Consider the following 144,179-nt stretch of genomic DNA (forward strand, 5'->3'; position numbering starts at 1 on the left):
TTAGCATAAGTGTTCCTTATACAAGAAAGTCTTCCAAGATCCTCCAGGTCTGAGTCAGATGGCCCCCTTTGTGACCCTAAGCTACTCTCTGCCTGTATCCATTAGAAGTTATCCTGCGGCTGGTGGTTTATTTCCCCGTCTCCTCCACTAGATTATACTCTCTCTGTGAAGGGCCAATTTCGAATTTCACCCAGGGTACTTCCCAGGTGGCAAACCAGCACTAGGGTAGGAAAAGTTCATTGATATGGCTTCCTGTTTCACACTGCAACTGTTACCAAACCAGGTGCATCTTGTCCGACCCATGGCAAGCCAAAAGGCTGAGACACAGAGGTTTGCAGCACAGTGAGGGTTTATTTGCGAGGCAGCCAAGTGAGGAGATGGGAGAGCAAATCTCAAGTCCACATCCCTGAAGGCAAGGGGCTGGGGCTATTTATGGGATCATGAATAAAGAAGCCGGGTGGTCTGAAGCATGGGGAGTGTGGAGAGCATGGGGAAACGTGATTGGAAAAAGGTGTGGTAATCGTTGTTCTGCATAAGCATAAAGAAGCTACAGGCCTCTGCACCTTCCAAAGGCCACCCAGGACACTTGCCCAGTTGAAGGAGCAGTGGTCCTATCCAGTCTCAACCAGCTCAGCTCAGACTGGACACAGCAGACTCTAAGTTTCTAGAAAACAACTCACTGGGGCAAACATCTTCTGGTTTAGGCTATGTGCAGCTTGGAGGGCATGCAAGTCTTAAAAAGACTTTGATGAGTGAAGGCAGGTGAAATGGATTTAACCCACAGTTTCACAACTAGTCTTTTAAAAACACCACTTGTTGAATCTTGGTGCAGTATCAGAGGAATAGCCACAAGTATGTTCTATTTTTCCAGCTATAAATCTGTGCAATGACAGAGTAATTCATATAATTTCACCAAAACTACGTATCTACAGTGATTGACTGCAGAAGCAGATAAGAGAATCCAAGTGTTTATCTTTTAAGCCAGATATTAAAAAGTTTGGCAAAAATGTAAAACAATGTCATTTTCTCGTGAATTCTTTTATTTTGGGAAATAGTTATTTTTCATAAAATGTATTATTTATGTTAACATGTAATAGTTTTATTATTTTAAGATTAATTAACACATAAATATTGAAAAATTTATCCATTTCAATTTCTTCCATGGTAAACATTGATAGAAACAATTCACATATACAAAAGTTCTTTGGGATCTTCAATATTTTTTTCCAGCTCTGTAGAGGGCGTAGTTGACAGTTAAAATATGTACATATTTAAAATGGACAAATTAAGTTTTGATATACATATACATTGTGAAATGATAACCACAACCAAGCTTATTAACATATTCATCACCTCATAATATTTACTATTCCTGTGTGTGTGGTAAGAACACTTAAGATCTATTCTCTTAGCAAATTTCAAGCATATGAGACAGTATTATTAACTATAGGCACCATGAGGTACATTAGATCTCCAGAACTTAGTCACGTTCTAACTGAAAGTTTGTACCATTTGACCAACATCACCCCATATTCCCCACACCCCAGCTCCTTGTAACCACCATTCTACTCTCTGTACAATATGTTGGCTTTTTAAGGTTGCACATGTAAGTGAGATCATACAGTATTTGTCTTTATCTGGCTCATTTTACTTAGCATAATGTCTTTTAGATTCATCTATGTCACTGCAAAGGGCAGAATTTCCTTCTTTTTATGGCTGAATAATATTCCATCATATATATAATCACATTTTTTAATATTCATTCATCCGAGGGATCCTGAGACCAAAGAGTTTGAGAAGCCCTCCCTCAATCTTATTTCCAGCTCAGAATGTGGTGTCCAGAAAAATTACACTTAGGCAGGATATTTCCTAGGAAGTTTAAGGCAGAAGTTCTCAAACTGTTTTGTGTCAGGAACCTTTACACTCTTAAAAAGTTAATGTGGGGCAGGAGTTGGCTCTTTGTTTCTTGAAATTTGACATTGTTGCCTGCTCTGGAAAAATGTAGCTCCTGATTTATCCTGTACCTCATGCCAGGATGTTAATTTGTCTGGTTCTGAGCACAAAAGCGAAGAAGGGTGCATTTTCCTCTCCAGCGCTCTGAGACAAAGCACAGATTCCTGTCTCACATGAAGGGAACTCTCCTGCCTCCCAAACAAGGGTCTGTTCCAAACACTTACTCACATTTCAGTGAGTCAGAAGGAAACAGACAGATATTCATCTCCCTGAAACCTGGCTGACTTCCTGCAAGAAGTCTGTGAGGAGAGCCACGATTGGGTGTCAGGGTTAGTGAGCGGCCACCTACAAATTCTCAGGTGTTATATGGAGTCTTAGTCAGCAGGTGAGTACCATCGACAGCACAGAAAAAGAATGCCTTCAGGTGTTTGTCAGGATTAGTAAGTAGTAAGTGACAGATAGGAAAACAGGAAACAACCAGGGGCCATAGATTTTGGTTTCAAATGTATTGAGTTTATAGTCATGATTTATAAGCAGTAGCATCTGTGAGACTCCAGCCCTAGCTATGGTAAAGGGGAGCATTTGATTTTTACCAGTTAAGTCCTTCCCATCTTGAACCACTTTGCTTCCTAGTGGCAGTATGCCAGTATGCCAGTATCCCATCCTCCTGATAGTACCTGCTCCATAAAGGTTTGGAATGGTGATAATAATAATGATTAGATCAGCAAATCCTTAAGTTTAGTTTATTAAAACTTTTGATTACTTCATAAAAGTAGTCACTGGAAGGATTCTGGTTTCAACAATGTGCTGGGAATTTGTGGGTGAACTTTCGGAGGAAAAATCAGATTTAGAGAAAAGTGAATATTCTATTTCTTAGGTTGGGAAGTAAAAATCTCAGAAGTGGTTATGGAATGTTCTCTTTCCAGATCTGAGCCTGAAATAATGGAAGAAAATGCTCACGATGTAATGTAGACAAACAGAAAGAATCACGAGTTCATACAGGGGTTCTCACTCTTCTGTGTGTCTTGAAGTAAATCGCTTAAAGTTGGCAATCAAATCAGCTCCTTATTTGGAGAGGAAGGTATGAGGATTTATAACACACACACACACACACACACACACACACACACACACACACGGCGCTCTTGCAGCAGCTCTTGCTTAAACATCATTTCGGGATAATCATAACTTGTGGGCAGATCTTCTTTCCTGTCGAGTTAGTTTCTAACCTGGTCATTGTGCGCTTATTTTTGTCCGTTTTTCCACCCACTTGGGAAGGGCAGAGAAGGCATGCACCGCGCAGCCCCTGAGAACTGTGGCTGAGGCTCACGTCTCCCCCCAGCCCTCCCACCCCTGCCAGGAGCCGGGAGCCGGAAGGCCTGCACGACGGCCGGGGCCGCTCGGGGACCCCGGGTCCCCCGCGGGCCAGCGTCAGGCTATCAGGGGTGCGGTAGTAGACCGGCGATCTTTCGCCCGTCTGCTGCGCCCGGCAGGAAAAGCCGCCAGGGGCGAGGTTCCCACCCCCACCACTTCCTGGATCCCTGGGCTGGGAGGGTGTGCGGGGGTGGAGGTGAGGTCTGCGGGGGTGTGGAGGAGCCCAGGTGCAGCTCTCCGGGCGGCGGGGCGGGGCTGGGGCGGGGCCGGGGCAGGTCGGGTGTTTGCTGAGGCGAAGGGGCGGGCCTTGGCGCCCCGGGAGCTGCCCGGCAACTTTTTCCTGCTCACACCCGGGCGCGGGAGAGAAGACCTCGGTACGGCTCCTGGGGAGTCTCCGGGTCCTTGGGTCCCCCGTGCAAACCCAGAGCAGCTCCACTGCCCGGGGCGGCGGGCTCAGGATGCGGCCAGGACGGACAGGCGGCACACTGCTGCGGCTGGTGTTAGTGCTCAATCAAGGTAAGCGACGGGTTTGCTCCGCATGAGTTGCAGGAGGAACTTGCGTGGGTCCCGGGGGCGAAAGAGAGGAGTTCTGCGCCAGCGAGGCACAGGTGGCGCGCGTCTCTGCTCTGATTCCACGTGGACCCAGGCGCCTAGCCATCCCAGCAGGATGGAGAGAGACTCCCCATTCACGCTCTCCCTCGCCTGGTGTCCCCATAAGGCACGGCTCACCCTGTCTGTAAAGCACCTTTCAAAGTCAGCTCGATACGCGCTTCGCTCTTAGGCACACACGCACGCGCACACATGCATGGGGGAGTAAAGATTAGTGGAGCGCCTGGAGATCCAGAATCCTGTTGCCGGGCTCAGACAGGTGCCCTGCCAGACCCGGACCCGGGGGTTCTGTGCGTCCCGGGAATCCGGTCCTGGGAGACAGGCTGCCCCTCAGGGCGATGCCTGGTGGCTTTGCAGGAGCCTGGGAGCCCAATATGCTTATTTTTCAACCCCAGGGTGTGAATAATGTCCCTATTTCTTCAGGACGCAGCACGGATGTTTCTTCCCTTAGGGGACGTAGGAAAACCAAGCGCCTCTTCAATATTTGGCAGAGGGGAATTCTTCACGCTCTTCTGCCTTCATCTTACTGTTGTAACGTCGTCTGTTTGACGGATATAAACTTAGGCCAGGAAAAGTTCTTTTCCGCTTTCTGAATCGTAGGCGCCGCAACGAGAGATTTACCCGCAGCTGCAGCTCCAACGGCAGGGCGTTGAGAGCCGGGCCCACCCGTCGCGTGACTCCTTTTGCACGAAGTGGGGAAATGAAGCTGGGGGTACCCAGCTGCGGCGCAACCACAGTCCATCAAGAGTACTTTCCCCAGGGGACTTCCCTGGCGGTCCAGTGGAGGGAGCGCGGGTTCGATCCCTAGTCGAGGAGCTAAGATCACGCGTGCTGCCAGGTGCGGTCAAAAAAAAAAGGCTCCTTTCTCCAGACCATTTTCCAGAGCCTCGTGTGTGCTTACTTCAAGAACTTTAGTTTACTTTTGGGGTTAGGTGGGGTGGGGGGAGTCGCATTTGTATATAATAGTTTGAATAGCTATCAAAGCAAAACAAACAAAAAAAGTGGTCTCTGATTTTCAAGTGTTTTACCAAGAGGAGAAATCTTTCTTAGATTGCCCTCTTTTGAGGCATTTAACCAGTTGTTATCATGAAAGAATTCTAATGCAGAAGACCCTGTAGCATTTTCTCCAGGTTAGAGAAAGAGAAATAACACGACCCCAGCGGAGAATAGGCATCGTTAGTTTTCCTGTCTAACCCTGGGTCTGGTGCTTCACAGATATTCTCTCCTGGGACCCCAAGAGTGTTTTGAGGGGCCATCAACCCTAACTTAGGGGTTTCAGAGAAAGTTGGATTCACCTTGAGAATCAGTTCCTGGACACCACCACCTTCCCAAGAGCTAATGGACATTTCAATGCAAGCCTTTCATCACTCTTTGATTACCCATTATTAACAGAAGCTATGGAAATATAACATCATTTTCTTATCTTTGAAGTGTTGAGGCTTGTTCTTTAAACAGCAGCGAGAAATACTTCAGAGGAATGTAGTGCCGCAAGGCATGAAGTCAGGTCCGGAGACTTTACCTGGAGTTGGTTAACAAGCGCAACTGGCTGCAAGCCAGCGGAGGTGATTTAAAATGACATCTGTCCAAATAGTTTGTATATTTCCTCCTTCTTCCTGCTCCAGATATTTACATACTCAAGGAACAGGTTTTCTCTTAATTCGGGGTAATCATAATAAATGTTATCTGAACCCAAGTTCCCAGGGAAACAGCATCATTTTTTGATACCATGAATATCCAAGATTAAAATGAATAATTGAAAGCTCTAGGTTTGTGACAGCTGCAGTTTTTTATGGCATGACCCTATCTGTATAAAATTTTGAGTACTCATCATTACTAAACAGACACACATGTAGTTGCTTATAAGTTATATCCATATATATTTGTGTAATATAAATACCAAAAATTAAAATGTAAAAGGCGCATATGTGTATGCGTTTCTACATCTAGCACACACCAACCACTGTAGAAACTTAAAACCATCAAATCTCACTTTAACACGTAGATTCAAATTCGCTTTCTGTAAACATTCTCACAGGTATTTAAGAAAAAGCAGTGCTCATGGTTTGGTTTCATGTTTATCACTTTTCATTGATCATTCCTTGGTTTAAGTGCTTGCAATCATTGAAATGGTAGCTGGCAGGTTGAGGATGGAAAAGAAAGACCATAAGAGGCCTGGATAATCCATAAACTGAGTAATAGGTCTATAGGGAAAAGGGAAATGTGATTTTAAAATGCATGACATCACTTACAACTGTCTAGTGTGTTGCTTGGCTAAGGATAATCCTTGCCTAGCCTCATCTCTTGTTATCTCTGGTACCCTGCCCGGATCACCCCCTATTTTCAGATCCCTAATTTCCCCTCAGGCGGTAAATATTCTAATTTCCCTCTTAGTAAGCAGGTCCTCCTTTAGTGTGTAATCTGGCAGCTGTTTCCTCCTGAAGCACCCTCCACCCCTGGCTTCTGTTCTCCCTGTTTGTCTCCTATTTTCCTGGCTGTCCTTTCGTAGTCTCCTTCCCAGGCTCAGCTGTTTGGCCCAGTGCTTGTTGGTGTTTGCAGAGTTCCATGCTGGATCCTCCTCTTCATTTTACCAGCTCCCTCTGGGCCTGCTCCCCGCTCAAGTCAGCATCTCCAGCCAGACTCCTCTCCTGAGTTCCAGATCAGTGTTTCCATCTGTTAGCAAATATCTCCACCTGGATGCCCTATATGCATGTCCAACTCCACATGTCCCCAACTGAAGTAGATATCTGTCCTCTGAAATTTTTTCCTGCATTGTCTATTATTGTTTAATGGCAGCATTATCCTGCAAACATGGAAACCAGGGATCTCTTCCCTTGTCTGCAACCTCACAAACTGTCTCTAACTTCTGTCTGCTCTCCCCAACTCATGTATGTGCCTTCTGCTACTGCCCAGTTCAGGCCCTTGCTTTTTTGTGTCTGGACTCCCACTGTCTTTAAGCTGGTTCTCCTGTGCTTGTCTCTTATCTCTCCACTCCATTCTCTGCTTTGTCACCAATGGTATCTTTCTAAACACTTATCTGTATCCAATCACTCCTCTGCATCAAACGTTTGGTGGCTTCCCATCTCACATGGTGCACAGTCCAAATTTTGTGACACGTCAGAAAAAGTCCTTCGCCATCTGGCCGCAGCCTGCCTGTTCAGCTTCTTCTCTACCACACTCCCCTGTGCACACTTACACACAAGCACACACACTGCACATACGCGCACTCACAATACACACACCCCAGAGCCATGTACACGCACCTATACACACCCTTCTGTGTTCTGACTGCACCTGATCATCCCACATTTGGTGTTAGAATATTTTCCAGACTATTTTCTTGGCCTTCACTGCCTTGATGCTTTTTCCCTTTTTTTTTCTCATCCCTTTGCAACTCACCATTGTCCTATGTTAAAAGAGACAACCCCAAGTAAAACTATAAAGTAGGGAAGTTTTTATAACAAAAAGGGAAGTTTGAAGTAATCTCTCATTTCTGGGACCCAGCCTCAACGACCTCTCTCATCTCAGCCCCTCAACCACCTTAGACCACCAGCTGATATGGTAACTCCCCTCCCCCATGGCTCTCCAGCTACACCGGCCCAACCTCGACTAAGCTTTTCTTTCCTACATATTGGTTCACAAGCCACTGTTTTGATTCACATTCATAGATTGGGGCTCTGGATTCAGTATTTAAAAACAATTACTCATACATTTCTGTTATGCAGCCAGGTTTGGAAGTAATTGCTTAAATATTAGCACTGCACCTTCTCTTTCCTAGCAAATTAAAATTCCAGAATTGCCTGTACCACCTTGTTTTGTGATGACCACCAAGTCAGGTGTATTTCACCACCAAGAGTCAGAGAATGCGTCAGTTCAAGTGACTTCCTTCTAAAGTATGTGATGACTGCTCCTTTCTTAGTGTGCTGAAAGCCATGGGAGTATAAAAAGGGAAAAGCCTGTTAATGCAAAGAGATGAGCTGCTCATGGTGGAATTTTAGACATTCAGCAAAATAAAGGCCATTCAGTCTGTGTGTTGAAAATAAAGAGTTTCAGGAAGAATAGGAAAGATATTTGGGACCGAAAGTGTCATCTTGACATCATGTAAATGTTGCCACTAAAGTCACTATCAGCCCTGTTTAACTCGGGACATTACAGAAAGATCGAGCGCAGCATAAGAGAAAGAACTATGGGAAACTGTTACTCCAGTCAACAAGTCAGAGATGTGGAGGGTGTGTGTATGCGTGTGTGCTTTTGTATCTTATGGTAACTAATGATTTACCTGGAGGAACACACAGAATAATGACTCTTAAAGAGAAGAATCTTGATACCACAAATCCCGAGACAACAATAGGTCCTCTGTGAAAGTGACCCCTGTGATTCTCCCTTCTGATGATACATAGGTGTTTTGTTGCTCTGGATTCAGTGAATTCCAGAAAACTAGTTTTTGATCATATCTTTATGCAACACTTGCTTTATGTAAGGCAACGTGCTGGATCCAGTGTAGAACCACTGGAAACTTGAAATGTGGTCCAGAGAGGTTGCAGTCCATTTGGAAACAAGTCCACACATGAGGGAAAGACATTGTCTCAGTCCCTGGGGGTTGCCTAACCAATTTCATACCCTACCATCCTCCTTTCTGACAGAAGCCCAAGTACTGGGTTAACCCCTCCTCTGCTCCTCTGCACAGCTTGGAGATCCAGGGAATGTTGAAGGGTAATTGGACTGAGCCAGTGCTGGTGGTCCCAGATCTCTCGCCAGTGTCTGATTTAGACATGGGCATATAATGGAATTTTGACCAATGAGATATGGAGTGAGATCCGCTCAGGGCCTTTGGGGAAAGAATTTTTCATTCCTAAGGGAGATGCTAGTTAATAAACATACTGTCAGGTCTAGATGTAAATCTTGGAGCAGCTATAGCCATCTTGCAACCATGATGTCAGGAGTAGCTTGGAGATAAAGCCAGGACACCGGCCTAGTGGAAAGAGAGGAAGAAGAGGGTCCTTGATATTGTCTTTTATTGATAGTTACTGAAATTTCAAGCCATCATACATCTTGGTGTCTTGAAAAATTTCCGTGTAATTTAAAACTTGTTATGTTCTTGTTATGTTGTTGTGTTGTCTATGCCTATAACATAAAGATGTAATGTAAGTTTCTATAACATAATAGGTGTTATATGGTCTCATGCAGTTAATTGCTGAATGAATGATGCAGAGCTAGATGTTGAGTTCAGAGGATGGAGAAATCTCACTGTGACATGTTTAAGTATCAGACCTCTAGAGAGGCTGTCCTGGGGGCAGGAAATAATTGTTACCATTCAGATCTACTGTGAAGGGCCTTAGAGATCAAAGTTCAGTTCTTTGTAAATGACTCTAAGTGGTAATACTGTAAGGTAATCACTAATAGGCCCCAAGTCTCCTAGTTCCTGGGGCCAGATGTTTTAGATACTTAAATAGGAAAGGAGAAGGCCATTATGCCCGGAACACATTACTCAAGGTATTCACAGAAAGTGAGAGAAAGTGAGTGAGTGCCCAACCGTGAAAGGCCTTGTAAACCCTGGAAAGGAGTATGGAGTTTATCTGGAGGACAGTGGGAAGGCTCTGAAGGTTGTTAAGGGACAGTGACATGCTCCGGTTGGCCCCTTGACAGATCACTCTGGCAGCAGGGGGCTGGTGAAGTGAATGGAAGCCAGACTGAAGGCACCAAGACCACTTAGGAAAGAACTGGGTCTAGGTTCGGTGTTAGAGATGGCGGTGGTTCAACTATACTCCAGTATTAAAAAAAAAAAAAAAAAAAAGATGGCAGTGGTTAAAAACCCAGATAGTGGCAGTAGGGAAAGATAGCTGAGGACAGATGTGAAAGGTATTAAGGAAGAATGGACAGGATTTGGTGATTGATTTACGAGGATGGCAGGGAGAGAGGGAGAAGGTTAAGACTGAGACCTGGGTTTCTGATGTAAACAACTCGGGGGGTGCCATTCACCAAGACAGGAGCGCTGAAGGACAGCAAGGCTAGAGGAAAAAGAGAGCAGGTCAGCTTGACAGGTTGAGTTTGAGACATCCACGTGAATATGTGTAGTTACTAGATGGTTATGTGTAGCGGTGTTAGGAACAGGAGTGAGAGCAATATGAGGGTAGAGATTTAGGAGTCGTGGGCATCTGGAGAGGGATTGAAGACATGATGTTGATGACTCAGACGAAGAGAGACTAGAGGATGACTTTGGCTGCAACCTGAGGAGCTACCTTAGAAGGTCGGGTGAGGAAGCGGAGATGCCAAGGGAGAGAGAAGACGCAGCTGGAGGAGGAAAGAGGACAGCGCAGACTGGGGCACCGTGGAAGTGTTTCGAGAAGGAAGAGTCGGTCCACAGGATCAAAGTCTTCACAGAAGTCAGGCAGGTCTGCCCTCCTGGGTGAGGGCAGTCTCTGCTGAGGAGAAGAAACAGAACCAGAGTGGAGCCAGCTGAGGAGTCAATGGGAGGTGAGGGATGGGGACAGTGCCAGGAACTTTGGCAGGAAGGCGGGAGCTGGAGGGATGAGGTAGGAGGGGCCGCTTAAAAACAAACAAACAGCAAACACTGGAGAAACATGCATAAACATTATTGTGTTTTTTTTTTTTACTTCTGTCACGGTACTGCACGGTACTTGTAAGTTTTGAAATTTACATTGAGGCGTCCATATGTGGCAGGAGTCCATGACACGAGAGAAGCAAAGAGGAGAAAAGGGGCACGCGTGTCCATGGAAGGGATGCTGTCAGGGAGAAAGAAGAAGGAGGGGGGAAACTGGATGACCCACAAGAGCAGCAGCTCCAGACAGATTAGAAACCACAGGTGATTACGTGAAGGAAGTCGAAGCAGGTTCTGGGCTATGAAATGGAGAGGATATTAATTGATGAGAGAAAGGTGAAGCTGACCAAGGCACACAGAGAGAAAACTCAAAACAATCTTTTCAGAAATCATAGTCCCATATAGCACAGAGAATTAGTTTTGTCTTTGAAAGGTTCTGGTCATAAAATATTAAAGCCTTTTATTCTGCATAACAATGGGTTTTTTTCAAGGCGTTTTAAACATTTCTATTTAATATAAATTAGAAAAGAAATTAATGTCTACTCTTAATTTTGTTAAAGTTATAATTAGTTCAAGGTACTGTCCAAGTGTTTTATCCAGTCTATGCCTGCTGACTCTTGTACATGTAAATTACATTTACTAACCAGTATAAACTCGAACTGCATATTTTTGTAATGTTTTCAGGTCCATTGAATATTGGAACTGTTCATAATTTTCAAATACACTTTTTCCTCCTTGGAGAGAATTGTCTGTTCTGTTGACCAAACAGTTCATAGAAACTGGGCAACTTTGTCAATGAAGATTCCTGCATTATTATTCCATGTTCTGAAAGGGTAACTGCAATTCTTCCTTTTATTAGTTTAAAGGGACTAGAGCAGTTTTTACTGCAGAAACCGTACATAACTCCTGATCATTGAAAGGCTTTCTGTATAAAAATGAGGTTAATGTTTAAATGAGCAAAGGGGAAAAGAAAGAGTGATGGACACTGTATTGTCAGTGTAAGAGATTATTTCATTGTGTTCTGAAGAGCGTGTACAAAGCTATTGTGCCCCTGCATGCCTTGGACATTGGCAGTTGTCATTCTCCTGATTCGTTCGAAGGTGGCCTTTGTTTGTCTTTGTGTAGGCCTGATCTCATTTCCATGGATACCATGTAGAAATGCAGACTGAATGCAAGCTGGCTCTTGGCCAGTTCAGTAAGATAACTCTATTCCAAATTGTTTACCAGTTTCCTTCAGGTCCTTTAACCAAATAGCTTCTTGGACGCTTGTTAGAATATGGACAATGAACCTTCTGAATTGTATAACCTTTTTGTAACCATATTCTGAATACTAGTGCATAAAATAGATATTTCAGAGAAATTGACTTAGTTTTCTGTGTACTTATTGTTTGGGGGTGGGTGGGGAGGGAGGACATAGCCTTGGTAATTGGGATACTTTTATGTGATCTTTATTTTCCTGTCAGTATAAAAATGTAATAGCCCAGATTAAGTCTTAATGCAAAGTGGAAAGATGGTTAAATAATTTATGTAAATGTCATAGTGTCGTAGTTCTTTTCAGGCTGCTATAACAAAATTCCACAGACTGGATGGCTTATAAACAACAGAAGTGTATTTCTCACAGTTCTGGAGGCTGGGGAGTCTAAAATCAAGGCGCCAGCGTGGTCGCATTGTGGTGAGAGCCCTCTTCCTGGTTCATAGCTGGTGCCTTTTTGCTATGTCCTCATATGGTGGAAGGGGCTAGGGGTCTCTCTGGAGCCTGTTGTATGAGGCACTAATCCAATTCATGAGGGCAAAGCCTAAGCACCTCCCAAAGGCTCCCACCTCCTAATACCATCATCTTTGGGGGTTAGAATTTCACCATATGAAGTTTGACGGAACACAAACATTCAGACCATAGTATGTAGTAATTAAGAAGTCCCTTTTATTATTACAGTATTTAATTTTTGCCCCCAAGGAATCAGACTTTAACATATTAGTATCATTTTTTTTTCTTGGCTATGCTTCCAGTGAAATATGACCTTAACCCTTTTAAACAGTATAGTCCCTTAGTCTCTTACCTTAATCTGTGTTCTCGCTTTTTAAAATACAGTTTAGCCCCCAACCCGTACTCTATACATCCTTTAAGTAAGTCTCAACTTCACCGAGGCTTATGCACCCCAGGAAGCCTTCCCAACCACTAATCCTAGTTGTCCTCCTCACGTGGACCCTTTCATAGCAGTTGTCACGTTCTACCTCAATGATATGTTTACTTGGCTCTAAATCCTATAGATTGCAAGCTCTGAGAAGACGGGGGCCATGTCTTCCTCACTTGTGCCAAGTTGAGTTTTGTTGAATGAATGAAACATGTATGACAGCTATTGTAACCCAGGTTAAAGGCACACTTTCTGAATGAATGCCAAGCCCAAAACCTCCTAGTTCTTTACAACTCGTATATGCCAAAACGCTTCTATTTTCAGGTTTATCCAGATTTGCTAAAATATTCCTTTAGTTGATAAATTTTTTTTTTTTTTTTTTACTTCCTTGAGAGAGTTTGTTTGCTTTTGGAATATCTCTCCTTTGTCTTGAAATGTCTAACTAGGACAGCGCTATTGACAAGTAACAAGATGAATAAAAGAACTAGGACAATGCAGACATCTTTTTTTCCCTAAAAAACCCTTTCTTGTTCCCCTCTTCTGTCCTCATAAAGCAGTACCATAATTGTCTTCAGCTTGACTCTCTCTCCCACTGAATACATTTTTAAGATCACCTTTCATCCTATTTATCATTGTATTCTCAGGACCTATCATATAGTAAGCACCCAGAAAATGGTTGGTAAAAAAATTTTAAAATAAAATTTTGATAATATGAGGTATGTTCATCAAAGTACTAAACTTGATTAATACTTTCAGTTTATAGCTTTTCTTTATAAAGCAGAATATTTCAATATCCTTATAGAAAATGACATATACTAACATTCTCGTTAACAGAAAAAATATTTATATTTCTTCCTTTTGATGTTCGTAAGTGTGAATGTAAATTTTCATAGATATACTTGCCATTTATATGAAAATGACTCATTTACTTTTTTCACTTGGTATCTTTTGTATATACTTTTCCCTGTGGCCCTCATATTTATAACTTTACATTAATACATCCTGCCATGTCATGGTTAACTATTGTCCCATTGTTGTATATTTAGGTTGTTTCCTGTGGGGGTTTTTTTGCCCCTACTGCAAGTAATGTGGCTATAAATATCACTGTACAAGAAGCTTTTTCTTTCTTTTTTCCTTTTGGACAATTTCCAAAAGCAACATTACTGGATCAAAGATTATCTGTATTTTTTAGCTCCTGTTACATACTGAACACTGTGGTCATCAGTAATGTGTGATTTTTACCAATTTTACCAACATTAGATTTTAATTTACTTTTTGTAGGTTTTTTTTTTAACTTCTTATAGATTGATGAGTGTAACCTGGTGCTTCATATTTATTTTAATTCTCATGCTTTATATTCATCAGGGTGCATTTCTAAGTTACAATTTTAAAATGCCTATCTTTTGAAAAATATACGTAGAGTAGGATATTCTAGAATTTAGGCCTAGAAGAAACCTCAAGAGATCATCTAGTAAATGCCTCATTTTTACAGTAACCAGCTTTTGAAATGACTAAAGCCCAGGACTCTAACCTGCAGTCCGTCATTTCAAGATAGCCTTCAGAATTTCCTGTGCAAATCTCTTTGACAAACTTCTCCTTGTCAGCTATTTCCCACAGATTGATCACAATCCATTTTCATTTGAGGAGTGGCAGTCCTCTGGTTAAGATTTCCATACTTCCGTGGGTCAGAACCTTTTAGGGGGAAAGAGAAGACATTCTGTTTGCCGGAGCACTTGACTTTGAGTCTCCAAATCTGGAGATTGTTCTGGTTAACTATTGCCATGTAACCAATCACCCTAAAACTTAGTGGCTTAAAATGATGCCCATCGTTTGTTATCTCTCCTGGTTTCTTGCATAGGACTTTGAGAAGAGCTCGGCTGGGCAGTTCTGGCTTGAGATCTCTCATGTAGTTACCTTCAGAGGGTAGGCAGCTCTCTCTCTTCACGTGGTCCCATCAAGGGGTTTCTTCAGCAAGGCACCCTCTGGGTGGCCTGATTTCTTGCAAGGCGACTCAGGGATTTAAAGGCAAGTGTCCCCCTCAAAACTGGCAGAAACTTGCACGGTCTTTTCTAACCTAGACTCAGAAATCATACAACTACATCTATTCATCAAAGAAATTACCAAGCCATACCTAGATTCTAGGGGAGGAGATTTACTCAGCTTCTTGATGGGAAGAATGTCAAGTAAGTCCCAGACATGTTTTAAAACCACCACAGTGACTTAGTCAACTTAATGGTGTTTACAAGACTGTTGCTTGTTTATATCATAGTTGTTCAACTTCGACATTATTGACATTTGGGGACTAGATAATTCTTTTGGGGGATGGAGCAGTGGCTGTGGCAGGAGGCGCTGTCCTTCGCACTTTAGGATGTTGAGCGACTTCACTGGCCTCTACCCACTAAATGCCAGTAGACACTCTCCTTCCCTGCGACAGTGTGACAACCAAAAATTTGTCCAGACATTACCAAAAGCCCCCTGAGGGACAAAATTGCTCCCAGTTGAGAAGTACTACATTAAACAAACATGTATTAAAATGTTCATGGCATCCTGAAAGGAACTCTAGCTCTGAAGAGTAAATTTTAATTTTAATGCCATTTTTCTGGCTGACTTTGGATAAGTCACAGGCAGACTCTTCCCTACCTTGCTGGGTCATTGGGAGGATCAAATGGAATTATGAATGGAAAAGTATTTTGTGCACTGTAAAAGCATATATAATGTTACTTTTCAAAATTCATATCCTTGGTATTCATCCATTTTTATCATCATTCATTATTTTAAGGGACCTCAATGGAGTGTCTATCGGAGGGTAGTAGAGTGTCAGACATGGGAGGAACTGGAGGATTCAAGGCAGTCCCTCCAGGAGCTCTGCTTTCCATTTCTAATGTTACCTGTGGAGGAGAATCTAGATCCTTACTGAATGTAAAATTTAACACTCAAAACAAAGACTTTTAAGGAAAAGTTGCATTTTTCTTTCTTAATAAAAGCAGGAGAATGTTACGCTGCTATATTCCAAACGCAGTTTTATGCTTTTGGCTTTTGCACTACTTTTATTTTTTCTTTTAAGCACTATAGCTATAAGCCAGACCCTCTAGAGCTTAAATCTGTATATACAGTGAATGTGTGGTTCTTTTCAAAGGGCCTACAGTTTCTAAGTTTAGTTGCTTTATTTGTTTTTTGAGAGGAGGGGGGATGGGCTTTCTAAATTATTTCTGCAGTATTGTCCTTTCAGCATGAAGACAATGCTATTGAGAATGACTTCCTGTAATTTTGTACATGTTCAAAGGATCTAATGTGACCTATGACCATTTTCTGTTGTACATATTCTCGGTAATGATTAGCTACAGTTGAGGGTTTGAAGTCTGTTTTCTTTTTTTCCCTAATATACTGTTATTTATTTATTTATTTTTGGCTGCATTGGGTCTTCCTTGCTGTGCACGGGCTTTCTCTAGTTGCGGTGTGCTGGGGCTTCTCCTTGCGGTGGCTTCTCATGTTGCGGAGCACGGGCTCCAGGTGCATGGGCTTCAGTAGTTGTGGCTCGCGGGCTCTGGAGCACAGGCTCAGTAGTTGTGGCTCACGGGCTTAGTTGCTCCGTGACATGTGGGATGTTCCCAGACCTGCATTAGCAGGTGGATCCTCAACCACTGTGCCACCAGGGAAGTCCCATGAAGTCTGTTTTCTTAGTTTCAAAGTCAGGGTCTGAGTAACCCCATTTCCTGCGTTTGTGGTTTCCTGGAGGGTCCATGGGCTGATAATGTTTTCTTGGCTCTCATGGTGAGTATGTCTCAGCAAAATGTAGACATGCCGTCCTCCTATCCATTGCACAGCTGTTCTCAGAAACTTAAATGGAAACATTTAGGATATGTTTTTTTATGTGAGAGGTGAAAGTAGGATCACAAATTAACATGCCTTTTACAATTTCTCAAAAAGTATGCTATTATCAGTAATATATAATGATATTAATAGTAAAAGAAAATAACAAAAACAAGCTGTCTTTACTGAGTGCTCATCATTTGGTGGACACTGGGTTAGAGTTTTATATATACTGTCTGATCACAATAACGTAGGCTCATAGATTAGGTCTATTTCACGGGTGAAAAAGCAGTGGTTTATATAGGATGAGGATCTTGTCCAAGGTCACAGAGCTATTCCAACCTCAGAGGCCAAGCTTTTAGGCTCTACGTGGTACTGTTGGTCTTGCACAGTATGTGGATTTTTCAGTTAAAAAAAAAAAAATCCTTGTACTTCCAGCACTGGCATATTTCTGCCTCTACATCACCCCAAAATATAGGGTTCTCCTAAAGCTAGATAAAAAGCAAAGTTAAATGTTCTCTAAAATTCTAAATAGAAAATAAAATGTGTGTATATTTGTATATACATATGTATGTACATATTTATTAATCTTTTAATCTACCTCTATATGTATCTTCTCCGTAACCAGCATTCAGGCATCTTCCTTTGATTCAGTCCAGAACTTATATTTATTGATAAACCTGGTCTTTACTGATCTCCCATTATATGTATAACTTATTATTATGTGGAAAGGCGAAACAATCAGCAGTCCATCTGTTAATTCAATTGATTATTAATCTACAACCATGTAGATTCTCTGAGTACAGGGGAATATAGCAGTAAACAAAACAGACAGAGTCCCTACTTTTCGGGACAAAGGCAGATTTACCATAAAACAGGGGAAGCTTAAGCTTCAGGCACCCTCACTCTGCAGGCCTCTTCCCATGTATTCACATGCCTGATATTTTTATTAAATATGCAAAAGTTCAGATCATTGTCTCTTTTATACCCTAAAATAACATATTTCAACGAAGACATCAACAGCAAACTGTTTGATAAATGTCATCAGTTCAAAAAGTTTCTGGATTAATCCCTTTAAAAGAAAATTTGAGGTACCTTGAAATATTATAGCTCCTGTATGATACTGGAAAACAGTCCTAAACATTTACATGACATTACAAATAAGGTGTTATAAAAATGAAAGAAACTTTCCTTAACTGTAAATAATAATAATTTTAAACATTCAATTTACCATGCCAAAAAAATTACTTTTTAGAGAGTATGATTTTATAAAGTTATCAAGTAAAGAGGTGATCAACAGATGTAGAGTCGGGCTTCCCTAGTGGCGCAGTGGTTGAGAGTCCGCCTGCTGATGCAGGGGACGTGGGTTCGTGCCCCGGTCCAGGAAGATCCCACATGCCGCAGAGCGGCTGGGCCCGTGAGCCATGGCCGCTGAGCTTGCGCGTCCGGAGCCTGTGCTCCGCAATGGGAGAGGCCACAACAGTGAGAGGCCCGCGTACCGCAAAAAAAAAAAAAAAAGATGTAGAGCCAAGGCAAAATGTATTACAGAAGTATGTCAGGCAATCAGTAAAAGGTATGTTTTTTAAAAAATATATTTTTCAGGTTTCAAAACTATTTATTTGCTAGGATTACTTTTCTCATTCTAAACAAAAAGTTAATTTTATACCTGAATTTGTTTCACAATTTTATAATTTTTTCCTTAAAGAGACATTCCTTCCCAAATTGTAGACATGTCAATCCCTACAAAACTTAACTCTTCTAATACAGATTCTAATGAGGGTGGAAGATAAATTAAAAACATAAATACATCACATAAGAGGTAGCAATGCACAGTAAGGGGGACAGAGAATGCTAGGCAGGGAGTGGGAAGAAGGAAGATATTTTTTTGCTTGGGGTTATATTATATCTATTGCTGTATAACAAATTACCACACATGGGGTAACTTAAAATAATATACATTTATTATCTTACAATTTCTGTGGGTCAGGAATTTGGGCATGGCTTCACTGAGGTCCTCTGCTTCAGGTTCTCTCATAAGGCTGCAATAAGGTGTCGGCCAGGGCAGGGGTCTCATCTGAATTCTTAACTGAGGAAGGACCACTTCTGCTCATTTTAATTGTTGGCAGAATTAATTTTCTCCAGGGCTATTAGACTGAGGGCCTCAGTTCCCCATTGGTTCTCAGTGGAAGGCTGCCTTCAGTTCCTTGCCCTGTGGGCCTCTTTGCTTCATCAAAGCCAACAAGAGAAGGCATCTACTAGCAAGATGGACGTTACAATCTTATGTAATGTAATTACAGAAGTGATACTCTGTGATATTTGATTCTGCATTTTGAATCTTCATTTCTATTGGTTTGAAGTCACAGATCCTGCCCTCAAGGAGAGAGGATCGCACAAAGGCATGGATAGCAGGAGAGGGGGATCCCTGGGAGCCCCCTGACCACCACAGGTAATGAGGAATGGCAGCTCTGATGGGTTGATGTTTGATGTAGAAACAGAACACTCTCTGGGAAGAGTGTTCCATGCAGAAGAAACAAATGCAAAAGGCCTAAGCTCAGAGTGAGTTTAAGGAAGAGCCAGGTGAGTGAGCTAAAAAGATAGGATAGGAGGTGAGGTCAGACAGGGTGGGGAGGCAATGAGTATGCAACTAGCAAGAGACAAAACGTACACAAGAGAACAGTAAGTAACATTTCGAGGTAGTACATCACAATAAGAGATGCAGATGGTGAATTATAAGATGGGTGCGTACAGGCTAAAATGATAGGGGAAGACCCAAACCAAAAGTTTATAGAGAAGTGGCCTGTGAACAGAGATATAATAGAAGAAATACTACCTCAGTTATGTCTGTTGTTTCCATACATGGCCTTGAGATGTGTCAGGCATATCTTGTTAACGAGCGAGCTATTCAACAGGCACTGACTTGCTAAATGCACAAAAATGCTATTCTGAGAGGGAGAGGAAGAGAGAGGAGTTTCTCCTTTCACATAAAAGGAATTTAGGAAGATACTGTTAAAATAGAAAGTGAATTGATGAGCTGGTATTCCACTACTTTACCCCATCCTCTCGGCCATTGGGAGCCAGTGAGTCTGCCAGATGGCAACTCATCCTCCAACATCCTCATGAAAAAAAGAGAATATATTGAGTTGTTAGGAAGTACTGTCATAATAAACGGACTTCAGAAGCAATTGCTATAGACTTTTGAAGATGTTCCTTGCCTGCAAGATCAAAAGTTGTGAAAGGGCATCAAAATCACCCAACAATGTGTGCACTACTCTAATACTTGATGTAGTTACTTTGTCACAAAATAACAACTTGTATTTTTTTCATACAAAATGTGAACCTTAAATGATATATATACTTGAATTAGTATATATCTCTCCTGTATTTATATATGCACATCTGTATATTGACAGGCTTATCTTTGAAACGCAGCATAGTAAATTGAAAATTTCTGATATTATCCGATTTCCCCCATCTTAGTCTGCTGGAGCTGCCGTAGCAAGACACTACTGAATGGGTGGCTTTAACAACAGAAATTTATTTTCTCACGGCTCTGGAGATAGTAGTCCAAGATCAGGAGGTCATTAAGGTTGATTTCTGGTGATGCCTCTCTTCCTGGCTTGTAGACTGCTGCCTTTTGTCTGTGTCTTCATGTGCCCTTTCCTCTGTATGTACATGCAGAGAGAGAGATCTGGTGTCTCTTCCTCTTTTTATATGAACACCAGTCCTATCAGATTAGATTCCCACGTTTATGACCTCTTTTAACCGAATTACCTCCTTAGAGGTCGTATCCTCATATATAGTCACATTAGGAATTAGGGGTTCAACATGGGAATTGGGGGAAGATGTAATTCATCCATAATGCCCCTTTAGGCTTAACTACATAGTAATGCATTTATTTCTGCACGGAAGTGATGCACATGTTTCTTTAATATGCATGCAGAGTAAATGTCAAATAAATGATACATGCACACATCATTTTAAAAAAAGTGGTCATAAATTACGGAGCAGAACAAATTATGAAATCATTACCCAGATATTAGCTGTAATCTCTTTGCTTCTTCAAATTGAAATATAATTCTTTTGAATCCCTATTCCACCCTTATAGGAAAATATAGTGCTCTCCCAAGATTTCTCTGAACCCCCAGGAGTTATCCATTTTCATTGTCATTCAGCCCTCAATACCCAGATGGGGGAGTTTTTGTTCTCCACCCTGACAAGTCTGATATTTGCTTTTACGCTCTGTAAAAACTAATACATCAGCTCGTTACAGTTTCATGGATGCTGACAGATGACACGAGGTGCCTGAGTCAGAGACCAAGGACTTTATTACTCATGGCATGACAGGTTGCACGGGCATGTTTACATCAGTTTCCCTGCGCTTCCCCACAAAGCATCATGAGGGCAACGGGAAGGGATCCAAGTGGAAGCCTGCACACGTCGAGTAGGTTGCATTATGAGAGAGGAAAACTGAGTCTGGTGACCTGCTGTTTCACAGCAAGAATTCAGCAAACCCATTCTTTGTCCTGGAGAGTGAGATTTACCTTACCCTCAAGCTTTCTTGCTGCAAACACAACCCTGAAAAAATGGCCCAGGTAAACATCGGGCAGGATCTAACTTTACTGGCATACCCATCATATTGAATTGAATGGTGATCCCCCAAAGATATTTCTATATCTCCGTCCTCAAAATCTGTGAATATTACCTTATTTAGATAGAGGGGCTTTGAAGATCACCTTGTGGAAACTGTTGGCGGAAACATGAATGCGAAGCCACTTCCAGTGAGGGCTCAGAAGGAAATGAGGAACATGTTGTTGGAAACTGAAGGAATGGTGATCCCTGTTATATAGTGGCAGAAAGTTTGGCCTAACTGTGTCCTACTGTTGTGTGGGAAGCTTTCAAGCAATTAACTTAGATATTTAGCTGAGGAGATTTCCAAGCAAAATGTTGAGGGTGCAGGCTGCTTTTTTCCTTGCTGAATGTAGTCAAGTGCAAGAGGAAAGAGATAAATTGAGGAAGGAAGCATTAAACAAAATAAGAACAGTACTTAATGATTTGAGAAATTCTTAGTCTATCCAGATTCAAAAAAAAAGAGAGCAAATATTAGGGGACTCATTGTTAGGAAAGTGTGCTCTGAAGGGAAGGCCAAAAGTGTGGTTGGAAAACGATTTGCTGAATGGATTAGGCGTGTGATTCCTGGATCCTCTCAACCGTCTCAGCAGAGGCCAGGAAGAAAGAGTTATCCAGGAAAGATCTGTGGAGAGCTCTCTTGTCAAATGGCACAGATCCCCATGACATACACAGGAGACCTACAAGGTTTTTAGGAATGTTGTCTCAGCAGAAATGCTGCTCTTGAACTGAAGGGGACAAAGAAGAAGAGGCCAATAGAGCTGTTGCAGGCCCAGAGGACAGAGCCTTGAGCAACAGAGGATTATTTTCAGGCCTGAAAACCTAATGGAATCTGACCTGCTATGTTAAACTTTCTTGGTACCAGCGACTCCTTTATTCCTTCTAATCTCCCTTTTAAATGGAAATGTCTCTCACATGCCTGTCACACCATCCTTTTTTAGAAGCAGAGAAATTATTTTCTAGGTTCACAGACCCCCAGATAGGGAGAAATTTGCCCCAAGACAGATCATACCTGGAGTTTCACCCATCCCTGATTTAGATGAGAGTGTTTCTCCTGGACTCTTAAGCACAGTTCTTCTGGGAACCTTTGCTGTCCCCTAAGAGAGTTCCCCCATGTCTTGGTGATAACTGGACCTTCCTGCTGCCCCTGCCTTTGCCAATACCTCTGCAGCTTCTGAGGACCAGTCCCCACCAGCCATGGGATAGAGATTTGCTCCACATTCTTAAATCAGTGACACCCTGTGCTTGCACTTTCATAGACATTCAGACCTTAGAGTTCATGTATATGAGTAATTTGGATTTTATTTTATTTTTTATTGAGATATAATTGACATATAATATTATATTACCTTCAAGTGTACAGCACAATTAACTTTTAGAATTTTTATTGGAGTATATTTGACTTAATATTATGTTAGTTTCTGGTGTACAGCAAAGTGAATCAGTTTTATATATATATATATATCTCCATTCAGATTCTTTTCCCATGTAGGTTATTACAGAATACTGATAGAGTTCCCTGTGCTAATCGGTGGGTCCTTATTACTTATCTATTTTATATATAGTAATGTGTATATGTTAATCCCAATCTTCTAATTTATCACTTTCCCCCCACATTTCCCCTTTGGTAACCATATGTTTGATTTCGAGATCTGTGAGTTTCTGTTTCATAAATAAGTTTATTTGTATCATTTTTTATTAGATTCCACATGTAAGTGATATCATGTGATATCTGTCTTTCTGTCTGACATTACTTAGTATGATAAGCTCTAGGTTCATCCATGTTGCTGCAAATGGCATCATTTTGTTCTTTTTCATGGCTGAGTAATATTCCATTCTATATATGTACCACACCTTTTTTATCCATTCCTCTGTTGATGGAAATTTAGATTGTTTACATGTCTTTCCTATTGTAAATAGTGCTGCAGTGAACATCGGGGTGCATGTATCTTTTCAAATTATGATTTTCTCCGGGGATCTGCCTGGTTGTGGGATTGCTGGATCACATGGTAGTTTTATATTTAGTTTCGTTTTTGGTTTTGTTTTTTTGTGCCTGCGTTGGGTCTCTGTTGCTATGTGCGGGCTTTCTCTAGTTGCGGCAAGGGGAGGCTACTCTTTGTTATGATGCGCGGGCTACTCATTGCGGAGGCTTCTCTCGCTGTGGAGCACGAGCTCTAGGCACCCGGGCTTCAGTAATTGTGGCACACAGCCTCAGTAGTTGTGGCTTGTGGGCTCTAGAGCACAGGCTCAGTAGTTGTAGCACACGGGCTTAGTTGCTCCGTGGCATGTGGGATCTTCCCGGACCAGGGCTTGAACCCGTGTCCCCTACATTGGCAGGCGGGTTCTTAACCACTGCGCCACCAGGGAAGCCCTATATTTAGTTTTTTAAGGAACCTCCATACTGTTCTCCATAGTGGTTGTATCACTTTACATTCCCAGCAACAGTGTAGGAGGGTTCCCTTTCTTCACACCCTCTCCAGCATTTATTGTTTGTCGATTTTTTGGTGATGGCCATTCTGATTGGTGTGAGGTGGTACCTCATTGTAGTTTCAATTTGCATGTCTCTAATAATTAGTGATGTTGAGCAGCTTTTCATGTGCTTCTTGGCCATCTGTATGTCTTCTTTGGAGAAATGTCTATTTAGGTCTTCTGCCCATTTTTGATTAGGTTGTTTGTTTTCAACACAATGATTTGATACATGTATATATTGCAAAATGATTGCCACAATAAGTCTAGTTAACATCTATTACCACACATAATTACAGATTTTTTTCTTGTGTTGAGAGCTTTTAAGATCTATTCTCTTAGCAACATTCAAACGTACAATACAGTATTATTAACTATAGCCACCATGCTGTACCTTACACCCCCCTGACTTATTTTATAACTAAAAGAGTTCTTGTATTTTTGTTTACTACTTAACAGACATTTCCTCCCTAAAATGCCAGCATACATCTGCAGGAATGGGCTAGAATGCAATAAGAGAGTACTAGTTAAAAATACTCCTCTCTTCCCAATTCTACCTCTTGCTTTGGGCCTTAATTCTTTTCTCTTAACATGAATTTTTTTCCCCTTTAACTCTCTGGATCTTTTTGCAAATGAACCCCTTCCGTGAAAAGCCAGCCCCACCTGCCCTTCAACATATGTAGATATGCTTAAGTTTTGCATTAGCCATACAAATTAGACTTTCCTACCATCTTCTACTACAAATATGTGTCATTGAGCTCTGACAGTGATATCATGGAAATCGAGACACTTCCTGACAAAATCTTGTGTTGAATATAGAATGATATATTTTGTTTAATACGTTTATTTCTGCCCTTGTTTTCTGAAGATTTTGTTCCTTTCTGAGCTTCACTACATATTGAGAACAAAACTGGGTTAACTATATCTCATTACCAAACATATATTTATTTCTCTTTTGAATTATCTTATAATTTAAAATCAGGTTCCAGAATAAAGTGGGAGAGTGAACTCCATTTTTACTTAAACTAATTCTTAATTATTAAAGTTTCCCAGAAATCTGTTTCGGAGATGAGCAGGAACTCTCAGGGCAGGAGGTGCTATAAAATTTTTAAATGAGTGGAAGAAAAAAGAAGTTTGCATTAATCATTGTGTGCTTAACTATCTGGTTTGCCTGTGGATATAAAAATGACAACAAGCCAGGTTATAATCAAGGATGAAACACGACACCCTTTTAATTGCGGACAGAGAGGAAATTAGTTAACCCTGCAGGACATACATTGCTTATTTTTGCAGTAAACGGTCGTGAGATTCACTGAATACTTGGGCTCGGTTACTATCAACAAATATACAGCAAGGTCACCTTGGATAAGTACTTAGCTGCACTGTTACTGCATTCACAGGCATCCGCATGAGGACCGGGGGGAAGAGTTACACTCTGACATGACCCTGACAGGACAAGGCTGAAGTCACCTTGAAACTCACTGCATCTAATATAGACCTGGAATGTATAAATTAATAATCTGTGACTTGCTGGGCCAGTTTCTCACCGTCCCCATACTCTTCTCTTTCACTTCTCCATAATACTGAGCAGGGTGTTCCTTGGGCCTGGAGTGACCTTGGCCTTCCTCTTTATGCAGTGACTTCCAGCTCATCCTCCAAGGTCCATGGATTGCCACCTCTTCTATGAAGGCTTCAAACTCAGACGTACCCTCTTCTCAACTTTTGGATCAGGGTTCTTTTAGTTTTCTGAAATTTAATGCTTATCCCATGATGATATAATTGTTCATTATTTTATTCCAGTTACAAGAATGAAAGCTCAAAGACAGCAGAGATCTTGTCTGTTTTGTTCGTTGCTATATCTCCAGGACCTAGGAAAATGCCTCGCACAAAGGACTTGGATAAATATTTTTTGAATGATTCATTACTTAGTGTGTGGGCATGTTTGGGGGGTAAGGAAACACAATGAACCAAATAGGGTTGTTATTTTCCATATGATTCAGTTAATTTATGAGAACAGACATAGGAGCATATTACTATGACCAGTGGGATTGTAAAGAGGAAATAGACATTGAATTAGACCGAATACTTACATTAAATTTATAGAAGCTAATTAGCTATCATAGGCAAAGTGTGAAATGGTGACATAGTGAGTTTTAAATATATATTTGAGAAAAATAAGTATAGTGAACTGAGATTGTCCAGATTTATCAAAAGTGGCAGGCTCTTGAGGGAAGGATTGAAGTACAGGAAAGAAGAGATTTAGTATCAGTGGAATAAAGGAGTGGTGATGGAGAAGGACATGTTTTGTGAGAAAAATGAGCAGACCGTTTATGAATGGAAATTCTGGACAATAAGTTTGAGAAGATGAGCCAGACCAAGACTCAGATCTCAGCTACCAATTGTGTGACACTGAGCAAGAAAGACATCTAATCTCCATGAGTTGCCATTTCCATATTTGTACATTGGTAATAATAGCTAGGTTTTGCTGTTTCACAAGGTTGGTGGGGATCAAATGAATCAAGATGATTCTGACATAGGCGGACAAACATAAGCATTAAGAAATAGTAGGCTACAAATTGGAATATACATTATGGTTTAAATCTTAGAGGGAAAAAATACTGGAAGGAAATTAACTGCACTTGCATGAGAATGATATGATTATGAGAATGATATTAATATGATTATCATATTATGATATGATAATGATAAATATCATTATCAAAGACCACCTATTCATTAAAAATTCATTTCATTCAACAAATATTACCCTAGGTGCTGGGAAAGTAGGAGTGAATAAAAGAAATAAGATCTGAGCTCTCAAGTCGCTTAGATTTTAGTAGGCAGAGAGACACAGAACAATGCAGATACGTAAGATCACTTCAGATGATAAGCGCTGCGATGTTGGGGTAATGATGGAGAAGGATGTTGCTGGTAGAGGAGTGAGGGGAGGTCTCTACGAGAACAGCAGAGACTTGAGCAAAGACTTAAATGGTGAACAGGTGGCAGGACACAAATATCGAGTGGGGAAGAGTGCTGTAGGCAGTGGGTCAAGCCGCTGCAAAGGCCATAAGCAGAATGAACTGGATGTGTTCAAGGGACAGAAGGAGAGCCAGGGTGGCTGGAGCACAGTGAGCGAGGACAGTGGTGGAAAGTGAAAGTCACCAGATACACAAGGGCCAGATCATGAAGGGCTTTTGAAACTGTGGTAAGGAAATTGGATTTTATTCTCAGACATTGGGGTATTTTAAGCAGAGAGATGAAATAATATGATTTACATTTTTAACTAATAGTTTATATATGTATGTATATACACATGCATATATATGTACACACATAGTATATACATATAAGTATGTATATACACATTTGTGCGTATATATAATAAAACTTAACTGCTACGTGATAAAATGGACTCCATCGTGATTTCATGTCATGCCATGATCTGCCAAGGTCTAATTAATAGGGAAAAAAATGAGGTCATTATATATATAACCATATGTGGTCTTTCTAGCAAAAGATATTTTAAAAGAGGAGACAGTTTGATATCACCTCCCCAAGCTTTTACTAGTTTGTTAGATAATTGGTAACGTATTTAAATAGGATTTATTGAGTTCTGCACTATGGGGTAAAGTTAAACTGTTGATTAGAAACACCAATATTCTGAATGTCAGTTCTGGTTCTCTGCTTACTTTGCTACATTATTTTCGTTTGCATTTTATTTCCTGAAAAGTATAAAGAAGCAGTGGTGCATATCAAAAATAGATATTAAGGAGAAAATTTGCAAATGTGAAGCTGTGTAGATTTTGCTACAGAGTATTTGAAAATTATGATTTGTCCTTCTCTTCCTGGCAACACATTTATTTCTAAAAAATAATAGTGACCCGAGCGCTCTTGAGTGAACAAATCCACAGTAGAATGCTTTTGGCAGGTAAAGAGGCACGTCAACTACTTTAGGTCCCCAAAGCTTCATCACTGACCTCATTATTCCTCTGGAGCACATTTCAGAATCTGTCCCCAGAAGTACCCGGGCATAATGGAAGAGCCAGCCCTTTTCCTCCATCCTTTCAATGCCTGAAACAATAGATTTATGAAATACTGTGCACTTTCAATGTGGTCCAGAAAGTGGGTTATTCCTTTGTGAAAACACGTATTGATGGAACTTTGATGTCAGTTTTGAAAAGTCCACTCTGCCTTCAGTGTCTGCTAAGGTAACTACTGATCTCAAACAGCTTGAAGCCTGTTCCCATCTCCATAGAGAATGTTAATATCCACACAATCTTCTTTCTCTAGAACATAGGATGACCAGCATTAATGCTATCAGTGTCAGGGGGAGACTTCATCAACCTTACTCTTTCCCCTCTTTCCCTTTCCATCACAAACAAGGTTTTTTAAAAAGGTCTATCCAGGCTTTATCCTATCAAGGCCTTTGTTGTCTTTGAAAATGAATATCATTTCTCGAACACTCAGAAAGCATCAAAAAGCAAAACCACTTTTGCAGTTCCTGCTGGACTAAAAGATATGACCCCTTTCCCTTACATTTCATTCTCAGAAATGATCCTTTCTGAAAAAAATGATACAATTTTCAAGCAGCTGTGATTTTTTTTTTTTTTTTACTTCCTTTGATGTATTCAGCAATGCTCTTTCAACAGACATTTCATATAGAGTTCGTGTCAAGATCTTCAGGGAGGTTCAGAAGAAATAGAAGATAACCTTCCAACCCTGCCCTTGGGTGGTTTAGAGTCTTGCATTAGGAAGGACAGATAGAACTGAAGTTACTTAATCCCTAGAGGTAATATGTTGTTTAAGAGTTCAAGCTCTTCAGTCAGACAGCCCTGTGTTCAAATCCTGCCCTTCCCTTATCACTATCTACCTGTGAGACACATTTATCTCCAGGAACCTCAGAAACTTCTGCAAAACAAATATAATATTAGCAATCAGGGAATTCCCTGGCTGTCCAGTGCTTAGGACTCCATGCTTCTGTTGCAGCGGACACAGGTTTGATCCCTGGTTGGGGAACTGAGATCCTGCAAGCCATGCTGTGTGGCCAAAAAAATAATCATATTTTAGGATTGCTATGAAGATGAATGAAATAATGAATCATGGAAGTAGAGTACTTAGCATGGTGTCAGGGCCCCAAATTAGTACTTAAAAATCAGTAGCCACTATTTTTGGTGAACACTGATAAAGAGAATAATTATTACTTCAAACACTTTTTTTTAAAGTGGCCTTTGATAATTATATTACAGACTTTTATTCACAAACTGTAAATATGGACTACGTTTTTATTTTTCCTTCACAGGCATTTTAAATTGCTGTGTGGCGTACAATGTTGGTCTCATGGAAGCAAAGATATTTTCTGGTCCTTCAAGTGAACAGTTTGGCTATGCAGTGCAGCAGTTCATAAATCCAGAAGGCAACTGGTAAGAATAGTCTCTTCTTTATGACTTCAGTAAAAACACTAAATAAATTTAAGATTTGACTACAGCTGCTTGTTCAAATTGGTGCATGTATATGTTATTAACGGGTAGTCCTCAAATATCCTTAAATGAAGGATTTTTCTTTGGGAGTCGGTAACTCTCCGATTAATAATTGATGGGATGGCATAAAGGTACTTTTTTTAAACCTAGATAGAAACTTTTCTATAAATATTCCATAGTAAATTCATAATACCAGGTTTTGACCATTTGATGTTAGATAGGTAGATACATAAATAGATTTGTCTTCCTTTCTTACTCCGTAAACTGGTATCCACTAGGCTTTGTAAATGCTCAGCTGGCTAGTGCCACCGATGGACCATTTCTAGGTGGTAGATCTGTTCCCTAAATTTTCTCCTTGAGCAAAGCTTTGTCTACTGGCTTCATTCTAAGCGTTCCCTACTCTAGGTGACAAAGGGTCCTCACAAGCATTCATGTTCCCTTTGGCAGCAGAAGGCTCCAGACAGATCCTAGCTCAACTAGAACTCTTTCCAAAGAATAAATGGGCTGTTGTTGGCTTATCAAATAAGGGCTATAATTTATACCTGGCAACGAAAAAAATTATTCACACCCTAAAATATGAGAGTTACGTTTTATCCGGTGGGAAATTTTAGGACTTCAAGCCCTGGAGGCCGCATCTCAAGTAACCCTGAGAGAACTGCTCCCAGGAGGCGAGGGGGGAGCCAGGATATATAAGAGTTTTGCAACAAAGGGCAGGTAGTCTGAATGTCAAAAGAAGGAAAAGAATAAAATATATAGGAATAAACCTACCTAAGGAGACAAAAGACCTGTATGCAGAAAATTATAAGACACTGATGAAAGAAATGAAAGATGATACAAACAGATGGAGAGATATACCATGTTATTGGATTGGAAGAATCAACATTGTGAAAATGACTCTACTACCCAAAGCAATCTACAGATTCAATGCAATCCCTATCAAACTACCACTGGCATTTTTCACAGAACTAGAACAAAAAATTTCACAGTTTGTATGGAAACACAAAAGGCCCTGAATAGCCAAAACAATCTTGAGAATGAAAAACGGAGCTGGAGGAATCAGGCTCCCTGACTTCCGACTATACTACAAAGCTACAGTAATCAAGACAGTATGGTACTGGCACAAAAACAGAAAGATAGATCAATGGAACAGGATAGAAAGCCCAGAGATAAACCCATGCACATATGGTCACCTTATCTTTGTTAAAGGAGGCAGGAATGTAGAGTGGAGAAAGGACAGCCTCTTCAATAAGTGGTGCTGGGAAAACTGGACAGGTACATGTAAAAGTATGAGATTAGATCACTGACACCATACACAAAAATAAGCTCAAAATGGATTAAAGACCTAAATGTAAGGCCAGAAACTATCAAACTCTTAGAGGAAAACATAGGCAGAACACTCTAGGACATAAATCACAGCAAGATCCTTTTTGACCCTCCTCCTAGAGAAATGGAAATAAAAAGAAAAATAAACAAATGGGACCTAATGAAACTTCAAAGCTTTTGCACAGCAAAGGAAACCATAAACAAGACCAAAAGACAACCCTCAGAATGGGAGAAAATATTTGCAAATGAAGCAACTGACAAAGGATTAATCTCCAAAATTTACAAGCAGCTCATGCAGCTCAATAACAAAAAAACAAACAACCCAATCCAAAAATGGGCAGAAGATCTAAATAGACATTTCTCCAAAGAAGATATACAGGTTGCCAACAAACACATGAAAGAATGCTCAACATCATTAATCATTAGAGAAATGCAAATCAAAACTACAATGAGATATCATCTTACACCAGTCAGAATGGCCATCATCAAAAAGTCTACAAACAGTAAATGCTGAAGAGGGTGTGGAGAAAAGGGAACACTCTTGCACTGCTGGTGGGAATGTGAATTGGTACAGCCACTATGGAGAACAGTATGGAGGTTCCTTAAAAAGCTACAAATGGAACTACCATACGACCCAGCAATCCCACTACTGTGCATATACCCTGAGAAAACCGTAATTCAAAAAGGGTCATGTACCACAATGTTCATTGCTGCTCTATTTACAGTAGCCAGGAGATGGAAGCAACCTAAGTGTCCATCATCGGATGAATGGATAAAGAAGATGTGGCACATATATACAATGGAATATTACTCAGGCATAGAAAGAAACGAAATTGAGTTAATTGTAGTGAGGTGGATGGACCTAGAGTCTGTCATACAGAGGGAAGTAAGTCAGAAAGAGAAAGACAAATACTGTATGCTAACACATATATATGGAATCTAAAGGGAAAAAAAATGTTATGAAGAACCTAGGGGTAGGACGGGAATAAAGAAGACACAGACCTACTAGAGAATGGACTTGAGGATATGGGGAGGGGGAAGGGTAAGCTGTGACAAAGCGAGAGAGAGGCATGGACATATATACACTACCAAACATAAAATAGATAGCTAGTGGGAAGCAGCCGCATGGCACAGGGAGATCAGCTCGGTGCTCTGTGACCACCTAGAGCGGTGGGATAGGGAGGATGGGAGGGAGGGAAACGCAAGAGGGAAGAGATATGGGAACATACGTATGTGTATAACTGATTCACTTTGTTGTATAGCAGAAACTAACACACCATTGTAAAGCAATTATACTCCAATAAAGATGTAAAAAAATTAATTAATAAAAAAGCTTACTGTTAATTAAAGAAAGCCAGATAATGTCAAGTTAAAGAATTTAGCGCTTTTCTATGTACGGGAAGATGCAAGAATCTGAACTCACTGAAATCATTCCTTTGATGTGCACCTCAGCTATCTGGGGCCAGTATCCTGTGTTTTCATACCCTGAGTTTCCTCAGGGCTCACGGAAGGGAGTGGTTGCAGTCTGTTGGCTGCCAGATGGCAGGTATTCTTTCCTTCCTGTGCCCTCAGGGCTCACCAGCTCAGCATCAGCTGTGGCTGCAATGCTGATGACTGTGGCATCCTTTGTTTACTGACATGGCAGGCAGTATTCCGTCTTTCATACCCTTTTTCCTGTGTGAACTTATGTCTGGTGCTGTAAAAAATGGAATTCAAAGAAACACTTATCCACATTTTGAAGCATGCCTGTCTGTATGATGGGGAAGCAAAATGAAATTATCATACGGGTAGTGTGTCACAGAAGACATCTTGGAGGAGGTGAATCACGAGGTGGGTCTTAAGAGTGGAGATGAACAGGTGGGAGAATATTGTGAACTCATGCCTACTTCAGAGCTTCGGTGCACACGCTTTTTTCCTGGAAGGGACAGTCTTCCCAAGATTTTGTCTCTTATTTCTCAGTTTTGCTCAAATGCCTCTTGCTCAGAGAGACCTTTCGGAGCCAGCCTGTCTGAATTAGCACTTCACAACACCTCCCAGTCACTCTCTAGCCTTTCATGTTGGTTCTTTTCCTAAATAGCGGTTAGTACTCTCTGAAATTATCTTTATATGTTTGTGTGCTCGTTATGCATCTTCTGCTCTGTCTCCGAGGGTAGGGGCATTGTTTTGTGCACTGGTACATGCTCAGAACCCAGAGTGCCACCTGGCATCGAGTAGAGGGGTCACTAACTACTTGTTGAATTACTGAATGAAAGCCCTAGTCCCCACTGATTCACCCGAGGTGGTCTACAAAGTGATCTCTAGCAGACAAGACTTACGTAGGCGCTGGACAAGACCTTCAGACGCACTCTCATGGTCCACTTCATAAGTGTGGCCTTGCTGAGGACAACCTGGCATTACACTTGAGGTTATTCTTTTTAAGTAACAGTTTTTCTGGGACAGAGAAAGAGGCACCATTGGCAATAGATGCCGTTAGGGATGATAAGTCTGTCAAGGATTGTAGGCAACTCGAGCACTGGCCACACTGCAGGTTGGAAGTTAAGACCAAAAGGGACGAAGTTGACAGGAACCTAGCAGGCAGAGTCCTGGCAAAGTGAGCCATATCTCCTTTCTCTTTCCAGGACTCCCTCTAAGCATACAAAGTGTTGCTAAAAGACAAATATGTTAACAGTTTATGGTGAGATTCTGGTGCTGATAGTGTTATGTCAAGACCGGGGACACCAGGCATTTCTAAATCCAGCCTTGACCTTCTCATGACATTCTGGAAAGATACATAAACACAAGACGATGGTTAGTGGCCAAGAAGGTAGCACTCGACTGTTGGCTGGGCTGGTGCTTTTAGCTCCAGTATAGAGCTTTCTGGTTAGATGTAGTATGAGGCTGACTGAGGCCTTCCTTCCCTCAAGCCTCCGTATAACCACCAGCTGGTATGTGCGTACCCCACCCCCAGGAAGAAGAGAAGGGAGCATCTTACCTGAGGGCTACAGCCTGTGAAGGTGTGAAGCAGAAAGGAAAGAGAACAGAACTTGGCCTGGCATGCCAGCCTGGGTCCCTCACTGATCTGGCCTTGTAACACCCAAGTCATGGACATGATTTTCTAACGCACCCAGGCTGGATGCTATGTGGAGGTGCAGGAAGTACAAAACAGAGACCTTGACTTTAAGGCACGGGGAGTCGAGTCAGTGAGGAAGATGGATGTGCAGAGCAGGCGGTCGTGAATAGCTCCAGAGGCATAAGTGCCAACCCCATAGTCAACAGCACGTGTGTGCCTTTAGTGTCACTTGCTATGTTAACTTCCTATTAAAAGCTCATTTTCTGAAAATGAAGCTAAATTTTCTGAAAATTTAGCTTTCTAAAGAAGCTAAATTCTTTAACTTGACATATCTGGTTTTCTTTAATGAACAGTCATCTTTTCACGTTCAGACTACCTGCCCTTTGTTGCAAAACTCTTATATATCCTGGCTCCCCCTTCGCCTCCTGGGAGCAGTTCTCTCAGGGTTACTTGAGATGCGGCCTCCAGGACTTGAAGTCCTAAAATTTCCCACCGGATAAAACATAACTCTCAACTTTTAGGGTGTGAATAATTTTTTTAGTTGACAGGTATAAATTATAGCCCATATTTGATAAGCCAACAACAGCCCAGTTGTTCATTGGAAAGAGTTCTAGTTGAGCTAGGATCTGTCTGGAGCCTTCTGCTGCAAAAGGGAACATGAATGCTTGTGAGGACCCTCTGTCACCTGGAGAAGGGAACGCTGACTTAGAATGAAGCCAGTAGACAGAAACCAAGGCCTGGGACACGAAAGGGACAGGGTTCCATCCTGACCTCTCTCACTAGCTGGCCCTGCCAAGGTGCCTTGTTTAGAGGGCGGGGATGAGACGATCCAGGTGAGTGGGCTTTCCCGCTCCAGTGCTGGGGTGGCCGTGGGTAGGTCCAGCAGCGTTCACAATCCAGCGGCACAAGGAACATAATCCGAAACTTGGAATCCAGAGTCGCCTGTTTGCTTTGACAATTGGCACCGTGCCCTTCCCCACTCCTAATTTATGACAATTGCACAGACATTATGGGAGTAGCAGATGTGGGAAAGACTGTTTAAACATTAACTTTTCTTCTGATACTAATCAAGTTAACTTCAGGCACAGAAAGTGATTTTACTATGAATTTCTTTAATAAACTGTGAGTGTTCTTCCCTTAGACTTTATATATGTAGGACACACTCACACACACATCCCTTTATTTTTTTTAGTCCCTACTGCCTGTTGTGAAGCTGCTGTCTTGGCAGTGTTTTCCTCTGATCGCTTGGACTTTCTTTACAATCTGTCTTGTTGAGCCCCGACCCTATCTTTCAGCCCTTTCCTGCCTTCTGACAACTAGCTTAGAGCTCTAGCCTGAGTTTTCTTAAATCACACTCCACTATTTTTAAAGTACAACTTTAGCTGTTCCATACGTCCCATTTTTCTAAGAATTTATAGGCATATTTTGCACTGGGATCTACAAGATTTTAACAAAATAATCTTGACTCCTTTGCTAGTTTTATTTATTATACTTTTATTACACTGTGGACTTTTATTCTAAAAACAGTAGTAATACGGCTTTGCAAATTCTTGAAACTTTCCCATGGTCTCCCATGAGCTGGATGACTTTAAAAGCAAGATTACCTCACAAATAGAGCACCAGAGCACTCTACCTGTATGGAAAGCTGTGGTCTCTTCTCCCCTGAGTGAGACCCACAAAAGGTCATTCCACTTTGGAGCCCTCACTTTATACACAGGATGTCCGAATGTAGGTGATGCAATCCTTATCACAAACAGTTACACAAAGGATTGTGATATGTTTAAAGTCATTTCCTGGAATCTTGTGGTGATATGCACTCTTTCTGTTTGTCTCATCTGAGGGCCTGTCCCAAGAACAGTTTGAGCTCATTATATGACTCAAAAACCTTAGGACACTGCAATCACTTGTGTGACAAGGACTGTCTGGGAATTGAGGGTATTTCCAGTTGTAGAAATGTATTTTCTTGTTCTAGTGAGGACTAGTGCATGCTTGTTCTTTAAGAGGAGAAATATAATGAACAAGTGCCATAGCCAAAAAAAAAAAAAACTTCCATCTATATATAGTATAGCTTTTACTTTTTATAAATGTATTTATTTATTTAATTTATTTTGGCTGCATTGGGTCTTCATTGCTGCGCATGGGCTTCCTCAAGATGTATCGAGCAGGGGCTACTATTTGTTGAGGTGCATGGGCTTCTCATTGTGGTGGCTTCTCTTGTTGCGGAGCGAGCTCAGTGGTTGTGGCTCGTGGGCTCAGTAGTTGTGGCTTGCGGGCTCTAGAGCGCAGGCTCAGTAGTTGTGGCACACGGGCTTAGTTGCTCCACGACATGTGGGATCTTCCTGGACCAGGGCTCGAACCCATGTCCCCTGCATTGGCAGGTGGATTCTTAACCACTGAGCCACGAGGGAAGTCCCCATTTTTACTTTTTAATTAAGAAAAATTGTAGTAAAGCATTATGTGTGTTACAAATATAACAGATTGTACAAAATATCTCTTGTAGAGAATTTTAGATAAATAATAAAGAAGTAACATTCAATTCTGCAACAGACATCAAAGATTATGTCGTATAGTACATTGGTAATACCAATACTGGTAAATTCTTTGCCAAACACCTAGTACTCATGATGACTCTTTAAGAGCTTTGTCAAATAATTACCCATTTTACAAATGAGAGGAGAGGAGTGAGACTTAGAAAGCTTTATTAGTTTGCCTAAGTTTACAGAGCTAAGAAGTAATAAGCATAGGGTAGATTAATGCAAACAGAGGTAAGGTGTTCCACGTGGACATATTTTTATAAGCAACCAAGGAAGAAAGTGGCAGAATGTAATTGGCATTTATAAATAATATTTAAATATAATTTTCATGTAAACTTTATAAAGTAAGATAAACTTCATTTAGCATTTTGAATGAAAAATTGTTACAGAAAAGGGTTGCCTGGGATGACAGTTCCCATCTGTCTTTTCATTCTCTCATAGACAGGGATTTGTCATATAAGTCAAGAGCCAGAGCAGAAGGGTTTTACCCTCAGCTTCCCCACCACTAGCTGGGTGACTTTGGGAAAGTCACACAACCTCTCTAGAGCACAAAGAAAATGCCATCCTGACCAAACCAGAAGTTTTTAGCACCTTGTGAGAGAATAAAACACTTCAAAAACTAAACTACTGTGCACATATGAGGTACTCTCATTAGCTCCTTGTAAAAATATACAGGAGGAAAATCAGGATTTTAAATAACTAGTTCCTCCCCACCTCCCCCCCACTGCCTCATCCTCGGCCATTTCTCATCTGTCACTTTAGCTTTGGTCCATTTCTTCTTCTTCTTGGCCAAGGATGCTATTCTGATCCCTTTTCCAAAATAATCATGTCTTCGTCTTTCATTATGTAGCCTTTAAATGTTAGCCAATATCCTCCTTTATGTCTCTTTCCAAAGGTAAAATTCTCTTGACAGGTTTTCCTGGTAGTGCCATTTAACATACTTATGTTGCTTATTCACGAGGTTTGCTTTTATTTTAAATCCATGACATATGTATTCCTTTCTGTTCTTCCATTACATTTTAGTTATTTTCACCAACTTCTAACTTAGTCATATTTTTGATTCTGCAAAGGCATTAGAAGTCTGACTGTAATATATCCTTGCAGTTTTAAGTTTAAAAAACTTACTGTTAACATTTTTATAACTAATTATTATGCTACTGTCATGTACTTAAACCAACACTATTAATATAGGTATAGAAAGTGGCGTGTTTCCTATCAGCAGTGACTTTCCCTTGGCTGGCAGTAGGGGCAGGGTAAGTAGGGAACCAAGTACCTTTAAGACCCCCATGGACCACTCTAGTGTTGATTCGCCTACCTTTGTCACATCATAGTTGTTAATTTTTTTCCACTAAGTTAAGTTATCTTTATGGCTAATTTTTTTAAATGGTTTGCATTATAGTAGAAAGGGCACTTGAAATGTTCCCTGCTCTGGACACAAATTTGTATGTGTGCCCATAAACATAGGGACACACGTACATGCCCATCTTTTGTGACTTGCATGTGGAATAGATCTGCTCTGGAGTATCTGGAGACCTTCAGTGATCTGTGAAAATCCTCTGTGCCTCACCAGCTAGTCTTATCATTTTAAGCTTTCCTCTGTGTTAATGCCTGAATGTCTGTTTTTAGAATGAGTTCATTCACGATGGTGCTGGGACTCACACACACACACTGTCCTGGTGGCTACTTGTCTGAAACTTTTCCATCCACCAACTCCGTCTGAAGAAGGATCTGGTAAATGCTAAGTGGCACAGGTGGAACCTATTTGTTAATTTGCTTAGGGCCCAGGTGACAGGACAGCAGTGAGTAGCTCTCCTGGAAGAGTTCTAAGTCAGCTTAATACGGCAGAAAGAATTGGAGGTTTGCAGTGAAAGGGCAGATCTAGACTTTGCTGCCCATCAGACAGAGTCAGTTTCTTTATATGAAAGCAGGAGTAGTCATAATATTTGATCTCACAGAGTATTTATAAGGATCAAAGAAGATCCTTATAATAAAATAAAGGATAAAATGTGCTTTATAAAATGTAAAGTAGTTTACAAATATGGTTGCTTTTCCAGTTCTTAGCATTGATAGCCGTCTGCCAAAGCACCTATTTAAAAGGTACTATCTCATGGGCTTTGATTTATAAAAATGTGTGACCTTAAAAGCATTCCTTTCCTCCCCGCCGGGGCACAAGAATGTGGAATTTATACCATCACAAGACTTTAAATGGACTATTTTGGCTTTTGAGTTTACTTCAGGAAAACTGCATGTTGGATGAGTCAATGTAACAGAATCAGTTTTTATGGATTCAATTGCTTCCAGGGCAAAAGCTACTTTCCAGGATTTTTGTGAGACAGAACAGTAGGCTTAAGATGTTCTAGCAGTAATGAAGTCGGTGGACTTCGCACTGGGGAACTGAAAAACCTTGAGAGTGTAGCCATCCCACTGTTTGAGGAAGTGATCTGGCAGCCACAGAAGTCTGAGGCAACATGATGAGGCCAGGAGACTAAAACTGCCTTTCAACATATGCCAAAGAGTTTAGCTATTAAATTTATAATTGCAGTGTTTCCCAGCCAAGAGCTGAAAATGAACTCTCTTACCCGTCTTCTCCCTTCCTAGAGATGTGAAGTCTTACGGGTGAACTCTTCCCATCACCAGCTCCTTTTATGTTCCAAGCAGGTAGCCATATGGAACTCAGCGGACTCCTTGTGTTGTCAATGGCCTGGAACTAAATATAAGGAATAGTATTTATATTTATAAGCTGTAGGCTTTGAAATTTCTCATCTTAATGTGGATATTATATATAGTAAGCTTCTAATGCCAAACAAAATACCACCATGGATGGCTGATAGACATCTCCAACTGAAAACACCTCCTCCTGACCTTCTGAGTTTCCCTTGCCTCAAAATCTTGCTCTACTGACTGTATCCCCCTTATCTGATGATGGCCACTCGGTTGCTTTTAGTTCTAGCTGAAAACCTTGGGGTCATCCTTTGGGGTTTTTTTTATTATTATTCAAACACTAACCTCTCAAGAAATCCTGCTGGCCCTACCTTCAAAATATATCTGAAATAAGGACACTTGTCACCACCTTCCCTTCTGCCAGCCCCGTAGGAGCCTGGCATCACCTCTTGCCTGTATTATCCCAGGTGCCTTCTAAGCACTTCACCTGTTCTGCCTTTACCCCCATGCAATCATTCTCAACAGAGAAACCTTCAAAATCCTTCTAAAATATGTCAGATCATACAACTACTGTGCTCAAAACACTCCAATGACTTTCTTTCTCGTAGTTCACTCAGAGGGAAAACTGAGTCCTTATGATTTCATACAAGGCTCTGCAAGATCTGGGCCCATTAGCAGCATGACCTCATCTCTTGCAATTTCTCCCTTGTGCATTCTGGTCCAGCCACAGGGCTTTTGCACTTGCTGTTCCCATAGCCAGGACTATTCCTGGTTCTTACGGTTTTACTCCTTTCCCTCCATCTACTCTTTACTTAAATGTCACCTCAGTGAGGCCTTCCCTGGCCCTCCTAATAAAGATTATAACACCCTCCACCTCACGCTCCTAGCTTTATCCTCCTCACTTTTCCCACATAGCACTGATCACTATCACCATATGTTTTACTTACTTATTACACTTATTGTCTGTCTTTTCCCACTTTTCCTCCCTCTGTGAGGCCATAAATTTTTGACTGACTTACTCTCTAATATCTCCCCAGTGCCTAGAATTGAGTCTGGCACACAGTTGGCCTAGCCACCAGGTACAGCGTCACAGATTGTATACTGTACAAGGCCAGGGCACACCATGCATGTGGGAATGGTACCTGCTAGAGCTGTGCAACGTGTCAGCCCCCTAAGATCTTAAAAAACATTTATTGAATCAAATAAAACATGCTTTGCCCTAGTCAATATTTTTAAGTGCACCTCTGTCCATAATCTCTGGAAAAGTCTCTAGTATCGAAGGAACGCTTGGAGGGTTTAGAAAATCACAGACCAAAGGAAGATATTTATAACAGCCACCGTAAATACTGTTTACTAACTAAACAAAGTATTTTGAATTCCACTGGAGGTGGGCAGATTGGCTATGTTTTGGAACTCTATATAATCACTATTTTCCCACAAGATAATTGAACAGTAAGTGTTATTTTAAGTAGTCTTGGAAGAATTCCCAGTTTCACTGTAGGAAAAGAGGAGTTTATATCTTGGGATTTTGTTTTGTTTTGAGAATCAACACGCACGACTGTTCACGCAGCTCCTTGTCTGGTTGTGATTAAATTAAATCCATAACTTCAAAGAGGCTTTGCCACATTTCAGCAGGGTTTACCTACCAACGTATCCTATTCCACACCTTTGTAACATTCTCTCCTGGCATGTTTCTTCCTGCTACAGCTGATTACATAAAATTTTATAGATAAATATATCTGCCTCCCTCATCTTTCTGTCTGATTAATTTGAGAATGTCACAGTTCCCTCGGAGTAACCATGGGTGATGTCATAGCCTTTCCTTGTGAGGGTGAGTTGTCAGGAACAAGGATTTCACTAGGTGCAAGGGAGGAGGAGAAGCTACTGGAAACACTGCCAATAAAGGAGGTGAGCAATGGTTTTACAAACATTCTCTGTAGTCACTAGTATGACCTGTGACTTCCTAATGTGGTTCACAGTATTTAAAGAATGAATCATGCATGATGAGGATATCCTTGCTGTTCTTCAGCAGTCACCAAAATGGTCTGGTTACCACTGTCCTCCATTGTTTGGGGTTAAGAGTTCAATATGGCGTAACGCTGCCAGAGATTGATGTGTTCTGTGTGAGAATCTCAGCTCCTTTCATAACTTCCTTGTTAAGGGGCACACAGCTGCACAGATGCTTGCCTTCTCTTCTTCCTGTCTGATGAATGGGGTGTGTGTGGGGGGGTAACTTTCACGGTCATGGTGGAGATGTCATCATCTCCCAGAGCCTCGAGGTTGTCAAATCATGAATTCTGGGAGGGGATAGGAGAGGGTGGGGGGACAGTGTCCAGGGAATGTCGATGGGAAACAGCAAGTGGCCTTTTGAGCTTTCTCACTGAGAAAACAGGTAGCTAGTGGTGCAGCTTTACTGCTGGAGGCTCTGAGGAACAAAACGGTTAAAGTTTAGGTCAGAAACACTAAACTTTTGTTTCTCAGTGTGTTTCTCTGGAATATGCTGAGGGTGGGTGGGAAAGGTGCACAGTAGAAGCCACGCAAATGGCCACATTTGGGACCATCTGAACATACGCTGCTCTTCCCTGTCTGTAAACAGTACGCCCCCCCCCCCCCCCCCCCCCCCCCCCGTCTCAGTAGGTGTGGCCTGACCCTCAGGGTCCTGTTCCTACTCCTTGATGATTCTGGAGCCCAACCCATCTGTTCAGACAGTTTTCCCAACCTGGGCCCTTTGCCAGGCCTTCTTGCCACCAATCGGAAAGAGAATAAATAGCCTAAGGGTCAAGAGCTTGGGCGTCAGAATCGGTTATGCTTGGCTCTCACGACCTAGGTGAATATGAGTAAGTTGCTTATCTCGCTGTGTCTCAGCGATTCTATATGGAAAATGGAGATAACATAATCTCAGACTCGTTTTGCACAGGAAGTTAATAATGTTCAGAGAGACTCTCATTCAGTACCAGCTGTTGTAAGATTTGCTGTAATTAATATCAATTCCCAGCACGTAAAGGGGCAAAGCCACACTTCCTATTATAGTTTCTTGCTATCAGGTGCCATGTTGTTCCCTACAGACCCCTCAGTCAGCTTTTGTTTAAAAAATAAAGACACAAGTTAGACACATCATGGATATGTGGAGACTGAATCAGGAACAGCAGACAGAACAGTGACCATATAATGCTTTCCTCTCAACTTGGTGGAGTTTTTTTCACCTCTTCTTGTTTGTCTGTTTTTTCTTCAATTTGGACAGAAAGAAATGCTCCTCAATAAAAACAGAACTAAAAATTTTCTACTCAACTTTTCCTCAAGTAAGAGAATTCTCTTAGGTAATAATGTAGAATCAACACAACATTGTAAATCAACTATACTCCAATAAAAATTTTTAAAAAATAATGTAGAATCATCCACTTGTGTTTTCATTCATTTGTTCAACACCTAGTCACTCAGTGCTATAGTCTCAATTCCTAGTCCCCATGAACTTTTCCTCTCTAGGGAGAATTTAGTCAGGAGTCAAGGACTTCCAGGGTAACGTGATGAAAACTGGGACAGGGAAGGCTCAGAGGCTATGAAAGTCTTCAGGAAATCCACCTTGCTCAAATGTGGAAGAACCAGATGACTTCCTGGAAGAAGTGGTTGTCTAATGGGAGACATAACTAATGAGCAGAATTTCCCAGGCAGGGAACAGCATGTGTGAAGGTTTAGAAGCAAGAAGAACTCAACTCCTCCACCAGATCAGAGTCTAATGCCTAAAATACAGAATTTCAGGAATGTACCAGGAGAAAACAGGGCTGGAAAAGTAAGCAAGGGACAGATTATCTCTTTCTTTCTTTATTAAAGAAATTTTTATTGATGTATAGTTAATTTATAATGTTAGTTTCAGGTGTACAGCTAAGTGATTAAATATATGTGTGTGTGTGTGTGTATGTATATTCTTTTTCAGTCTCTTTCTTTCTTAAATTTTAAGATGTATCCTGCACACAAAGATCAGAGGTAATACTGTGTATTTCCACTATGGAATGAAGACCAGAGATTTGTACAAATGGAGAAAAATCGAGCTGCTGGAAGATAGTTTTTACAATACAGAGTCTTCATAAGTTTCCTAACTTCCTCCGAGTTGTCATGAATTTGAAGAACATCAGATATGTTCAAACATGCACTTCAAATCCTGCTCTATGATCCTCTCCCTCCATTAAAGTGAATATTGGGACTTACTAATAGCCATTATTTCAATCCTATTTCTATTTGTATTTCAGGTATACAGATTGTGGTTCACAATTTTTAAAGGTTATGTTCCATTTATAGTTATAAAATATTGACTATATTCCCTGTGTTGTACTATATATCCTTAATTGCTTATTTATTTATACATAGTAATTTGTGCCTCTTAATCCTCTCCCCCTATATTGCCCCTCCTCCCTTCCCTCTCTGCACTGGTAACCACTAGTTTGTTCTCTGTATCTGTGAGTCTGTTTCCTTTTTGTTGTATTCACAAGTGTGTTTTACTTTGTAGAGTCCACATAGAAGTGATATCATACAGCATTTGTCTTTCTCTGTCTGACTTATTTCACTAAGCATAATACCCTCCAAGTTCATTCATGTTGTTGCAAATGGCAAAATTTCATTCATTTTTTATGGCTAAATAGTATTATAGTGTGTGTGTGTGTGTGTGTGTGTATACCACATCTTCTTTATCCATTCATCTGTTGATGGACACTTAGGTTGCTTTCATATCTTGGAAATTGTAAAAAATGCTGATTTGAACATCGGGGTGCACATATCTTTTCAAATTAGTGGGGTATTTTGTTCTTGTTTTTGTTTTTTCCCCAGATAAGTACCCAGAAGTAGAATTGCTGGGTCATATGGTAGTTCTATTTTTAATTTCTTGAGAAACCTCCATACTGTTTTCCATAGTGGCTGCACCAATTTACATTCCCACCAAGAGTGTACGAGGGCTGTCTTTTCTCCGCATCCTCACCAACATTTGTTATTTGTGGTGTTTTTGATGATAGCTATTCTGACAGGTGTGAAGTGCTATTTCATTGTGGTTTTAATTTGCATTTCTCTGATGATTGATGATGTTAAGGATCTTTCCATGTGCCTATTGGCCATCTGTATGTTTTTGGAAAAGCGTTTATTCAGGTCTTCTGCCCTTTTTTTTTTTTAAACGTCTTTTTTGGAGTATAATTGCTTTACAATGGTGTGTTAGGTGCTGCTGTATAACAAAGTGAATCAGCTATACATATACATATATCCCCATATCCCCTCCCTCTTGCGTCTACCTCCCACCTTCACTATCCCACCCCTCTAGGTAGTCACAAAGCACCGAGCTGATCTCCCTGTGCTATGTGGCTGCTTCCCACTAGCTATCTGTTTTACGTTTGGTAGTGTATATATGTCCACGCCACTCTCTCACTTCATCCCAGCTTACCCTTCCCCCTCCCCGTGTCCTCAAGTCCATTCTCTATGTCTGCGTCTTTATTCCTGTCCTGCCCCTAGGTTCTTCAGAACCATTATTTATTTATTTATTTATTTTTAGATTCCATACATATGTGTTAGCTTATGGTAGTTGTTTTTCTCTTTCTGACTTACTTCACTCTGTATGACAGACTCTAGGTCCATCCACCTCACTACAAATAACTCAATTTCGTCTCTTTTTATAGCTGAATAATATTCCATTGTATATATGTGCCACACCTTCTTTATCCATTCATCTGTCAGTGGAAACTTAGATTGTTTCCATGACCTGGCTATTGTAAATGGTGCTGCAGTGAACAATGTGGTACGTGACTCTTTTAGAATTATGGTTTTCTCAGGATATATGCCCAGTAGTGGGATTGCTGGGTCGTATGGTAGTTCTATTTGTAGTTTTTTAAGGAACCTCCATACTGTTCTCCATAGTGGCTGTATCAATTTACATTCCCACCAACAGCGTAGGAGGGTTCCCTTTTCTTCACACCCTCTCCAGCATTTATCGTTTGTAGATTTTTTTTTGATGATGGCCATTCTGACCACTGTGAGGTGATACCTCATTGTAGTTTTGATTTACATTTCTCTAATGATTAGTGATGTTGAGCATCATTTCATGTGTTTGTTGACAATCTGTATATCTTCTTTGGAGAAATGTCTATTTAGCTCTTCTGCCCATTTTTGGATTGGGTTGTTTGTTCTTTGATGTTGAACTGCATGAGCTGCTTGTATATTTTGGAGATTAATCCTTTGTCAGTTGCTTCGTTTGCAAATATTTTCTACCATTCTGAGGGTTGTCTTTTCATCTCCTTTATGGTTTCCTTTGCTGTGCAAAAGCTTTTAAATTTCATTAGATCCCATTTGTATATTTTTGTTTTTATTTCCATTTCTCCAGGAGGTGGGTCAAAAAAGATCTTGCTGTGATTTAAGTCATACAGTGTTCTGCCTATATTTTCCTCTAAGAGTTTTATAGTGTCTTACATTTAGGTCTCTAATCCATTTTGAGTTTATTTTTGTGTATGGTGTTAGGGAGTGTTCTAATTTCATTCTTTTACATGTAGCTATCCTGTTTTCCCAGCACCACTTATTGAAGAAGCTTTCTTTTCTCCGTTGTATATCCTTGCCTCCTTTGTCAAAGATAAGGTGACCATATGTGGGTGGGTTTATCTCTGGGCTTTCTATCCTGTTCCATTGATCTATATTTCTCTTTTTGTGCCAGTACCATACTGTCTTGATTACTGTAGCTTTGTAGTATAGTCTGAAGTCTGGGAGCCTGATTCCTCGAGCTCCATTTTTCTTTCTCAAGATTGCTTTGGCTATTTGGGATCTTTTGTGTTCCCATGCAAATTGTGTAATTTTTTGTTCTGTTCTGTGAAAAATGCCATTGGTAATTTGATAGGGATTGTACTGAATCCTATAGTATAGTCATTTTCACAATGTTGATTCTTCCAGTCCAAGTACCTGGTATATCTCTCCATCTGTCTGTATCGTCTTTAGTTTCTTTCATCAGTGTCTTACAGTTTTCTGCATACAGGTCTACCTAGATAGGTTTATTCCTAGGTATTTTATTCTTTTTGTTGCAGTGGTAAATGGGAGTGTTCCCTTAATTTCTCTTTCAGATTTTTCATCATTAGTGTGTAGAAATGCAAGAGATTTCTGTGCATTAATTTTGTATCCTTATCAAATTCATTGATAGCTCTAGTAGTTTTCTGGTAACATCTTTAGGATTCTCTGTGAATAGTATCATGTCATCTGCTAAGAGTGACAGTTTTACTTCTTCTTTTCCGATTTGGATTCCTTTAATTTCTTTTTCTTCCCTGATTACCATGGCTAGGACTTCCAAACTGTGTTGAATAATAGTGGTGAGAGTGGGCAACCTTGTCTTGTTCCCGATCTTAGAGGAAATGGTTTCAGTTTTTCACCATTGAGAATGATGTTGGCTGTGGGTTTGTCATATGTGGCCTTTATTATGTTGAGGTAAGTTCCCCCTATGCCTACTTTCTGGTGGGTTTTTATCATAAATGGGTGTTTAATTTTGTCAAAAGCTTTTTCTGCATCTATTGAGATGATCATATGCTTTTTCTCCTTCAATTTTGTTAATATGGTTTATCACATTGATTGATTTGCATATATTGAAGAATCCTTGCATTCCTGGGATAAACCCCACTTGATCATGGTGTATGATCCTTTTAGTGTGCTGTTGGATTCTGTTTGCTAGCATTTTGTTGAGGATTTTTGCACCTATGTTCATCAGTGCTATGGGCCTGTAGTTGTCGTTCTTTTGTGACATCTTTGTCTGGTTTTCGTATCAGGGTAATGGTGACCTCATTGAATGAGTTTGAGAGTGTTCCTCACTCTGCTCTATTTTGGAAGAGTTTGAGAAGGATAGGTATTAGCTCTTCTCTAAATGTTTGATAAAATTGGCCTGTGAAGCTATCTGGTCCTGGGCTTTTGTTTGTTGGAAGATTTTTAATCATAGTTTCAATTTCAGTGCTTGTGATTGGTCTGTTTATATTTTCTATTTCTTCCTGCTTCAGTCTCAGAAGATTGTGCTTTTCTAAGAATTTGTCCATTTCTTCCAGGTTATCCATTTTATTGGCATATAGTAGCTTGTAGTAATCTCTCATGATCCTTTGTATTCCTGCAGTGTCAGTTGTTACTTCTCCTTATTCATTTCTAATTCTGTTGATTTGAGTCTTTTCCCTTTTTGTCTTGATGAGCCTGGCTAATGGTTTATCAGTCTTCTTTATCTTCTCAGAGAACCAACTTTTAGTTTTATTGACCTTTGCTATCGTTTCCTTCATTTCATTTTCATTTATTTCTGATCTGATCTTTATGACTTCTTTCCTTGGGCTAACTTTGGGGTTTTTTTGGTTCTTCTTTCTCTAATTGCTTTAGGTGTAAGTTTAGGTTATTTATTTGAGATTTTTCTTGTTTTTTGAGGTAGGATTGTATTGCTATATACTTCCCTCTTAGAACTGCTTTTGCTGCATCCCATAGGTGTTGGTTGTTGTGTTTTCATTGTCATTTGTTTCTAGATATATTTTGATTTCCTCAGTGACCTCTTGGTTATTTAGTAGTGTATGGTTTAGCCTCCATGTGTTTGTATTTTTTACAGTTCTTTTCCTGTAATTGATACCTTGGCTCATAGCGTTGTGGTCAGAAAAGATACTTGATACGATTTCAATTTTCTTAAATTTACCAAGGCTTGATTTGTGACCCAATATATGATCTGTCCTGGAGAATGTTCCTTGAGCACTTGAGAAAAATATGTATTCTGTGTTTTTTTTTTGGATGGAATGTCCTATAAATATCAGTTAAGTCCATCTTTTTTAATGTATCATTTAAGCCTTGTGTTTCCTTATTTATTTTCATTTTGGATGATCTGTCCATGGGTGAAAGTGGGGTGTTAAAGTCCCCTACTATGAATGTGTTACTGTTGATCTCCCCTTTTATGGCTGTTAGCATTTGCCTTATGTATTGAGGTGCTCCTATGTTGGGTGCATAAACATTTACAATTGTTATATCTTCTTCTTGGATTGATCCCTTGATCATTATTTAGTGTCCTTGTCTCTTGTAATAGTCTTTGTTTTAAAGTCTATTTTGTCTGATATGAGAATTGCTACTCCAGCTTTCTTTTGATTTCCATTTGCATGGAATATCTTTTTCCATCCCCCCACTTTAAGTCTCTATGTGTCCCTACGTCTGAGGTGGGTCTCTTGTACACAGCATATATATGGGTCTTGTTTTTTGTATCCATTCAGCCAGTCTGTGTCTTTTGGTTGAAGCATTTAATCTGTTTGCCTTAAGGTAATTAACCATATGTATGTTCCTATTACCGTTTTCTTAATTGTTTTTGGTTTGTTGTTGTAGGTCTTTTCCTTCTCTTGTGTTTCTTGCCTAGAGAAGTTCCTTTAGCATTTGTTGTAAAGCTGCTTTGGTGGTGCTGAATTCTCTTAGCTTTTGCTTGTTTGTAAAAGTTTTAATTTCTCCATCAAATCTGAACGAGATCCTTGCTGGGTAGAGTAATCTTGGTTGTACGTTTTTCCCTTTCATCACTTTAAATATGTCCTACCACTCCCTTCTGGCTTGTAGAGTTTCTCCTGAAAGATCAGCTGTTAACATTATGGGGATTCCCTTGTATGCTATTTGTTGGTTTTCCCTTGCTGCTTTTAATATTTTCTCTTTGTATTTAATTTTTGATAGTTTGATTACTATGTGTCTTGGCATGTTTCTCCTTGGATTTATCCTGTATGGGACTCTGTACTTCCTGGACTTGATTGACTATTTCCTTTCCCATATTAGGGAAGTTTTCAACTATAATCTCTTCACAATATTTTCTCAGTCCTTTTCTTTTTCACTTCATCTTCTGGGACCCCTATAACTGGAATGTTGGTGCATTTAATGTTGTCCCAGTGGTCTCCGAGACTGCCCTAAATTCTTTTCATTCTTTTTCTTTATTCTGCTCTGCAGTAGTTATTTCCACTATTTTATCATCCAGGTCACTTATCCATTCTTCTGCCTCAGTTATTCTGCTATTGATTCCTTCTAGAGAATTTTTAATTTCATTTATTGTGTTGTTCATCATTGTTTGTTTGCTCTTTAGCTCTTCTAGGTCCCTGTTAAAATGTTTCTTGTATTTTCTCCATTCTATTTCCAAGATTTTGCATCATCTTTACTATCATTACTCTGAATTCTTTTTCAGGTAGACTGCATATTTTTTCTTCATTTGTTTGGTGGGTTTTTACCTTGCTCCTTCATCTGCTGTGTATTTCTCTGTCTTCTTAATTTGCTTAACTTACTGTGTTTGGGGTTTCCTTTTAACAGGCTACAAGTTCATAGTTCCCATTGTTTTTGGTGTCTGCCCCCAGTGGGTAAGTTTGGTTAAGTGGGCTGTGTAGGCTTCCTGGTAGAGGGGACTGGTGCTTGTGTTCTGATGGGTGAGTCTGGATCTTGTCTTTCTGGTGGGCAGGACCACGTCCAGTGGTGTGTTTTGGGGTGTCTGTGACCTTATTATGATTTTAGGCAGCCTCTCTGCTAATGGGTGGTGTTGTGTTCCTGTCTTGATAGTTGTTTGGCATGGGATATCCAGCACTGGAGCTTACTGATTGTTGAGTGGAGCTGGGTCTTAGCATTGAGATGGAGATCTCTGGGAGAATTCTCACCAATTGACATTATGAGGGGCCAGGAAGTCTCTGGTGGATCCTGAACTTGGCTCTCCCCCCTCAGAGGCTCAGGCCTGACACCTGGGTGGAACACTAAGACCCTGTCAGCCACACGACTCAGAAGAAAAGGGAGAAAAGAAATAAAAAAGAAAGAAAGAAAAAATAAAAATAAAGTTATTAAAATAAAAAAATTATTTAAATAAATTAAAAAGAAAAAAGAGCAACCAATCCCACAAACAAATCCACCAATGATAACAAGCACTAAAAACTATACTAAAAAGAAATGGACAGAAAGAACCCTAGGACAGATGGTAAAAGCAAACCTATACAGACAAAATCACACAAGGAAGTGTACACATACACAATAACAAAAAGAAAAAGAAAAAAATATATACATATACATATAAAAAAGAAGAGAGCAAACAAATCAATAAACAAATCTACCAATGATAATAAGCTGTAAATACTAAACTAAGATAAACATAAAAGTAGATACAAATTAGACACAGAAAGCAAACTCCAAGTCTACAGTTGCTCCCAAAGTCCACCGCCTCAGTTTTGGGATGATTCGTTGTCTATTCAGGTATTCCACAGATGCAGGGTACATAAAGTTGATTGTGGAGATTTAATCCGCTGCCCCTGATGCTGCATGGAGAGATTTCCCTTTCTCTTCTTTGTTCGCACAGCTCCTGGGGTTCAGTTTTGGATTTCCCCCTGCCTCTGCAGGTAGGTCGCCCTTTGGCATCTGTTCTTCACCCAGACAGGAGGGTGTTAAAGGAGCAATGATTCCGGGGCTCTGGCTCACTCAGGCCAGGGGAAGGGAGGGATATGGTAGTTATAACTGGAATGCAGGGTGAGCCTGCGGTGGCAGAGGCTGGCGAGACATTGCAACAGCCTGAGGAACGCTGTGTGTTCTCCCAGGGAAGTTGTCCGTGGATCACGGAACGCTGGCAATGGCGGGCTGCATAGGCTCCTAGGACGGGAGGTGTGGATAGTGACCCGTGCTTGCACATAGGCTTCTTGGTGGCTGCAGCAGCAGCGTTAGTATTTCATGCCCGTCTCTGGTGTCCACGCTGATAGCCGTGGCTCATGCCTGTCTCTGGGGTTCATTTAGGCGGTGCTCTGAATCCCCTCTCCTCGCACACCCTGAAACAATGGTCTCTTGCCTCTTAGGCAAATCCAGACTTTTCCCCAGACTCCCTCCTGGCTAGCTGTGGTGCACTAGCACCCTTCAGACTGTGTTCATGCAGCCACCCCCAGTCCCGTCCCTGGGATCTGACCTCCAAAGCCCGAGCCTCAGCTCCCAGCCCCCACCCGACCCAGCCGTTGAGCAGACAAGTCTTTCAGGTTGGTGAGTGCCGGTCGGCACTGATCCTCTGTGCGGGAATCTGTCCACTTTGCCCTCTGCACCCCTGTTGCTGCGCTCTCCTCCATGACTCCGAAGCTTCCCCCCCTGCCCACCCTCCATCCCCACCAGTGAAGGGGCTTCCTAGTGTGTGGAAACTTTTCCTCCTTCACGGCTCCCTCCCACTGGTGCAAGTCCCGTCCCTATCCTTTTGTCTCTGTTTTTTCTTTTGCCCTACCCAGGTATGTGGGAAGTTTCTTGCCTTTTGGGAAGTCTGAGGTCTTCTGCAAGCATTCAGTAGGTGTTCTGTAGGAGTTGTTCCACGTGTAGGTATATTTTTGATGTAGTTATGGAAGGAAGGTGATCTTCACGTCTTTCTCCTCCACCATCTTGACGTTCCTCCCTCCCCTTTTTTTTTATTGTTTTTTTTTCTTTGATGTTGAGTTGTATGAGCTGTTTATATATTTTGTATATTAACCCCTTATCAGTCTTATCATTTGTAAATATTTTCTCCCATTCAGTAGGTTGTCTTTTTGTTTTGTTGATGATTTCTATAAGCAGTATTTTAACAGGTAAATTAGGTAAAGTATCTGCTCAGAAGAAGACAAAAACTTTCAACTCTAACCTTAATCAAAGTTTGCTGTTTTAAAGTATTCTAGGAACTTCCCGGGTGGTCCAGTGGTAAAGAATCTGCCTTCCAATGCAGGGGACGCACGTTCAGTCCCTGGTTGGGGAACTAAGATCCCACATGCAGCCAGGCAACTAAGCACTTGTGCCACAACTACTGAGCTTGTGTACCTCAACAAGAGAGCCTGCGTGCTGCAAACCACAGAGCCCATGCACCCTGGAGCCTGCACACCACAACTAGAGAGAGAAAACCCACACGGCACAACTAGAGAGAAGCCTGTGCACCGCAATGAAGAGCCCACGCGCTGTAACGAAAGATCCTGAATGCCTCAGCAAAGATCTCGTGTGCCAGAACTAAGAACTGACACAGCCAAAAAACTAAAGAAAATAAATAAAACGAATATTCAAAAAAAGTATTCTAGAATGCTGTGTAAAATATTATTTTGAAAATAATTGTATAAGATGAATAAGGGGAGAAGACTATTACTGAATCATTAACTCTCTTTCAAAATAATTTGTATTTTCCTCTTTCCATGGTTGTTCATAGTGTTCCCTCTGTTAAGAATGCTGACTACCAGCCTCATCCTTTGATGTCCATTTTTTTTTTTTTTTTTTTTTTTTTTTTGCGGTACGCGGGCCTCTCGCTGTTGTGGCCTCTCCCGTTGCGGAGCACAGGCTCCAGACGCGCAGGCTCAGGAGCCATGGCTCACGGGCCCAGCCGCTCCGCGGCATGTGGGATCTTCCCGGACTGGGGCACGAACCCGTGCCCCCTGCATCGGCAGGTGGGCTCTCAACCACTGCACCACCAGGGAAGCCCTGATGTCCATTTTTGCTTCCTTAGACCATTTTACTATTTTTCAGGAAGGGGAACTTATTCATATCTTTCTACTCATTTGTATGATTATTATTTTGTTTTGTTTTGTTTTGTTTTGTGGTACATGGGCTTCTCACTGCTGTGGCCTCTCCTGTTGTGGAGCACAGGCTCCGGACGCGCAGGCTCAGCGGCCATGGCTCACGGGCCCAGCCGCTCTGCGGCATGTGGGATCTTCCCGGACCGGGGCACGAACCCGTGTCCCCTGCGTCGGCAGGTGGACTCTCAACCACTGCGCCACCAGGGAAGCCCTGTATGATTATTATTTTACTTGTTATGTATTTTAAACAGTTTTACTAAGTTAGTAGAAATGTACCTTAGACTTTTTTTATCCACTGTAGCACTTAATTGGGCACATGTTGTTTAATCAGTAATGTTAAAATATTTAGACAGAAGCCTCATGAAAGAATTTTTTTTTTGGCGGTGTGCGGGCCTCTCACTGCTGTGGCCTCTCCCGTTGTGGAGCACAGGCTCCGGACGCGCAGGCTCAGCGGCCGTGGCTCACGGGCCCAGCCGCTCCGTGACATGTGGGATCCTCCCGGACCGGGGCGCGAACCCGTGTTCCCTGCATCGGCAGGCGGACTCAACCACTGCACCACCAGGGAAGCCCGACATGAAAGAATTTAAGTTTCATAGATCAATAATCTAATCCTTCCCAACTTTGACAAGGAAAAAATGTTCAGTCAAATATGCTTCCTTAGTCACTGGATGCTGCTGAGTAACATACAGGAGTTTCTAAAGATCAGGCTGTTACATGGACTCTTTCTGTCCATTCTTCTGTGGCCAGAAATGTCGAGTGAGTGGTTCTACAGAGAAATGCATAGTCTCTTACTGGAAAAACTCTGTCGGAAGTGAACTAACCAAAGGGAAGATGTTAGCACCCGTCTCTGACCTCAGTGTTCTGTATTCCGGCTATAAACATGATACACATAAGGAGAGCCCCACAGTACACTTGCTCTTTATTTTTGCTGAGGATTCCCTTTTATAGACAGTAAGCATAAAGCCATTTAGATAGCTCATCTGCTCCCTAAATAACATATAAAAGTGCTTAGGGCATAGAAAGCACTGGACAAATGTTAGTTTTCACTTCAGCTTTTAGTATCGTTTCATTCTTTAGAGCTATGCTGACCAAAGAGCCACTGGCCGCCCATGGGTACTGAACACTCGAAGTATTACTTGTCTACATTGATATGTGCTCAAAATATACACACTGAATTTCAAACACTTAGTGTGGAAAAAAGGATATCAAATAGCTAATTAATAACTTTAATATTGATTGCATGCTAGTGTGGATATATTGAGTTAAATAAAATATATTATTTAAGTTAATTTCACCTGTTGCTTTTTTGTTTTATTAATGTGGCCACTAGAAAACTTAAAATTACATATGTGCCCACATTTATGGCTTGCATTATATTTCTGTTGGACAGAACTGCTTTAGAGAGACCTCCCAGGTGTGTGGCAAGACAGCTGTACTGTAGATGTTCATCAAGGATCTTGATCAGCTAAGCGGAAAAGAAGGAGAGCAAATTATAGCTGAGCAAATAGAAACTGTTCACTTATTAAAAATTTAAATTTGTTTTTTTTTTTTTTACTGTTTTGTGGTCAGCTTTATCTTTAAGAAACTATAGCTAACACTTTATGTCTAATGGAAAATAAAATCCCCATTTCTAGGTTACTGGTTGGTTCACCATGGAGTGGCTTTCCTGAGAACCGAATGGGAGATGTGTATAAATGTCCTGTTGATCTATCCACCACTGCATGTGAAAAACTGAATTTGCAAAGTAAGTTATAATTAGCAATGTGATTATTTTACACATAACAAAATCTCATTTGTTACATACCCAGCTGAAAAATAACAACAAAACCAATCATAGTTTTGTGTTTAAGGAATATAGACAACTTTTGTTGCCTTTATGTCTGTAGTCATATGGGGCCCAGCTGTATTCAAATTTCCAACACAGTTTGATGACCTGATTAAGAAAGATGGATGCATGGGAAACGTGCTGCCTCCTGGGCCATCTATCCCCAGACTGTGGACTGGTTTCCACTGACATGTAGGATTATTTTGCTGGTTACTTATAGAAATCTGAGACTATCCATACTTCTCTCCCTCCTCAAAACAAACCATTAAGTATAGAAACATCAGTACTAGGGCTGATTTTGGGCGTGCCGAGGAACACTATTTCTGGTCATGTCTAAATGATTTCATTCTACTAAAAAAAATTCACAGTTTGGAATTCTTTGTAATTGTTTGCAATTGGTGTTTTAATTATCCACAAGAGTAGACCTCTCTTTCCAGAAGTTAAGTAGTGAAGGAGAATTGGGAAAATAGTTTGATAAGGTAGCAGGATTAAGAGACAATTTTTCTAATAAAAAAGAGATGATCCTATTTGTAGCGAGAGTGGAAGGAAGCAATAAAAAGGGAGTGACTACTGGTCAAGAATAAAGTTAACTGGATGGAATTAATGTCTCTGGTACCTGGGAAAATGAGTCTGAGGAAGAATGCTCTCTTCTCTGAAACACAAAGGAAAGAGAGAAGTCAGAATTCTAGAAGGACCTTTAGGTAAAGATGAGAGAAGTTGAGATTATCCTTCAAGTGTGATTATCTTCTTTGCAGTAGAGAGTGATGGGATCTGGGCTGAGTTTGGAGGCTTGAGAAGAAGGGTGAAGTTTTAAAACAGGTATCCTGGGAAATGGGGAATAAACTATATAATAAAACTTTTGAATACTCACCCCTTATATATATATTTATTATTTTAGAAATTTTATGCATATGTATATATACATATGAGCAGATTACTTAGCATAATTTATGTGTATACACATATACATAAACAGCGTAGTTTTATGTATATGTATACCTATATGTGTATATATATATGTATACACCTTGGCAGAGATTAGAGGATATGAGAAAATAATGATATTATTGAGAAGAATTTCAGTGTTCAGTAGCTCAAGAATGGATACAGCAGATGATGCCCTATTTGAGTGGGAGAGAGAAGGTTGGAGAGATTTATCTATTATTCTACATGCTAGTGTCATGATTTCCTTTTAAAGTTCATTCACTATTACTTTGAGCCAGATTCTACCATACGGCATTCTTTGATAACACTTTAAGGATATTTTTTTCCAATCCAGAATAAAGCTTTAGCTGGAGCCACCATGACCTTTGCAGACTCCACCCCCTAGGATCACATTCTGCAGATGTGATCACATATTTAAATGAGCTGCCAGATCACTGAAGGCATCTCATTTCCATACACTGCATTATATAACACGAGCACTAAATTCAATGCTACATGTAAACCTGAGTGTACATTGAAAAAAATGGCTTTAAATAAATGATGGTTTAACCACTCTTAAAAATCTTCTCCCCTTTGAAAGCTTCCACGAGTATTTCCAACGTTACTGAGATGAAAACCAACATGAGCCTTGGCTTGACACTGACAAGGAACGTGGGAACGGGAGGATTTCTTGTGAGTGTTTACTTTTCAAATCCTCATTCCTCTCAAGAAAGTATGAAGTCAGTGTCTTCTCACCATCCCTCCTAGCAAGCCAGATCTTGAGATTTAAATGTTTGAGCTTGATTTTGGATAAGACATGCTAGATGGAGAGCCAACATGAAAGAACAATATGTTGATATGTAGACGTCTTAAGATATTTAGTAAAACCATTGCCACAGAATGTTTTGGAAAAAGGGATCAGAAGGAACATCGATTCTTTACCCTTGGAAAATGTGCTTTGTATTTGTTGATAACAGCAGAATTCTAGCTCTCATTTCTCCTTCCTGTAGGAACATTCAGGATAGGTACTGCAAATTCAGAAAGTAGGTTTCAAAGCTATAAAGTACTGTTATTTTTAATCGTTTCTGATAATCATTGACCAATCTGATATTATTTAAGGCATGGCTTGATCTCATCTTATTTCATGTTAATGGGTACTCTCATTTAGTTTCTAGAAAGCTGTGAAAAGACCACCACAAATCAGTAAAAGAGATTGCCTTATTTAACAAGAGGTCTGGGGACAATTAATTGGTGAATAACTTGCATATCCAAATATACTTCTGAGTGAATTAAAAAGTTAATATAAAAAACTAGAAGAAAATGGAAGTTTTCTGAAAGAGAGAATAATTCCTGAGCTTGGGACTAACAAAAAAATAACATAGAAAACTGTTGAAAAGATGCAACTGTAAAAAAGTGAAAACCATCACACACCAAAAAAAAAAAAAAAAAAAGTGTTTAAAGGCAAACAAAAACCCAGTCTCATTTGACATTTCTGCCAGTCCATGTAGGTGTAACCTAGTTGTATAGCCCTGTTAAAATAGTCTTAGAAAGTTTACTTTAACTTTACATTGGTTATGACATGCTACATTGATATGCTAACTTAAAAGCCTGGGTGTATAACCAGGTTGCTCTAAAAATGTAATCAATTTTGAACAATATCATTCTATTTTTACTGAGACATATTAGAGAGACCTTGGTACCACTAACTGAATTAAGTGTTGCTTATAATATGTGTTAGATCAATGCATAAATGAATATTGCAATAAATCTTCCTGGTTTATGATCTTCTGAAATCTTTATCATAAGGTTGCTTTTGTCTTTTTTTTTTAAAGTTGAATAAGTTAAGAAAGAAAAACATTAAGATACAGGGATTATAGAATGTGCTTCAAAGTTTTTAGTCTAACTTCAGATTTTTAATGTGTAACTATAGATTTTTATATGCAAAATAAAACATTTTGTAAATCTTATTTATAAAATAAAATTGCAAGAGAATTTGAGAGATTAACAGTCAGTGTAGCAAGTAGAAGGAAGGAGGGAGGGAGGGAAAGAGAAAAAAAAAAAAAGAAAAAAGCCAAAGTCTTCTTTCCATACCTAAAAGGTCAAAATCTTAAGATACTCTGTGGAAAAGACTGACAATCATCACATTTTTTTTTTTTTTTTTGAACCTTCTTAAGTTCCGGGCTTAAAGCAGGAATGTTGTTCTGGCATTAACAATTGGCATATTCTAATTTCACCTCCTTAATGCTGTTTTCCATTGCTTTTAAAACAAAAAAATCTTTTTTAATACTTCATGAGTTAGTATTTTTAAGGGTGATTAAGATAAACCAACTTGGGGGTGGGGATATAGGAATCAGTAGTTGGTATCTTATTCGGTATACTAACCCAAGGCATCAGTAGTGATTTCTCCCTAACTAATTGGCAAAATGAACCAGTTTTATAAGGGAAAAACTATGCCTTGTTCATTGAGCATGAAATATGACCACAGCTGCTTCTCCTTTGAGCTACCAACAATTAAAGTGGGTCAAATAAGTTCCCTTTCATTCTTTTTTTTTTTAACATCTTTATTGGGGTATAATTGCTTTACAATGGTGTGTTAGTTTCTGATTTATAACAAAGTGAATCAGCTATACATATACATGTGCTCCCATGTGTCTTCCCTCTTGCGTCTCCCTCCCTCCCACTCTCCCCCTCCCACCCCTCCAGGCTGTCCCAAAGCCCCGAGCTAATATCCCTGTGCCTTGCGGCTGCTTCCCCCTAGCTATCTACCTTACTACGTTTGTTAGTGTGTATATGTCCATGACTCTCTCTCGCCCTGTCAAAACTCACCCCCCTTTCATTCTTCCAGTCACTCTTTGCAAGTCCACACTTTTCAGTTAAGTTTTAATAATTGGTCCACAGCTTTACGTAAGGTTAAACTGTATAGATTTGTTTTTAAGATCATCACTAGACTTCTCTTCCCCATTTATTCTCCTTTCACATCTAACGATTTGAATATTATTTAATCTAATGTTTCCCACGTGATTTAATCATGATTTAATCAGGAGTTCTTGGCATTCAAGGGCTGCTGAAAGGGAGAGCTTTGGGGTCAGGTCAGTGGAGATATTAATAGTTGGAGTATGATGTGCACAAGAAGACAAACGCCAGCTTTGATAACTGAAGGTTCTAGGGGCCAGAAGTATGGGGTTCTGAAGTCCTCAAAGAAATACTTTGATAACTACAGAGTTAAAAACGGGCAGTTCATGAACCTCCTTTGTGTTTGTTTAGCATGTAGGGTGTTTCAGGTTTTTGTTAACTATAAATTTTCACACAAAATTCTCTCTTTGACTCTCCGTGAGAATTTGGGAGGTCTGGCCACACGGGGCCTGTTGCACACCAGCCCACGGGCAGGAGCCACAATGGTCTGCCCTGCACAGAAAGCGTGGGCTCTTCATTCACCATGGTGTCTACACCTGGCTGGAGCTCTCTTCCAGGCTGCCTGCCTGGCCCATGGGGACATGAGGACTTAGGGTTTCTGCTGAAGAGTATAAATGGAAGGGACAGGAGGAGACCTATGTTCAAGGAATAACAATGATAATGATGCTGGCCAACAATTATATATCCCTGGCTATTTACCCAGCACTGTTCTAAGTGTTTATAGCTATAGACTCATTTCATCTTCACAGCTGCCTTAAGTTAGGAGGAGGTCTGATCATCCTCATTTTACAGATGAAGCAGCTGATACCCAGGTATCTGAGAGACAAAAAATGAACTTTGCACGCATTTTTCTCCTGGGTGTTCTCTGGAAGGACAGCATCCCTTTTGTCGAGCTTGGTGGGTGACCTGATGGGCTCCTCCCTACACTGACAGTCCCAGTGCCCCGGTCCCCAAGACACCTGACACCAGGCACAGCTCATCTGCCACCCTCTCCCTCCCTTCTGTGGGCTCCAGTGCACTTTCTCTCAAAGGCACTGTTAGTTTCAAGAGTTGACGATTCGTAGAGTCTTAGAATAGAAATAGTCCTGAGTGTCACAAATGGCGAGGTGGAAGGTTAACATTTTCCATGTGTTTTGTCATTGTTTTCATTTCTTTTAAGACCTGTGGTCCCCTGTGGGCACAGCAGTGCGGAAGTCAGTTTTACACAACCGGGTTATGCTCTGATGTCAGTCCCAATTTTCAGCTCCTGACCAGCTTTTCACCTGCAGTTCAGAGTAAGTTATGAATGTGCAGAGGGTCTGAGCAATGCCTTACATTAAAGGAGGGGAAAAATTGTATCAGCAAGTGCCATCCTTTTTTACTTTGTCTCATTTGTATGTGGATGTGATTTTGCCTTACCTATGGATATATGTTTCTTTCGTCGTTTCCCGTGTAGCCTGCCCTTCCCTCATAGATGTTGTGGTTGTATGTGATGAATCAAACAGTATTTACCCCTGGGATGCAGTAAAGAACTTTTTGGAAAAATTTGTGCAAGGCCTGGATATAGGCCCCACAAAGACACAGGTATGGACATCCATTATATATACACTAACCCACGGCTTTCATTCTGAGAAAATATTATTAGAGATGAGGTCTTTATCTTTGCATTTGTCAAATCCCCATATTAAAGGCTTTTAATGGTAATCTTGAAAGTTAACTGAAATTTGTGCTACACTGAGTTATTCTATCTATGACTTCTCCTAATGCTAGTCTTTAAGCTTGGATTTCTATTCCTGATTCAGGCATCAGTTATGTGTACAGCATCTTAATTCTCTTTAGATGCTTATTTTTTCCTCCACTAACTCATGAACTAATCAATACATTTAGAAATCCAATATGTATTTTTTTACACACGCTTGGACTAATGATGACTTTCTTTTACTTTTTACTGGTGAAAAAATTATCTTTGAATTTTTATAAGTAAGTTCATAGACAGCATAATTCTATCATTTATTATTTTATAGTCTTTTGTCATATTCTAGTCTAGCCTTCCATTTTTCACACAGGACAAGTCTTTTCAATACTCTTGAATAACTGTTTACGTTTTAAAGAGTCTTTAATTTGGTTCTCTGTCTTCATGAGGTAGGCAAGCAAAACTCAGGAGCAGAAACGTCACGCTTTTATAACGCTGAATAGCGTTTTTTAGTTTCAGGGTTTTTTCTTTCTTTCTTTCTTGTTGGATCTGCTATTTCGTGGGCCATCCTGGTTGTAGCAGGACACTGATCCAATATCAACAGGCATCAATTCACAGAGTTACTAGTTCCTGGGTTGCATCTGGTGCTCCAGGGGCCAACAATTGTTGGAACACTTTTCTGAAAAGCTTTCCAGTTATCTATATTGAAATTTGCTTTTCTGCTTCCCTATACAGTATTATAAAATATTGTTATATATTTTCCCCATTGACATTGCTTTTCAATACCAAGAGGACATTAGTATCTGTCAAAACTTTGGAGGTTTCACTGTGGGCTTTCACCAGAAAATAAAATAAAATTTCTGTTAAATAAGACTAGGTATAGTACTGGTTTCTGGAGAGCATCACTGTTAAGGCCCTCATAAAAGAAGTTTTCATCTGTATCTGCTTATTTTCTCTGTTTCTGAATGGGTTTCCCCCATAACGTGACTTATTGTATTTAATAGTCTCTTGTGTGGAATTCCTGGCCTTCCTCTTCTGTCTTCCAATCCCGATGCATCTTCTTCGTCTCTAGAGGTGGTTTTACTCAGTATCTTCTCTTCCGTTCTAAATGTGACCTTTCTTTAAGCCCTACTATACCACATTTCTTTAAATCTTCTCTTCCACCTTTATCTTTTGCACATAGAAGTTATGGGGCTGTGTCAGGGGGTCACCATTCTCTTCCTATCACCTTAGCTTTTGAGATCCTTAGAGTTATTTTTGATCGTTTCCTCTCTCTCAAATCTTACATCCTATCCTAAAGAGGAGGGTTCAGTAATATATTTTTTGTCATTTTTCCAGTGCCTAGTTAACTGCCTTCCTAGAGAAAGTAGCTGATTGAACTCAGAAATCCAGGCCTTGCCCTTCCCATCTTCCTTATACATTGACCTCTATTTCAGAGAACCTTTTACCACTGATCCCTCATCACCATTCCTATTCTGGAAGCCCCAAATCCTAGGCATAGAGGGTGATCTCAGTGCTGAGAACAAGGACGTTAACAGAAGTGTCTGACCTCCTTGATCTGAAGGATTAGGGTATGTGCCCAAACATCTTGGTCAGAAGTCGTTCTGCCTCTCGGCCCTCTCAAATAAGACTCTCTCCAATGGCATTTTCCCTGAAGACCAGAAACTTCCTGCCCTAAATGCACATATAGCAGCTTTCTTTCTAACCTCTGTGATTAGAGGAAATCCAGCACAACAAAAACATTCATGTTGACCGCATTGATTAGCACATCACTTTTTCTTGTATTCAACTATAATTCTTTGTTTATTATATAATTATCCTCACTTGATGAGATGTTCTGTTCCATTCATGACTGCTTATAATTGTTTACATGTTTATATCCATTGGTAACTAGAAAATCTGTTTATATCATTTGAATCTTCCTGTTAAGAACTTAATATTCATCCATGTGGCAGTGCTTAAAAATCTACAACTATTACTCTTGAGAATCAAATGGTACACAAATGGCACATTATCTTGCTTGTCAGTAAGTAATGCTGCCCTGCACTGATGGCCTCTGACCAGGAAGTTATTCCACTGGAAGAAAAATAACTATTCTTAAGAAAAAAGTTGGAAATGATTCCCTTAAGCTATCAGCCCATGTCTAAATGCACTTTCGATTTTTATTATATTGGTTAAATAGGAATGATTTAGAACTTAATGACAAACCTGTAATAAACTTCTTTTCTCTTGAAGGTGGGGTTAATTCAATATGCCAATTATCCAAGAGTGGTGTTTAACCTGAACACTTTTAAAACCAAAGATGAAATGATTAAAGCAACATCCCAGACATCCCAGTATGGTGGAGACCTCACAAATACATTCAAAGCAATTCAGTATGCAAGGTAAGTTATGTTGCTAATAGGCTAATATTTTGATAAAATATAAGTGCTCATAAGTAATAAAAAGGAAAGATGAAGAAAAGTAAATATGTGGTACCTACACTTAAATCAGAACTAGTAGAGAAGAAAAGTCTGAACATTCTGTTACTTGAATACTTTGAGAAGGCAGTAGGGGATGACATTTTTAAATCTTTGATTTCTAGAACTTTTATAAGATATTACATAACTTTTTAAGATTTTACATGAAGTAAGTACAGTGAAATTAAAAGACCTTAGTTTAAGTTGGCAATGGAGCAATCTGCATTTATTTGTTAATATTTATCAAGGCCACAGACAACTTGAGCTACTGGAGCACTTCATGCAAATTTAGAAGGGCCATAGATTCCTAAGTGTTAATGACCTAGAAGTCTGAATTGAATTGAAGGGCTCATTCTTTATAACAGGCTGGGGCAGTGTGAATTTCACAGCTATGTAACAGTCTCCTAATTCTTTGCTCAGCACTGCTGACCTTCATCTTCACTCTGCTTTAATCAGATACCTTTACAAAAAATGCTAAATATTCTCCTAGTGTTAAAACAGAAATGAGGACTGTAGGTTCACCTTCCCTTAAACCTACTTCCTGCCATTTTTCATCGAGTTGTGAGTTCCTTCCTTCCACTGCCATAACTCCTTGAAAGAAGTGTCTATGCTCCCTTCTCCACATCCTTGAAACCTATGGCTCTGCCATCAGGTAAACATGGTCCTGCCTTAAGCCTCATCCTCTTTAGCTTCCCTGAACATTTGACAATAATGAGCGCGCACTGCTGTTTCTACTCCAGTTGCCATGACACCACACACTTCTAGAAAACCTGCCAACTTTTTGTCAACAAGTTTGCATCTTCACTGGCTCCTTTTCCTAATTTTTCTTCACCAAACAGAGCCCGCTCTTTCATAGCCCTGTTCTCTTAGGCATTGTATCCATTGTATACACATGAGCCATCAGCCCTGCCTGGGTTACCCCATTGCTTTGTCATTAGCCCTGACCTCTCTCCTACAATGCACACAGGCATCCAGCTGATGCTGAAAATCCTTATTTGGAGTGTTGGCTCACTAATCAAATTCAGTACATTCTAAACTGGCCTTACTCTTTTCCCTGCCCCTCCTCATGACTCTGCCATTTTGATTCATGTGTCCACCTTTTCCCCTAGTCATTCAGACTAAAAACTTGATGGTTTACTTTATTCTTTCTGTTCCTCCTTAGGTCACATATCTGGTCAGTGACCACATCCTGTCCTTTCTTTTTCTGAATTTCCTATTTTATCTGTCCCTTCTTTTTTTAGTATATTCTGTGTTCTAGTTGCTGCTTCTATCAACTGCCCACTCTCCCTATATATCTCAAAAGTAGATTCCCTACACGAGAAGATATGATTGGTTTGGTTAACCATTTTTGTCCCTATTAAGATGTCCTTTGGAGCCAAGCCATCTCAGAGGCCGCTGGCCAATTGCCATTATGTGAAGTACCCGTCCTGTTCCAGTAAAGTAGACTTACGGGAAGACTAAGATGACATAGAAAAATGGCCTCGCAGGAGTTAGAAACGGCAAAGGACCTGTATTTTTTGCAGGGAATGTGGGTGTTGCATTTTTCCCTGGTAAAAGCCCTGGGGCCTGGCAAGCTTCCTTCTCAAGGAGAATGGCCACTTTCTGTTAAAATGGGACTCATGGCTTTCATGATCTTTTCAAAACTTTTTCTCCCCAGGATCCCTGTCTCACCACAATTTCCCGAGCTAACAGGACTCTTTCCATTGTTAGGAGAGTCACCTAACTTCTCACACCTTCTGGAATTTAATTACTTCTATTTTCTTTCTCTTCTTCCTCCTTCTTCATCGGTTTCTTTTTTTTTTTTTTTTTTTGTGGTACACGGGCCTCTCACTGTTGCGGCCTCTCCCGTTGTGGAGCACAGGCTCTGGACGCGCAGGCTCACGGGCCCAGCCGCTCCGCGGCATGTGGGATCTTTCCGGACCGGGGCACGAACCCTTGTCCCCTGCATCGGCAGGCGGACTCTCAACCACTGCGCCACCAGGGAAGCCCTTCGTCGGTTTCTTTACAACAACAAATAGCATTCCGATACTCTTTTAGTAAATATTGCCATTTTCCATTGATCTTATCTGAGTGCCTACACTTACAATTTACTGTTCCAAGCCCTGCAGGGAATCAAAACTAAATGAGGCATAGTTTCTACCCTCAGCAAACTTATAATCCTACATGAGCTCTACTGTATGTCATAAAGAGTATAATTCACTCAAAAATTATTTGATGTGAGTACAAGAATTCAAATTTGGCTGAGAAATATTTTTCCATATTTCTATATTCTGCTATATAGAATACAAAAAAAGTTTTAGGAAATAAAATGATAGTCTCAGTTTTACACATGTTGAATTTAAAGAGCTCCTTATACCTTCAGGTGAAAATATTCAATGCATTGAATACACAAACTTGAAGATAGGAGGGATGAATGGAAGCAAATATAGACTTTAACTTGTCATCATGTAGGTGGTGGTAGTGAACCTATATGATGACACCAGAAAGAATGTGCAACAAGAGAATCCAACAGACAGAAAAAAAAGTTGTTGGACAACTTGTTAAACGTCTAGAAACAAAATAAAGCTGAATCCCTGCCTCACTCCTTGAATCAAAATAAATTTCAGCTGGACCACCAATTTAAATCTAAGAAAATGAAACCATTAAAAGACTATGAGAAAACTTGGGTGATTAAAGAGAAAAGTCTTAGCGATAAGTCCTTTTAAAATACCATGTCAAATATAAAAGACACACATGCAAAAGTTAATGGATTTGATTATATCAAAATATAAAATTTCTGTACAGAATTAATATCACTAAACTTCAAACAGTGATTCATGAACTGACAATTATTTACAATATATATGACAAAGGATAATTTTCTTTATTAACAGAAGTCTTACTTGTCAGGAAAGTGATGAAAAACAAAGAAAAATGGGCAAAGATAAAGACAAATCAAGAGTTCATGAAGGAAGAAATATAAATGGCTAATAAACATATTAAAAATACTCATCATCCTTCATAGTGAAAAAGTACATATTAAAATAACAATTATATATTATTTCTCACTTATAAGAGTATCCCAGATTAAAAAGTTAATAATTCTCATTGTTATGGAAAGGAGGTGGAGAAAATTGCATTTTTGTACACTGATGGCAGTATAAATTGGTGGAATTATTTTTTTATAAATTTATTTATTTGTTTGTTTTTTACTTTTGGCTGCATTGGGTCTTCATTGCTGTGCACGGGCTTTCTCTAATTACAGCAAGCAGGGGCTACCCTTTGTTGCAGTGCGTGGGCTTCTCATTGTTGTGGCTTCTCTTGTTGCGGAGCACGGGCTCTAGGCACACGGGCTTCAGTAGTTGCAGCATGCGGGCTCAGTAGTTTTGTCTTGTGGGCTCTAGAGCACAGGCTCAGTAGTTGTAGCACACGGGCTTAGTTGCTCCATGGTATGTGGGATCTTCCCGGACCAGGGCTCGAACCCGTGTCCCCTGCATTGGCAGGTGGATTCTTAACCACTGCGCCACCAGGGAAGCCCTAAATTGGTGGAATTTTTGAAGAGCAATTTAGTATTTTATTTATCAGAATTTGAAATGTCTAAATAATTTCTCTGCTAAGATTTTATCCTACTGACACATTCGAAAAAGTATGCCAAGAAAGATACACAAGGACATTCATTATAGCATTATTTGTAAAACTCAAAATGCCCTAAATGCATAATAATGGGAATTGGTTAAATAAACTATGGTTCCTCAAAATAATGAAATATTATGTAGCCATTAAAAAAGGAGAAGTCTAAACTAGTGGTTACCAGTGGTGGGGGAGGGGCAACATAAGGGTGAAGGACTGGGAGGCACAAACTACTGGGTGTAAGATGGACTCAAGGATGTACACCGTGGGGAACAGAGCCAATATTTTGTAATAACTGTAAATGGAAATTAACCTTTAAAAATTGTATAGAAATAAAATCGAAAATCAAAATCAAAGACAAAGAGGAGAGTTCTATATGTGCTGGTATGGAAAGGTCTCCATCAAAATGAAAAACAGCTGCAGAGAATATGTTCCCATTTTTATAGAAGTTTAAGGAGTAACTTTTGCATATATTTCTCTAGATGAAACATTTTCTAGAAGGAAACATAAACTGATAATAGTGATTACCTTTGGAATAGTGGCTTGGTGTGAAATTTTTGTTTTACACCTTTCCAAACGCTTTGGAGTTCTTTTACCACGTATATTTGTTACTTTTTAAAACACAATTTACTGTTGAAAAAAATAAATGCAGATCCAATGAGTAATATTTATGACAGGAATGAATATCTTTACCCTGTTGATTAGTTTTAATGAGTTTAATCTTATTAGCAGAAGATAATTCTAAGGATTCCTGATGTAAATACACACACACCCACACACCATGGAAACCATGGAAGTTATTTTTAATGCCAAGCAAGATTTATATTTTTATATGTTTCTCTACAAGCTACGAATAGAACGTAGTTCAGAAGTCACCAGCACTGATAGAGAAATTCTAAATCACAATAGGTTATGCTCAAAGAAGTCAGTTTCATATTTATATTTCTAACCAGAGGTCCACGTGTTTAGTTTACTTTTTGATTGAGTTTTTCTTTTATCTGCCACAGAGATTCTGCTTATTCAGCAGCTGCTGGTGGACGACCAGGTGCTACCAAAGTCATGGTGGTTGTAACTGATGGTGAATCCCATGATGGTTCAATGTTGAAAGCTGTAATTGATCAATGTAACGATGACAATATACTGAGGTTTGGCATAGCAGTAAGTGGATTTTCTTTTTATTGTCTTTCAGTTGATGGGTAGATATTCCTTTATAGCATCACTTCTGAAGACTGCACTTTCTTATTGGCTGTTCATAGCTTAATATAAAAGAATATTTTTACTCTACCTCTGCTTCTTGCTGATTTGCAGTCCTGTCAATGAAGAGGATATGGAAGTGTTACTTGATTTACTTCTCTAGAGGGCCTATTGTGTTCAGAAATAGCCTAGAAAATACGAATAGGAAAATTGAAGTACAACACTAATGGCCTTCTCCCCTCTTCCTCTATTTTCAAGGTTCTTGGGTACTTAAACAGAAATGCCCTTGATACTAAAAATTTAATAAAAGAAATTAAAGCAATTGCCAGTATTCCAACAGAAAGATACTTTTTCAATGTTTCTGATGAAGCAGCTCTACTAGAAAAGGCTGGGACATTAGGAGAACAAATTTTCAGCATTGAAGGTAAATGAACTCCTTCTTTCCAGAATTTTTTTCAAATTTTTTTCAAGAAAACAAACTGATGTTTACCAGGTTGTAAGGGGGGGGAGGGATAAATTGGAAGATTGGTATTGACATATATACACTACTATACAGTATATAAAATAGATAACTAATAAGGACCTACTGTATAGCACAAGGGACTCTACTCAATACTCTGTAATGGCCTATATGGGAAAAGAATCTAAAAAAGAGTGGATATATGTATATGTATAACTGACTCACTTTGCTTTATACCTGAAACTAACACAATATTGTAAATCAACTATACTCTAAAAATTAAAAATAAAATAATATGTTCTTCAAAAACCTTGAAAAAAAAAGTTCTTTATTACCATACTTGTTCTATTAATGTTAACTTATATACCTTATATAAAGAGAACTCCTAAATAGCATCAGTAAGAAAAATAGACAAAGAATGATGAATAAGTAGTTTATAAAAGATAAAATACAAATGGCCAATAAACATAAGAAAATATTCCCAATTTTAGTAATTATTTTAAAGTATAAATGAAATCAATGTTACTTTGTGTCTAAAAGATAACAAAGATTAGTAATGTTTAATCTTGGAGAGATTATGGGGAAGCAAAAAAGCTCATACACTATAAGATTATAAACTGTATAACCTTTTGGGGTGGCAACTTAGTAATATCTATTATAATCGTAAATAGTAATACCTTTCCATATTGTAAACAGTTTTTGTAATCATAAAAAATGTTACCTTTTTACACTGTTACATAATTTCTGAAATTCTTGAATTTGTTTGCAACAAACATGTCTACTTTTAAAATTAGAAAAATACAGTGAAGATTTTTAATAGTTCAGATTTTGAGGAAACATTTTACTTACCAGATCTACAATAATTTACTTCTATCAATTCCCAGTTGGTAAAAAGTCCCACATGACCCAAATCCTGGTTCCTGATGGTTAACCCAAATAACTCATATTTTATTGAGCACCTACTATGATCAAGTACTGCTTCAGAAGCTGGATCCAAGGGGATTGTGTAAATTAAGTATTAATCCCTATAGTCAGATCTTTATCTCCTGATTATCCACTGGAAGGGTCTATCTAAAACTTTTATTCTTCTCTACATTAATGTGGCAGTCCAGAAATTTAGCTTCCTTTTTGCGAAGATTAGTGAAATGTAACCGCTTTGGCTACATGTATGGAAAATGAGTTCTAATTGAGTCTTATGGTGCTAGTGTCAGAGGCAAACACATATGTAGAACTTGGACCAACTTCCCAATTGGTAAAATTCCTACTCAGTCTTGAATCCTAGTTCTTGAAGCCTAATCCAAATATCTCTCAGCACAGTCTTCACTACAGAGCAATTGCCTGGCTCCTCCAGCTGCATCTGAGATATATGTGCATTTATTAGTACAGATATTTAAAAGCTAAAAATTCAGTTAGATTCTTAGCAAGTAATGATAATTTTTTTTAGAAAGATAATCATGTCAGTTTTCATCTTACCTCATCCCCTATGCTGAGTGTTCTCTGATATCAGAAATTTCATAAGTATGCCAACAAATACATTAATGCATGATCAAGATTAATGTCAACTTCAGACACTACCTCAGAAGCATTATGGATTTCTACATCTGTTAGAACACTTCCTTAGAGATTCCTCTCTCTCAGAATCTGCCAGCTCTATATTTTTGAGTGGACATCAGAACACTGTGTGTGTGTGTGTGTGTGTGTGTGTGTGTGTGTGCGCGTGTGTGTGCACGTGTGCACATGTGTTTGAAAATTTTATTTAAGACTGATAACAGTGATATGATTTTTGAAACTGTTTCCTAGGTACTGTTCAAGGAGGAGACAGCTTCCAAATGGAAATGTCACAAGTGGGATTCAGTGCAGATTACTCTCCTCAAAATGTGTGTATATCAGATAACATTTGCCTTAATACTTCTGGGTGCAGTAACCCCATACTAAAGTGGGAAAAACAGCCATCTAGTGATCAGCAGTCCTCATTTCTAGTCACAGTCATTTAGCTTCTTTGCTCTGCTGGCTTATCATCTGAAAAACAGAGGTTAATAATGCCTTCCCTTCCGTATTTCACAGGGATATTTGTATGGGGATAAAAATGATAATATACAAGAAAGCTTTTGAGTGCTCCAGGGAACAGGCACTATATTAGTTAAAGGTATTATCATTGCAGGAATTTTCTTTATATCAATTAACTACTGGAAAAATCTGTTAAAAACACACACTCTTGTCATCACTGTTGTTGAATTCTGAGTTGCCGGCGTATCTTTTTTCTAAGAGCAGAGACAGAAAAAAATAGTTGAAAAAGTAAGGAGTTAGGAAAAGGGTGAGATGGGACATCTTCTTAGCTCAGGAAAGTCCATTCTTTCTTAGAAACATCCATCTCGCAGGCCTCTGATTCTAATTCTACTCAGGATATGAGTGCAGTAGTAATAATAGTAAAAGAGGCAAAGAGGTGACACTGGGAAATGCTCGGGGAGCAGTATGAACTCAGAGGATTTGATTGGCAGAATAAAGGACCAGGATCACCTTATTTCTCTCTATAATAAAAGGTGTGCTAACCTTTTCTGGATCACCAATTGTTGGAGATTAAAGTTATGGGTCTTTCCCTCAGAAAAAATCTAAGTGAACCCACACAGAGAGAATTTTTCACACAATATCTTGAGGTTTTGTATACTCCCTGAAGCCCCTTCCTGCGCCCAGATTCAGAGTCCTGGATTTATGACAAATCATTCACATAATTTCATGGTCTCTTATCCTCAAAATGGGACACATTATTTCCCTGTTTGCTATTTTTTTTAATGGCTTTGTATTTTTCATTCCAAGATCATATCTTGATAAACCATAATGGAAAAGAAAATGAAAAAGAATGTATGTATAACCATATCACTTTGCTGTACAGTAGAAATTAATTCAACATTGTAAATACTTCGATAAAATAAGTTTAAAAAAATTAACAAAAAACCCCCCAAATCGTATCTTTGATGTTTTCTAAGATCTAAGATCAAAAACTTAAAAATAAGAAGTCCCATCCTGACCAACCCTCCCTTCTGTGATGACTTGTACCTTCGAATATTCAGATTGGGTTTTGAGTCAATCCCGGGTGGCCGGTCCTCTTTGGCCCCTCCCCACTGGTGCTGACCAAGGGCAGTTTCTTCTCATATCAAGTGTCACAGCTTCAGGTTCCTTTTGTAGCTATGCCATATTCAAATAGATGGGATAGGATAGAGAGGATTAGAGGAACATTTGAGAAGGAGTAAAGAAGAAAGAGAAAGAAGTTGAAGACAGACCAGGTCAGAAGAGGGCCAGCAGGACAGGTCTGGGGTAGCAGCGCCCACCTCTGCTCCTCTGGCAGCAGCACTTCCTGTTTCTGGAGGATGCCTCATATCCTGAGCTCTTCTTAGGAGTATGCGAGGCTGCAGGCTCACTTCTGACTCCTTGCTAAAGGCTCACAACTGTTTGGCGTTTGCAAACATGTGCCTTTGCATGGAATTTGAAGATGGCTGTGTGCCCCTCCTGTGCTGTGGTATGGATTTATCTTTAAAATGTGTTGTACTAAACAAAGCCCAAGGTAACACAGCCCGTGGGAAGGCTTTTTTTCCGGCACAAAATGTGTCAAAACAATTCAGAGAGATATCAACACACAGTCTGTTAAAAACAAAATTCAGCTGAGTGAATTTAAAGATCTAAGCAGCTTTATTTAATGATTCATGAATCAGGCAGCATCCCATCTAACCAACAGAAAGGAGCTGTAGAAAATGGAAGGTTTTTACAGGCAGAAGGGGAAACGGTTGTATTGGTTCAGGAAAGGTCACCTTCCTGTAGGGGACAGAAGGGCTCTATCGGGTGGATTACCTCACTAGTGCTGACCAGGAAATTCCAGACTGACCTGTTAAGATCACATTCCTGGGAGCGGGGTGTTCGAAACTGCAGTTAGGTTTGGGATTACGTCTGGGTTTGGTGATGTGAGCTTGGCACAAGTGTATCCATTTTTGGGCTGTTGTCTCTTTTCTTCTTAGCAATTCCTATACATTTTACTTCATCATGCTTAATTTTTTTTCTTTAAATTTAGACCATTTGTTTCAGTGTTTGGCACACACTACACTCTTACGCTTTACAGGTGATGTTAATGCTTTCCATTTTTCAATTATTTTAGGATATTCTGATGCTGGGTGCAGTAGGAGCTTATGACTGGAGTGGGACTGTTGTCCAGCAGACACCTCATGGACATTTGATCTTTCCTAAACAAGCCTTTGACCAAATTCTGCAAGACAGAAATCACAGTTCATATTTAGGTAAGGCCTAGCAGCCTTTGGCTCAGCAAATTTAAATCCCATCCTTTAAACTAGCGTCTTGTTGAATCTCAGCGTCAGTTCGGCAAAGTGCTTGAGCTATCCTCTAATTGTTGTATTTGTCGCACATATTTCTGTTGCCTCTTTGCCAGTCAGCCCTTAGCCCGTGACTACTTAATGAAACGCTGTGTATTTGACTCATTAACCTCTTCTGGCTGTTCCAGCAGTTGTTATTCCTGGGACATGATTGTGTTTCTCCAAAATAGAAATAGTTCCTAAGAGTCAATACGGTAAGTGGTAGTCTTATATCAATTTGGAGTTCCTAGTCTTTTTGTTCGTGTAATAAACAGCCACCAATTTCGAGCACCTACTATGGGACAGCTCCTGAGTTGGCTGTTCTATCTACGTAACATTTAATCCTTCCAACTACCCTTCTTTTTTTTTTTGCGGTACGCGGGCCTCTCGCTGTTGTGGCCTCTCCCGTTGCGCAGAGCACAGGCTCCAGATGTGCAGGCTCAGCGGCCACGGCTCACGGGCCCCACCGCTCCGTAGCATATGGGATCCCCCCGGACCAGGGCACGAACCCGCATCCCCTGCATCGGCAGGCGGACTCTCAACCACTGCGCCACCAGGGAAGCCCCAACTACCCTTTGAAGGAAATATTGTTATCCTCATTTTACCTTTGAGAGCCAAAGAGGTTAATTACTTGCCTAAAGATAAAAAACTTACTAAGTGGCAAGTCCAAAATTTGAACCTGGGACTGTCTGACTCCAAAGCTTCTGTTCTTTCAACTGTGCAAATTTCCACCTTTTAAAATTCATTTTGTTATTCATTCAAGAAATATTGGTTGAGTGTCAGATTCATGAGTGGCTGATGGGGACAACCCAGAATCTAGGGCTAGCTTTATAGGGAGATGCCCTGCCTCCACTGGGCAGTGCTGGTGGCCAAGGGGCAGAAGCAGTTTATCTTAGAAAAAGGAGGATGTGCACTCAGGATCACTAGCAACTGTACGTCACACTAACGAAGAGGACCTCTGATCATCTCTGCTAGATTCACAAGCCTATCTGGCCAAGATATTTAGTAGTAGTACCTACTCTGTGATCCCTTCTCTCCTAGGTTACTCTGTGGCTTCAATTTCTACTGGAAAAAGTGTCCACTTCGTTGCTGGAGCTCCTCGGGCAAATTATACCGGCCAGATAGTGCTGTACAGCGTTAATGAGAGTGGCAATATCACAGTTATTCAGTCTCACAGAGGTGACCAGGTAAATCCATCGTTTAAGAAGATGAAATTAATTTCAGGGACAACAGGACAGGTGGGAAGTTAGTAGAAATGGAAACTAACATTTATTGAGTGCCTATCCTGTAGCTGGCTCTGTAATCTGTGTTTACTTGAATATTCCTTAAATCTTCACAACGGTACTGAGATCTACCATCCCCTTTTGACAGGTTACTGAGGGTTTAACTACCTTTCTAAGGCCACATAGCTTTCATGGGGTGAAGCTGTCATTAAAGCCCAGTGATGACAGGCACCTAACCAGTGCTTTGTAGGCAAGCCCCTACAAGGAGGAATAAGGAGAAGGGAGCAGGATAGCATTATAAAGACTGAGCTGCGACATCTGGGCTTGTCGAGGTGTCCTGTGGCTTTGACATTTCTAAAAGTAAAACAACTCCCTTCTCTGCCACTTTCTTGTGATGTGTGACGGTTTGGTAGTCAGAACCTGTGACGCTGCCCAGTCATGGCCCACGAGAGCAAAGGCCAGCTGATAGATTCCTGTTTCCTTGCGACATAGTTTTGACTCATGGACTTCGCACATATTTGAAATGAGCATCACTGAACTCTAACAGCCAACAGAAAATTTTCTTCCTTAAATCAGAGAAACCGACTATCCACAGATTTCCCTTCTCTGGGATTAAATCTGATCCACTGTCTCTATGGACTTTCCAGGAGTAAGAAGGTCTGAGTCTTTGACTTCCTTGACCACAAACCAGCTATGGTCACATACTTTTCCCTCCTCTTTAATATTTTAAAGAAGGGTGCTTTTATTTTGAGAAAAGTAATGCAAGTGTCATAGAAGGAATCATTTCTGATTCATTTCTGAATCCTCAAGAGGCATTCACGTAGGCATACGTTGAACCTTGGTTGGATGGAATGATGATCATTCAGATTCCCAGCCTCTCATTGCCTTTTATCAGCAACTAGTTCTCCAGCCCAATCTATCTGGGAACTACTCCACCGTCCCAGATCATGCCATGGACACTTACGTCGCTCGTGCTTTCCCACTCCACTCCATCTAGCAACTTCCTTGCCATCTTCTAAGATGCAATTCAAATAATACTTAATCTTTCTAAGCCTTTCTGACTCCTGTGCACTCTGATCACACAGCATTTGCTACTTGCCTCTATTATCATATATTTTACCACGGAAGCACAATTATTTGCTCTGCCTCCCTCTTCCCCTCCTGCCTTTGTGTACAACCTCTCACAAAGTTTCTAAGTGTTGCTTAAATGTGCTCTTTTACCCACCAGCATCAGAAGCACCTGGAGTGCTTACTTAAAATACTGTTTTCTTGATCACCCCAGGGACATGGTATCAGAATCTCTGGAAATGGGTCTCAGGAATCTGTATTTTACAGATACTTTTTTGGTGATTTTTGTGCACCCTGAGGTCTAAGAACCAAATGTTAGATTGTGATACAACTGGAGAGAAGGGGCTATGTTATCCATCTTTAGGTACCTAGCACCCTACAGGCAACGAATGCTCAGTTTTTGCTTGTTGAGTGAGTACACAGAAGTTCAGCGTAATACTAGGAGTATAGGAATCCTAAGGCTGATATGCTTTATTGCTCCAGATTGGCTCCTATTTTGGTAGTGTGCTGTGTGCAGTCGATGTGGACAAAGACACCATTACAGATGTGCTCTTGGTAGGTGCGCCAATGTACATGAATGACCTAAAGAAAGAGGAAGGAAGAGTCTACCTGTTTACTATCACAAAGGTAAAAAAGAAAAAATGATTAAACTGACTTTGTTTGATTTGCTTTAGTATTGGTAGATAAAAGTTAATCTACATTCTTGCAGAATTAAGAAAATTTATTATTGAATGATAATTTTCATATAGAGTATGGTTTATGTATTGATAAATTTATTTATTTGGGGCTGTGTTGGTTGCTGCTCACGGGCTTTCTCTAGTTGCGGCGAGCGGGGGCTGCTCTTCGTTGCGGTGCACAGGCTTCTCATTATGGTGGTTTCTCTTCTTTCGGAGCATGGGCTCTAGGTGTGTGGGCTTCAGTAGCTGCAGCGTGTGGGCTCAGTAGTTGTGGCTCACAGGCTTTAGAGCGCAGGCTCAGTAGTTGTGGCACACGGGCTTGGTTGCTCCGAGGCATGTGGGATCTTCCCGGGCCAGGGATCGAACATGTGCCCCTGCATTGGCGGGCAGATTCTTAATCGCTGAGCCACCAGGGAAGTCCTAGAGTATGGTTTATATTTCATCATTTTGAGGATGTCACCATTAAGTTGTAGTGTTAAAAATCACATTGATAATCATAACTTAGAGCTTAACGTGTAAGTGCCCTGCCGTTTTCCACGAGGTCTTTGAATACATATTCTCTTGACAAATAAAGTCATTACAAATGTACATTGTTTTTTGAAATACATACACACACACACACACACACACACACACACGTGCACAAATATCTGTGTATTTCCCAAGTATCTCATTCAATTATTCTTCTTTGCTATAAAGGTATATCAATAACAGGGCAAAGCTACCTTGTTAATATTTTACAGTGGTAAGTACAAATTTTACCAGGCACTTTAGAAACCTCCATATATTCCTGGATGCTTTCTACAGTAGTCTGTCAGGAAATTCCTTTGCTTAGTGTAACATTCAGGTATATATCCAAGTCTTGGAAATTCCAGTTCTTGCACGTAAAACTAAGCATACTCTCACGTGGAAAAGCCCAGTTTTTCCAACTTGCAGACTGAACTCTCTAAATCCATGCACATAAGTATAGAGAACTTAGTGAAACCTGAAAGAAAACCAAAATTAAAGGCACAGGTTAACACAGAAAATTAGGTGACCAGATACAGAAAGGATGGAAAAAGAGAAGCTACTATTAATATAGTAAATATTATATTTATCTGTTGTGATAGTTTGTCCTACCTTATTTATTTAAATTAATGTAAGAGTTAGCCCTTTATCAGGAGCAGTTAAAACAATTTTAAAGCATATAAAGAATGTACAGTTGAGTATTTAATAAGGGAAGAGCATATCTACTAGTTTGGAAATTTAACAAATCCCCAGTTTCTTAAATGTTTCTTGCTAGTCAGTCTGAATTATCATTAATTGTTGAAGGTGAGAAGATCTTCCAGTATTTTACCAGACTCAGCAACAAATTGATTTCCATAAGGTTATTATAGAGGAGAAGGAATCAACACTGACCCAGTTTCATGGGTGAGAAGCATTGCTTTCTTATGAAGTCATGAAATATTTCCATTCTTGATTTCAAAATCTGAAGAAAAAAAACCACACGACTGTGTCTTTCACAAGAAGATGTCTTTTCTTTGGCAGAATTATTCAGTGTGTCTTATAATGGGATATTAACAACCTCATTTTTCACTTTCTATGCCATTATAATTATGCCTCTGTTGTTCAGTAGTTTTAAAATAAAGGACTAAATTAAGATACTGTGTTTTATTTTGTCTCTACCTTAATTTTATTGAAGAGATTAGTAGATTTTTACCAGAAACTTTTTAAATCAAAAAATTTGGAAACAGATGAGTGAGGATTCTAATATTAAGGGGGAAAAAAGACAAAGAAATGGACACTTTTATGTAGGTTGTGCAGCCACAGTAAAGAGAGTTGCTTCCTTTCACCTTGGTTTATGAGCAGATTGATTGCCTATGACCTTACTTGCCAAAAAAATATTTTGTATGTCTCATCATAAATAGAGAATTTTGAATTCTAGGTTTAAAATCCTATCCATTTTTAACAGTTTGCAAATTGGTTTGGGCATCATTTGCTGTGAATTTTAATGATAAAAATTGTAAGTTTTTCTCTTTTTTTAATTGAAGTATAGTTGATTTACAATGTCATGTTAGTTTCAGTTCAGCACAGTGATTCAGTTATACATATATAAACAGATATAGATATATTCTTTTTCAGATGCTTTTCCCTTTTAGGTTATTATAAAATATTGAGTATAATTCCCTGTGCCATACAGTAGGTCCTTGCTGGTTATCTATTTTATATATAGTAGTGTGTATATGTTAACGTAAGGTTTGCTTTAATTGTCCCCCTTCCCCTTTGCAAGGGCGTTTTGAATTGGCACCAATTTCTGGAAGGCCCCGAGGGTGTTGAAAATGCTCGGTTTGGTTCAGCGATTGCAGCTCTTTCAGACATCAATATGGATGGCTTTAATGATGTGATCGTTGGTTCACCTTTGGAAAATCAGAACTCTGGAGCTGTGTACATCTACAATGGTCGTGAGGGCACCATTCGCCTGAGGTATTCCCAGGTAATCCAGTTTCGTGGTGATTATTTACGTGTGAGTATCATTCCTTTAGAGCTAGAGAGTATCATGTGGACCATCCAACCCACCCCTCTTGTTTTATAACTTCATGCACTCATTGATCAGATGCTTGGTGAACCTCTGCTGTGTGTCAAGCGCTGATAAGTCTCTGGGAATGCTGTAAAGTACCGGACAGACAAAATTGTGCTCTTTGTAGATCTTCCATTCTTGTGAAGGAGACAGGGGAAAAATGAGATAAATAAGTTAAAATAATCCAGATAATAATAAATGATAAGGAACTTTAAAAAACTAAAATAGGGAATAAATTTTCAGGGCTGGGAGATATCAGGTATTTGAGTGGGTGACCAAGAAAGCCTCACTGAGAAGGCAGCTTTTGAATAAAGACCTGAAGGACCCAAACTTGCATCACCTCCTTCCCAGTCCACTGATCTTTCACTGCTTTGTTATCTTATGTGAGAGATTCATGCTATTTCTTTGATGAAAATGTGGCTGCAAGAACGATAATCAGATAAGATGTGATTGAAGAATCAGTGGAATTCGGTGGAGAATAAAACAACCTGAGAAACGGCCATGTAAAGAACGTACCAAATACTGTACGCTAACACATATATGTGGAATCTAAAAAAATGGTTCTGAAGAACCTAGGAGCAGGACAGGAATAGACACAGAAGTAGAGAATGGACTTGAGGACACGGGGCGGGGGAAGGGTAAGCTGGGACAAAGTGAGAGAGTGGCATGGACATATATACGCTACCAAACGTAAAATAGATAGCTAGTGGGAAGCAGCCGCATAGCACAGGGAGATCAGCTCGGTGGTTTGTGACCACCTGGAGGGGTGGGATAGGGAGGGTGCGTGGGAGGGAGACGCAAGAAGGAAGGGATATGGGGATATATGGGTACGTATAGCTGATTCACTTTGTTATAAAGCACAAACACACACAACATTGTAATTATACTCCAATAAAGATGTTAAAAATAAGTAAATAGATAAATAAAATTTAAAGGTATGATTATTCTTGTAGTCTAAAGTATAAAATTTTAAAAAAAAGAACATACCAGGGCAATGTAGATGCTGCCTTTTTTCTGTTTCAGTCGTCGTGCACTATAATTTCATCTCAAACTTGCTCTTTTAGAAAATCTTGGGGTCTGATGGAGCCTTTAGGAGCCACCTCCAGTACTTTGGGAGATCCCTGGATGGCTATGGAGATTTAAATGGGGATTCCATCACTGATGTGTCTGTTGGTGCCTTTGGACAGGTCATTCAGCTCTGGTGAGTCAGTGAGAGGCAGACACAAATTAGCTACTGAACAAATGGGCTGCTAAGTAGAGCAGATTGCTGTGCCGGTATTGTTGAAATGTCACATGCGTTAAATAAGACTCTAAGACATTTATATGTCATAGTTTGCATAGAGGAAGGAATATGTTTTTCCCGGTGGGAGGAAAAAAATATTTGCTTAACATTAGAATCAAGTTTCTCTTCTCTATATAGTGAGCAGAAAAAGTACATTGAAAAGACAAAGGTCTTGAAATGGTATTCAGAATATTTCTGATTATTATCTTCCAAGTAGCCTTACCTCAGCTTGCAGAAAAGAATTCTCATGAGAATGCTCTAAAAATACTGAACACTGAGACCACACAAGTAAAGTGCAACTTCTCATGTGGTTAAAAGGTATCTTTTACAATTATTGGTCATAAACAAGAAGCCATTATTTAGGTTTAGCTGACCTCTCCTTGACCTCAGGAGGAGTTGAAGAGCATGTGGGGAACAATAAGGGATTCAAGGTTCATGTGAGTCAAGGACAAAAATAAATACATTGGGCTGGCGAAGGACTGGAATCAAAAAGAAATAGAGAATTTGATCAAGAGTCCCCAAGAAAATATAGTTCAGTTATCCATTCATGTCTGCTGAAAAATGTGCTTTTTTAAATGTCCAAATACATCAAGAACAGGCAAAAAAAATTACCTATTGAGTAAATTACATTGAGTTCAATGAAGCTATTTACAGTATCTCACTTGTGCTTTTAAAGGATGAAATGCATTGTTTTCAGTGCAGCATTGGTTTTTTTTTTGGCTGTGCTGTGCGCGGCATGTGGGATCTTAGTTCCCCAACCAGGGATCGAACCCATGTCCCCTGCAGTGGAAGTACGGACTCTTAACCACCGGACCACCAGGGAAGCCCCTTAGTGCATCATTTTAATGAAACCTTCATGTGGAAAAAATAAAACTCAAGGATAATATTTAAGACTTTGAAAAAAAGAAAATATATTTACTGAATAAAATCAGTTAAAAGTAGCATTAAAATAATACAAGGTATGATTACACATAATTATATGGCTGATTTGTAAACAATTTTGTAAGAAATCATACCTTTCAGTGAACATCACCCTGTAGCCACCTTGGTTGGCCTCATGCTTGGTAGGCTATATACTTACTATATTATGACATTCCCTTTTTAGATAGTCCATGGTGGCCAAACTTTTTTCTTTGAAGGTGAATTTGATTCTTCTAAAAAGTCAAGACACATGGAGTCAAATCAATTTATTGAGGGGATCAGTTAAGCTAGGTTAATGCCGTTTTTTGGTCACATTCCTATAAGGTGCTAAGACTGGTTTTTCTGGGTAACTTCCTGAGAATAACTTTTTTAACATTTATGTCTTGCAGGTCACAGAGTATTGCTGATGTATCTGTAGTTGCTTCATTCACACCAGAAAAAATCACTTTGCTCCACAAGAACGCTGAGATAAACCTTAAACTCTGTTTCAGCGCCAAGTTTAGACCTGCTAAGCAAAACAATCAAGTGGGTGAGTAAACCTGAAATAATCTATACAACGGATAGGTTTGCTTATAGAGTTTTAGTCCTGAACATAACCCATACTTTGGATTTGGAAACCGAAAGAAATAAGGGTCTTGCAGACATTTGAATTGCCACATATTTGAGGTGCCTGAGAACGGTTAATTCGGCGTGGAAGGTTTGTTTAGACCTCCGTCCGTCGTCTCTAGGACGTAACATTCTGCTGCTGAAGGTCATAATTTCAATGACATAATCATAGGTTCTCCCAATCTGTCCTTTAAGTCTCTCTTACCCACACCTTCCTAACTGAAAACCATGGGCACGCACAGATAACACTGAGCTCAAGCCCGTATTAAATGAGTACACTGTATGTCGGCTTTGCCATGATCTCGATAGAGTGTGTTCAGTACAAGGATCAAATATTCCTATTCTTAAAAATTTAATAAGCATGAAATAACGAGAAAGTATAAAACAATATATAATTTGTGCCCAGTGTTTTACATTTTCTAAATAATCCAAAGAAGTGAGTGAAAGTCTGAAGCATGTCCTGTCAGCAGGAGAGAGTAGGGAAGGCTGTGTGCAGGTGTCAGCAGAAGCTGTTGTTCTCTCTCCCTGGATGGGTCCAGTCATCTTCCAGGGCCTGGCTGAGGTCCCACAAGTTCTCTGACGTCTTTCTAACCCCTGCATCTCACCTCCATCTCTCCTGCTCCAATTGTCTCAGCTCCCTCAATACGTAGCCATTGATTTAGCACTTGATCCAACACTACCTTCTTTCCTTTGCTACTGTTTCGTGGGTCCTAATCCCCCTTCATCAGATTTTGGCTCTAAAATTTAGAAACCCGTAGTTCCTACAGCTATTTCATTAGGTGGTGAACAAATAAACTAGCTTAAAGGGTAAAAACATAAGAGGTAGGTTATTTGTCACGATTCATACCAAGAAATAAGTAGCTTACGAACACAAAAAGTTAGATTCACATCTTGGCACGCTTTCCATATTTCCTACTTTTCATATTCATCTGGCATTTTTCCTTTCAGGTGTTCAAACACTGACCCAACTGTGAGTAGCACATCTCACAGACCTGCCTTGTAGCGCGTCCATCTCAGTAGCGGTGATAGTTGAGTCAAAAACCATTACTGTATAAACGTGAAGTGGCTAGATGGAACGTAGAGCATGGTGATTTTCATTAACAATACTGTATTTTATATTTGAAAGTTGCTGAGAGAGTTTAAAAGTTCTCGCCACACACAAAAAAACTGTAACTGTTTGAAGTGATGGGTATGTTAACTCACTTTATTGTGGTAATTATTTTGCAATATATAAAATCGCTATGTTGTATACCTTAAACTTACACAATGTTATGTGTCAATGATATTTCAATGAATCTGGGGAAATAAAACATTAAATATAAAAGGTTAATTTGGAAAATCTATTAGTTGGCAGAAATGACTGGTAGGTCACCTCTCCTGGCCCTGAAGCATGGATTTGTCTCATGTATCTTCCTCCCAATTTTTTGTTTGTTTTTGTTTTTGTTTTTGCGGTACGAGGGCCTCTCACTGTTGTGGCCTCTCCCGTTGCGGAGCACAGGCTCCGGACGCGCAGGCTCAGCGGCCATGGCTCACGGACCCAGCCGCTCTGCGGCATGTGGGATCTTCCCGGACCGGGGCACGAACCCGTGTCCCCTGCATCGGCAGGCGGACACTCTCAACCACTGCGCCACCAGGGAAGCCCTTCCTCCCAATTTTTGACTGTACTTCACCTCTTCTGTTGCCACACACTCAAAAAGGGCGTTCTGCTTTGAGAATTTCATTCCCTTCCACTTACTGTCTAGGGTTTCCTGCTACTGGGCATCTTTCCCTTTGAATCCTTCTTCTTAATGCCTTAGGTCCACACAGTCATGATCATTTGTCACTTAATTACCTGGCAATAATACTATGTAAGACAGGAATCCCAACTCTGTGACTTTGAAAAGTGAATTTATAAAGCATAAGGCTTCTATTATTTATTGCATCAGGTGACACTCCAGTTTAAAGCTAATAACATTAAAAGGATTATTATATTGCCTATATGACTATGTATCATTTTTACCAAGCTGTTGGAAAAAAAATAAAACAGTATAATTACCACACCTACTAACTTTGTCCTAGCCACAATCACTTCCCCAGCATAACTTGTCCTTGGCTTTATTTTCACCATTTATTTTTAGTTCTTGATTCCTTTGTATTTTATCTTTGTTAACCTCATTAAGTCATCGGAGCAAGAAAAATTATACATCACTTCTAACAGATATTTGAAAGGTAACGCATAGAATGCTTTTGCAAGTATATTCAACCTTTAAAATAGTGGAGGTAATAAGACAGAGTACTCCCAAATAAGGCATTTGATGCTATTAATAGTATCAGATCTTCTCTCTCGGTTTTGGACATGTAGCCAGCAGACTTTATTGAAGGTTCTGATAGTTTGGACATTGGCTACTGACATCAATTTTTATCACATTTCTCATTTCCATTTCCCTAGGTTAGTAGTATTAACTCTGTTTGATAGGTGAGGAAATGGAGGTTCAAAGAGGTTAAGCAAATGGCCTAAAGCTTGTAAATGGTGGGATTAGGATTCAAAGCATCCGTCTGATTCAAAACTTGTTACTGCAGTGTTACATGCCTTCCCCCAAGTAAGCATCTAGAATATGCCAGGCACTATACATGTCCCCTTAGAGTATCTAACTTCATCCTCAAATAACAGTGAATCCTCAAAACTGCATAGAAACAGCAGGAACATGGGATCTGATTTCAAAATTACCCAAACTTTATTTCTGACCATGCCCTAGCTGTATGAACTGAGGTGAATTATTTTGAAAAATAGGATAATATTCTCTCATAATCTGAAAAATAGGATAATAATATCTACATTCTAGGTTTATTGTAAAACTTGTATAAGATAACATATAAGAATGTGTTCAATTGTAGGCACTCAACAGTTCCTTTCCTTTTCATGTCACCACTTTATGGACAATGAAACCGGTATTTGAGGAAGTAATTTGACCAACTTCATTCAGTAGATTTCCTGGGGGCGAATCTACTTTTCCTTCCACTGCATCAAGCCATGTTTCTTTGAATCACATTTCTATGCATCCACAGTCACGTATTGACACATCATACCAGAGCTAGAATTACAAATATCATAGGCCATCCATGATTCACAGGCCATCAATAGAAAGACTGGTTTTTGTTTTCTTGAAGTCAAAGACTTTAACCCAGTAAGACACGATAAAACAGGGATGCTTTTTTCTTAGAAGTTTATTTGTAATAACATTTCTTTATGACTTTTATTATAGCCATTGTATATAACATCACAATTGATGCAGACCAATATTCACCCAGAGTAACCTCCAGGGGATTATTTAAAGAAAATAATGAAAGGTGCTTGCAGAAGACCATGATAGTAAATCAAGCACAGAGTTGCTCTGAGTACATCATCCACATACAGGTGAGGCCTCAGTCATCCCTTTCATCTCATTTCTTCTTAAAGACTAATGAATGGCGAAAGCCTAAAATGGAAGCTTATGAGTTAGATAAATGCTTGTTCTTCTAGTTAATGCTTATCTATGAACAGGAGTGTATTTCCTTTATACTAGTATATACGGTCACATTCTATTATTGTGTAAGTTAGTTGCATTAAATTTTATTTGGGATTGCAAGTAAAAGGGCTGAAAATAAGATTCTTAAAGAAATCAAGGACAGTGCTTTCTTAAATGTTTAACAGGAAGAACTTTTAGTTGACAATAAATTTTATTTTGACATTTTCATATGAGGAGAAATTTTATTTATTTTTAAACGACTGAAAAGGACAATTCTATTTGTCCTTTCCATTATTGGATTAAATTGATACAGGTGAAGGATGGTAGATTATAAGGTAAAAATTATTGGCTATAATCTTATGCCATAATTACTACAGTTCACATGGATTTTGAAACTCTCCCAAGTAGGAAAAGTGCTTCTCAGGACAAAACTAAAAGAAAATCTATTTTATAAATTACATGAATATTTCCCCCTAGAAACCATGTAATGGTATTTGAAAGTGTAATTTACTCAGGAAACTTTTTTTTTTTTGCGGTACGTGGGCCTCTCACTGTTGTGGCCTCTCCCGTTGCGGAGCACAGGCTCTGGACGCACAGGCTCAGCGGCCATGGCTCACGGGCCCAGCCACTCCGCAGCATGTGGGATCTTCCCGGACCGGGGCACGAACCTGTGTCCCCTGCATCGGCAGGCAGACTCTCAACCACTGCGCCACCAGGGAAGCCCTAGGAAACTTTTATAAAATGGATATTCTGGAACCCCACCACCAGAAATTTGGGTTTGAAGGTCCAAGGAATGCGTAGGTCTAAGGGACATCCCCAAATACTTCTGATGTAGATGGATGGTACAGAGATAACATCTCAAGAAATGCTAAGTATAAGAGTTGGAAAAACAAAGTTAATGGTCGGATGGACTAAAATCAGTTGAGTTATTTATATTCAAGTTGAAGGTTTCTTCTTTGTGAAGGCCTGGACTTTTTTGTTGTTGTTAATGTACCAATTATACAGCTTCTTTAAAGGAATAAAAGCCAGATTGCATTTTCTCTTACCCTTGTGCTAAGTGGTGGATCGAATTAAATGTGTAATCCATTGTGGGGGAATGAAGACAGCCAGGCTGTGGTGTATGTATGTATGTGTGTATATAGATATATCTCCTGTTCTCTGACATGCATATTGGTGAAGTTTTTACGAGATGTGTGTTATTGTGGTCAGCTAAGACCACAGGTGTTCCACGTAACACACCACATTTGCTGTCAATACCAAAGTCCATCCTATGTGCCAACCCTGCAGCCAGCCGAGGACACATTTCCTTGTAGTCAGGAAGCCATCGTAGTGGTCAGGCCCCTCCAAAAGGGCTCAAGATAGGAGTAAGTCCTGCCTGTGAGTGAACTAAGAGATAATAAAGACACCACTTCTAGGAAAATGCAGACTTCATTTTTAGTGCTTACCATTGTACAGACATTGTTCTTTCTTGAAGAAGAATGCTAGATGGCATTTGTAACCCTGTTTTAGCATTATTTTCATTTTTCAATAGACAGGAAACCTCAAAAACCGGAAGCGGCCCAGGCCTCCTGGAACACTGCAAATCCTCCACTGTTTTTACTAAAGACAAAGAGGAAATGTCGTACTTGTAGCTGGACAGTGTTGGTTTTAATGTCTGTAGAGTGATACGTGCATCATCTTCTATGTGCAAAGAGCAGTTCAGCCACTAACAGTCAGCTAGGCCAGAAGTTGGGGAGCTTGGTTTGAAGTGTGGGAAACACTTTATCTGGTTTTGTAGACTAAAGTTAGGTTCTAAGGAAGGGAGTCCCCTTGTCCATTCCTGACAGCCAACCCTGGGCACTTCTTTCCCTTGTAGGTCCTAATATTCTCTTCCAGAGATTTGGTCAGGACACCTAAGGACTCCATAAGTCTTGGCAATAGGAATTGGAAGAACGTGGCCAACAGCCCCAGAGCTTGGTAATGACTGAGGGGTCTTCTGAGCATTTAAAACTGGACATCTCATCTAAATATTGACAATTACTTGTGTATAAATAATGAGATTACTGATGAGCTTAACTAAGAATTATTGCTTCAAATTTGACTGAGCCCAGGTTTTTAAGTCTCTTAGAAGTGGAGAGGCTAAGAGCAGACTTAGAACAGAAGTGAAGAAGCAAGACCCTTGAAAATTCAAAACAGAGCTATTCTGCATGATTGAGAGTAGACTGTGTCCTTAATCATGAACACATTTGTGATTGTTTTCTTGTTTTGAAGCTGCCGTGCCCTAATCAACTGACTCTGTGCATGTGTGTGTTTAGGAGCCCTCTGATGTTGTCAGCTCTCTGGATCTGTGTGTGAACATCAGTCTGGAAAACCCTGGCACTAACCCTGCCCTTGAAGCCTACTCTGAGACAGTCAAGGTCTTCAGTGTAAGTGTGGTTTGCCTTTCTTGGAATTCAGACTAGCTGACAAAGTTTCACAGTCACTGCCTTAGTGTTTGAAGGATACTTAGGACATAGCCTTTACGTTGTTAATTTTCTAATTGAAATACAGTTACTTATATGTAAAGTTTACCAGCATGTAATTTCCATGAAGGCAGGGATTTTTGTTTTCCTTGTTCCCTGCTCTATTCCCAGCACCTTGAGCAGTGTTTGGCCCACCACAGGTGCTCAATAAATGTTTGTTGAAGAAATAAATAACAATAAAGTGAATACCTTGTGCTCACCACCCACTTAAAAAAAATAAAATGGTACCAATACCTCTGAAATTCTCTGTATCACTCCCCACCCCATCATATCCACTTTTATCTTGTTCCCCTAAAGCAAATCATCATCTTGAATTTTGCATTTATCAATGCTTTTCTTTCTGATGTTGCTAAACATGTATATATTCCTAAAACATTGTTTAGTTCTGCATAGTTTTGAACTTTATGTAAATGGAATAATACTATACGTGTTCTTCCACAATTTGCATTCTTAACTCAAGAGCAAATTTCTGGGATTATTTTTCCTTTTTTGTAGATCCCTTTCTATAAAGATTGTGGTGATGATGGAGTTTGCATCTCTGATCTAGTTCTAGATGTTCAACAGCTGCCAGCAGCTCAGTAAGTTTTCCTTTAAAGTTCAGTGAGAACTGTAGAAATAAAAGACACAATAGATTACTTCATTTGGGTGAATGTTTATAGAGATTTTTTTCTATAAAAGAAACATCTATAGCTCTTAAAAACCTTTAAAATCTAAATTTCAAAGTATCTAGGAATAAACTTAACCAAAGAGGTGAAAGACCTATACTCTGAAAACTATAAAACATTGATGAAGGAATCTGAAAATGATCCAAAGAAATGGAAAGATATCCTGTGCTCTTGGACTGGAAGAATTAATTTTGTTAAAATGTCCATACTGCCCGAAGCAAACTACAGATTTAATGCAATCTCTATCAAAATGCCCATGACATTTTTCACAGAACTAGAACAAATAATTCTAAAATTTATATGGAACCACAGAAGACCCCAAATTGTCAAAGCAATCTTGAGGAAAAAAACAAAGTTAGAAGTGTCTTCAGACTATGCTACAAAGCTACAGTAATTAAAAGAGCATGGTACCGGCACAAAAACACATATATAGATCATTGGAACATAATAGAGAGTCCTGAAATAAACCCATGTATTTATGATCAATTAGTCTATGACACAGGCAAGAATATACAATGGAGAAAAGACAATCCCTTCAATAAGTGGTGCTGAGAAGGCTGGACAGCTACATGCAAAAGAATAAAATTAGAACATTTTCTCATATCATATACAAAAATAAACACAAAATGGAGTAAGAACCTGAAACCATAAAACTCCTAGAAGAGTACATAGGCAGAACACTCTTTGACATAAATTGTAGCAGTATTTTTTCTGTCTCTGTCTCCTAAGACAAAAGAAATAAAAGCAAAAATAAATAAATGGGATCTAATTAAATTTAAGGGCTTATGCACAGCAAAGGAAACCACTGACAAAACAAAAAGACAACCCACTGAATGGGAGAAAATATTTGTAAATGATATGACCAATAAGGGGTTAATATCCAATCTATATAAACAACTCATACAACTCAAAAAACCAAACAACTGGGGCTTCCCTGGTGGCGCAGTGGTTGAGAGTCCGCCTGCCGATGCAGGGGACACGGGTTCATGCCCCGGTCCAGGAGGATCCCACATACCGTGGAGCAGCTGGGCCCGTGGAATATTACTCAGCCATAAAAAGGATAAAGTTCTGCCTCTTGCAATAAACACAGATGGACCTAGAGCATATTATGCTTCATGAAATAAGTCAGAGAAAGACAAATACTTTATGTTCTAACTTATATAGAGAATCTAAAAAATAAAACAAACGTATATAGCAAGACAGAAATAGACTCACAGTTAAAAATAATAAACTAGTGGTTACCAGTGGGCAGAGGGAAGGAGGAAGGAGGAAGACAGAGGTAGGGGATTAAGCGATACAAACTACCATGTATAAAATAGATAAGTAATAAGCATATATTGTACGGCACAGCAAGATATAGCCATTATTTTGTAATAACTTTAAATGGAGTATAATCTCTGAAAAGATTGAATTGCTATGTTGTACACCTGAAACTAATATAATATTGTAAATCAACTATACGTCAATAAAAAAATTAAATAAAAACATAAATTTCAATTTCTCTCATCCATATAGAAGTAAAACACTAAGAAATATAAAACCACTTGTATTTGGATGGTGCTTTTTTCTGCAATGTAATTAAAAGCAACAAAAAAGAAAATCCAGTAGCATTTAGTCATTCATTGTCAATATTATTTTACTATGAAGATAATTTATTATTAAGCAATTTTCTCAGTCTTCTAAATAGTAAATCTAAAGAGTTTTTTTTAATGAGTAAAGTATTTGAATACTAGCTTTTTTTAAAAAAAACTGTAATGACTTTCTTTTTCTCCTTTTTACTTTTAACAGACAACAGCCCTTCATTGTCAGCAACCAAAATAAAAGGTTAACGTTTTCAGTAACACTGAAAAATAAAAAGGAAAGTGCATACAACAGTGGGATTGTTGTTGATTTTTCAGAAAATCTGTTTTTTGCTTCCTGGTCCATGCCGGTATGTGAAAGCACCCTGTGTTAACTGATCTGTTTCCTACTTGTTGTCAATTACCGTCTCCCTTATACTCAAATCTCCATGTCCTCTGTATTTTCTGAAGAAACACCTTAACCCTGAGCATGATCAGTCCTGACTTGTGGCTCCCAACTAGTTAAACCACTTGGGAACATATCCTGGCTGTGTATCTAGACCAATTCTGCTTCACAGCTTGGGTCAGCTTTCCTTTGCCCTGACACTTGGCAGTAGTAGCCAGACTCTACCATAAACTCTCCTCAAGCCATCTGTGTGATGAGGCTTCCTCGGTGCCGCACAGATGCTGGGAGCTGCACTTGCTCTGAGAAATTAGAGTCCCACAGCTCAGCCAGAGCTTAGTAACCACAGGTCTTGCTGCTGCCAAGATGCCGCATTCCAATGAGATCAGTTAATCATGTTGACTTGATCGCTATAGCAGGAACACACTTGCCCATGAATGTCCCTCTGGTCCCTCCTCTGCCACCAAGCAGTGAAAAGGAGAGAAGGAAAAAGCTGAGATTTTCCAAATTCACTATTTGATGAAAGGATTAAAAAACAGTTTCATCCAGTTTAAAGTCAATGTGAACTTAATAGATTTAGTGTTCTAAACCTATTCTGACTTCAGTGTTTAAATTTCTTGTGCCAAATGACAACTTATTTTAAAGAGAAAAAGTCCTGAGGAAAACTAAAATGATTCTTTAAATGATTTAAGGTATAAACAAAAACTGTATTTGTCTTTCTCTTGAAACTACAACTTTGAAAATATACTGAGAGAAAAGTATGCATTAAAGACAGCATTTCTAAATAGTGGATTAAAGTTATTTTGTGCTTCTAAAATACAAGAAATATTTATTTCTGGGTAAAATTCCAGTATTTGACCTCTCCTTTGTCTTGTTGGGTGTCCTGCTTAGCAATAAAAAATAGTATGTTAGGGGCTTCCCTGGTGGCGCAGTGGTTGAGAGTCCGCCTGCCGATGCAGGGGACATGGGTTCGTGCCCCGGTCCGGGAAGATCCCACATGCCGCGGGCTGGCTGGGCCCGTGAGCCATGGCCGCTGAGCCTGCATGTCCGGAGCCCGTGCTCCGCAACGGGAGAGGCCATAACAGTGAGAAGCCTGCGTACTGCAAAAATAAAAAAATAGTACGTTAGCCACTTGGACAATTCATATAAAATTTTCAAGTCTTGGTGTGAACCAACCTTTCTGCTGGAATTTCCAGGTGGTTTATACATCCTTCAGCATGTATGTGTGCGCATGCACACATACTTTGCATACTAATTGATCATTGTTTCCTTGGTCTCATTCAGGTTGATGGGACAGAAGTGACATGCCAGATTGCTTCATCTCAGAAGTCTGTTACCTGCAATGTGGGCTACCCTGCTTTAAAAAGGGAACAACAGGTACACCTTGCATTTTATCTTTAAATCCATGCTGGCCCCTCCTTGCCACCAGTGTTAACCAATGAACCATCTTTATTAGGTATCGTCATTTGATAGGCACCACAAAATAACTGCCTTCATGGTTTTTTTTTAATTTATATTTTTTATACAGCAGGTTCTTATTAGTTACCGATTTTATACACATCAGTATATATATGTTCATCCCAATCTCCCAATTCATCCCACCACCACCACTGCCCCACCGCTTTCCCCGCTTTGATGTCCATACGTTTGTTCTCTACATCTGTGTCTCAATTTCTGCCCTGCAAACCGGTTCATCTGTACCATTTTTCTAGGTTCCACATATATGCGTTAATATACGATATTTGTTTTTCTTTCTGACTTACTTCACTCTGTATGACAGTCTCTGTGTCCATCCACATGTCTTCAAATGACCCAATTTCGTCTCTTTTTATGGCTGAGTAATATTCCATTGTATATATATACCACATCTTCTTTATCCTTTTGACTATCAATGTTGCCTGCATATTTAGAGCAAGTTTTTAAATATCTGCATGTTTTCTTTAAGATATTAATAAAAGTGGGATTTTCCCCCATGCAGTTCATTCCCAGAGGCACATACGGTATAGAAAGTTCTGTATTTCTGAACACGTCGACCAACACTGGTCAAAGTGCTTTACAGAGTCAGGGATATCATTTTTAACCCCTGGTAAGCAAATTTTACATCAGCACAAAGCCTTCAAATTCAGATAAGTGTAAGTGCCTGTGATGTGTTGTATATATACGTCAGGTGAATTCAGTTCTATTCTGAAGGTGAGGCAAGGTGGACAAATACATAGCTATTCTACAAATTATAAAGCTTAGGGTTTATAAAATTCAGAATCAAATGGGAGTGAGTTTACTTTTATGGGCCACTTTTTTTTCATGTTGGTCCCGGAGCACAAAGCGTCATAGACTGATGAATTTTCATTTTGTGTATAGGTGACTTTCACTATTAACTTCGACTTCAATCTTCAAAACCTTCAGAATCAGGCCTCTGTCAGTTTCCAAGCCTTAAGGTAAAACATGATGAAGTCATGAATTAATGATGGGAGGCTTTTCTAATATTTCTCTTTCAGTAATTTCCTCATGTTCCTTTCAACAGTGAAAGCTACGAGGAAAACAAGGCAGATAATTCAGTCAACTTCAAACTCTCTCTGCTGTATGATGCCGAAATTCACATAACAAGGTAGGTCAAACAGTGGGCAGCCTGTGACCATGGACATCACTCTGGCTCTTAACATATTTGGTTCATGACTGAACAAGTCCTCTATATGCTCATTCTTAACTGGGGAACTTGAATTAAAATATTTCCTCCTTGTCAACTAAAACAGAAGTCCAGGGACAAACTGGTGCCTAGGGGAATCTTGAGGGACTCTTTAGGTTTATTGACTAAGAGCAACACCAGAAAGACAAAGGAATAATCCTCTGTCACATGCCAAGGGAAACTCCCCCGCAGGCCCTCGGACAAGCTGTCAAAGCAGAACTCGCAGGGCCCTGAGGAGCCGCCACGACTTCCTTCTCCACGCCTGTGTCCTACTGTCCACGTGAGATCTCAAGCAATGTCCCCACTCCTGGACGTTGAAGCCCCAAATACAGACACTGAATCTAGTTACAGAAAATTAGTTTCTGGTTGGAAAATTCCTGACATAGCAGATTAGGGGTTTCTTCCAACCAGGAGAAAATGAGGCATTTTTCAAAATGGTACTAGTTGATACCAGTTATCTTGAATTGTTCAGAGACATGTGTCTTGAGAGGTGAATAACGTATAGACACCACAGGTGCTAATGGGATCACCTTCAAGAAGGGAAGTGGGTTCATGGGCACAGACACATTGGGGCACAGCTATGCAGGTACACAGGCTGCAGGGGACACCCATTTCCGAGCCTGGGAACCAGAGTTCTCTACCTGCTGAAACACTAAGGCAGCTTCACAGCACAGATCAGTGACCCCTGGAAAACACGCAGCAGCGTATCCCCAAGGAGCCACACTTCAAAGTGTCCAGTGACCGCAGATTTCTCTAACATCACTCCAGCCCCTACAGCATGGAATATGTAGATCATCCAACAGATCCCTGAGTAAAAACAAAAAGGAAAAAATGTCATTATGTCTAGAGCTAGAGACACATGAGCAAAGATGAAAAGAATGCTTCCTTATCGAGTGAGTTGCAAACAGCAAAAGCAGAAACAAAGTATAGCCCAAGTCATCCATCCCTGAAAAATTATTCAGTAACTGCAGATTTCAAAGGGCCCTCAGCTGCTAAAATAAGTAATTGAAAACAGATGCAGCCAAAGAGATTGATAGCACCACATTACCTGATTTTTTTTCTTCCTACCTTTAATGCTTCTTTCTCATCCTAAATGCTTTTTGTTAATAGAGCCTTTTTCTAATTCCATTCTCCCACCATGGCCAATTTTTTCAGATATTTTAAGATGAAATAAATACAATACTGAAGTGGGACTTCACTTTTACTAACATCTTAGCTATGTATTTTTTGTGATGGTAAATTGGATTCTCAGACATTCTCATATTCTTTTAAGTATATCATGCAGTTAAAAAAAGTATGGAGAATTATAAGGAATAAAGCTAAAGTGGCTCCTAATCCCACCTCTCAGATAATTTCTCTTAATGTCTTTTGTAAAAAAAAGATATTAAATGTACATGGATAGAAAATCCAAACATTACAGAGACGTACACAACGAAAAGTGAAATCATCCCTCCGCATCTCCTCTGGTCATTTTGTAGATGACTAACTTGACTGTTTTCAGAATACCTTCCAGATACAGGGTTTATTTATCTACCAGGATATATGCATCATACACACACACACACACACACACACAGAGTTTACTTTTTTTGAAAAAAAAGTCCTACCCAATTATTGAGTATATCCCTTAGGAATCACTTTGATACTGTATAAATGTGTAATTATTTTGTGCAAATATGATGGATGGAAATAGATGACAGAATTACTTCTAAAACAAGATCCGCCTGAGTATAGCTAACTGCTAATATAAATATATTGATCAATACTTAAGTAACTGAAGGAACACTTAAGTAACATGGAAAAATACTGGATCTCTTTAAAATGCAAAAACAGAGCATATTAATCAATTTAAAAACTGGCCATACTTAGGGGCTCGCACAAAGATCTTCTGGAAGGCAAAGGGAATAATTCACGGACGTACAGCCAGACTTTCTATTTTCTTTTATTGTAATTAATTTTTATTGGGGTCAGGCTTTCTGTTTTAAATCCTAGCCTGTTTTCCCATTTTCCATGTAAGGCTGACAAATCATTGTTTCCTCTCATAGACATAACCTTGACAAATACTATATCTATTTAAGTCCCTATGGCATATTTTCCTTTTGAGAATTTGGGAAAAAATTCTAAGGCATAAAAAAAGAAAAAGGCAAAATTTTCAGTAAAGAAACCAAACAACTCTATCTCAGAAAATATCCAGTCCAATTTTTTTTTTTAGGAAATAGAATCAACATCCTGTAGTTAGGATAAATTGTCTGTTGGAAATAAATATTGCTTCTCAGACTCCCATCCCTGCTATATACCCTCCACCCCTCAATGAAGCTACCCTAGTTGAAATCCATCCTCAGATTCCCAGCAATGAGTGAAGAGAGGGAATGGTATTCAGTTACCTTCCAGTCTGAGTGGTCCTATGGGGTTCCCTCTGGCCTGGTCATCACTTCCCTTGCAAACCCTACTCAGCAGCCCCAAGCAAAGAAGTCCAATTAGGCCAGTGCCTCTAGGCCTAGTCTAATAAAACTCCTGGGTCAGCCACCTTAGAGATGGTCTGTATGGTCAGTGGTGGAAATAGACTGACCAACCCCAATTCAGACCAAAGTGTCAGAGCTGGTTTGGAACTAGGGAAGAATAGGGAGAAGGAATAATAAATAAAATGTATACCCCGTTTCACAGGCATCCAGTGATGAGTAGTGTAGGAGCTAATGCCCGATATCTTATCATGGTATTTCAGCCATCATACCAAGTGGAAAATCCTCTGCCTTACAAATCCATTCATCCAATCAGTAAGGACCAAGTGTCCACTATATTAACACACCTGTCAATATATCTTGACGTACCTGTCAAGATATAATATCTTGAGAAGAGTTTCACTACAAATTCTTAATACATTTGTACTTATTTTAGAAACTTTACAACTGATACACATATAACACAAAGAATCTCAGCAGAGTGATCATTAAGGGATATGTTTTGAAAGGAACTTGTTTTAGCCTTAGAAATGTATAACTGGATAAGTCCATACTAAGCATTTGTTTTCATTTAATGTTTTGTACCTAAATGTAAACTCTTTCACTTGTAAAATAAGCTAGAAGATATTTAGATAAAAGAAATATTAAACTTCAAGAACAATAGCATAACTAAAATATTCGGCTTTACAAACATCATCCAACAGATCGACCAACATAAATTTTTATGAAGTCTCCTCGGATGGGAATATTCCTTCTATTGTGAACAATTTTGAAGATATTGGTCCAAAATTCATCTTCTTCATTAAGGTTGGTAAACCTGACATAAGAATGGAAAATCAAGAGAAAGGGGGGAAAAAAATGAGGGCAGGAGGAGAAGAAGAAAGTAAAAAGTAGTTGAAATATACCAGTGGTTCTCAAACTTGAGCACGCATTAGAATCACCTGGAGTCCTGTTAAAACACACGTCACTGGGCTCCATCTCCAGTGTTTCTGATTCAAAAGGTCTGGGGTGGACCTAACAATGTGCAGTTCTAACAAGTTCCCAGGTGACGCTGATGTTTCTGGCCCGGGTGCCATACTTTGAGAACTACTAAGGTAGACCATTGATAAGTAAACAGGTGGGCTTTGTACATGGTTATGTGTCCTGGGTAAGAGATAATTGATGTATTTTGAAAGCAAATGTTGCACATTAATCAACAGAGCAGTAATATAATGATATTACTATGGACAAAAGTCTCTGAAATATGATCAGTATGCCAATTTATCCTTGGAAACCACTTCTATTTGCGAAGCTCACCATTTGTATACAAATATTTATTTTGTACAGTCATGCTAAGTAGTATATAAAAATATTTTAAAATCAGTTTCTATTGGCTATTAGTAAAGTACAAAGTACAAATGTAAAGTTTGTTTTCAGTTATATAAAGAGAAATGAATTTATGAGAGAATTATATTTTATAATAACATTGCATAAACTTTGGAAAATAAAAAGGGAAGAATCCATCCACCACCCTTAGTGATTACCACTTTATTTTTGTACATTTCCTATAAGTGTGTCACATGGTTGCAACTCTATAATTCAGTGATTTAAAAAGTTCTTAAAGGAGTCTTGATTTGTGATCCAGATACTGGAATTTATAAAATGTACACGGTATTTGGCAACTAGTAGTATATAATATTCAAAGAACATGTAATAAGTATCAGCCTTTGTATGAAGTGCTTTATGTATGTTAACCCATTTAATTCCCAGATCATTTATGAGATTGATAGGATTATTATTCCTATGAGTGTTCTTTAAAATGTTTAACAACCAGTAGGGCATGAGCCCTGGACAATTAGGACAGACTTTCCAACAGTGAGAACAGAGGCTGTATCTGTGCATACCTCCTGATATGCCAATTATCTTTATTTTACAAATGAGAAAACTGAAGCATAAAGAGGTGAAGTTACCTTGCCCAAGCCACACTGCTAGTCAGGGGCAGAGTGGGACTTCATGCCCTAGCAGACCAAACCCCCAGATGGTAGGTGTTTTTAATCATCTCCTGTCACAAATTATTTACCAGTTAAAATTGTAGATGTTGAGATTCTTCCAAGAGGTAAAACACAGTGAGCCAAAGAGTGACCATAAAGTAATGACTCACTTTCATATGGACTCACTCTTACCACTTAATAGTTGCCCTTCATCAACGCTGAGGTTATTGATCACATTCCTTCCAACATGTGTATGACGTAGCGGCAATCAGAATGTTTTCTTACTACATAGGTAACAACAGGAAGTGTTCCAGTCAGCATGGCATCTGTAATCATCCATATCCCTCAATACACCAGAGGAAAGAACCCGCTGATGTACCTGACTGGGGTGCACACGGACCAGGTAAGTGCAGCCAAACTGCCTATAAAAACGTGTACCTTCCGTATGGAAATGTTCCATGAAGTGGGGGTGGTCATGTTTGCATCATACAGACAAGAAACTGAAAAGATAACCCCTATGCACCCTGGGTGCTAGGTAACTAGCAGTTAATTTCATATTAGAAGCAGGATATTGTTATAAGAAATGTCTGAGTCTAGGGATGTACAGATGGCAGAAATTATTAAAACCTCCTTCTGACCAGCTGAAGATCTGACTTTGTCAGAGCCCTGTTTATAGAGAAGTTAGTTGGCTGGGAAGTGAGAGGTTGAACCCATAGTGGGAGAGTAGTTGGTCTACACGGCTGCAGTCAGTAGCTGGTCTTCAAGCTGCCAGCCTGGACTTTCAACTGGTAGTTGCCAACCCTGGTTGCTCATTTAATCACCTGGGTCGCTTTTTAAATATGTGATGCCCAAACCTACCCCAGGCAATTAAATCAGAATCTCCAGGGCTAAGGCTCTAGGACCAGTGTTTTTCTTTAAAAGCCCTCTGGGTATTTCTCTAAAAGCCCTCCGGCTACAGGGATGCTGTAGCCAAACCCCTGACAGTGGCTCAGCCATAGTCTAGCACTAAGCTAATGCTACAGCAGTGTTACTTCTGCGCTGTTTATAGGTGACTACAGGAAAGCAAAATCCTAAACTGTTCCACAGGAAAAAAGCCTGAATTAAATAAACCACTCACAGACAAGTGTTATTACAAATTTGTGTCATCACACGTGGGCTGCAAGAACCAGCGCCATGCCATCGAGTCACGTCAGGAGGATCTGAATACTTCAGGGTTTACATTAGTGATGAACAGAAGTGTGGCCAGGTCAGCACAGTGAAGAGAATCCTGGGAGCCCCTCCCCTGCCCCAACATGTGACAATAGGATTTCCTAACAAGTAAAAAATAACATCGTAAACCATCTTGCTTCCTAAGACTGATTTGATGTCCTTCTTTGTAGGCTGGTGACATCAGTTGCAAAGCTGAAATAAATCCACTGAAAATAGGACAAACATCTTCTCCTGTATCTTTCAAGAGTGAAAATTTCCATCATGTAAAAGAATTGGTGAGGACAGGTTAATGGGGTGAAAACTTCCTTTAGTGATTCATTGTTTGTTTTACCTGGAAATTGAGGCACTTCTTTTTTCCTGCCACCTCAGGTGGTAGAACTTTCCTATTTTGACTTTGATGATCTGTGTGAATCAAGAAAATACATGCTGATGGGCCTCCCGGGTGGCGCAGTGGTTGGGAGTCCGCCTGCCGATGCAGGGGACACGGGTTCGTGCCCCGGTCCGGGAAGATCCCACATGCCGCGGAGCGGCTGCGCCCGTGAGCCATGGCCGCTGAGCCTGCGCGTCCGGAGCCTGTGCTCCGCAGCGGGAGAGGCCACAGCAGTGAGAGGCCCACGTATGGCGTATGGCAAAAAAAAAAAAAAAAAAAAAATGCTGAAATCTAGGTTATTGGAATTATTATTTGTGCCATTATTATAAAATACATGTTCCAAATTTCATGATATTAAAAGGACTCCACGTCAGACTGGTTTTGTGTCGTGCACAGTGGAAACGTTGCAAAGAGCTGAGTGGGAGCTGGGCATGTGTGGGAGGTGAAGCCCCCCTCACCTCCTCCGTATAATCACTGACGTCTTTTATTGAGCTGTTAAATCTGACTCTCTGACCACCCTTCTCTGTTTTCAATATTTTCTCATCTCCTGCTCGAGAGTTATGCCACTTTTTTGGGAAAGACACTTGTCTAGCATCTAGCATGGCGCTTGGCACATACGAAGTATTCAAATAAGCAAACATTTAGTAAACAGTAAAACCTAAACCAACCTCAGTTCTCCCCTATGAACATTGAAATTCTCCTGTTTTTCTTTTATTGCAATTATTTTATTTCATGAAGGATGGGAAAACAATGAACAGTTTCTTATTTAAGTAACTATAGTGTAATTACAGTGTAAATGTGGTCTAAATCTGAACAGAGGTATGTAAGAATGCTCAGGAGAAACTCATCTCAGGGTATGAAAATGTTTTGATTTTGTAAAAAAGGCAACTTCTGTGAACAATATAGAGGAAACGTAAGACGAAAAACAAAGAAAAAACGAAAGTTCTCCAGAAATCTAACAGCTGGCCACTTAACATTTAATGAGCACTCTTCCTTACCTCTAATCATTAACCTACGTATAAGCACATGTACCCTGTTACATAAATGGACCAAGCTACCTTTTTTCATTGGCCGATATGTCACAGATCTTTTAATAGGCTTTATTTTCAGAGCAATTTTAGGTTCACAGCAAAATTGAGTTTAAATTACAGAAATTTCCCATATACCTCTTGCCCCACTTACCCACAGCCTCCTACACTATGAACCAGCCCCCCCCCCACTCCCCCGGAGTGGTACATTTGTTTCAATTGATGAACCTACACTGACACATCATAATTACCCAAAGTCCATGGTTTACATTAGGCTACCCTTGATGCGTGTTCTGTCGGTTTGGACGAACGTATAATGACATGGATCCACAATTACCGTGTGCAGAATAGTTCACTGCCCAGAAACTCCTCTGTGCTCCACCTATTCATCCCTCCTTCCCCCCTAACTCTTGGCAACCACTGCTTCTTTTACTGACAACTTTTTTAAAATTCAAGGTATGCATCTGTACCATGAGGTTACTGAGTTGTACTACACTTTGTGTATGTATACTCAGTAATTAACTAGTACACTGTTGATAAACACGGATTGTTTAGTCTTGGAGTTCTTTATCTTACACTAGAGTATAGTTGATGTTGTTGTTTCTCTTTAACTCTGATAAACACTAGTTCAGTAAACAGCCCTGCTGTACTCTTCTGCACACACTTAGGATTATCTCCTGAGGCCTTCCACACAGATGGGAAGCGGCCGGGGCAAAGGACATGCGCTTTTTACATTTTGAGGCAAAATGCTAAAATCTCCAGAAGAAGGGTTGTAACTACCGCTAATAGTTCATGAGATTACTCACTTCCTTAGATCCTTCCCAGTACTGGGTTTTATCTGTCTTTGTAAAATTTTGGTGTTTATTTTTTTAAAGCTTGTACTAACTCTCTCTTCTTTTACCCTTGACTCCAACTTGAAAGAACTGCAGAACCGCTTCATGTAGTAACATCACCTGCTGGCTGAAAGACCTGCAGGTGAAAGGAGAATACTTCCTTAATGTGTCTACCAGAATCTGGAACGGGACTTTCGCAGTAGTAAGTATCAGTTTTGTTTATTCGGCTCATTGATAGCATTGAAACATAAGCCTTCACCGTCAATAAGGTCGCACCCTCCGACAAAATCAGCATTCTGACTAATGTCAGCCGTGCCCAGTGACCCAGAGCAATCTTACCTTGGAAGGCAGTATGCTTCCATCCCTTTGCAAAGCTTGCCCAACCTGGCTGTGCCTCAGAATCACCTGGGCTGCTTGTAAAGCACCTGCTTCTTAGACTCCATGCCAGCCTACTAGAGCAGAATCTCTGGAAATGGTGTCAGGATCCCCTCAGCTGCCTGGGGTGCCATGGGCCACCTGCTCTGTCTTCCTCCCCCTGCTCTTGACTTTTCTGACTTATGGTCTCCACCACACCCAAATCAAAGCGCCCCAATTCCCTGTGCTCCCAGGTGACTGTTGATTGATCTCAAACTAGCTGGTATATGAATCTAACCTAAGAATCTATCTTCCTATATTAGAGCCAGGTGTAACCACTCTGCTCTCCTGTTTTTAATCCCTTCTCTGGTGAAAGCCCCAGTGTGCTTACAATTTTTTTTAAGTCACTTCAGTCTCACAAGTTTGAGGAATGTGCCGAAACAATGTCAGAGTGTTTTTCCAATTGGCAGGTGTGACTTGGCAGTAGTGATACCTGCTTTCAGCAGAGATTTCGGTAGCCAGAATTTCAGTCTGGCACGGGAAGTGTAAGGATGGACAGAGCTCCTTAAATCTGACTACATAAGCGGCGAGCTGTTCATTTTACTAACACTGGCTGTGATTGAGGCAGCAAAACACAAATTAGTTTGAAACCTCCAGGGGGCCTTGTGGCTCACAGTGAACTTTTTTTAAATGAATAAATCAGTCTTCAAGGTGCTTACCAACCATACCCTATTCCCTATTTTCTAACCACTTCATGATCTCTCCAACAAACCTCTCCCTGCTATGGAGTTTTATGTCACATCAGAGAACTTGGCTCCCTCCGAACTTGGCCCCGGAACCAAAATATAAGCAATATTCTTCGATAAAGACACAATAGAAAGAGGAATTGTGAAAGGCAGGTGAAACACTAGAGAAGTGGAGGAGTGAGGAGTTGGGTTTTCTCCTTGTTTGCCTTTATTTGGTTTTCTTGTTAGTTGCATTTGCTTTCAAGCCTTCAGGATGCCTCTAAATCCTGTAAGACTGCAAAGCAGGCAGTTATACCATCATCCCAGCTGCTGCAGTTTGGCGCTCAGTTTTACCCATTGGATCTTGGCTCCTTGGATTTGAGGAACAAATGTTTTCATAGTAACCTTTGCCAGCTGGGAAGGAAAACTGACTGTTGCAAATCAAAAGGCAATCACCCCGGCTCTGTAAAAAGCATCTGGTTTTTCTTGAGTTTGTTTAAAGCTACATCATTTTAACTGTGAGACTTTTTATAGTACCTTCCCCAAGGTTTTCAGAAGCAGCAGTTTCACTTCTGGAAGCAGAATTCTGAAGAAGTGTATTATTTATGCTTTTTCAACATGGTTATTATGATAGTTAAGCTGAAAAACACCCATGAGAGTTATTGCATATCATGTCCTACACATCTTCCTCCTTCATGAAAGGTCAAATGTTTATCCCCACCTTGTTTTGAACCATTTCAACAGTGGATGTTCTCAGACCATCTAGGAGATCCAGTCTGAAATACGAATCCTACTTCCTGTATTAGAGCCCGTGAATATACTACCTTTTGCCCTTTTTCTGAGGTAGTGCAAGTCAACATTTCAAGTAATTTCATCACAAAGTGATTGCTCAGGCTTCCAAATCTGTGGCATTGTTGGTTGCCCTTTGTAAGGAAAAGGCTTGTTGAATGCTAGCAGGTGTGTGACTTCAATCTCCTGGGTGTGCACGGTACCCCTACCGTTACTTGTTAACCCTGCAGGATACTGCATACCCGTGCAAAGGGCCAGACTTAGGAGGGCAGATATATCAGTGCTGTAAGGAAATTCTTTCATCTCTAGTCTGCAGGGACTATTAAGTAAGAACATCCACTTAACTGTTACTCCTTTTTAAATTTAAACCATCATCAATGCTCCTAATGTTCCCCAAATAATGTATGTTTGAGAGACCAGTGATCAGGGTTAACTTCTACTGCAATCTTCCATCTTGAGAAAATTAAGGCTAATCAGAGACTGAGCCAGTGGAAAGGAAATAAATTGCTCACTTTTTGGATATGCATTCTCTCTTTCTGGCTCCCAGATATAGTTTAGCAAATTACCTCATGGAGTGTATTGAATTATGTGCCCTAGTAACCACAAAAACTAAATCCTAGTAGCCAGATCATGTGAAGGCAGTTCTCAAATCTGGGCATTGTATTCCATCTCGAAGTAAGTGTCAGTCCCGATACTTGATTATAGAGAAAACAATATACACATCAGTAATGTATCCACTGAAAAACAGATTATTTTTCTGTAACTAGATTCAGGAATGCATGTAAAATTATTTCATTTTTGGAGGTTACTAATAACATCAGCATAAAATGTATGTCCTTCCTATATGCCTGCCCCCAATCCAGTATTTTTTATAAAAACGCTTAGATTAGGAAATCTGAAATTATTACTCATGTTATCTAGCACGGACACAAGGTTTAGGATGTCTGCCACTGACAAGCATGATCTTTAAACAGTATTATTTTACACATGTGTACCCAGGAGAGAAATTCTCTTCCTTTTGAATCTGATTTCACATTGTTTTGTGATTTATTCGGGTAAATATTTAAAAACACCAAGTTTTCAATTTTCTCTCATGTCACAAACTTCGTTGTTTTTAAAAACCTAAACTATGATCTTTCCCAATTAAAAACTTCATTTTTTCACCCCTGTTTACAAGTTAGAGTTACCAGGAGGGACGCTTTAACCGGCTGGTATCTAAACCCCAACCCCCAGAGGCTGTTTTTGTTTCTTAACATCTTTATTGGAGTATAATTGCTTTATAATGGTGTGTTAGTTTCTGCTTTATAACAAAGTGAATCAGTTATACATATACATATGTTCCCATATCTCCTCCCTCTTGCATCTCCCTCCCTCCCACCCTCCCTATCCCACCCCTCTAGGTGGTCACAAAGCACCGAGCTGATCTCCCTGTGCCATGCGGCTGCTTCCCACTAGCTATCTATTTTACATTTGGTAGTGTATATATGTCCATGCCACTCTCTCACTTTGTCACCGCTTACCCTTCCCCCTCCCCATATCCTCAAGTCCATTCTCTAGTAGGTCTGTGTCTTTATTCCCGTCTTACTCCTGGGTTCTTCATGACATTTTTTTCTTAGATTCCATATATATACGGTATTTGTCTTTCTCTTTCTGACTTACTTCACTCTGTATGACAGACTCTAGGTCCATCCACCTCACTACAAAGAACTCAATTTCATTTCTTTTTATGGCTGAGTAATATTCCATTGTATATATGTGCCACATCTTCTTTATCCATTCATCCGATGATGGACACTTAGGCTGCTTCCATCTCCTAGCTATTGTAAATAGAGCTGCAATGAACATTGTGGTACATGACTCTTTTTGAATTATGGTTTTCTCAGGGTATATGCCCAGTAGTGGGATTGCTGGGTCATATGGTAGTTCTATTTGTAGTATTTTAAGGAACCTCTATACTGTTCTCCATAGTGGCTGTATCAATTGACATTCCCACCAGCAGTGCAAGAGGGTTCCCTTTTCTCCACCCCCTCTCCAGCATTTATTGTTTGTAGATTTTTTGATGATGGCCATTCTGACTGGTGTGAGATGCTATCTCATTGTAGTTTTGATTTGCATTTCTCTAATGATTAGTGACGTTGAGCATTCTTTCACGTGTTTGTTGGCAGTCTGCATATCTTCTTTGGAGAAATGTCTATTTAGGTCTTCTGCCCATTTTTGGATTGGGTTGTTTTTTTTTATTGAGCTACATGAGCTGCTTGTAAATTTTGGAGGTTAATCCTTTGTCGGTTGCTTCATTTGCAAATATTTTCTCCCATTCTGAGGGTTGTCTTTTGGTCCTGTTTATGGTTTCCTTTGCTGTGCAAAAGCTTTGAAGTTTCATTAGGTCCCATTTGTTTATTTTTGTTTTTATTTCCATTTCTGTAGGAGGTGGGTCAAAAAGGATCTTGCTGTGATTTATGTCATAGAGTGTTCTATGTTTTCCTCTAAGAGTTTGATTGTTTCTGGCCTTACATTTAGGGTTAGGCCAGAAAGCTTTTGACAAAATTCAACACCTACTTATGATAAAAACCCTGAAGAAAGTAGACATAGAGGGAACTTTCCTCAACATAATAAAGGCCATATATGACAAACCCACAGCCAACATCGTCCTCAATGGTGAAAAACTGAAACCATTTCCACTAAGATCAGGAACAAGACAAGGCTGCCCACTCTCACCACTATTATTCAACGTAGTTTTGGAAGTTTTAGCCACAGCAATCAGAGAAGAAAAGGAAATAAAAGGAATCCAAATCGGAAAGGAAGAGACTTCGTTTAATTTGCTATGGCAGGGCCCAGTCACCCGCACGGTTTAAGTTCCCACATGGGGTCCCAGCGTGTCGGCGATTTAAGCACACGCAGATGCTTGAGTCTTCAGAGTTGGCATTTGCTCTTGTCACTTTCCACAAGAACATAAATAAGGAACATGCCAAGTTTTATACATTAACTTCTGCTAGGATAAAATATACTCTTTATTCTTCTTATGTTCCAGTCGACTTTTCAGACAGTACAGCTGACAGCAGCAGCAGAAATCGACACCTATAACCCTCAGATATATGCGATCGAAGAAAACACCGTCACGGTGAGTGCATCACATCCCTACCTGTGGGCGCTGGAGTCTCTGACAGGCATTCCGTTTCTGACCATTTACAACAGTCACTTTCGCATCTACATGTATACAGAAGTATCTTACTGAAACTCTGAAAGGCTGTTTATCACGCTGAGCTTTTGATAAGGGTGTTTGCTACTCAAAAAAGGCCCCTGGTGTACCTGCCCTCCCCCTCGTGCCCACGCTGGCAAAGCTGGATCCGAAGTGATGATCTGACAGGAGGCACAAGGGGCCCCATCTTGCTGTGGCTCCCTCCTCCCTGCTCCAGGCATCAACCAGCACCATGGCTCCTCCTTTCTGCTCATGCTTATACAAAGCAGTTTACATCCTCAGCCATGAAATCTAAGTCATGCTCCTTAGAATCATACATAGTATTTTACAGTATTTTTGAAAGTGCTTAAGTATGCTTAATAAATAAGGCATTTATTAGAGGGCTTTTTCTTTTTTTTAGCAGTACTCTTTAAAACTAGACACTGACACTGTGTGAAACATCCATTCATTCATTAGATCTTCAGTCTAGAAAACTATAAATGCTTCTCTTGATTTAAAAAAAAAAAGGGTTTGGCAAAGAAATGTACGTTCACAGAAAACAAAGGCTCACTGTTCCAAGGACTGGCAGGGGACAACTTTGCTTCATACTGGAACTCTGGTTAGAATATGCCATATTTAGATATAGCAGGATTTCCATGCTCAGCTAATCTGCTGGCAGAGCCCTGGGCATCTTCCTCCCAACGCTTTTGTTAGGAATTGGAAGCCAGTTCGAGACTCCGCCCCGAGGCCAGCTTGGCAGCTGGCCCCAGGCCACTAGTCCACTGCTGCTGTCTATGGACTTGGCTAAAAAGCCAATGGCCTTGTGAACCCTGGACCTCTCTCGATGCCTGAGAGTGGAGCTCACAGCCCTGCTGTCCCACTATTGCCCCAGCAGAAAGGATTCCACACAGAGGAAGCTGCTCTGCTTCTGGTTTAGTACTATCGGCGAAGGCCCGCACCCTCTCTTCAGAGGCTGGGGTGTGGAAAGTCAGAAACGGAGCCAAAGGAGACGTGGGCTTCAAATTCAAAGTGCTATGAACTAAGCCTCGGGAGGGGGGAAGTACTATAGATATTTTAAAAGTTCATTTCAGAAAAATGTAGTGTTCAGACAATACCTGGACCTCTGCTGAAATCTGGGTTTTTTTAGAAAGCGTATTAAATAAATGCATTAATTAAAAATTCAAATGAACAATTTCAATGAACCTTTTGGGAGAGTTTTCTTTTCATGGTTTTCTCTGAGCAATACTGATAAGTAATAGAGGCCAACTATTACTTGTGTCTATAAAAATATTTTTTGAATCCAAATAACTTAAATAAATTTTAAAATTATATTTTGGAATCCAAATAATAAATCGACCTATCCCTATAGGTAGACAAGTGATTCTTAAATTTATTTGAATTCCAAGCCCACTTAAAAAGCCAATACAAAAATCGTGTACTCATAGTTCCCCAAAGATCCATGGAGCCTGGATTAGGAAGTTCTAGAATAGTGAGAAGTAAGGATATGACTGCCACTAAGCAGTGAACTACATGAATCTAGTTATTTTATTCCTAAATTTATAAAGCCTTAGTTTAGCTCTTAAAAATCCAAATGAGAAGAAATATGGTCACCAAAAGGCCAGACTCAAGTTTAGCCCAACTCATAAATTCTGTGGTGAAAAGCAGCTTATCTGCCACTGTAATTCAGTGTTAAATCAAGTAAATAAATTAGGTTTTCTCCCCTTGTTTGGCTCCAAAATTAACTCTTTAAAAATGGTTGTGATTCTTTCCCCAATTAAAAAAAAAAAAAAAAGAATATACAGTTTTACTGTTAGAACTCTTACGGCAGCCGTGCTATTACAAAGACTGCCAGGAAGTGGATGTTAAGAATCACGTGTAACCTCAAGGGCAATTTATCACTGAAAAGGTGACCTTGAGCCCTGAGATATTACTTCTACTTGTTAACAATCCGTATCAAGTAAATCAACATTTTAGGAGCCCAATTCATAGTAGTTGTTGTTGTTACTGTTTAATCACAAGGGATCTGTGTTGTTAATTTTTTGACTCTCCTCCCCAAGACTGGGTTCCAAATGCTTTCACTTGATGATGAGGCTGGATGCCAGAAACAAAAGTTCCAAATTTCATAAATGATTAAAGCATCTGAGACTGTCAGAGATGACATATCCACTAAATACTGATGCAGTGCAGTTAAAGGAAGGAAATGGGAAGACTTGCACGCCTTGCCTGTATTTGCAGGAGCATTTTCTCTCGAGATTGTACTGTACGATATTTAACTGAGGAATGTGATCGTGAGGAAGTCACATCCCCTTTCCAGACCGTCACTTATAAAATTAGAGGATTTGACCATCTCACTTTTTTTCAGTGCTAAAATTAACGCAATTGTTTTGTATATACACTTACAGATTCCCATTACCATAATGAAACCCCACGAGAAAGCTGAAGTACCAACTGGAGTTATAGTAGGAAGTGCAATTGCTGGAATCCTTTTGTTATTAGCTCTGGTTGCAGTTTTATGGAAGGTAAGAAATGTTTCATATTTAAAAGATACAGGGGTCCTGAAGACCTCTGTCTTGAATTTCCTTATCACAGAGCAAACCTGTTTTATATGGTACCTCCTCGTCTATCATAAGAAAAAAGGAAATGCAAGTTTATTTGCAAATTCTCACTCATGTTCTTGAAAACAGTCAGTATGGATTTTATCTCCTTGGTCTTGGTCCCTTTTCTCCAACCTTCTTTCATCCAGACACTGAATGTTTTGTTCACCTGCAAGTAAGCAGACCCTGAAAAATTTAACTTTATGCAATTCATTTCAACTCTGGGTATTAACCTCCTCACTGAAGGGCTGATGCCAGGTCAATACTCTGCACACTGACCTCTCCAGCTCCCCATGAGTCCCAGAGGTGCAAGGAGCGGGGAGTCTGGGTCCATTCAAAATAAGCCAGAAGTGGTAATGTTTTTACATCATCTTACAGCTTGGATTCTTCAAAAGAAAATATGAAAAAATGACCAAAAATCCAGATGAAATTGATGAGACCACAGAACTCAACAGCTGAATCACCCAGCAGTTCCCACTGCAGTGGGAAGGGGCAGCATCACAGCCAGGGTTTACTATTCGCATGAATGGGTTTCTTAAAAATCCCAGTGTAACTTAATAATGTAATAGGTAAACTAGAACTGCAGGTCAGTTTGGAAAGAAACTGAGGGATTTGGGAGGGCAGGAGTATAAAGGGTAAAAGACTATTTTATGTTGGGGGGAAAGTGATTTTTATGTTGGCTGGTCCAGAGTTTACATGAAATGCTTCCAAACAGGAGAACTCTTAAAGAAAAATATAACCTTTCTCAGAACATTTTTTGGGGAAAAACCCAATCATTTAAAATGATTGTTTTTAAACAACAGAAGTGGAAGTACTCGGTATAGGTATATAATTAGCTTGGATATATTGATGCTGATGGGCAAAAAAAACCCCACAGGTCTTCAACTTAATGCTGGTCATCCAAAGTTGCCACAGAGGATATTTTCAGTGATAATTTTGTTTATACACTAGGTAAAATTTGCTGTTGTCAGCCCACAGCTGCTTCCTTAGAGTCCCTTTCTTGCGATGATGTACTTATCAAAACATGCTTGATGACTGGTAGGGGCCTCCTGCAGAGGAAATCTCCATTTCACTGGGGGAGGGTTAGGGGGCCTAAAGGATTTAGAGGCCAAAGCACAAACTTTTGTTTAAACTCTGTAACATCATTCATGGTAGAATCTTGTCTGCTGGAGGCCCCGCCTGGAAGAAGGAGGAAATTTTTCTCCTTTAGGATGCATAACTAACTGGCTGACCCTGACGGGCTGTGGGGGGACCTTGAGAATTTTTGAAAGATGAGTAATTTCTTTGGAATCCTTCCTCCTTCCACAATGAACCCCTCCCACCTCCTGGTGCCCCCATATTCTCGATGCCTGCTGCCGCCCGCCTTCCTCTCCAGGAGTCCAGAGTTTTCCACCCTCCTTGTCCAAATCTCCCACTCCCAGGGCAGCTGCTCTTCTCCAGGTGTGAGAAGGAAGTCATCTGTTTCACTTCCACACTTGCGTGAATTACTGTATAATCCCCTTAACTTCAGGGAGCTATTTTCATTTATTGCTAAATATGCAAGAAAAGCCCAAATGAATTTCTAATTGTTGAGATTTCAGGCAGGGTAAACAAGGTAAAGTATAAACATCTCAGGAATTTGCAAGAAGTTACAAGGAGACATTAGAAACCACCAAATCAGCATGTGCACCTGCTGTGCTTGTCTGTTTCTGGAGAACTTACACTTCCAGAAGAAGGACCTGGGAGTTTGCTCACCAGGTAGAGTCTCATGCCCCAATTCCTGAGAGTCTTATTTAGTCATCAGATCGGGATGAAGCCTGGTGACCTGTATTTTACAAGCATCCCGGTCCTTATGATGTAAATGGGCCACCGTGAGGACCACGACCCATTTCTCCTTCTGCACCTTCTTTTCTCTACTTCTGAGCCCACCTATCCTCTAGGATGGACTGGGAGAAAAAGGGCAGTTATGTCAGAAAGTACATACCTAAAGCTTCAGACAAGTCACTTAGCCTCTGTAAACTTCAGTGTCCTTGTTATAAAATGGGGAGACTGGGGCGGAGCTCAGCAGCGACGCTTTTAACTTTAAAAACCTACTATCTATCTGGGTTTCTTATAACACAAATAGACAATCCTCCAAGAATCTGACACTGAAAAGAATTCGGAGGAAAACAGGTATTTGCCCATGGGTGCCTGTGATGGCAGTGCAGGGCTGTCTGCACAGTTACAGAATTTATTTTGCATCTGACAAAGGGGAAAAAAAAAAACCAATTAGAAATAAAACATCAGGGGTTTACAGCAAAAACAGCATGGTATTCTCTAGTTACATGTGCTAGAGCCCAATTCTTTTAACAGCTGGATTCAAACACTGTTTCATTCCAAGAAAAATTGTTTGTTTTAAAAAAAGAGTGGAGGGGGAAACTGGTCATTAAGTTGATAAAGACTATTTAATAAACTGGGTAACTGCTGTATATATTTACTAGTCTTTTGATGTAATATACTGAGAACATTGGAAGTCATCCTTTTATTTTACTCTGCCTCCCCTTCCTTAGAGGATAAACACTGAGGTCACGTACTCACAGGGAGCTTGCGAGCTCTGGCACGCCTTGCCTTGGATGAGCCGCCTTGACGGCACTGTTTCCATGAAGGAGTTGGATTACTATAAACTAAAAAATTAGCCATTTGTCTCTGCACCATTTATCACACTGGGGCAGGGTTTCTCAGCCTGGGCACTACTGACATTTGGAGCCAGGTAATTCTTGCGGGGGGCCTGACCTGTGCATTGTGGGCTGTTCAGCAGCATCCCTGGCCTCTGGCTACGGCCTCTACCTACGAATACCAGACGCTCCCTCTCCCACTCATCGTGGTGATCAAAAAATGTCCCCAGACATTGGCTAACGCCTCCTGGAAGGCAAAATCACCCCGACTGAGAACCACTGCACTAAGCAAGTGGCCTAAATACACAACTTCTGTTACCAGATCACAGATTTGAGGCAGAGGCTCTAGTGAGGAGTATTTCTCAAGCACTTTTAAGCAAAGGTTGAGTATTCATCCAAGAAATTAAAAAATTATTTGAGAAAAAAAGCTCTGTATTCCTATTCAGCCATACTTTTATTTTAAAAGTAAGTAGAATATGGGGCTTAAAAGATGTCATCTTTCAAAGTTTCCATTTCATAAATGGTATATAGACAGTATGTATAGAATGTGATAAGAATTGAGTTGCTTCATGCATGGCTGCCACACAAGCCTTACAAAATACTAAAGTAGAAACAGCCTGTGAAAAAATTGCATTGAGATTTGAATTTGTGCATTGTCCATTTTAGCAGCAAAATGAGAACTGGACAGATTCCTAGCTGGCTGTGCTATTTTATAAAATAGTAAAAGTTATTAAATGTGAAAAAACTAAAACCAATTTATCATAATCACACAAGTGATTATACTACAAGTTATTATAGAAGGTATAATTTTATAATCTATTCTGATATACAGCTATAATGTAATATGACAGTCCCATAAATTAAGACATCATTAAGCAGAAAGCATTAAACAGGATTCCTCAAACTGAGCTCCCTGGTCCATCATTAATACAATTTGCACACAGAAAATAATTATATACACAGCTCTTAGGACTATGCCCTCATTAACACATACTCGTTTCAATCAATTCGAAAGACTAGACCTCTAGAGGTAAAAGGTATACATGGGGGTAAAGTTTGAATCAAAAATGTTAACTATTTCTTTGAACCTTAAAGAATGAAAATGTAGCCATTATGTAAATATTAAAAAATGGTTTCATTCGTACCTGATTTATTTTGGCAGATAAAGTCAAAATGTAAATGTATATATTGCACAACTATGTTAAATTGTATTATATTTTTAAAGACAAATTGTCTAGGATAGTTTCCTTCACACATAATGTATAAATCTTTGTTAAGTATATTTGCGTTTTTGATAAACTGGGTTTTGTCTTTTTTTCTCTCCACCAAAAATATAAAAATGCATATGCATGTTTGTATATGAAGGTTCACAATTCGTTTGATTTTTGAGAAGCAAAAGATCAAATTGGAGCAGTAATCAACATAAACTAGTTAAGAGCTTCTCTCCTATTAAAGTATTAGAATCAAACAGAAAAGTTATTATTTAATTGTAAACCCCTTTAAATACCACATTACTGAATACAATTAAAATCATTTTGAAAATAAAGCTATTTACTTTGGAATTTGAATTTTACGACTTAACGTATGTCACTGTATTTATCTTATGCCTCACTGTGCTTCAGAACACATTCAAGGCTCAGTAGAAGAGTGAGGATGCATCTAACCTCTTACGCCAGTAGCAGTGGCCACAAGGATGCTTTTGCAGGAAGCTTAAACCGCCTTCATAGCTTAGAGACTAGGTGTAAAGGCTCGCTCCTCACAATGTGGTCGATGGGTAGGCAGCGCTGCATCACCTGGAGGCTGTTACAAAATGCAGATCTCAGGTGCCACACAGAACTGAATTCCAATTGGAAGTTTAAGATCACCAGATGATTCATATTATGTTAAAGTTTGAGAAACACTACTCTAAAGCACAACTTACCTCTAGATATAAATATGTGCTTGGTATAGAAAAAAAAAATCGGTCAAACTGCTGCAGCCTACATGAGTAGTCATCTGCATAGTTTTTTTAAAAATTTTAATAGTGAGCTAGAGGGTTTACATCTTAAGGATTAAATATGCTGAGATGAATGTGCTGAAATTATAAAACAAGATACATATCAGGCTCATAGACTGGCCCTCATTCTATAGCTGGCACATCAGTGCAAAGGTTGCTGGGTGTGTGTCGCCTTTCACACCTATGCACAAACACCTCCAATTCCTACCAGGTGAACTCCCACGTGCCTTCCTCAGTTTGGCCCATCTCAATTCTGGTGAAGCACATCATAAGGGCAGCTGATTGCAGAACCACCACCAGTAAGCGTATCTGGTATGCTTCGTATATTAAAATACAACTCTGAAGAAAAAGAACATTCATTTTTCTTTGGATTGTCACAGAGTAGGTTAAAGACCTGTATCAAATCTACCATTCTGTCCCAAATCAGAAGTTTTATATTTATGTATTTTTAAAAAGTAATTCCTTTTATTCATTCTATATCACCTTTTAAAAACTACATAGAACATTTTTTAAAAATTCCTCATCCTATCATAACCCTTTAATATTTTAAATGAAGATACCAATTAAAGATTGGAAATAATCTTATTCAAAAGGAGGGACTGATTTTCATCTTAGGACCACTCCAACCTAACTAAAAGAAAAAGGCTACTAACTAAACGGAACTTCTTGATTCTGTGCAAAATGAAGGTAAAAAGCTAACTCAAGTTGTTCTTACTATAGCCCTAGCTCTACTGCCCTCTGCTGGGTGAGCTACCTAACTACACCACACAAATCATTACTGCCTTAAGAGAGGCCTTTACTGCAACTAGGTGCTCATACTACAACTAGGTGCTCAGGAACTGTGTAGGAGAGACATCGCAGGATGGGAGTGAGGAAGAGAGTGCAGAAGCAAAAGCTGCACCTATCCACTCATTCATCTAGCCAGATACTTTTACACATCTGTAAGCACTACAACTACACATCGTGTCACGTGTGTTTAATTTGGGGGCACAATACTTAACACGGACAGAACTTCTGAGCCCTCTTGAGTGCATGTCATGATTAGACACTGTGGTGACGGAGACAAAAAATCCCTGGCCTCAGGAAGCTGATAGTCTAGTGATGGAGATAAACGAACAGATGGAGTACATGAGGTAGTGGTTAAGTGCCACTGCAAGATATAAAGTAGAGCAAGGGAAGGGAACGGGAATCCAATTTTAAATAGGGTAGTCAGAGAAGGCTCTCTGAGGACGTGACATTTAATTAGGGAGGAAGTGAGGAAATAAAGTGAGGAAGCAGACTATAGGAATTCCTGGAGGAAGGGCATTCTAGACAAAGAGACTGGCTAGGACTCTTAGGGAGAATAAGCCTGCCACAAAGCACCACAGCAAAGCAGGGAGCCTGGTGCAAGAGAGGAGGTGAGAGGGGCAGGCAGGAGTCCGATCATGTAGGCTGTAGGTCATGGTGAGAACACTGAAGTTCTAGGATGTGATTACCTATCAGAAGGTTCAAGTAGGATGATGAAGTGACCTAAGTGGGAGAAGGAAGGGGGACCGTCGCCAGGCCACAGCAACAGTCCAAGAGAAATGGAGTGGTGGCTTGGATGACAAATGTAGCAGCGGAAAAAAGAAATGAGTGGATTCAAAAGATATCCAGGAATTGTTTTCTAATTCTCCAATAGGTTCATTCAGGGATCTAAGATCAAGATTCAAACTTCTGGCTCCTTAATCACTATTTCTCAAAACATGCTGAAAATACAGTGGCTCAACATCATATCTAAAGGACAAAAATATCCACAAAATCACAAAACACTTCATTTGTTGACCATCTGCTATTACTTTCATTCAAAGATAAAATTCTTTAAATTTTGCTACCTGTTAAAAAACTTGAAACACAATCTGAGTTTCCTACTTCTTGGGTGAATTTACATAGGCTGTCATACAAAGCCACAGTTCCAAAGTGACTTTAAACATTACAATCCACTTAAAGGCCGATTTTTTTAGGTTACTCTTCTAATTAGTGAAGCAACTAAGTTACGGGTATAAAAAGGCTATGTCAAAGTGATGCTAGCCCCTTATTACCTCACCACCAATTAACACTGCCACACCTAAGAAACTGGGGATCAAAGACCCCATTTAAATCCAGTGCAATGCGCTAAAAACTGTCAGGGATGTTCCATCCCAGTTTTAGCATGCCCCAGATTAACTCCTTAACCTCTGTACTGGAGACTTAAAAGCACAATAGTCTGTGTTCCTGACTTAGAACAAAACCTACTCAAAATTAAGACATGATTCTTTAATAAAACATGCATAGAGAATACTTTATGTTCTTTAAATATTTAATTACCATCAATAAAGATCCTCTAAATATTTGAGTAGAAAAATCCTGAAATCTAAATATACCTCATACAGACATATATGACATAATAAACAACATATGAACAACATGGGTGCAAAATCCCGGGAGTATCTGGTGGCCCAGTAATCTCATGATACTGTGCTTTCACACAGAATGTAACTGACTGTCGTCCAACCACCCGCCCCTGTTCTCAGATAGGAGCAGGACAAAGTTTGGTGGGAGGGAGGCAGGCAATGAATTCAGAAAGGGTAAGGTTGAGACCAGGCAGACAACCCCATCTCAGTAAAGGAATAGTTGGTGGAGGATTTGTCAGCCTTCTCACGATTCTTCTGGTCCAATGTCTGAATAGGTGAAGGAATAAACACCAAATAAGCAGGAGATTCCTAGTGTCCATATAGCTGTTCTATAGGTCCCAGCCAAAGAGGATGCAGGATCTTCCCCACGGTATCTAAAATTGGCAGACAAAGACCACTGGTGGGTGCCTGGCACGGAACAGGCATTCAGTATTTGTTGAATAAATGAATTCCTTAGGTAAAAAATGCTTTGCTAGATGTAACTAGTGATGTTACTGAAAAAAAAAATCTTTGGGTATGAAAGTATAAGTCTTTGTTCCCAAAATGCATAATGAAAATTTTATGATGATGTCAACTGCCCAAAATTATGCCAATATATTATTACTTTAAAAACTATATGGAGGTCAGATCAAGATGCCAAAGTAGGAGGACATGGAGCTCACCTCCCCTGACAAACATATCAAAATACATCTACACATGGAACAATTCACACAGAAAACCAACCGGAAACTTGGCAAAAGAACTCCTATACAACTGAAATGGCAAGAAAGATTTCCACATAACTGGGTAGGATGGGAAAGAAGCACAAAGTTGGGGCCTCTGCCCCTGGAAGGGATCTGGAAGGAAGATAAGGTCCGCACAGGTGAACCCTCCTCCTGGGGTGTGAGCAGGCTGAGCCACCGACTGGGCATCCCTGTCCCGGGGTGCTACACAGAGGAGACAAGCCTGGCTGGTTGCTGGGAAAACTGCTGGGGCAGACAGAAGGGCTGGAGAAGCCTAAACCCTGTTCTTGAGGAGCGCACGCGTGCTGGCTTGCCAACAATCAGGGTGGAGAGGGCCTTGCGCCGGTGGCTGCCACCTCGCTGCACTCCCGAATCCAAGCAGGGTGAACACCCTGGGCCCTGCTCACTCCACAGCACATCTTGGCACAAGAGCTCAGCCAGCCGGACCCTGGGAAAAGATTCATTCTTGCTATGCAGAGACAGTCCGGGGGGGCAGGGGTGATCCAGGTGGGGCAGCAACGGCCACTGTAAGCGCATGCACAGGCAGTGCCACTGGAACACGCTGCGGTCAGTCTCCCGCCCGAGCAAGCACCCTGGCCTCACCCACTCCACAACCTGGCACTGGATCTGGGGCAGACAGGTCCTGGGAAGACTGCCACTGAGGCAGCCCAGACCTCTGGTGGCAGAACAGCCACCTCAATTCCTGCAGCCACACGCCCCAACCTCCAGCCCCAGCTTAGCAAACGCTCCAGCCCCACCCACTCCAAGCCACAGCCCTGCACTAGATCTGGGACAAACACAATGGGGGAAGAGACGGAACCTTGGGCTGTGTGTGAGCAGAGCCATAGACACCTACACAGACACCACCGCGGTCCTCTGTGAGCTCACAGGCCTCACTTGCTTCAGCACTCCCCTCCTTTGGGGCAGATCACACACTCAAGGGGAAGGGAGCCTGATTGAGCCTGACCCTCAGAGCTTCTATTCCAGCAACTGGGGGTCAGACTCCACCCTTATCAGTGTGGTGATAGCCACAGGGCAGAGAGGAAGTCCTGCCTCACACCCTGCACAGGCTTTAGATCCTCCGACACCAACCACGCCCCCTATCAACATGATAGTGGCCAGCACACTCTGAGGGAAGAAGTGGCTGGCATCCATATCAAAACCAGCCCCTACACCCAAGACTTTGGACACACACAGTCTACACAGGGGTGCTCCCACATAAAAACACCCCTTCAAGACCAAAATAGATAACTTTCTCCTAAGTTCATAAAGACAGAGAAAGTTAAGTAAAATGAAAAGGCAGGGGAAGTAGCACCAATTAAAAGAGTAAGAGGAATTCCCTGAAAGAATAAACAATGAAACAGAGTTCATCAGTCTACCAGACCCTGAGTCTAAAAAGTTGGTAATAAAAATACTAACTGAATTAAGACAGATTATTGCTATAAACACAGAACACATTAAGAAGGAACTAGAAACCCTAAAGATGAACCAATCAAAAATAGATAATTCAATTTCGTAGATGAAAAACAATCCAGAAGCAAGGAATAGACAACTAAATGACACAGGAGAACGAATAAGTGATCTGGAAGATGGAATAATGGAAATCACCCAATCAGAACAGCAGACAGAATGAAAAATTTAAAAACATGAAAGCAACATATGAGATCTATGGGATAATATAGAACAGGCCAACCTACACATAACAGGGGTTCCAGAAGGAGAAAAAAGAGAGAAGGGGATCAAAAATGTACTTAAAGAAATTATGGCTGAAAACTTCCCAAACCTGAAGAAGGAAACAGATATCCAGGTACAGGAAGCATGGAGGCTCCCAAACAAGATGAACCCAAAGAGACCCACACCAAAACATGTCATAGTTAAAATGGCAAAAGTTAAAGATAAAGAGAGGATTCTAAAGGTAATGAGAGAAAAACAGAGTCAGTTACGAGGGAACCCCCCCTAACATCATAAGCTGATTTCTCTGCAGAAACTTTGCAGACCAGAAGGGAGTGGCATGACATATACAAATTCCTGAAAGGGTAAAACCTGCAACCTGTGATACTCTATCCTATAAGACTATCACTTAGAATAGAAGGAGAAACAGAGAATTTCTCAGACAAGCAAAAACTAAAAAAATTCAGCAATACTAAACCTACACTATAAGAAATACTGAAGGGTCTTCTCTAAATGGAAAAAAAGAATCTATAGGAAAGGGAAAATACCAATAGGAAAGGCAAATATAAAGTAAGGATTGAAGATCACTTAAATAAATCAGTAAATAGATTAAAAAACAAACAGAAAATGTAAAAGCGATTATAACTACTATTTTACATCTTCATGCTTATTCTTTTACTGCTTATATAGTTCTTACTCCCCTCCTCCACATTTTGTGATCAAAATCACAAAATGTGGAGGAGGGGGGTAAAAATGTAGATCTTTTAGAATGTGTTTGGACTTGAATAACTTAGTTTAAGTAGATATAGTTATGGATCAACATACATGAACCCCATGGTAACCACAAATCAAAAACATACAACAGATTCACAAAAAAGCAAAAAGAAAGGAACTCAAGCATACTACAAAAGAAACTCACCAAACCACAAAATGAAAAAGAATAAAGTAGAACTGGAAAACAAGGAATAAAATGGCAATAAGTACATACGTATCAATAATTACCTTAAATGTCAATGGACTAAATGCTCTAATCAAAAGACATGGAGTGGCTATTGTATAAAAGAATGAGAAACTGCAATATGCTGCCTAAAAGAGACTCACTTCAGGGCAAAAGACATACCAGACTGAAAGTGAAAGGATGGAAAAAGATATTTCATACAAATGGAAATGACAAGAAGCTGGGGGTAGCAATACTCATATAAGACAAAATAGACTTTAAAACAAAGGCCAGGGGCTTCCCTGGTGGCGCAGTGGTTGGGAATCTACCTGCCAATGCAGGGGACATGGGTTCGAGCCCTGGTCCGGGGAGATCCCACATGCCGCGGAGCAACTAAGCCCGCGCACCACAACTACTAAGCCTGTGCTCTAGAGCCCACGAGCCACAACCACTGAAGCCCGTGCGCCTAGAACCTGTGCTCTGCAACAAGAGAAGCCACTGCAATGAGAAGCCTGCTCGCTGCAACAAGAGAAAGCCCGCCCACAGCAACAAAAATCCAACGCACCCAAAAATAAATTAAATAAATAAAATTTTAAAAAAATCAAACAAAGGCCATAAGAAAAGACAAACGAGGGTATTATATAATAATAAAGGGATCAATACAAGAAAAGGATATTACACTTGTTAACATATACACACCCAATACAGGAGCACCTAAATATATAAAGCAAATACTAACAGACATAAAGGGAGCAATTGACAGGAACACAGTAACAGTAGGAGACTTTAACAGCCCACTGACATCAAAGGGCTGATCATCCAGCCAGAAAATCAATAAGGCAACAGAGGTCCTAAATGACACAAATGACCTGCTGGACTTAACTGATATGTATAGGACACTACATCCAAAAAAAAAAAGCAGAAAACACATTCTTTTTAAGCATGCATGGAATGTTCTCTTGGCTGGACCACATACTAGGACACAAAACAGCCTTGAAAAATTTAAGGTGGTAGAAATTATATCAACCATCTTTTATGAACATAATGGTATAAAACTAGAAATCAGCTACAGAAAGAAAAACGAGAAAAACACAAAGATATGGAGACTAAACAACATGTTTTAAAAAAAACAGTGAGTCAATGACAAAATCAAAGAAGAAATAAGAAAATACCTGAAGACAAACAACAATGAAAACAACCTTACAAGATTTATGTGATATAGTAAAAGCAGTTCTAAGAGGGAAGTTCATAGTGATACAAGCCTTCCTCAAGAAACAAGGAAAATCTCAAATAAAAATTTATCACCTAAAAGAATTAGAAGAAAAACAAACAAAGCTCAAAGTCAACATAAGGAAGGAAATAATAAAGATCAGAGAGGGAATAAATAAAATAGAGATCAAGAAACAATAGAAAAGATCAATAAAACCAAGAGCTGGGTTTTTTTTTTAAAGATAAACAAAAGTGACAAACCTCTAGGCAGGCTCACCAGGAAGAAATGAGAGAGGACTCAAACAAACAAAATAATAAATGAAAGAGGAGAAGTAACAACTGATACCACAGAAATACAAAAAAAAAAAAATCATTCAAAGCAATCTACAGATTTAGTGCGATCCCTATCAAAATACCCATGACATTTTCCACAGAATTAGAACAAAAAAACCCTAAGATTTATAAGGAACCACAAAAGACCCAGAACTGCTAAAGCAATCCTGAGAAAAAAGAACAAAGCTGGAGGTATAACCCTTCCAGACTTCAGACTATACTACAAAGCTACAGTACTCAAAACAGCATGGTACTGGCACAAATACACATAGATCAATGGAACAAAACAGAGAGCGCAGAAATAAACCCACACATCCATGCTCAGTTAATCCACAACAAAGGAGACAAGAATGTACAATAGAGAAAAGACAATCTCTTCAACAAGTGGTGTTGCAAAAGCTGGACAGGTATATGTAAAACAATGAAATTAGAATATTCCCTCACACCATATACAAAAATAAACTCAAAATGGTTTAAAGACCTAAATATATGACATGACACCATAAAACTCCTAAAAGAAAACATAGGCAAAATATTTTTTGACATAAATCTCAGCAATTATTTTCTTAGGTCTCCCAAGGCAAAAGAAATAAAAATAAACAAATGGGACCTAATGAAAGTTAAAAGCTCTTGCACAACAAAGGAAACCATCAACAAAATGAAAACCTACGTAATGGGAGAAAATATTTGCAATGATGCAACTGACAAGGGGTATAAACAGCTCATATAATATCGAAAAAACAAATGACCCAATCAAAAATTGGGCAGAAGACCCAAATAGACATTTTTCCAAAGAAGACATACAGATGACTAACAAGCACATGAAACACCATTAATTATTAAAGAAATGCAAATCAAAACCACAATGAGGTATCACCTCACTGAGTTATCACAGTCAGAATGGCTATCATCGAACAGTCTACAAATAATAAATACTGGAGAGGATGTGGAGAAAGAGGAACGCTTGAACACTGTTGGTGGTAATGTAAACTGGTGCAGCCACTATGGAAAACAGTATGGAGGTTCCTTAAAAAACTAAAAATAGAAGTACCACATGATTGAGCAATTCCACTCCTGGGTATATATCCAGAAAACATGAAAACTCTAATTCGAAAAGATACATGCACCACAATGTTCACAGCAGCACTATTTATTACATAATAGCCAAGACAGGGAACCAACCCAACAGATGACTGGCTTAAGAAGATGTGACATATACACACATACACATACAATGGAATATTACTCACCACACACAAAAAACAAAATCACCATTTGCAGCAACATGGATGGATTTATGGAACCTTATGCTTAGTGAAATAAGTCAGACAGAGAAAGACAAATGCTATATGATATCACTTATATGTGGAATCTAAAAAAATAACACAAATGAATCTATATACAAAACAGAAACACTCACAGACATAGAAAACAAACTTATGTTTACCAAAGGGGAGAGGATGAAGGGGAAGGACAAATTACGAGTATGGGATTAACAGATACAAACTACTATACATAAAACAGATAAGAAACAAGGATTTACTGTACAGCATAGGGAATTATACCAAAATCTTGTAATAACCTATAATGGAATATAATATGCAAAAACCCCCAAATCACTATGCTGTACACATAAAACTAACAAAATATTATAAGTCAACAATACTTCAATTAAAAAAAAAAGAACTATATGGAACTTATATACTAAGATCTACCAAGATAGTACATAGGTCGACCAAGCAAAAACTGGACCATTATTTAGTATAAAGATTTTGCAGAAAACATAACTTTATTAATGATAATGTTGCTTAAACTCAAAAAAACTATCTGAAAATACTTTACCAAATAATCATATAATTTCCCCTTTTAATTGGTTGTGGGTACAATTTTATAACTAACATTATAACACAAAGCACCCTTGCTGCTAGTCTGCCTTGTTTTACAATTTTATGCTAATTTATATATTGATACAATACTAATAACTAATATAATAAGTATTATGGTAAGATTATTGATTCTGAAATACTAGAAAGCTTCATATGATGAAATATCTTAGGTATTATCACTGAATTTTTAAAAACAGGATATTGCTTTTAAACTTTTAAAATCATGTTTATTTAGCTTATTTTAAAAATATATAAATTCTAAAAATATATCATACCAAGAGTAACCGATAAGGACTTTTTACAGCTTCCAGTTCTGCCTACATTCCCAAAACGCATCCCTGACACCAATGATATCACTGGGCATAGGGGTAGGGGGTTGGGGGCAGCCTCTGAGACAGTCACTGAGGAGGGGCCACACCTCAATGTGAGTCAAGTTACAGTTAGAGCTTAGTCATAGAATAATATGTCTACCACAGGCATCTTTCCTTAAATTTAAATTATTCTTCCATCTTTTTCCTAAAGCCTTTCTTTCTTCTACCTCTAGTTCCCGAATAAGCCCTCATCCTAAACACTCATTTATTTATTTTTTTCTCTCTTGTTCCACTGGTGTAACATAAGAGTTTATGTTCAGTAAACTATCTTCTGGAGAAGAAAAATCAAAACATGATCAAAGAATTTACCAAGTTTAAATTTTAAGACTCTAAAAACCTAAGTGGTTTAATCATCGGTTGCCCAAAAGCATTCTTTGTTTCTTTTCCAAGATGATGATGATTCTTCATACATTTCCTAAAAAGCAGAATGATAATAAGAATTTAACGGAGAGTATTTTAATAAATGCAAATATATCTGAATAAATCAGGCAAAGGAATATCACAACTATTTATATCTGCTCCTCTTTTAACAATCCAATGGCCATTTGCATACGGCATTAAGAGCAAACAAACGAATAAACGTGCTCCCTACACTAAAGGACTCAGTCAAGTAGGAGAAACGACAGACAAGAAGCCTTAACAAGACAAGGGGCAAACACAGAAAGGAATAAACAATTAATTCCACTTGGGATCATGACAGGAGACAGCCTGGGCAAGGTTATGTATGGAAGATAGAAGGTCTTTCAACACTTTTTTCTTTCCAGACACACCTACTACTTCCACATTTCTAAATATGCGTTTCCAAAGGCCAAAGGGATATTTCCATTAGCTTTGAAATTAACAGACCACCCCAAAGGTTCCTAAACAGGTCTGAGCTGCGTGCTGTTGGCAAACACCCTGTAAGTGCGTGCCCTACCCACCTGCCTATCCCTTGCCTGTATCACAGATGATCTCAAAGCACAGGTTGAAACCAGAACCAGACTAGAATTCAGATAATTTTTGGACAGAAGGGGAATAAGAATATATCACTTTCTCTTCTCACTCTCTAGTCAGGTTCTATTTCTGCAGGGGTAGAAATCCAAATTCAATTATCCTCTGAACACCTGTACACCCTCCCACCCTCTACACACAGAGAAGTAAATAGAAAGCCCAGCCAGTTCTTGAAGCATCACAATGAGTATACCCCCAACTCCTACCCACTCCCTTATTTGGGGAGCCTACCGTCTCATCTACTTTGTCAGCTGGCTGTCCATTCTTTGCTCCAAGGCAAAGAATCTCTCCCAGCCAGGCTCACAATTCATTCTGGAATACTCTTCCTACCTTGCTCTCTCCAGGGTCTCATGGTCTATCAAAATTGTGGCAGCCTTGTTCACAGCAAAGCAACCAGATATCTGAGCTTCACTAAGACAGATTCCTTTCACATATCCTATCCTCTAATCCCTAAGTATCCCCTTATAACAATGGGTTTCAGTTTTTATCCAGAAAATATGGTCACTAAATTTCACAGGTGCTGGTTCAGAGTCCAATTTGCTCATTTCACCACTGGTCCTTCACTCTGGCCTTCTGCTGTACTGGGCAGTGAATCCATTCCTCAGCTTTGCTATCAGCCACAATGTTGTGGGCAATTTGAGGCTCTTAAGTGTAATTACACATTTCTGAGAATACAGAGTGATCCCACTGCTGAGGTTACTACACCAAGGGAGAAATCAGGGAGCTGGGCCTTTTCCTACCTTCAGAATGCTCTATTTAAGCAGGGACTTGTTTGCTTTTATTGATGGGTTTGATGTATGGATGGAAAACAAGCTAGAATTTCCTACTTAGGTTTTTTAAGTCCACTTACTATGCATTTTCTCCAAGGAGGCAATATCCCACTTTTCTTTTCCTAAAATGAAGGAGTTCTAGGAGAAGGCTCTTTTGCCTTGAGAAGTCTCTATTTTAGCCAGTGACTACATAGCCATGCATTATTCCTGCTCTCCAAAGGAAAGACCCTCTAACTCAAGGGAATTCTAATATAAGGGATAATACTTCATATATGAACCACTGGAACGTTCTAGACTAGAAATTCTAACTGTTACCACTTGTTGAGGTCTTCTCCAGGCCATGCATTCTTTGGGGCACGTATTTTTCATGCTTAATAAACCCTGGAAAGGAGATTATTACATAAACATCCTATTTCCTAGGAAAAGAAAACAGGATTCTATAAAGTCAGGGAAGTACATACTCTGTATGTACTCTTCTTCCTTGTTCTTTAAAAATTCCTAAGAAAAATCATGTCCAAAGACAAAATTAGATATTTTCCTAACTTACCTTTTTCCATATGGGCACCTTGGCTTTTAAAGTATCAATGGCATAGCTCACAGCTTCGAGGGAGGCAGTCCTATGGGCTGAGGACACAGCAATGATAATGCTGGCTTCTGACACTGGAACTAAGCTTTAACAAAATGAAGGAAAAAATTCATCATCTCCTCTGAAGGTACGTGTTAAGAAATCTACTAGACATGTGAAAAAAAATAAAAATTCCAGTGAAGTATTCCTAGAACTAAATATCCAGTTCTGTTTTACCTAAACATCGCATTTAGTTAGAAAACAGTAATTCATCCCAGTTGCATTTAGCAGGAAGTGCCAAGCTTGTGACTAATCTGTAAGCATGTATCCACTAAATTTATCGAATGGGCAACAAGATGAAAAGTACCTCACTGATTCAACAAACATCTCATCAAACAAACAAGGCACAGTGCCAGGTAATGCCTAGAAATACAAACTAATCGCATGATGAATATAAGGTAGAATTTAAAGTATTAAATAGCAATGAATAGTAAATAACAGAATTGATAACATTAATAAAATTATAGTTACCAATAACTAATAGATGATAGATTTAGTCCCAATGCTGGGTTCTTTTCAGAGCCTGGAACTCCACTCTTCTTAGTGATACAAAACAGCAAACTAATCTAATGACCTTAAAAGGCTTTTACATCAAAACAATCTCAGACTGTCATATAAACGGGGTATAGACTACAAAACGGTTCTGAAAAGGTCTCATGGCCTTGAACACACATCAGCACAGGCTGTTGGGCACAGGGCCAAAGAATTTTGCACATTTGGACTTTGTTACAGCATCAGCCATTCTCCAAATGTTACAATGTAACAAGCAGCCTTAAAGGCACTGTCTGCCAGAATGATAAACAAACCTCCCTCTCAGGGTAACACAGGATGCCAATGAAGGATTCCAGAATCAGAATTAGTACAAAGGCGGAAAACGACGACACTTAAACTTTTAAACTGATAAAGGAAATCATACCCAAGCCGATGGAACACTGCTATGTGTTTGACTGGCCATTTCTGTCTAATGTCACTACAAATTTTTCTGACTTCATTTTCTGCCATTGGTAGATATGCTTCATACTCTAAGCTAATGACTTTTTTCCCTTCGAAGTTATTCCTTGTAGTTCCTAAAATTAAAAAAAAAATTACAAAATAAGCTTTCTTCCTACAGTAGAAAAAGCACACTAATAGAATAAAAAAGGATTATTTTTGAATAGACAAGTAGCATACCAATTTGTCTAAAAATTACTTTAAAATTTTCTAAACACAAAAACTTGATTAGAAAATCAAGATAATCATCACAAAGATGAGGAAATAAAATGACACTGATTAGCCAGGTTTACTGAAAACATTCAAATGACAAACCAGTATATATTCCCTTTGTAACAATTAGAATTTGACCCTTAAAAGGAAAATATTATGTTCCCAGGATTATCAGAATTCTCTCTGCTAATAATGACTTTTAGTCTACTTTTTTTTTTTTTTTTTGCCTTTAACATATGTTAATTTGAAGATTACTAACACAAAACAAGAACTAAAACAATTTCTACTCACCACCATGGGTAATCTTGGCTAACTGCTCCGTATCTTAAAATCCTCTTACTATTAACACTGAACATGAGAAACACCTGCTAATTTCTACGGTCTTGTATAGTCAATAGATGCTATGAAAATAACAACTCACCTACAAATAGGGATATTGCACCACAGAATGGAGAAATCACCAGCTGTGAGACTTCATCTACTGAAAGTTGCTCAGATGTGAATTTTATTATATCTTTTGATTTCTCTTCAACTTCATTTATATCTTTCCTGGAAATAAAATATTACCAAACCTTAACATTGGTACTAGAGTAAAAACACCCAACCTATAGGCTATGTTTCAATTTATATATTTTTTCTATATTAGATGCGTTAGGAGGCATGATTCGATCTGAATGATAAAAATAAGCAAGTGTAAAATTTGAGCAAAACTCAGTAATTTTACAAATATCCCTAACGAATCAAGCATGATATAAAAAGGAACTTACCATTAACATGATTACTTAAAATGAAATCTATTTCATTTGCCAACCTATTCCACACTCTGGAATTGCTACTCTTATCTCCTGCATCCACACACACATCACCTCTAACCACTGGATTACCAAGCACTACACCCAGAACTGCCTTTTTCTTTACCCAAAAAAGGAGGGCAAGCAGAATGATGACTCCACAGGAACTGGGTTCATTTCATAATCAGGCACAACCTCAGTTAAGTAACTGAGGAAATAAAGGAACTGACTGCACGCCTATTCACCAGATGCTGTAGAAGTCCTTTGCCATGCATTTCTCATTTCATTCATCAAGCGTTTATTTCATACTCACTAAGGGTCAGAGACTAAGCCCACACACTGGATACAGACCAGGGAACAAAAGACCTGGCTCCTGTGCTCAGGCACTTATGCTAGAGGAGGAACAAAGCAATAAATAGGAATTACAAATAGGGATAACTTATGGAAACAAACAGCGTTCTAAGACAGAGCATGGGGGCTGGGGAAGGTGTGTTTAAGATAAGAGGACCATGCTACTGAAAAAAAACCATTCAGATGCTACTGGATTCCAAGATGCTTCAACCTCCTGTATATGTCACCTGAGCTTCTTCCAATTCATCTTGCAATACGATATAGGTAACCCAAACATCGTCTATGAACTTCAGACCACACTGAGTTCCCACAACTTGATTCTGTAATAACATAGATTCTAAAACTGCATGTTACAAACCCTGTCAAACACACTCAAATCATACACAATGTTGCTGAGTATCTTCCTAGTCTTCCCAAAGAACAGCTCTAACCATCACACACAAACACACACCTATGGCAGCCCATTGTTTTCTGAATAAATTACAAAATCAAAAACAATAGTATTTTTCTATATCATGGTGGTGATATGGTGACCACAGTTTCCAAATAAAACTGAGATACATATCTAATGGAGAATTCTATTATTTCCAAATAATAGGACTAAGAAAATCCAATCTCTATCAATGCCAGGCAGTTGGCTTTACCATATTTATTCTTCACTTCTGAGGCACTACCCTCCAGAAGAGTGGGGAAGAAATGGGTGAAAAAAATAAATAAGCATCCTTGGCTTGTTCTTTTCTTTAATAAAACCGAAGTTTTGTCATCCAATATGATATTTACTTGATTTTGGAGAAAAACACTATCAAATTAAGGAAGTTTTCTTTCATTCCTAACTTAAAAGAGTTTTCAATTAGGGATGATTATTAATTTCTACATTATTTATTTCTCAGTTGACAAATTAAGCCTCATTCTGTCTGCCTCTCCAGACCATACTAAGAAATGTTCCTCAGTATGGAGGAGCCTTAAAAAACTAAAAATAGAACTACCATACAACCCAGCAATCCGACTATTGGGCATATACCCTGAGAAAACCATAATTCAAAAAGAGTCATGTACCACAATGTTCATTGCAGCTCTATTTACAATAGCCAGGACATAGAAGCAACCTAAATGTCCATCATTGGATGAATGGATAAAGAAGATATGGTACATATATACAATGCAATATTACTCAGCCATAGAAAAAAAACGAAATTGAGTTATTTGGAGTGAGGTGGATGGACCTAGAGTCTATCATACAGAGGGAAGTAAGTCAGAAAGAGAAAAACAAATACCATATGCTAAAGCATATATATGGAATCTTAAAAAAAAAAAAAAAGGTTCTGAAGAACCTACGGGCAGGACAGGAATAAAGATGCAGACATACACAATGGACTTGAGGACACGGGGAGGGGGAAGGGTAAGCTGGGACAAAGTGAGAGAGTGGCATGGACATATATACACTACCAAATATAAAACAGATAGCTAGTGGGAAGCAGCCACATAGCACAGGGAGATGAGCTCGGTGCTTTGTGACTACCTAGTGAGGTGGGGTAGGGAGGGTGGGAGGGAGATGCAAGAGGGAGGAGATATGGGAATATATGTATACGTAGAGCTGATTCACTTTGTTATAAAGCAGAAACTAACACACCATTGTAAAGCAATTATAATCCAATAAAGATGTTAAAAAAAAAATAAAAATAATAATGGGTTAAATTTAAAAAAACAGAAATGCTCTTACACATTATCCTACTCAGACATGGCTTACTTTATTTGGAAAGATGGAAAGATGACATGGGTCCTAGAGCCACTAGCAATATAACTATAATAATAAAGCTGTTTTTTTATACCTGGAAAATGGTAAGCGTTTTTCAGGAAGAGTGATCTTTTTACTTTCCAGCTATGCAATTTTTCTACATTTCTCTGTGCCCAGGAGAGCTATTATCCAGTATTAATAAGCATATTTGTGGAAAACTACACAGAGAGTCCAATAATAATCTGAGTTCAAATGTTGGCTCTGCCACTTATTAGCTATGTGATCTTAGACAAGTTTCTTAACTTCTCCCTCCTGCAAAATAGGAGTATTAAAACTCCAGTGTCTAGCGCTGTGCCCGACGCAAAATCTCAATAAACCATGTTAAATCAATAGAATGAACAAATCAAGATGACATTAAACTGCTTACAACACAACTGATGCAGAGATGATAGGTATTTATAAGTCCATCTGCACCAATAAAGAGTTGCTGCTTTACCAAGAGTTGGTGCAGACAGCCTGACAAAGAGTATACAGTTAAAGGAAACCATATATAAGTTATTATCTGTATGATCCTTCTGCACAAGACTGGCTAAGAAAAACCTATCTCACATACCCAGGTGGCTCAAAAGCACTATCCTCCACTAATGGGGGGGATAATGGCAATTTCGTCTCCTGATTGAAGCAGGAGGAGCTGATCTCCAAGCTCGACATATTCTTGACGAACAGCAAATATCACCTGATTTCTGACGTCAGCCAATCTGAAAGGAAAAAAGTATAATTAGATGTATCAATGCTGTTAGACCCCAAATCTCCTCAGCTGCAATCAAAATTACATAAATATTACTTTATCTGCAAAATCACTAATTAAACTCATATTTTGCAGAGAAAGGATATATCCACTGAAGAACATACTTATTCACCACAAAGAATGCAGTAAACTGCTAACAACTCTTTACTGGATGTTGGGTGTCTTGGGGAATTAAAGAAACAAACAAAAAAACACTAGACTGGAGACAACATTCAGACCAGGTCAAAAAAAAAAAAAAAAGGACAATTTCTTAATCAGTACATGCCCTCGTTAAAGGTAAAGTAGGAAGAGGCCCCACCATGTTTCATTGATTATCAGGGCATTTTAAGAACTTAAAAAGATATGAAATCAAGAAGGAATAATTTTCTTTATGAACATACATTGTGGACTGTCTTTTACACAGCACTAAGACTTCCAAGTTAAACATTCACACAATTTAAGTGACACTAGTAATATACCTTGAACACGTTCAAACAGGCCACTTTTATATTTTGTTTCAAAAAAGACTCACTGAGGTACGAACAGCAGTAAAATGATATTTTCAAGAACCAGAAAAAAAATCAAATATTGTAAAAACTCAAATTCAGCAGCAGCTGTTTGTTATCTTTCATTTTTCTTTCAATCTTAAAAATTTCTATTTTGAGTTCTCTAAAGAAGGGGCAGGACATCAAAGTTTAAAGCACACACTTTTAACAGAATACGTAATAATTTCATTTAATGTTACAAAAATGCAGAATCTACATTTTCAGTATTTTGTAAATTATAAAACCAAATATAATCATGTCCCTTTGGGAGTATCACAGCTCACTGTGCTTTTTAAGTAAAATATCTTTAACCTTTATTAAGGAATTTTGCATTTTTAAATACTAGAACTTAAGTTTTCAGGAAAAAATACAACTAATGATCCTTTTGACATTAAACATGGAAATCTAAGTTAACTTTTTACTTTTATCATTTACTCACACATTTTTAAATATTAAAAAGTGTTAATCATATACATTCTGCAAATTTTTAACTACCCAGGATGGCGCGTTTCTATCTCATTCCACAGCTGCAATGCTTTTATTTCTTGTGGCACAGAAATGGTCTCTGAGCGAATTCCTGTTATTTCAGCACTTTCTGCAAAATACAACACTTCCACCTGAAAAGAAAGAATATGTTTTTAACAATAACAACCCATAGTCCTTTTCTGACTGTCCACGCTGGGTTTTGTTTTTCAAATGTATTACTTTAATCAAAGACACTTTTTATAAATTAGAAAAAATTTAAAGTGCCTATAAAAATTTCAGCATACCTACAAACTCAAATTTTGAAAAATTTTTATGTTTTAAGTACAAGTCAGACTAATTTCCAGATGCTTTTTAGTTTTATAAATGTTATGTGTGCCACAACTAAAACCCTAACAATATCTTCTTAGAAACCATGAGGTTGGCCTTTAACTGACATAAAATTATAGCACCTTTTATATTTAAGCAGTGAACAAATGTCTGAATCAAGAGATGAATTACACAAATAAATGACCAAATAAATGAAAGACACGTCCTTCACGGTTGTCATATGACCTTTGATTCCAGTCTACATTACATTGAACCCAGCTGTCCAGGATTAAGTTATGCAACATACAAACCCTGATATTTACAAAAGCAGATGAGTCTGAAGTACAGGATAAACTTCTATTTCCTAGGACAAACCTATGCAGATAGCCTGGTATCTAAGCGATCCGACCAAGTAAAATAACCCACCTGTGAATGAAAGCAAATCATTCTCTACGAAATAATCAGAGGCCTGCAAATAATCAAGGGTTCGCAAATGCACAGATGGAACACATTTCATCAAAGAATTCTTAGTTAAGGGCATTTCTTTCTATATTGAAAACTTGTCTTCTTAGAAACGAACAATCTGAGAAGCAAGGGCAAATCAAGGGTGATTTAGAAACCAGCTAGTCTTCCAGGCCAGAACCTACAGAACAAGCGTTCGCGGAACGGGCTTGACTTTCGTTGGGGAGACCAGAGCAAAGCCTCCGAAGTCGGGAGGGCCTACCGCGGCGGTGGCGGTCGCCGGGGTCTGGCCGAGCAGGACCGGGTCTGTGGAGGGAAAAGGCGAGGACAGACACAAGCCCGGAGGGCTTCCCCATTCTTACCTGGCACCGCGGCACCATCCCGCCAGCGAACCCTAGCCGGGTATCCCGGTGCGGAAGCCGAGGCGTCTGATCGACGCAGCGCGCAGGCGCAACCTGCCTGCCGTCCGCCGCCCCCCCCCCCGCCCACAAAGAGCATGCGCAGAGCTAGCTCCTCCCCGCTGTTCTCCCCGCTTCGTTTGCTAAGCAGGCTCCTAGAACTTGGTGTCACTCGCGGAGATGGGTCGCGGTGGTGGGCGAGAGCTGTAGGTGTCGCTAAATGGGAAAGGGGCTGGCCACGCATGTCTTTAGCCTCAGCTGAGAGGCTGAAGTGTGGGAGAGCTGACCCCGGACTCTCCTGGACACCTGCCACCTCCCTTATAGAAGCTCGACTGTTTTCGCCGCTCAACTGCAGGGTTCTCTTTAACACTTTATCTACCCAACCTTCTGCTTAATGATTACTGTTCCCTAAAGACTTAAAGCATTCAACGTATCTGAGCACGCGAACTGTATCACATTTACACTTTGCCTGCTTAGTAATCTGTCCACACGCCACCTAAAACAGCGGTCCCCAACATTTTTGGCACCAGGGGCCAGTTTTGTAGAAGGCAATTTTTCCACGGAAGGGGTGTGGCGGTGGTTTCAGGATGATCCAAGTGCATTGCATTCATTGTGTACTTTATTTCTATTATTATTACATTGTAATATATAATGAAATAATTATACAACTCACCATAATGCAGAATCAGTGGTAGTCCTGAGCTTGTTTTCCTGCAACTAGATGGTCCAATCTGGGGGGATGGGAGACAGTGACACCCCGAGTGTGTTGCTAATGTCCAGTCTCCTCTGTGATCTCGTTTTGGTTGCCGTCACTGCAGAAAACCCTGCTTCACAAAGACAGGATGTTGGAAATGCAAGCAGGCTTTTCAGTGCTTTTGTGGCAATCTCAGGATATTCCACCTTGACTTTAATCCAGAGCGTATGGAGATTTGAAGTTGTCTCAAACATAATTTTAAGGGCACCGTCATTCGCCATCTCAAGCAGCTGATCCTCTTCTAGCACGGACAAAGTTGATTCACCTGGCTTATTCACAAATGGGTCTCAGATCCATTCCTTCCCAGTTCAGGGGTCTTTTGTGGTTGGGAAGTAATGCTCAAACTCTTGAAAGCTGAGGAGTGATCACGCACCAGCTGGGAGAAAGAAGGCCCTGGCTCAGTCTCTCAAAATCTCTGCTAATGTTTGAAACATGTCAAAAATCCCAATGTTCACTCATCGCCCCCATAATTCCAGTTTGGCTTTGAATGCAGCCACGTTATCTGCTGATTTGAACACAGTTGTTGTTCTCCCCTGACGTGACAGGTTGAGTTTGTTGAGCAGGTTGAATGTGTCACACAAGTAAGCAAGTTTTGCGACCCATCTGCGTCACTGAAATGTGCTGCCAGGGGTGACTGTTTTTCTAAAAGAAATCTCTGGAGCCGCTCTCGTAACTCAGAAACTCTGGCCAGTGATCTACCTCTAGAAAGCCATCTCACGTCTGTGTGTAAGAGAAGACGTGTGTGCTCTGTGTCCTTCTCCTCACAGAGCTGCACGAACAGACCTGAGTTAAGGGCATGTACTTTAATGCAGTTGATAATTTTAATCGCATCCTGCAAAACGTTGTTAAGTTCAGGTGACATTTTCCAGCTAGCCAGCATTCCTCTATGGATGACTCAGTGCGTAGACTCACATTCAGAAGCGACCTCTTTGACCCGAGTAGTGAAACCAGAAGGCCGTGAAGTCATGGCAGCAGCTCCGTCCATGCATATACAGACACAAAATGACCAGTTCAGTTTTCCTGATACGTAATCATTCAAAGACTTGAATAGTTCTGCAGCTGTGGTGTTGGCAACAAAAGTGCACATAACATATCCTCATGCACATCCTCCTGAAAAATAGATTACACAAATACAAGCATTGTTGCCTTGTTGTCAACATCGGTAGACTTGCCAACCTGGATTGTGTACCATAGTGACTCATTAATCCTAACAATTGTGCCTCAATATCCTCTGCTATTTCATCAATTCATCTAGTTACAGTGCTAGCCAAAAGAGGAATACGTGTCATCTTTTGAACAGCCTCTCCTAAAAGTTCATGACAAACGTCCTTAGCAGCAGGCAGGATCAGCTCTTCACCAATAGTAAAGGGCTTCTTAGCTTTAGCAATGTGGTTAGCCACTAAGAATGATGCTTTCAGGGCAGACACATTTGATGAACTTCAATAACTGCTTCTGTTATTTGTGTTCACGCTTTTTTCTTTTGAAAAACTCCACAGGCTTGTCTTTTAATGCAGGAAGCTTGACCTCCATGTGGTGAAGCAGTTTTGAAGGTTTCACGGCTTCCTTGGATAGCCGGTCGCCACATATTATACAAAGCTGGCTTGGAGAATGTGAATCACCTATTGCAATGAACCTGTAATTTAAGTAGGACTTGGTATTTTCTTTTAAATGCAGCTTTCTTTTTGTTGGCAGTCTTGGAGTCTTCTGCTGTCTCATCATTGGGTCTTTCCCCCTTTTCAAAGAAGCTCTCCAGTGATGTTTGTTTTTTACACATTTTGGGTAGGGTTAGCTTGTGGGCTTACCAAAACTGTGACTGAGACAAGTGTTTAGTGCCGGAAAGAGGCGCAGATGGAAGTGGTAAATAAAATAATGGGTGGGCCAAGCGCAGACTAAAGTGTCGGATTCTGACTTAAAGCCTGCCACCAGCTGCAGCCGTACAACTGAAGTACATCAACTCACTTGCCACTGTAAAGCCTGCCACCAGCTGCAGCTTAGTTGTCATCGCTTGCCACTCACTGATAGGGTTTTTTTTTTTTTTTTTTTTTTTTTTTTTTTTTTTTTTGCGGTACGCGGGCCTCTCACTGCTGTGGCCTCTCCCGCCGCGGAGCACAGGCTCCAGACGCCCAGGCCCAGCGGCCACGGCCCACGGGCCCAGCCGCTCCGCGGCATGCGGGATCCTCCCGGACCGGGGCACGAACCCGCGTCCCCTGCATCGGCGGGCGGACTCCCAACCACTGCGCCACCAGGGAAGCCCACTGATAGGGTTTTGATGTGAGTCTGCAAGCAGTTGATTTATTATGGTCTCTGTGCAAACCTCTCTGCTGATGATAATCTGTATTTGCAGCCGCTCCCCAGCACTAGCATCACTACCTCAGCTCCACCTCAGATCATCAGGCGTTAGATTCCCATAAGGAGCTCGCAACCTAGATCCCTCGCATGCGCAGTTCACAGTAGGATTTGCGCTCCTGTGAGTCTAATTCTGCCGCTCATCTGACAGGAGGCGGAGCTCAGGCGGTAATGCGAGGGGAGGGGAGCAGCTGTAAATACACATGAAGCTTTCTTCTATCAGCTCGCCCGCGGCTCACCTCCTGCTGTGCGGCCCGGTTCCTAACAGGCCACGGACCAGTACTGGTCCATGGTCCAGGGGTTGGGGACTCCTGATCTAAAATCTCCAAAATTTTACCAACATAAACTCTTTTATTTATTTATTCCTCATTAAACTTTTTTAATGGGTCTCAAATTCTGTGACAGATTTTTGGTCAAGTTGTTTCCATTAAAAAGTACTGATTTTAAAAACTAATAACTTAAAACTGCCACACACAAAACAAATGGTCCACAACACATTCTCCTTTCCTTCTGAAGGTTTTACGATGCATTGTTATCATTAACCAGTCTTTTGCTATTAAACTTAAATGGCCAATTGAGACAAACAGTTCTGAGACCGTTCTTCCACCACTGATTAAGACTGGGGTGGCAGGTATTGGGGATAATATTCATTTAGCCTTCTGAGCTTTCTGGGCAGACGTGGTGACCTTGCCAGCTCCAGCTGCCTTCTTGTCCACTGCTTTGATGACACCCACAGCAACCGTCTGTCTCATGTCATGAACAGCAAAGCGGCCCAGAGGAGGATAGTCAGAGAAGCTCTCAACACACATGGGTTTGCCAGGAACCATATTAACGATAGCAGCATCACCAGATTTCAAGAATTTGGGGCCATCTTCCAGCTTTTTCCCAGAACTACGATCAATCTTCTCCCTCAGCTCAGCAAACGTGCAGGCAATGTGAGCTGTGTGACAATCCAGCACAGGTGCATAGCCAGCACTGACTTGGCCTGGATGGTTCAAGATAATCACCTGAGCTGTGAAGCCAGCTGCTTCCATCGGTGGGTCATTTTTGCTGTCACCAGCCACATTGCCACGACGAACATCTTTGACAGACACGTTCTTGACATTGAAGCCCACATTGTCCCCAGGAAGGGCTTCACTCAAAGCTTCATGGTGCATTTCAACAGACTTCACTTCAGTTGTCACATTGACTGGAGTAAAGGTGACCACCATTGCCAGGTTTGAGAACACCAGTCTCCACTCGACCCACAGGGACAGTGCCAATACCACCAATTTTGTAGACGTCCTGGAGAGGCAAACGCAAGGGTCTGTCAGTTGGGTGAGTTGGTGGCAGGATGCAATCCAGAGCTTCAAGCAGTGTGGTTCCACTGGCATTGCCATCCTTACGGGTGACTCTCCATCCCTTGAACCACAGCATGTTAGCACTTGGCTCCAGCATGTTTTCACCGTTCCAGCCAGAAATTGGCACAAATGCTACTGTGTTGGGGTTGTAGCCAACTTTCTTAATGTAGGTGCCGACTTCCTTTACAATTTCCTCGTATCTCTTCTGGCTGTAGGGTGGCTCGGTGGAATCCATTTTGTTAACTCCAACAATTCGCTGTTTCACACCCAGAGTGTAGGCCAGAAGGGCCTGCTCACGGGTCTGCCCATTCTTGGAAATACCTGCTTCAAATCCACCAACACCAGCAGCAACAATCAGGACAGCACAGTCAGCCTGGGATGTGCCTGTAATCATGTTTTTGATGAAGTCTCTGTGTCCTGGGGCATCAATGATGGTCACATAGTACTTGCTGCTCTCAAACTTCCATAGGGAGATATCAACGGTGATACCACGCTCGCGTTCAGCTTTCAGTTTGTCCAAGACCCAGGCATACTTGAAGGAGCCCTTCCCCATCTCGGCAGCCTCCTTCTCGAACTTTTCAATGGTTCTCTTGTCGATCCCACCACATTTGTAGATCAGATGGCCAGTAGGGGTGGACTTCCCTGAATCTACGTGTCCTATGACAACGATGTTGATGTGCGTCTTCTCCTTTCCCATTTTTGCTTAGGTTTAGCGGTGGTTTTCACGACACCTGTATCCTGGCGGCAAACCCTTTGTGAAAAAAGATAAACTCTTTTAAGTTGCATAGTTATGTGGGTATAAACTAGGTGGCCCTCCCCTTGGAGCTCACAGTCCTGGATGTGAGACAGTCACAAACCAGTGATGGTAGATCAGTGCACCAAATGTAATACTAGGGGTACATGTTACATTTCATAGGGGTGGAAGGGGAGAGTGGCCGGTCACCTGAGGAGTGTGCTCTGGAAGTCCTCATGGAGGAGAGAGTTGCTTGAGCTAAATCTGCTGGAAAGAGCGGCAGCAAACAGCAGGGTGGAGGGTAGGGATGAGGGAATTTTACTAGCCTGTGCCAAGCCAGAAGAATATTAAAGCAGCATAACGAGGTCACAGAAGGGCAAAAAGTTGGCAAGGTGGGCAAGCCCCCTGCAAGGAAGTAGTGGGAAATGAGGCTGGAGATATCAAGTAGTAGCCCACGGCAGAAGAAATTGACAAGGACTAACACGAATGTATATTCGGCAAAGTTGTCAAGGATAAAGAATTTTATTCCCATCCAGACAGAAAAACAGGGGAATGATGACAACGAACTTAGACTTGTCTGAAACATGTGATGTCAGAAAATGGTGGTGTGAAATATCTTAAAAAGGCTGAGAGCAAAAGCATGACCCAAATTATTACATACAGCCAAGCTGGTGTTGACAAAGGGCAAACTGACACTCCTAAACCCACAAAAACTCAAAAATACAATAACCAAGAGCTCTTTTTTAAAAATCTCCTTCAGCAAAAATCCAGTCAATCAAGAGGGTAATCAAACTTTAAAACTCAGTGATAAGGAAGTTAATGGTAAAAAAAACAAAAACAAAAACAAAAACTGGAGGTGAGATTTTAATCCCTTTCAATATAAAACAAAAACAATTGTGGGATTATGGTTATGGAATAAAATGTAAGTGACATCACAATATTAAAAAAATAATAATAGAAACGGCCCCAAATTGGAACATGTAGTTAACAAAACATTGGTTCAAGCCTCTTAATAGTTCTCACAGTCTTGTTAAGTTTAGAAGGGCATTTTAGGGGTGACTATGTCTTGTGAGTAGATAATCTGATGATTATTAATTCCTTCAGTTTCACTTCAGTTATTTTGTTGTAAATAAACTAAAAGTAAAAACAAAAGTGAAATTAGAGTAAAATTTGAAAAGAAGTGTATATAGTATAATTGCATTACATATATATTTTATATATATAACTTTAATGCCCAAAGAAAAGGGATGGAATAACATTCACCAAATAACAACAGTTACTGTATCTGGGTGGTAGAATTGTGGATAATATAAAAAAATATTTTGCTTCCTCTTGTAAATTTCTGTGTTGCTTGATTTTTAAAATATATTGAGGCCACCGCTACCCTGACACCAAAACCAGAGAAAGATGTCACAAAAAAAGAAAACTACAGGCCAAAATCACTGATGAACATAGATACAAAAATCCTCAACAAAATACTAGCAAACAGAATCCAACACACATTAAAAGGATCATATACCATGATCAAGTGGGGTTTATCCCAGGAATGCAAGGATTCTTCAATATATGCAATCAATCAATGTGATACACCATATTAACATATTGAAGGATAAAAAACATACTATAATATCAATAGATGCAGAAAAAGCTTTCAACAAAACTCAACACCGATTTATGACAAAAACGCTCCAAAAAGTAGGCATAGAGAGAACCTACCTCGACATAAAAAAGGCCATTATATGACAAACCCAAAGCCAACATCGTTCCCAATGGTGAAAAATTCCACTAAGATCAGGAACAAGACAAGGTTGCCCACTCTCACCACTACTATCAACATAGTTTTGGAAGTTTTAGCCACAGCAATCAGAGAAGAAAAAGAAATTAAAGGAATCCAAATTAGAAAAGAAGAAGTAAAACTGTCACTCTTTGCAGATGACATGATACTATGCATAGAGAATCCTAAAGATGCTACCAGAAAACTACTAGAGCTAATCAATAAATTTGGTAAAGTAGCAGGATAAAAAATAAATGCACAGAAATCTCTGGCATTCCTATACAGGAATGATGAAAAATCTGAAAGTGAAATCAAGAAAACACTCCCATTTACCACTGCAACAAAAAGAATAAAATACCTAGGAACAAACCTACCTAAGGAGACAAAAGACCTGTATGCAGAAAACTATAAAACACTAATGAAAGAAATTAAAGATGATACAAACAGATGGAGAGATGTACCATGTTCTTGGATTGGAAGAATCAACATTGTGAAAATGACTATACTACCTAAAGCAATCTACAGATTCAATGCAATCCCTATCAAACTACCAATGGCATTTTTCACAGAACTAGAACAAAAAAATTCACAATTTGTATGGAAACACAAAAGACCCCGAATAGCCAAAGCAATCTTGAGAAAGAAAAATGGAGCTGGTGGAATCAGGCTCCCTGACTTCAGACTATACTACAAAGCTACAGTAATCAAGAAAATACAGTTCTGGCACAAAAACAGAAATATAGATCAATGGAACAGGATAGAAAGTCCAGAGATAAACCCACACACATATGGTCACCTTATCTTTGAGAAAGGAGGCAAGAATATACAGTAGAGAAAAGACAGCCTCTTCAATAAGTGGTGCTGGGAAAACTGGACAGCTACATGTAAAAGTATGAGATTAGAACACTCCCTAACACCATACACAAAAATAAACTCAAATGGATTAGAGACCTAAAAGTAAGGCCAGACACTATAAACTCTTAGAGGAAAACATAGGCAGAACACTCTTTGACATAAATCACAGCAAGATCCTTTTTGACTCACCTCCTAGACAAATGGAAATAAAAACAAAAATAAACAAATGGGACCTAATGAAACTTAAAAGCTTTTGCACAGCAAAGGAAATCATAAACAAGATGAAAAGACAACCCTCAGAATGGGAGAAAATATTTGCAAACGAAGCAACTGACAAAGGATTAATCTCCAAAATATACAAGCAGCTCATGCAGCTCAATATCAAAAAACCAAACAGCCCAATCCAAAAATGGGCAGAAGACCTAAATAGACATTTCTCCAAAGAAGATATACAGATTGCCAACAAACACATGAAAGGATGCTCAACATCACTAATCATTAGTGAAATGCAAATCAAAACTAGAATGAGGTATCACCTCACACCAGTCAGAAGGGCCATCATCAAAAAATCTACAAACAGTAAATGCTGGAGAGGGTGTGGAAAAAGGGAACCATCTTGCACCATTGGTGGGAATCTAAATTGATACAGCCACTATGGAAAACAGTATGGAGGTTCCTTAAAAAACTACAAATAGAACTACCATATGACCCAGCAATCCCACTACTGGGCATATACCCTGAGAAAACCATAATTCAAAGAGTCATGTACCACAATGTTCATTGCAGCACTATTTACGATAGCCAGGACATGGAAATACCCTAAGTGTCCATTGACAGACGAATGGATAAAGAAGATGTGGCACATATATGCAACGGAATATTACTCAGCCATGAAAAGAAATGCAATTGAGTTTTTTGTAGTGAGGTGGATGGACCTAGAGTCTGTCATACAGAGTAATGTAAGTCAGAAAGAGAAAACCAAATACCGTATGCTAACAAATATATATGGAATGTAAAAGAAAAAACAAAATGGTTCTGACGAACCTAGAGGCAGGACAGAAATAAAGATGCAGACATGGAGAATGGAGCTCAGGACATGGGGAGGGGGAAGTGTAAGCTGGGACGAAGTGAGAGAGTGGCATGGACATATATACACTACCAAACGTAAAATAGATAGCTGGTGAGAAGCAGCCGCATAGCAGAGGGAGATCTGCTCAGTGCTCTGTGACCACCTAGAGGCGTGGGATACTGAGGGTGCGAGGGAGGGTCAAGAGCGTGGGGATACGGGGATATATGTGTATGTATAGCTGACCCACTTTGTTATACAGCAGAAACTAAAACAACATTTATAGCAATTATACTCCAATAAAGACGTTAAAAAAAGTAATATGTTTATTCTATAAATATTTATTGAGTGTTTATTGTTATTTAAGCACTGGGGATACACTGTGAACTATAAAAATAAACTCCTTGCATCACGGAGCTTGCTTTCTAGTTAGGAAGACAGACTATATGTAAGAAAACAAATAAGGGTAGTTTATGATGAGTGATATGAAGGAAATGAGAAGGGGAGGAGCAGGGTGCACATTCGTTAGGATCAGGAGGGAATGAACATTGAGCTGAGCTGAGACCTGAAGCAGCAGAGGAGCCAGCCTGTGCAGTGCTGGGGGAAGAGCATTCTGGACAGAGGGAACCTGGCTTCGGGGTAGGAAAAGACTCAGCACATTTGAAGAATAGAAGAGAGGCTAGTGTGTCTGAAATATAAGGGAGAGAGCTTGGTGGGATGATTTTTAAGAGATTAAAGGGAATCTGAACATATAGAACCTGGGAGGTCCTGAAAGCCAGTTTGGATTTTATTCCACTTTCATTAGCAAGACACATACACACACACACACACATGCTTTTTCAGATATGACTGCACCTGCTTGGAGCCATTTCTGAGGAGCCTGAGCCCAAACAATTCTGAAAAGGAAGCCAACAAAGCCTCATCCCTGGACACTTCACTTATGCGAGATAATAAATTCCTTATTTTGCTCAAATATTTTCTGTCATCATTTTCAGCTATTAAATGGTATCTAGCCCCAGGTACCTTGTCATATGTTTGGGCCCATTATCAGGAACTCTCCATGAAATGCTACTTAGCTTCAGTGACTTTAAACAAGTTGAAGCCTGTATGCTATGCTAAAAAATAGAGGAAATAGATTTTCAAATCTCAGTCCACATTTACCTTTTTATTAAGTGTAGCAGAATTTATGGAAAGTGAAAATATCTCTCTATGAGGAAGTTTGAACTGTGTGGTAGGAGATCTGTAGACATTTGACTCATATCTTTAAGATATTTTTGGTGGTATTTGAATTTCTCATTAAAAATAGATGATGCAGTAGTTATTGTGTAAATTATTAGTTCAACATAAACCCAACTGGAATTGCTCATTTTAACAAATCACCCAATATTTCAAGCTCCTTTCTATATATCTGGCTTGTAAAGACCGATTGTAGCATCTACTAACAGCCTAGCGGAGAGCCTTGCACCTTGTGGTGTACAAAAAAATTGTTGATTGGGCTTTGTGATTGGATAGATTTATTTACAAAATATCACATTCTACTCTTGTAATTTTTTTTTTTTTTTGCGGTACGCAGGCCTCTCACTGTTGTGGCCTCTCCCGTTGCGGAACACAGCCTCTGGACACGCAGGCTCAGCGGCCATGGCTCACAGGGCCAGCTGCTCCGAGGCACGTGGGATCCTCCCAGAGGGAAGCACGAACCCGCGTCCCCCGCATTGGCAGGCGAACTCTCAACCACTGCGCCACCAGAGAAGCCCTCTACTGGTGTAATTTTATTCACTGGTCACAGACATAAAACCCAGCATAAACTATATGTATGTTAGTTTTATTGAAGGAAATGAAAATCAAAAGAAACACTCCCCCTTGTGGTTAATTATTCCAATTGCAAATCCTTCACCTTACAAGTGGAAAGAAATTAGATACAAAAGAGCTTTTTGCAAATATGTTCTTTACCGACCATATTCTAAAACCAATATAGAATCTCCCAGTTTCAGATGGTAGAGGAAAACCAGATCTCAAAGTTTCATTACTGTAAAATCTAAGACATACACAACAAATTGGTTAAAAAACAGAGAAAAATGTCCCCAATAAGGGTTGATAACCAATGAAAAGCAAAGCTCCCTTAAGGAGTGCAGTATGGGCTCTAGGAAAGCTCCTAGAACTCACTTTCTGGAGTCATTAAGAGAGGGGGCTGAGGGAAACAAAAACCTGAAAAACATTACCAAAGGGGATTTGGTGAAGCAGAAACCTATACAATTGGAAGACCCACGCCCTCAGAAATAAAAAAGAGATCTGAGGCAGTTGCAGGTGCAGGGAGAGGCTGAGCCCGGAGTCCTTGGTACATAGGCCAGGAAAAGTCCTCCTCGTCTTACAGGCGCTCAAGAAGGGAGTCAATTCACTTTTCACACACCTGTCAGCAGTATGAGAGTAGAAATGACTGACGCCTGAATACCCGGCAAGAGCACAAGCGGGGCTGCATTTCCTTAAAAGCAACAAAAGTTCCGGAGGCCCAAATCCAGCTAGAGGTTGAGGATGATCTGAAGCCCGAGTTTACCCCTAGATGTGAAGAGGACACCCCTGGCATTATGAAGTAAACCCGGCTGAAGACCTTTAATAAAGCCCCAGAAGAGAGAACAGAGCCTGTTCTGGCCAATGAAGGTTGCAGCCAGGCCTAGCTGAGAAATATCTCTTCCAGACCTAACTGACACCCCACCCCATGCCCTCAGGCTACACATAATTTTTCCTCCTCTGTACCTCAGGGGTCAACAAACTTTTTCTGTAAAGAGCCAGATAGTAAATATTTAGACATCCCAACCATATGATCTCCATTACAGCTGCTCAACTCTGTTGTCGGGCAGCCGGTGATAATATGTAAGTGAATGAGTAGGGCTTGTTTCAATAAAATGATTTGCAAAAACTGGAGATGGGCCACTTTGTCCCTCAGGCCATATTTGCTGATGCTCGCAGTGTCACTTATAAAGTAAGGAAAAAAGAATGGAGTGAAAGGGAATTCAGCCACATTAAACAGCTCTCTACAGGCACTAGATAGAAAGGGCTAAGGTCCTTGAGGGAAGGAAAGCACATGTGGTAAGCCTCACTTTAATTCCAGCTTTCTCTTTGAGGGTGTTTTCCACACCCTGGCACAAGGAAATAGAGCTCAAGAAGAGAACAGGCAAATCAAAACTAAAACACTAACTAGAAGAAACCTGGTGTGACTATATTCACATAGAACAAAATACAGGGCAAGAAGTGTAAGAACTGAAGGATAATACATCATAATAAAAAGGTCAATTCAATAAGAAGGTACAACAGCCCTAAATTAGTATATATCATATAACATGGCTTCAAAATACATAAAACAAATATTGACAGAATTAAAGCAAAGGTAGATAAATCCACAATCATAGTTGAGGATATTAACCCACGTCTATGAACACAAGTCTATCAACTAATAGACAAACGAGCAGACAAAAATCAGTAAGCATAGAGATGATTTGCATACAAGTTAATCAATTTGATTTCATTAACATATAGAACACTATATCCAACCTAATTCTAGGTTGATAGTTATTTTTCTTTAGGTACTTTAAAGACATTTCTCTACAGCATCTTGTTTTTATTTTTGCTTGTTACTTTACCTTTCTTCCTCTTTACCTAATTTTTTTTTTTTTTTTTTGCCTCTGTCTGCTTTTTAGTTTTCTCTGCTTCAGTGTCCTGAGAACTGTTGTTTCATATGTTTTGTCCTGTTTTTTAGCTGTTTCAATTGGAAGGATAAATCTTGCCCATGTTACTCTTAACCAGAAGAAGAGGGTTTTTCCATACCATTTTGGAATAAAAGCCAGAGAGGTATCAATACATTCCAGTTTGTTTCTTGGGGCATGACAGTCTGGCTACCTGGAGTTCTGTGCATACAGAGGGTGTGGTGGCTGGGAATTCAGGGGTCAACTTTCTAAGTATATATTTTAATTTAAAACTCTAGTTTTTCTCTCTGTTTTCATTCCCACACACCATTTTCTCCAGTTCCAGGTTTCTGACGCCCAATCTAAACCTCCTCAGCTGTATCTTTCTCACTTTTCTTTACATTTGCATGCACTCAGCCTGCCATACTGACAAGACCTTGCCTTTATATTTTTAATGCTGGTCAATTCTTTTAGCACTCTATACATTTATTTTTACTCAGGGAATCAAATTATTTAACAGAGTTCTAAAAAAAGCAAAGCTCAGTTAACATTATCCAAGTCCAGACTTCGTCACGTTTCACTTAGCTTCAGGAGTCCATTTAATCATTTTACATATCTTATGCACTTTTATACACATTTTATGCACATTTGAATTACATGCATTTGAAGTCATCCAACTAAATGACAGTAATAAAGTTTCACTCTGTAAAATATTTGAAATAACAATAATGAAATAAATTGATGAAAATCCATTAATTCAATTATCAAAAGGAATTAATTAAAATCAGTCCAAGATTGCTACTCTTAGAATCGGCTCTGAGTGCATATGCGATTTTTGCTTTTGCCACATGATGGCATCACTTTAGCTAATAATTACAAATATCATTCTCCAAAAGAATTTTGTCTTAAATTATGCATCTTCTGAATGCTACTATCTTTGTAAATTATCCTTTTGTATATATAAACTGTGATCGCCCAGTCTGTAGGCCTGACCAATCCAACAGTTTGACTTTGAACTACGGAATAGTCAGGGCTAATCTATCAAGGCTCTCCACAGATCCTTCACTGTGGGGACCTGAAGCTGTTGATTCCTAAAAGTTTTTGCTGTCGAGTTTAGAGATGTCCTTATGAAAAGCCCAGTGAGTTATACAGATAACAGTGCCCTGCTCCTATCGATATATAATTAAGTCAGATAAGAGCGCTTACTGTGTGAATCCAAATGCTGAGAGATTAAAATGTGTCCCAGTCAATAATCAAAGATAAAATATTAGGGAAGATGGAGATAGTCCCCTGATTCATAAGGTAAGCTTATCAGGGATAATCAATGAACACAATTTAATTATATACAGGAAACACTTTAGTGTGCTTTCTCCATGCTTATGGGGCCTTAAACA

At 39.8% G+C, this 144,179-nt stretch overlaps 2 protein-coding genes and 1 pseudogene across 3 annotated transcripts; 1 reads left to right on the top strand and 2 right to left on the bottom strand.

The window, feature by feature from the left end:
• Positions 1-3,664: 3,664 nt before the first annotated feature.
• ITGA2 (integrin subunit alpha 2) lies at positions 3,665-107,322 on the top strand. Its single transcript, XM_065873343.1, has 30 exons — positions 3,665-3,843; positions 28,826-28,946; positions 53,710-53,819; positions 55,426-55,517; positions 58,897-59,011; positions 59,173-59,300; positions 61,645-61,793; positions 66,485-66,635; positions 66,930-67,095; positions 68,932-69,008; positions 71,276-71,414; positions 72,528-72,673; positions 74,261-74,404; positions 76,724-76,927; positions 78,076-78,212; positions 79,604-79,743; positions 83,063-83,214; positions 85,600-85,710; positions 86,302-86,384; positions 88,260-88,401; positions 89,718-89,810; positions 90,792-90,868; positions 90,955-91,038; positions 94,280-94,382; positions 95,838-95,948; positions 96,925-97,029; positions 99,074-99,187; positions 103,882-103,971; positions 106,431-106,547; positions 107,001-107,322. Exons 1-30 carry the CDS (start codon positions 3,786-3,788, stop codon positions 107,079-107,081), a joined length of 3,540 nt encoding a protein of 1,179 aa, XP_065729415.1. The 5' UTR covers positions 3,665-3,785; the 3' UTR covers positions 107,082-107,322.
• Positions 107,323-120,306: 12,984 nt separating this feature from the next.
• On the bottom strand, positions 120,307-130,247 carry MOCS2 (molybdenum cofactor synthesis 2). Its single transcript, XM_065874858.1, has 7 exons — positions 130,205-130,247; positions 129,084-129,205; positions 127,870-128,014; positions 124,801-124,928; positions 124,093-124,243; positions 123,099-123,222; positions 120,307-121,206 (listed from the first exon to the last, which is right to left on the bottom strand). The coding sequence occupies exons 3-7, from the start codon at positions 127,965-127,967 to the stop codon at positions 121,138-121,140; spliced, it is 570 nt and encodes a 189-aa protein (XP_065730930.1). The 5' UTR covers positions 127,968-128,014; positions 129,084-129,205; positions 130,205-130,247; the 3' UTR covers positions 120,307-121,137.
• A 3,458-nt stretch (positions 130,248-133,705) lies between these two features.
• LOC136121710 (elongation factor 1-alpha 1 pseudogene) lies at positions 133,706-135,377 on the bottom strand (annotated as a pseudogene). Its single transcript, XR_010655735.1, has one exon. The product of XR_010655735.1 is annotated as an elongation factor 1-alpha 1 pseudogene (transcript).
• Between the last annotated feature and the right edge of the window lie 8,802 nt (positions 135,378-144,179).

This window comes from Phocoena phocoena, chromosome 3 (genome assembly GCF_963924675.1).
Source record: "Phocoena phocoena chromosome 3, mPhoPho1.1, whole genome shotgun sequence".
NCBI lineage: Eukaryota > Metazoa > Chordata > Mammalia > Artiodactyla > Phocoenidae > Phocoena > Phocoena phocoena.

Coding starts and splice junctions, on each gene's coding strand:
- MOCS2 (XM_065874858.1), bottom strand. CDS start 127,967: ATGTCGAGCTTGGAGATCAGCTCCTCCTGCTTCAATCAGGAGACGAAA. Junction 124,929..127,869: donor AGTGCTTTTGAGCCACCTGG/GTATGTGAGATA, acceptor TTTTATTTCCAG/GAAAGATATAAATGAAGTTG. Junction 121,207..123,098: donor AGGTGCCCATATGGAAAAAG/GTAAGTTAGGAA, acceptor TCTGCTTTTTAG/GAAATGTATGAAGAATCATC.
- ITGA2 (XM_065873343.1), top strand. CDS start 3,786: ATGCGGCCAGGACGGACAGGCGGCACACTGCTGCGGCTGGTGTTAGTG. Junction 90,869..90,954: donor GTCAGTTTCCAAGCCTTAAG/GTAAAACATGAT, acceptor TCCTTTCAACAG/TGAAAGCTACGAGGAAAACA. Junction 95,949..96,924: donor CTGGGGTGCACACGGACCAG/GTAAGTGCAGCC, acceptor CCTTCTTTGTAG/GCTGGTGACATCAGTTGCAA.